Source organism: Boleophthalmus pectinirostris, unplaced genomic scaffold (genome assembly GCF_026225935.1).
Source record: "Boleophthalmus pectinirostris isolate CB_2022bp ecotype Guang Dong unplaced genomic scaffold, ASM2622593v1 HiC_scaffold_6, whole genome shotgun sequence".
Classification (NCBI taxonomy): Eukaryota; Metazoa; Chordata; class Actinopteri; order Gobiiformes; family Gobiidae; genus Boleophthalmus; species Boleophthalmus pectinirostris.
The window spans coordinates 20,053,470-20,175,365 of NW_026571447.1; the positions used below are offsets into that span (position 1 = coordinate 20,053,470).

General features: G+C 38.7%; 1 protein-coding gene across 1 annotated transcript; it reads left to right on the forward strand.

The window, feature by feature from the left end:
- The first annotated feature begins 45,689 nt into the window (after positions 1 to 45,689).
- On the forward strand, positions 45,690 to 121,552 carry LOC110171780 (uncharacterized). Its single transcript, XM_055163868.1, is given in 77 exon segments — positions 45,690 to 54,545; positions 70,661 to 70,722; positions 73,981 to 74,070; positions 74,936 to 75,013; positions 75,125 to 75,217; positions 76,061 to 76,227; positions 79,609 to 79,724; positions 79,799 to 79,896; positions 80,247 to 80,366; positions 81,229 to 81,324; positions 81,393 to 81,520; positions 82,005 to 82,098; positions 82,366 to 82,520; positions 82,613 to 82,913; positions 82,991 to 83,068; positions 83,149 to 83,310; positions 83,391 to 83,495; positions 83,747 to 83,842; positions 83,917 to 84,042; positions 84,143 to 84,295; positions 84,466 to 84,620; positions 84,718 to 84,844; positions 85,329 to 85,512; positions 86,008 to 86,165; positions 86,438 to 86,616; positions 86,702 to 86,840; positions 86,937 to 87,293; positions 87,368 to 87,451; positions 87,532 to 87,639; positions 87,719 to 87,817; positions 89,162 to 92,515; positions 93,240 to 94,298; positions 94,300 to 99,381; positions 100,217 to 100,294; positions 101,660 to 101,764; positions 101,885 to 101,940; positions 102,356 to 102,467; positions 102,836 to 102,984; positions 109,830 to 110,487; positions 110,629 to 110,685; positions 110,763 to 110,933; positions 111,370 to 111,536; positions 111,614 to 111,773; positions 111,849 to 111,933; positions 112,029 to 112,273; positions 112,577 to 112,696; positions 112,773 to 112,877; positions 112,950 to 113,168; positions 113,368 to 113,571; positions 113,672 to 113,903; positions 113,981 to 114,207; positions 114,299 to 114,421; positions 114,497 to 114,598; positions 114,699 to 114,800; positions 114,871 to 115,035; positions 115,113 to 115,268; positions 115,361 to 115,552; positions 115,744 to 115,872; positions 115,952 to 116,122; positions 116,195 to 116,350; positions 116,428 to 116,634; positions 116,707 to 116,826; positions 116,946 to 117,115; positions 117,209 to 117,368; positions 117,457 to 117,651; positions 117,761 to 117,886; positions 118,040 to 118,183; positions 118,263 to 118,451; positions 118,538 to 118,655; positions 118,733 to 118,899; positions 118,979 to 119,141; positions 119,216 to 119,370; positions 119,475 to 119,549; positions 119,628 to 119,745; positions 119,821 to 119,966; positions 120,053 to 120,173; positions 120,242 to 121,552. Coding segments are annotated over 77 exon segments (28,845 nt in total). The 5' UTR covers positions 45,690 to 45,967; the 3' UTR covers positions 120,286 to 121,552.
- Positions 121,553 to 121,896: the final 344 nt, after the last annotated feature.

Consider the following 121,896-nt stretch of genomic DNA (forward strand, 5'->3'; position numbering starts at 1 on the left):
TTCATTTTATGTATTGTTTTAGTTGTGCTTGGTTCAATAATGGTTTATTCAAGTGCATTTTTGTTAACAAGTCCTTGCTATAAGCCAGAATACATTAGACTATTCTATTTTAGACCTATTGTTTTTGGTTGTCTTACAGTTCCTGTATTAAATGTTCTTAAGAAACTAAAGTTTATTGATCTTTGAAAGGGTGTATTTGTATTTTTATTCCATTGTTATTGCATTAGTTGAAAATGGTCTCAAAATGTCAATATTATCGTTTATCACAATAATTTCTTGGTCAATGAATCGTCCAGCAAAACCTGCTATCGTTACAGGCCTACTGTCTATATCTCCAAACCTAAAAATGCTGTGTTATGTCACCTTGTGATGTCATGTAGTGGTAGTTTTCAGGTTAACAACTACCTTTTGCCTTTTGTTCAGTAGAGATGGGAAATTCCAGAGTTGAAATCACCCAGATGATTCCAGTGAAGGTGTATGGATCTGAGTGAAGGTGTATGACATGGAAAAACACAGATCCAACCACATCAATATCAGTATACTGGAATCAATATGTGATCCTTTTTTTGGAGCTGCATCAATATCCAATATTGGTCTTTTACCTAATAGTGTTTTTTTTTTTTTTGCATAGGTCTGTCCTTAGGTGTAACACATCCCAAACACAGATGTCACTCAGTGCAATACAAGGTGAATGGAGCCTCAGTCTGTTAGCCCATGTGTTTCTCTAATACGCATAGCTTTGTAGCTTTTTCCACATTTTTGAATATCCCTTAATCCTTGACATTTAGCTGTAAATGAGTTTTTAATGACTAAACCTGTCTGTTACCGAGTACCTTTTGGTTTGCATCCCAGGACTTAAGGCTCATAAATGCTATTTTCTGTATATTCTGGACACCCTTTGCACACATCTTGGTGTTAATGCTAGTCCAAAGTATTCCACTTATCTTGGCTTTAGATTTCTTGATTTCCTTGTCTGTCCTTACTTTTCCTTTGCTGTTTGGAAGGAAAGTGCAAACATTTGATGTATTTCAGTGCAATCCTTCAGCGCTCAAACCTCATAGTTATTCTTTCATTTCGTATTTAGTGTGCTGATGGACCAAATACAACACTGGCTGTCCAGATACTGACAGACTGCGTTATTAGAGTTGTGAAAGAGTAGTGCAAGAGCTCTAGACAAAAAAACATAACTCTTACTCTTAACAGAGTTGTTATTGTACACTTATTTTTAAAATTTACAAAATATGATTACAATTACCTACTATCCTCGCCCACAAGAATTTAGTGTTAAAAAGTCACATGACATCTTTTCAATAATAGAAACAGGTGAATGCCGCTACTGCTCAGTGGTTAGGGCAGTAGTCCTTCAACCCTAAGGTCAGAGGATCAATTCCAGCTTTTAAGAAGTTCTGTTGTTGTGTCCTTAGGCAGGACACTTCACCTATTTTGGCTAGTATGAAAGTGGTGAGTGGTTGATAGTCAGAAGGATTGTTGGTGCAGATTGACAACCTTGCTTCCATCAATCTGCCCCTGGTCAACAATAGCATACCACCAATGAAGAGAGACTGTTGCACTTTGAGAGGCGTCAACAAGCCTGTAAAGGACATAAGAAGTCTTAGTCATTATTGTGAAGAGGTGGAGCCTCTCCGTTTGGTAGGTTGAACAGAAATTCAGTGGACCTGTTCCTATTATTAAAGTAATTTTACACAAAATAATAGTTGCACATATTTTCTTGATGTGTGCTCAGAACAAACATGGTATGGTGGTGACAACTGGCAACATTCCTTAGTCCAAACTGTTACCGACAGTTTAAGTTTCTCAGAGCTGTATCCAATAACTGCACTGGATTAAGTTGAGGATGTCACCTGCTTTTATCTGCTTATGCTTTTTCAGACTTACATTCTGGAGCAGTGCAGACAGAGGCAGTTTAAACAGTCCGAGTGTGAATGTGTCTGGATACAGTAGCAGCCATACCCAGGGCCCACATCCAAACAGCTGGTACCCATCTGTTTCTTCTTCTGCTGCTGCGGCTTGCGGCTCTGCTGTGAGGTGCACTGGCATGCGCTGTCTGGGCCTGCACCAATAAGGAGGAGGTAGGAGTGTGCATGTGTGTATCACTGTGGTTATGGTGAAGCAGGCCCTGTGAGCAGTGTGCGCGGTTTTGCACTCAACTCATTAAATGTGTCGTTTAGTCATATCTTTGTGTATGTGGCCACTTCTCAGTGCCGCCTTTATTATAGAGTGGCGATTAATAATAATTACACTACACATTTTGGATACATAAGACAGAAAACATCCAGTCAAACCAACCCTGTGCCTGATTTTAAAGTGACTCATTGTGGGGAAGAGCAAAGTCTTTCCAGTCATTGTTTATGTAAATCATATAGACAGCATACAAAGTTTGCATCCAGATTTCCATCATGACTTTATGGCTCTATTACAGTGATCTCTTTCTCCAAATATGTCTTTCATTGCATAAAAAAAATAAAAAATATATCTTATGATGTGTTAAACAGAAAAAATGGCTCACAGTGGCTAAGGTGGTATTTCCTTTGGATGAAGTGTCTGGTGAATGTATACTCCAGGCACAGGATGGTCATCAGTGATGTGGTGGTTATTTTGTATGTGGTTTTGTCAGTATGATGCTTTTCTCTCTTTCCTTTTAATAAAAAATAAATACTTTTCACATGGGACTGGTCAAAGAGTCCTTGTCCTGCTTTGAACTTCAGCCCATTTTCTATTATGTCCAGGAATGGAGCACTTTTCTGACCGCTAGATGGCAGTGCTGTCGTGTTGGTTCGTGGGACAACTGACACTGCAGCCAACATAGTAAATTGTATTCAAAATTCAGGTGGCTGAAAATTAATTAGTTGAAAATTCAACAAGAATTTGAAAAAAATAAAAATAAAAAAATAAAATATAATAATAATAATAATAATAATAATAATAATAATAATAATAATAATAATAATAATAATAATAACAACAATAATAATAATGAGTCATTATCTCATAGAGGCAGTTTTTTAATTGGCCTAGTAATTTGTTGGGATATTTACACAATCTGTCCAGTGAAGCTAGAGGCTGAGGCTGTAATTTCGCTTAGTTTTATGAGGTGAGCTTGTGTCATGTTCAGACAGAATCCTATTGTGATGATACATGCTCCAGTTTAGCAGTTTAGGCCTACATTTATAGTATAACTTCACTTTGTTTGTAAGCGTAGTAGTCATAAAAAGAGTCTGCTGCCGCTGGAGATAGTAATTTATGCCATATATACCAGTTTACACAATTTTAAGGAGGGAACTTATAGACGTGTCCTTTTGTTGGAGAGTCAAACAAACAAAAAAATAAAAATAAAAACAAATGTATAAAATCTGTCCCATAGCTGTAACTATGCTTCACTAGTCCTCTCCCGGGATGATGCGCAGGCGAATTAATCGAGCTGTGAATGGCGCAGCTTCCCGCCGCAGCATCCCACCGACCGGTGGACCATCGGGCTTAATTGCTTTCGATCGCCTCGGGAGTGGGTGAGGACGTGTGGACCTTTCTCCCGATGAGCGTAAACAGTCTGTAGCTTAGTTCATATACATTCACAGTCACAGCGTCCAAAGGACGATTACCTAGCCTCAGGTCCAAAGTGCTGCAAGAATGTCAGAAAAGCAGCGACCACGCGGAGTCAAACATCACAGATGACTGCGGATTTCACACGGCGGTGGGTCGTCTCTCCAGCGCCTGCCCTCGGTCAAAGGAGTGGCTTTTCCAACGTTACCGGCACACGCAGCTTCGGGACACTCTATGGGTTTTGGATAGCGATAATTAGCAGCATTTTGACGGAAGAACCGGGGACACCTGTCTGCGTGTGTGTTTGACTCGCTATTACGCACTGACCCAGCATAATAAGGTAAGGCCAATTGTGCATTAGCTTTGTCAGTTTCCTGTAATAATCCGTAAGCCAGTGTTTACCTGCTTTTCACTGCCTGCACGCAAGGAGCAGGTGCTGCATGTGGCTACTGAAATCGTAAGAAATACAGAAAATGCAGACTACAAACTTGTGAACATGCGTCTTGTTTACCTCTGTAAAACAAAGGTCACAGAGTTTTTATTGAGTTCCCAAGTAAGCATGACATTGCTGATATACATGCTCTTCTGTCATTCAGTGCCAATAACTGATCATGTGCAGCTGTGCTGTGGTTGAAAGTCTTTCATTTTAACTTGGGACATTATTCAATTTGTCAACAATAACCTAGTACAGTAGTGTTGAGCATAATTGAACTCTTATTCTAATTTGAAGGTTATGTTGATCCATTGCCATAATAAACAAATACGATGTCTTAATATTGCATAACATAAACACTGAAGAGTAATAGACCTACTTTTTGGCTGTCTAGGTAAATCATTACTGAGTGCAGTTGTTGCCAAGTGGGCCATTGCTGGTGTAATTGTTGACGTTGCAATAGAATTTGACATTTTCAGGGTATCACTAACGGATTGTGGGAGGGGATTTTAATTATGACTGTGTGTAATTTGTCATCATTGTCCACTTAACTTTCCCATAGCATATTATACAGGTGAAGGTCAAAAGCAAATTCAAGTGAATAAAGCATGTTTAGCATGCTTTTCCAAAGCTCTCTTATTTAGTTTATGCCTAAACTTCAATAATTTCAGTTGACTCTCATAGCACTGATGGTTTCTCAAGGACATGAAAAAGTACCTAAATTCCACCTTCAGATCTAATTTCAGATGGAGCTGTCTCTGTAGCTTTATTAGGCCTACATGTGTTGATAATTGCATTTTGCATGAAGTTATCTTATCCAGAGAGCCTCTCCCTTTACATAGTACCCGCTTTGTGTGTCACAGTTTGCATTTTATTGCACACACATATAAAACTTAATGTTTTATCATCGCTAAGTCATAGTTTAACATTTGTTCAACGGCATAGGTAAGAAAAGGCCAAGTGTGTTTGGCACCCCTAAAATGATGTTTATGATTCTTGTTTTTACTGACATTTTGACAGCAACTAATTAATCTATGTTACAAGATAACAACATTTCTAGTTTTAGGTAATGGCAACACGAAGGGAGAGACGCAAGGACGCAACTCCCACCTGGACCCCACTGGAGGAGAGTTTTGGCGAAAGGAACAGCACCCCATGTCCTGGAGACACTTTACCCTGGAATCTGCCCAAACACCAGCGGGTCAAACGCTCCAAGTCTGCTTCAGGGGACGTGCTAGACCCAGCCGAGAGGGCAGTCATACGGATTGCAGGTTAGTCATTTGTATGCTTTTCACTAACAGGTACTAGAGTATTACTGATGAGAATAGTATTCACATTCTAAAATAGTCCAAAAGAGGCCTTTGAGAAATATTTGAGAATAGACAAATAATAGTCACTAAAAGAACAAGAGAAATACAGGGGATGTTTTTTTGGCATTTCTTTTTGCATTTTTTATTCCAATATAAAAATCAGAACAGCAAAGCTTAGACTGTGTGCCTTTTTCATCCTGTATTTCATTTTTAGTTTTGCCTGACACTACTTGGAACAGGTTAAGTGGAAGTTTATATAACTTTGGCTCCTACAATAGGTGCACATCCTCTTCCTGCCCCTCTGTTCCTCTGTCCATCCGAGTGCCAGGGCAGCTGCGTCAGCATCAGGACTCAGGCTCAGCCTTTGTTATGGACTCTGCTGACAGACCCATGCTGGAGAGGCCTCACTGTACAGACACAGTCACAGGCCTGTCACGATAACTCATTTTGAAGCACAGTATATTGCTACAGAGACATATTGCGATAAACAATAATACTGAATAGATAGAAGTTAGAAGTTATTTATTCAATCTTCTAGAGCTAAAATCATAATATTGTACATAAAAATGGCTCAAATCTCCCACTATTACAAACAAATTGTATGCACGATAAATATTGAGCCCCAAAATGAATTGTTCCAGCTTTCATATATTGACCAATAAGTTGATATTGTAATTATCGAGACAGGTCTAAAAATCCAAAATATTCTCTTGAAAATGTACTTTTGTAAAGGTAGATTTCTAAAGATAGAACGATTTTTGCATTATCCATGCCAAATAATTAATTTGAATGATTTCCTCTGCATTTTGTAATTTTATTATTGAGTTACATTTGTCATTTTAATTATGTGTTAGATAAGATTAGAAACTTTCAAGGCATAATGACACAGTTTATAATGAGGCACTGTGTTAAGCAAGGTTACAATTAAATACCATTTAATCTCATTATCCTGCAGTCACAGGGGAACTGGGGTGAAGTAATGATGAGCCAGACATAGTTTCTCTTTTTAGATTGTCTCCAGGTTACAATTTCTTCTTTACAATGTCTTGGCAAAATATGCTGTCATTTGTGTGAGAGTTAATTATCAAGATGGGATAATGTACAGTCTATTCTGTACCAGAAAGGGCAGTGTGATATTTCTGGAGTATAGGTCAAAAGTCTTGTGTGGAACACTATGCAGTATTCTTTTTAACAAATGATTATGAGACACCTTTCACATGTTCTTTCAGCTGTCAATTTGCCATTATTAAAGATGCACTATGTAATTTTTCTAGTGGCAGATCTGCCATCTGCTTGCCTCCATGGAGATGTTATTGCTTTGGCTGGAATGTTCTACAGTGTGTCATTCAACTTGCATTTATTCATTTACAGGCATTCTTATTGAAAAACAAAACAAACAAAACAAAGAAACATTCCCCTCTCCACAGATCTGACATGTTACTTATCCAGGTGGTTTCAAGTTCTTGAAATTGTTAAGTAATGCCCAGAACACAGTAATATCACTATTTTGCCTTTCCTGGCTGCCTTTTGGGTCTTTGGTTAGACTGCTTCAGTAGTTTGTTAGCCTTAATTAAATATCACTCACTATGTTTTATGATTTTACAATGGCTAAAACTAGTGTAGCTTTACAGTGCTGCTGTAAGTGATGACAGTGCATTTAGCACTTAATGTTAGCCGACCCATTTGGAGTTATGGTGGTTGTACAGCACTCAGTCTGTTCCCACTGTAGTGTGAAGCTGTTAAGTGACCAGAAGAGAAATGGTTCTTTAATGACAGTTTATCTCATCTCTGTGCTGGACATATACCAAGCACTTTATGTTCTATCTATTACAGATAATATGTTTATAATTAAAGAGACAGACTATTACATTGGTTCAGCTAATATAGCTATATATCTGGTCAGCATTTTTTTGTATACTGGAATTTATTGTAAATTCCAATCCTAATTTATAATTTGGGCAAAGTAATAAAAGTAGCCCTTATTATACAGTCCCAGAATATCAGCATAGGTTATTGATCACTATCTTTTCCAAAATAGTAATAACAGACATTAAGCAAAATACAAAAAGCATCAAGATGACCTAGAGGACATGGATAGTAATAAGTAGCACATCCTCTTTTGTCCACCAGGTGTCACTATACACCTACAGTTCCTTTCACTGCTCCACTAGCTGCAGTATCTGGAAAATGTGCCTCACTCATTTCCTACAGTAGTTTCAAACAGTGACCACATTGTACCTCTTGTTCTGATTTTACTGCTTTTTTCACCAGACGTTAAAATGCCATAAAGGGCCTTGTCACGGAGGCTTTATAATTTATATTATTGTCATGACCTTACTGCTCATTCACAGGGTTTGAAGAGCTGAACTTCACACTCTGTCTGAAATGATCAGTGGGCGTTCCAGCAGGGGGAGCCATTCTATAGTACAGTTGAAATGCACTTTACTGATAGAGGAGCACTCAAGTCTGCTTCACTGGCAATTCAATAAAAATACTCAGACCATTATCATCAAATGTATGTCAAGGTTAGTGAAAAGGAAATAACATAGTGGATGTGACTGGAGCATGCTTCAGTACCGTGCTGAAATGCTTTTGCTATTTGACATTTTATTTGTGATTTTATGAGCCGTTGAAAGAAATTTTTGTTTTGAATATTTCTTGTCTGTCTAGTAAATGTGTAGAGCTGTAATTTAATCCCTGCTAAAATATAATAATTGTAGACTGGAGGAAAGAGAGACTCATTCATTGACAGGGGCCAATTAACTGTCCCAAACACATGAAATAAAAGCATTGACCTCCTGAAAGCTTAACGTTGCTCCCTTCAGTGTAGCATTTGGTTCAGTAGTGGCAATGTACATTATCTTAATGATACATTTGAGCTACTGTGGGATCTCTGTTTAGTAACAATATTAATTATGTTTTATCACAATCCCACAATACAGACATCTTATTTAATCCAGATCTTGCCAGACATTCCTTCATAATAACAGCTTTTACATTACTGCAGAATTTGTCATTTCAGGGCGTGTCTATCAGCGTAGTATCAAATACCTCGTTGCTCATAAACAAAGTTTGTTTGCCCCAAGTAATTTCCGTCAGCTGCACTTCAGTAATCCCCCCTGACACTTGGGCAGAGACGATGTGATGTGATTTGTGAGTGTGGCATCTTATATTGTGACAGCAGAGAATGGCATTTAATGATAACTCTTCAGTAAACCCCACCTGAATGGAAACTAATGAGGAAAAATCCTAAGTATCTGTTTATAGACCACCTGCATCAGCTCTTAAACTTCTGCAGTAAATGAACAAAGTGTTGCAAGATGTGCCTCCTGTAACCCCCATGAGCACCTTACTTCTCCTTATTGTTGTGGAATTTTGTTTAATATCTGGGAAAGTACTTAAGGTGTTATTGATGATGGACAAAAATATCTGACTATACCGATTCACTTTTACTATGTAATCTTTTTACATCTTTATCTCACATGTAAATTGAACATTTATGTAATAAAAAATATGTAAATCTTATCAGTAAACTGAACATTCAAATATGGCCCAGTGGGCTTTGAATATCTACCATGTATGTCTAAAGAACACATGATATCATAGTGTGTACACTGTGTAGATGTGTAAGCTGGTTACTGCCTGTACTCCAGTAGATTTACATGAAAAGACATCATCTATCTCTAAACCACTGAAACAAAGCCACTGCACATTAATATCATATTTCTTCCCTTTATGGTCAGTTTTCATTTTATAGATTCTAGATCATAATCCTGAGGTTTAGCTTGTTTCATTAAATAAGACGACAGTGAATTCCTAAAATGGTGCTTCTCTTTCTGAAGATACGCAGACTTCTCTAAAATAGAATACTTCACTATACAGTGTGAACATTACATGTGTCAGTGACTTAGTGTTTATAACACTGACTTAGATGTGGGTGTAGCAAAACATGACATCAGTTTCTGGTGTTATTGTAAAAGATGTCAAGAAATACATAAACCAGATTTTTTCCCCGTCTGGTTCAGTAAACTGAATAGTCTAATCTAGTCAGTAGCCACAAGCACCAACTAATAAATGTAGTGGTAGATCCATGCCTATGCAAAACAAATTTTCTAAACATTGCACTGTTTACAATTTGCAGTATATTTTGCCCTGACACATTTGCATTCACTCTGAGCTGTGAATTAAAGGCAGTGTGTTATCATGTTTCCGCTGAGGGAAGTGTCCAGGCCACTGTCAGGTTGTCCTTGGCCAGAGAAGGGCCTGATAGTTAGACAAAGCTGCAGGGATTTTCCTTTTCCTCCTACACTACCATCATGGAAATACTGCATGATGGTATTGTCTCACTGTTCTTTGTATTTTTATGAGACTTGTTCAGATACGTCTGTTAACCATTTGTTTGTCAAATTCTTCAATTTAAGTAGTTAACATAGTTATAGTAGATAACTGATATTAAATCTATTTTTTTTTTTTCACAATATAATCTGTCTCCACCTGTAAGCTTGTCAGGCTGGTCTTCTGGGCGTCTTTTGAATATTCAGTGCTTGACCCATCGTTTGACTTTGTCAGGAGAGTCAAGGGCACATATGTATTCATAAAACTTCCTGCTGTAGTGAAGTTATGTTTTGAGTCATGAAGCATATGGTCATTCAGAGGCTGAGCTCTGTTGCTTTAAAAACAAGGATATATTACATGAAACCTATTATTTTATAGACACAAAAGCAACATAACCATACTTGGCATTATTCAAAGCTCTGAATGCAAAATGTATCATTATGAATTTAGATCTAGTCTCACTGACCATGTTGTAAATATGAGTAAAACAAAACATGGAAATAGTTTAGTGATACACAACATGTTCTTTTATGTTATAATGCATATTGTATTAATAGCTCCTCCATGCTTTGATCCCTCTGCTTGGCCACTCACCAATGGGTTACGAGTTTGGTTGCTTGCTGCAAGACACAATGACATTGCCTCTCCCAATCCCAATGTCACTGTGCTGCTTTAAAGTGTACTTGTTCTTTTATATGATAATTAGAAATAAACCAATATATCAGTTGGCCAGTATATCAGACCAATATTTGAACTCTTTGCAAATCAAATATCGATCTTAAATCTCCAACACAGTTCAAAACTTTATTTGAACACATAAATGCTTAAAATGTGACCACACTCTTGAGGGTTTGTAGTATAAAGGGCTGTAGGTGAGTTTGTTGTACATTACAATGAAATAAATTGGTGAAAATAATAAAAATTGGCCTTTAGTAATGGGACAAGATCTTGTGCTACAAGATCTCGCAAGACAAAATTGCCACAAGGTCGTGCACACATGAGGAATATGATCTTATGAGATTTTCCCCCCTGAATTTACCTTTCTTCTTTCTATTAAAAAGAGTTAAGAGCTGGTGAGTTATACAATTTAAGAAGCTGTAGTTTCAAAAAGCAGTAGTTCAATGACCTTTTAAAGTATAAAATAAAATAAATAAAAAACAGTGATGCCAAAATTGTGAAATTAATTTTACTACTTATTTATTACAAATTATGGCAAAATCTCGTCTTGTCTTGTTCTCATGGACCTGATCTTGTGATGTGTCTTGTTTCATGAAAATTGGGTCTCGCCCCATCTCTATTGGCCCTACATATCAGCTGAGAAATGTTGTCAGAGGTTATCGGCTACCGGTTGTTCTGGAATCTAACAATCTTCACTGGCCATGACAAACCTGTTTCTATCTCCAATGATAATAAGGTAGACAGGAAACAATCTAATAATGCACAACACATAACACATTCCACTTTGAAAAGAGGAGTAGGAGTCTTACCTTTCCCATTCTTATCACAATAAATATACACGGAGGACTGTTTGCATATTCTGGAAATACATTTTCTGTGATTTTTAAATTATTTTTTTTATTTTTTCCAACTTTAGCAACATAAAATTTTAACCATAGGAAACTTTCTGCCAATTACTACCACTCCAACACAAGCAAATTTACTTATATCAATCTTCATGTATCAACAGCTTTCCACCTCCTAGAAAATGTGCTCACCAAGCAGTGGCCATGAGCTGACCCACTGCAGCATTTTTTGTAATGCTGAAAAAGTCATTTGTCACGATATCTTGTTTACATTTACAGTATATGATCATGGAGTTTGTATCATTTGTCTGACACCATAGACTTGCTCCTTCCCACTTGACGACGTACAGTAATTTGTTTTACATCTGTCACGCTCTGATTTGACTCAAGTGTTACTAGAGGGCCCTGCTGCTGATCTGGGCTTTAGGTTTTTTGCTGTGTTGTCGCTTGGCAAGCACTCCCCACTCCTCTCCTCCTCTCTGCGCCTTTACAGTCTCCAATAGTATGTGTTAGCCCGTCGGTTGTGTCTCTTTAAGAGGGAGTGGCTTGACATTTATATGAGCGTGTGTAGAAGCTTGCTGTGGGAGGGTATTGGAACATGGGGGTGGTGGGGGTGTGGCGCCGGGCTGTGAAATGAAGTTGAGGGAATTTGTGGACGGCTCACACACAACTGAGAAGGCAGGGAGGGCAACCACGGGCCTATCCTCTCATTTATTTCAACAGACAGGCGGAACTGACCGGCAAAAAGACCCGTAGAAGAGTAGAGAGAGGGAAAAGAGAGACCCCAGCGGCATGGCGATGTACGAACCTGCCTATCTTCCTCCAGACGCAGAGGAGCAAGACTTCATCCAGGCTTATGAAAATGTCAGAGAAAAGTATAAAGGTATTACAATATTGACGTGTTCTGTTTAATCTAAAGGGACTAACCAGATTGTGTCAGCTGTCTATTTGTTTTAAGTGGAGGGTCTTGCTTAGATGTCTATTTTTGGCTTTATTGACATAGCACAGGTGTAAATACATGTCTATTTGTCATGTCTGAAGTTTTTTTTTCTCACAACATAGTGGAGCTCTCCATGCTGCGGAGTGTTGTTATTATTATTGATAGTGTCACATGGTTGATGCCCTCTCAGGCAGCGTGTATGCACATGCAGAGAGTCTAGCGGCTTGACAGCAACGCTTCACTTTGATATGTGACTATAGCAACTGAGCCGCTGCTTTTCACCTCTGACCCCAAGCTGGGCTAAGAGAGGTTTAGTTTTTAAGGCCTGATTGTTATCCTAAACTCCAGCAGACATTAACAGGTGCGCTTGAGCTAGACTATGCTATTAATGCAATCTCAGGGAGTGTCTTTTCTGATTTTAATCTCAGATTCAATCCAGTTATCCTCTATCCAGTTAGGTCTCTGTTCCTTGTTCATGTAATTGCTGTGCTCCATTCAATCAAGATAATCAATGATGAACTTTGAGAATTTGAAAACATAACCTAGTTACTTACAGTTCTGTTTCTTCTCTGAAGCTGATGTCATTTCCATCTTGTCTTTTGGCTGCAGATGATACACTTTCACTTTTCCTTACCCAATGTCCGGCCTGTCCCAACAGATAAGGAACACAGAGAGCTCTATAAATATTGGCCCAGATTATTATTCTTTTTTTTTTCTTGAGAGAAACAGGGTTCATGCTGAATCATTGTTGTACCATTTTCACAAACCACAGTAGTACACAAGGCTGTAATTATAGTATGAAGCCAATTGCACATGTGTGACATATATTAATTTTGGTTTCCAAATTTGTCAAAGGTGCAGTTAGTTGGCCCACAGACTATATAACATGCACAATTGGCCTAAGTTCATAGGGTCATTTATGTGCAATACCTAAGCACAGATAAATAAAGATTCTTGTGACTTTGGAGAACTTTTTAACTTTATCCATCATATTCAGTGGGGTATTTTTCTAAGTTGCCAGAAGTTTGGAATAAAAAAAAAAAAACTAAAACCTTTGCATGAATTTAGATGCTGTTGAAGTGGAAAACAATCTGTTGAATTTCTGCTCTATCTATAAATGGAGGTATTTTCCATGACAATAGTTAGAGCATTTGTTGCTATGAGTCAGTGTGGTGTATGTAACAGTGGCTAATAGGAAGCAGGAGCTGTCTCTGTGGCAAGTGTTTATGTTTCTGATGTTCCTCACACTCCATCGGCAGAGATCTCACTCTCCTTTTAAGGCACAATGAATATTCAGAGAGTGAGAGAAGAAACCCATGGATCATTTTCCTTACTAAATATGACAAATGACAAAGCATGTGGTCTATACTTTAGGCTGTCAGAAAAGCTATAAATCTGGTTAATCTTATACTTTAAAAGGCTGTACTGGGATGTGTTGTGGGGATGATGCTGTTGTACTTTCACATATTTTAGGGCAATATATTTTTCTTATTCTGAAGCTGCCATAGAAAATGTATTAGGTTTTCGTCAGTTGCCCTTCTTCCTGGTACCATCCTCTCTATTTTTTCTGGCTTTGTATTTGCACAATAAGGAAAATATATTGTGATAAATGGCAGTTAGGGGTTACAGTGATCATTGCTATTGCTACATGCTATTTTAAGCTTGCCAATATTTTGCCAAATATGCAGTTGTTTTAAATACCTAACTTTGTCCTTGTTATGAACCCACTGTTTTTTGTTCTTTAAATGTTGTTTAGTAAAATCACAGTGTCTCACATGCAAACCATTAGCCTGCTTACATGTTTCCCTATTCTAATTGTGCATTATGAAATCTACTATTTACCATGTACATTATAGAGGGGCTATCACACTACATCACCTGCAGAGAGAGATGCTGTCATGTTTTTTATCATGTCACTGTCTTGTAGGATTTCGTTTTTTTCCAGGAATAGAGGCGAGGTGTGTCGAAACGTATCCCATTCACTAATGTTCATTTGGCAGCATAATTTATTTGATCACACTGTGATAAACTGTTGTAGTGTGCTGATAACATTGCTAGCTAGCGTTGAAACTTGATGTTAACCTTGCAGACAGCGGCGGTTTCGGCTCTTAGGTTGTGTGTGCATCTGCTCTACTGATAAACAAATAATCCGTCTATACAGACAGAGTATATCTTTGCATGACAATAATCAGTGGTGTCTCCATTTAATACACTAATTTGGATACTCTATATGATAAAGTCAGTCTCGCTGAGTTCAAAAACTCCTTTTGATCATTGGTTGCCACTTTTGCAGGTCATACATCTGGCAATTAGGGTTGTCAAAAGTATTGAAAATCAAATACGAATCAATACTAAGTAGTGAAGTAGTATTCAAATTAAATACTCATTTGAACAAGTATCTACTACACTACAGTACTAAAACATCACTTAAACAGGAAAAAAATTGACCTTTCCTGAATAGTTTTGGAATGAATCTGAAGTTATTGGAACTAAAGAAAGTACAATTATTTTGAAATTTACTGTCTAAAAAAGATTTGAGGTATTAAAATTGGTGTCAAGTAACTAAATAAAGTTTAAAATCTTAGTACAGTGACAGTACTGGCAATATATATTTTGATAATATAATGACAGAAATAACATTCAAGTCGATTCTGCTCTCTCTTAAGTGTTTGCTGTCTCACTGTGCTTTCTAAGTGACAATACTTGGCTGGCTGCCTCTCCACTGTCCTTTAATGTAATTTGTGAGAGCAGCTGAGCTGATGCCGCGTTACTGGGCGTCCCGAGCAGGAGGACTGTCCAAATGGGATGGTCTACCCCAGTGTACTGCACTCATGGCCATGTCCTCTGCCCCCTAAAGCTTAAAATAACAACTCAATATAGCCGTGGCCATTTACAGTCAACCAATTAAACAGTTATTTTTGGCAGGCTGATTGTCGGCCTTGGGTAATTTGAATTCCAATTTTAACTTGGCTGAAAAATCAAACAGTTGTGAATTATTAACAGGTTTAGTGGATGAAATAATCTCCTCTATGACCAAAATAGAGTTGATATTGTGCTTTGACTATATATTAAATTCATAACATCAGATTAGAAAGCCAGTCATTATGAACGCATCACATTTATTTCTGTTTTACAACCACATCGGAGTGAGGTCTTGTGGGAAGTCATTTGTCAAGCCCTTTTCTGAGTGATTGAGTCAGAGGCAAGGGGCAGCTGATCATACAGGATGTGCCCCATGTCTTTTTTTGGACAGTGGCCACAGGTTGGACAGGTCAAATGGAGATGTTATTGCAAAAGTGCCCTACAGAAAGTAACTGTAGTAGTGTCAGATCTATGTGACCTCAACCCAGACTGTGCCAGACACAATGAGAGTTCGAAGGAAGGGATGATAGCATAGATAAAACTAAATAAATTACTAAATGATAACTAAAATAAACTATAAAAAAATTGTAAAAGTTGCTCTATACATAGTTGACGTATAATAGGAGTCAATGTTATAGTGTAATTGCTTGGTAGCACTACTTTATTACTAAATATTTTACAGCTTATTATATTGCTGCGCCTCAAATCTATTATGTCATATTGCTCTTTAAAAAATTTGAGTTGAATTTGTTTTCCACATTCATTTGTTGAACACAATAAAGACATTTTATCATAAACAGTTAAAAAAAAAACAGCCAGAATTTCTTCTTCCAAATTCTGAACTCTGCTCCAAACTACACTAGTGCAAACGACTGAATTTCGACACAAATTCAAAAAACTGCACTGTCTTGCCTTATTTTAATATACAGTAGCTCTACATGTCCTTGTTCCATGTACTAGGAAAATACAGAGGCAGCATGTATATATTTTGCTTGAATCAATCATAAAACACACAGTATATTTTTGTTCTCCTACTGCTGCAGTAAGCATTTCTCCTCTTGGAACCAGGTCCAGCCACTATGACAAACCCAGAGTTGTGGATTCAGATTGAGGTCAGCCATATGCAGGCGTCAGTGCCAGGTGAAGCAGTCATGGAAAGTAGACCGTTGGTGGGTTTGGCCTGTAATAATTGAAAAGTAGTTTCCCCAATTGCACAAAACCTAAAAAGCTGTCAGTAACTGAACTAAAAATAAGGAACGTTTTGAGAACTATTTCAGAATCAATATGTGTCTTTAACTTAATGTTGCTGTATTTAGTGTTATATGGTCCCAACATTATCCAAAAGAGTCTAATGGCAGTCTGAAAAGATAATAAAGAACAAGTTTGATCAGATTTGTTCAATGCCTTTTAAGGAAGAGAGATTTATCTACCAAATTCTTCCTGCCACACAAACAGCCATTCTCCAGGAGACACTGTCCAGTTTCATTTTGACATTTTGCAAGAGAACACATAGTCTTAATTATGCAGATAAAGTGTGTAAAACTGACCCCAGTGTACAATACGTTCTCTGGAATTAGTCAGTCTTTTTTTTTTTTTGCTTTCCTAGAAGCTCAAAATAACTTTGCCACTCTTGCCGTAGGGCCATTACTTATTTAGGCTGATTTTACAGAAAGAGAGACGGAAATGATGGATGCGGCAATATGAACTGGTGAGAGCAGGATCTGAACATAACATGAGTGACAGCTTAACCCAATACTACTTTAATGTCCTATATTACACAAAACTTACTCTTGTGAGCCTGGAGTTTTGTTTCATTCACATCCTTTATTATTTTTCTATCTACATCTCCAAACTCAAAATGCTCTGTTCCACCTTGTTTCTTGAAGCTGTAGTTTTCAAGGTAACAGCTATGTTTTACCTTTAGTTCAGTAGAGATGGACAATTCCAGCAGTGAAATCATCCAAAATGCTTCTAATGATTGTATGGACACAATAGAGCACTTTCTGTATTACCACATGACATCACAAGGTGGAACAGGGTGTTTCTCGTTTAAGACAAGAACTCAGGGTTTGTGTGTTAAACATGTGTGAAGGAAACAAAACAACTCCAGGTATGTATCTGATGAGGTAACAACATTATAAAATAGATTTAAAATGCGTAATGTGGGACATACTCACAGTATTATAAAAATGAACATGGATGCAAACAAATGTGGTGCAAACAAACTAATTGCTGGAATAAATTCAAGCACATATTGTGGAATCTTGGAAATTTTATAAGACGTTTCCAAAACTTTTTTTTTTTAACCTAAACAGGAACCTGTGTCCTTCCCATGTACCAAATAATTACAGAGCATTTGAACCTCTGAGTTTTAACAATGGAAAGTGCATAATTGGGTTTTCTCACTGGGGCTGGCTTAGATACAATACTCCACCACCATGCTCTACTCCCTAGTTTACAACCCCATGTGATGCCTGCTTATTATCCACATAAACCTTTTAGCTTCAGCCAGTTTCAATACTCCGCCCATTATGATGAAATGCTAAGTCAGCTAGCTCCCTGCTCTGCTGCCTCATACTGATGGCCACTTCTATAAATGTTAGATGACAACGTCCTGCTGTGATCCCATTTAATCTCTATTGCTTCCATGTTGTATCAGACTTCCATAGCTAACACTCTGAGCTGCAGCTGCCTGTTTATAGCATTTAGCACTTGAATTTAACTTTTACTGCTTCTCTTTTTAACCCAAACCTGGGGCTCGGAACTTTTTAATTTAAGTGCCAAAACACATGTTGGAAAAAAGGTTTTGTGTGGAAAATCCTATGGGTCTGGCACCTGGGAGATACAATAGGCTTACTGTTAAGTGCTGAATGACTGCAACTCTTAACTGTGTCCACTACTTGTCTGGCATTGTAGCTCCAAGGTTTCAGTGAACTCCGAAAAAGTTAATGGTTAAAAGAAACACACACATAGTGACGTAGTAGTGTTCTACTGTTGCATACCAGAGCTGTAATTGGAAAGGACTTTTTAAACTGCAGAGGAGTCACCAGGCCCAGAACATTTCCTCCTCCTTATTCGGCCCTCCCTCTAAATAATGTCTAAAAGTTGGCATGGAGTTAGTGAAGATGAACGTTATTATTTGATGAAGTAATCAAATGTTGAAATCTATTAAAGAAACATTGCAACTCTGACCTTTTGTGTATGAGTTACTGGTTGATAGACAACACATATTTACTTGGCAATATTAATGATGATTATACTTTTGTTTTAAAATAATATAAGTATAGTAAGTACACCTATAAGTAACCATTAGATTATTATTTTACTGAAAAACATTGTCACTAAATACAGTATGTATTCTACAACACAATGCTTGCTATGTTTTTTTATTGTGACCTCAGAGCGTTTTGTAAAGTAAAGGTAAATTGTGATGTGATCAGTCGTTTTAAATGGTAGTCTGTTTATGTTCAGAGTGGTTAGATAACTGCTATGGTGCTGTCAAGGAAAACTCTATTGTTATTGAGGTTTATTAACAGATGCTGTCCGCTCAAATGTCTACAGTGTGTGGAGTGTTTCAGACAGATCTTTCAAATGTCTGATATTGCCCTTTAAGTCTATGCTGTTACTGTGTTTGAATCAAACTGTCTGTATCCAAGCAGACAGAATTCATAGACACCATTTGTCTGCACTGAAGAAAAGCTCTCTTTTGGGAAGACAAGAACTTTCTGATAGAGCTGTAATGTTATTCATTGAAAAGTGTCCAGACTCCTCTGCAATTTGGAAGAAGTGGACACAAGTCTTTACTGCCCCAGGATTTAAAAATAGACAGAACAATTAATTATTCAGTGAGTAATTGCACTTCCCTTTACAAGTGGGCTTCATGATTCTATTATGAATATTGTGTATCTTCACTGTCATTTCCTGGGTGCAGGCGGTGACTTTATTGGTTGTCATTGATATTTAAGGCAACTGCAGTGACTGAGACCACATGAACCATTGGAATGTGGCAGTAAGTTCGTCCTCACAGCTGAGAACAAGCTTGTAATCACGCACACGACATGCACGCTCCTATCTCTTCTACTGTCCAGGACCTGCATTCTCGTGTCTTTGGACCATTTCATCTTCTTATCCTCGGATACCAAAAGAAGGCCTGTTAGCACTAAATACCTTTCACATTCTTTGTTTTGACAGTACTCACCATTGCCCTAAATGGAGTGGCCAGGCTCAAGGGATTCCCATAGAAGGGTCATAAGCTACCGATTACATAAAAGATTTACAGAAAAGATAATAAAGCCGGAGATGGAGTCTTGCTGTGAAGCTAAACATTGCCGCAGTGCATGGATGTGCCCGGGTGTCCACTGACCTCTGCGGCCCAAAAGGGTGTGGACACTACTCTATGTGATTACAGGTCAAACTGCAACCGCTGGAAAAAATCTGATGTTTATTTTCTTATCTCAGTTTAAAACTAAGCTAATTCTGTGCTTCCTGTTGTACCCTCAGATGTCGGTACTGTAGACAAAATATCTCCTTTGCTCAACATAAAACCTATACTGAATCCAAACAATAATATGTTGTCAAGAAACCTGATACTCAAATAGTATTACATTCTAAAATATATTAATCAGAGCAGGTATTAATTGATATTAGATAAATAAAATGAATAGGATGAACAGGACATTTCTATGCTGAATAGATTTAGACTGGTCTTGATTAGGGATCCAGCTTTTTCTTTTCCGATACTAATGTCGATGCCATGAATTGAGGTAACTACCAATACCCGATATCAATCAATATTGTTACATAAAGTACAGAAAACATAATTTATTTCCTTTAAACACTGGTAAACAATCATCCAAATGTATTAAAGTCACCACATCCCTAGTCTTGATCTATATTAGAAGTAATGCAAGACCACATACTGTATATGAATAAAAATGACTCAATTATTGTCTGTTGTGACTGGTATGATGTTGTTGTTGTTGTTTTTTGTAAACATAATTTTGGTTTTAAAAATGGTTTTGGGTATCAAAATGGATTTGGAATAGATTATTGTGACACACGATCATTTAAATTGATGTTACTGAAGTAGAGGTAAAAGGTATATAGCTTTGTTGCTAAGGGTTAAATGAATGGATATGTGTGATTCCTTTTCCCTTTTGTTTAACATTACTTCTGAAAAGTGTTTAAAGTCTTCTTTAAGAGTTATAAAGATAACTTTGTCTATTATTTATCTTTCTTTCCATGGTTGTCTCAGCTGCTGGCTCTCTTACAGACAATTTGATTTGATGTGGAGCAGATCCGTGAACGCGTGCCATGACCTTTGTTATACGTCCATCATTCATCATTGGCCGTTAGGTTCATACCACAAATTCACAGCTGAAGGTAATAAATAAAAAAGGCGTGTTTATTTGGGTTTGAGTTGGTATGTGGAGCCTAACAATATGTTTACATTTAGCAGATGTTCCTATATTTAACATTGTTATGAGGCAATTTCTGTAGATCAGAGCATTTCAAGTTAGAGACAGTTTTCAGTTCATTGACATTCAGTACACATAGATTCTAATTCTGATCAATAAAGAAGAGTGATTAGTTAAAAAATTATGTGGTTTTCATCTATTTTTAAGCATATCAATTGAAAATAATTGAGCTTTTGGAATGTAAATAATCTACTAACTACTAAATAATTACCTTATCGTCTTGAAGAACTGTATTTTATCACTCAGTGAGGAAGCAGGGGGAATGAACCAAAATCCAAGTGTGAAGCGCTGTTAAAATCACAGTTTTTCCACATATTGGCTGTAGGAGGCAGTAGATTTCAGGGATCCAGAGTGGCTTTGAGTCAGACTTGTGTCAATATTAGATCGGGGGAAAGGTCTCCAGGAGGATCAATATAAATCTGTCAGACAAACGGGGCTAGGCAGCACTGGTCCAGGGAGCACAGCTAAACGAACAGGAGCCAGAGCGGCGCCTGAGTTGCTGCCCCCTGTCAGGCACGGGACAGAGAAAGATGATCGACTCTGCACCATGTGGGAAATACACACAACAGGAAGCACTGGGATTGATTGGTTTTAAATGCTTTGAACACAGAATGGGGAGATCCAAACTTCAGTACTGTTTACTTCATATTTTGTCATGTAATCAAGTCATTGCTCTCCTGTTTTACTTTTGTATTGGATTTGTTGTTTGTTGCTCTTTAATAGGCCTGTCATGACTCTGAAGATTCTGACCTGTGGTATATATTGTTGAAATAAATCTAGACAATATTATTAATATTAAGATAATATTGAAACCAAACCATAAAACAGAATAATCTGAAAAAGAAAGTATTCTAAATGCACAATATTATAACAAATAATAATAAATAAATAAATAAAAATTAAAATGATTGTGACAGGCGCGCTGTTTAGTTCTAGTTTGTATCTGGTCCTGACTGATTTTGTCTTGGTTTTGTCCTAATAAAGTCATGCATTTTCCCATTTTTAGCACAGATTTTGTCCAGATTCACTCCTGGTTTGAAAATAGTTAGAACCAGATTTAACCATATAACTGAGAAAAAAAACTTATTGAAACTTTAGTTTTGTCAGGCTACACTACAGTTTGTGGCCAAAAGGTTGTATGCTTTGCTATTTAACAGGCAGTAACAGTTGTTTAGGAAGCTTACGTCATAAAAAGAATGTCATTGTGCTTCTATGGTAAACGTCAGCTCATGAAGCGGCAGTAAAATCTTCATGCTGACAGTCTCCAGAGTTTTGACATTGCAGCTAAGGCATGGACAATGTCATCTTCTTAAATGCTCAGGGGAGGCATGGCTGGCAAAGAAATGTTTCCATAGTCAGGTGGTCTCATGTCTGCCTCTCTTTCAAATCAGAGCATGTATGTGTATATAGGCACATCTGTTACTATAGTGATTAGTGATCTGTTCTCCTTTACCATGTATCATTTGCATATGAATTTAGCATAGGTGGATATACTTTCTGATGTTACACAGTCTGTTCACACAGTAGGTTTGTACAAACTGGACACTGACTCCTTGTGGCTGTATCATGTGGCTGTTCATCATACAATGCATCTGTGCAATAGTTTTACCACGGACCATTACATTCACTCTAAAAAATGTCTTTTCTAAACATAGCCATAATAAGTGAAATACAAATAAAACATGTTTAAAATTCAATAAAAGCCACAATAATTGATGTGTTTACTTTATTTATCCACAAATATATGCCAACATTAGACTAAATATAAGCATAAACATAAGAGGCCCTTTGATTGTGAAAGTGTTAATACCAGGGATATAACTGGTTCTAGGTGATAAGGTACACTATTACTATGGAAATGTGAACTCTGCGTTTGACCCATCCTTCAGTTTTGCCGCAGCATTCTGTCATCAGCAGTTTTTGCCACAGTGTGACAAGGGACCTGTCGTCAAATACTGAACTACGATCATTTAAGACTACTTTATTTAGAGGATTTTACCTTATGCATGTTGTGGGTTTTTGTAGCTGTAGAACAGCAGCAGCCCACACATTTAGAACTATACCAAGTCCTTTGTCTTCTGTTTATTGCTCCTTTCTAAGTTCATTATGTATTATTGGTGACTTTCACCAGTAAGTATCAAACTGATAGAACATTTATCATGACCATTAAGCCAAACATTACACTAACTTCAAATGTCAAAAAACTTCAAGGAAAGCACAGCCCCTAGTGGAAAACTTCTATAATAGCAGGATATTTGACCAAATAAACTTGATATATACAGAGGTCTGCCTTTCTGTGATGTCTTGTGATTGCTGCATGGGGATTTCTGAGATAGTTTTTAATGGGGGCGTGGGTAAGTCTTCATTTCCAGTAGCTGTAGCTAATTTAAACAGGGATGACAGCATCTCTCCTCCAACCTTCTTGGTTCATCCAAATCCTGAGTCAATAAGTCTGAGTTTGTACGTGGGTGGGACCAATGCTGATATCCACGATAATCCTTTCAACCATAATGCTGTTTAGTCTTTTATAATTTGTTGTTTAAGAATTTCAGAATGCCTTTCTCTTCTGGGATTTTAATATTGCACCCCTGGGACTTTGTTTGGTCACATAGTGGGAGGAAACCGGAGGTTGTTCTCTTAGAAATACTTTTTTTTTTTTTCTTTCCCAAATGCTGGTATGAATCCCAAGATTTTCTGTGGACACAACAAAGGTTTAAATGACACAAAGACAAACTATGTAAGATTATGTCTATATCATGACAATATTATGACAATATTATGTTTTCAAATTTGTGCTTTTTTAAAATTACAGTGTTAGTTAGTATAGTTAGTGAGTGTAAATTGTGTTTGTTGTGTTTATGATATGCTTTACTTCTTATTTCTCCTATAGGCATTACTATATAGTAGATCATGTAAACAGATCTGGCAATTTCATAAAATTAAAACCTAGTTTGTCTCATATGTGACCCTCTTTCCTGTTTGAGCAAATCGTCTGCTCTTGTTTTGACGATTCAGCCATTGGCCCTAATGCTGTAGCAGGTCCAGGGTTGGTTGTAGGGAAGCTGGTCTTCTGCTGACTGCAGCCCAGGGTGTAAGCCTCTACACGGGGTAGGAGATTTGGGCAGCGGGGTGACCTCAGGCTAAAGGAATGTTTGTCTGGATGTCCACAGCAGGGCTACCGGACTGTTACAGTCTGAACAGAGGGAGCTGAAACTCTGTAATACAGCAAGGTCAAAAGTCTCATTCAAATTTTATTTATTTATTTATTTATTTATTTATTTATCCAGAGCTCTTGTGTCAATGCTTGAGATAGATGGACTCACTATGCAATACTGTGATCTGTGTTTTCACCATCTGTACAGGACTCTACAGTATACAATGTGTGTTTAAGGACTGTGGTCTGGGAAAAATTTAGCAAGGCTATAAAAGACATAAATCTAGTTAAGGTATTCTTGTAAAGAACTGAAAGCACTTTGATTTCACCCCAGGAAACAACAGAATCCTCAACAGTGGCAAAACACACAAATAATGTTTTGAATATGTTATTCTTTACCCAAATGTGTACACAAGTTGGTACTACTACTACTACTACTACTACTACTACTACTGAAGAAAGAAATTGGTAGATTTTGATATTAACGTTCTATTTGCTCATATTCTCTCTGTGTAGTGAAATGCAGAGTGATGTTAACAATTATGGGCCAGAAGCAAGTGCAATCTTTATTTTCTGAAACTAAGGGCATGCTTTCTCTACTTTGGAGATCTTTGTCACTTTTGAACACTTTTAATGCTTTCATGAGAAACTTACCAACTGTGTTCTTGAACCTTTCCACTCCCTAGACACAGTAAATCATACATGGACAGATCACTTTCCCAGCCCATTGTTGAGATCTAATACTGGATAAATATTCTTTGTACTGCCCCTGATGAAACATGTCAATGTTGGAGTCTGCAAAAGAAAGTGAAATGGTCCTTTGTCCTTGGGGCTTCTGGTGTCAGCCAGTGCAAGCAGAACATGTATAGACTTATTACTTAGCATATCCATCTGTGTATTATTATGTGTCACTATTTCATACCTCCAGAAGCAGTAGGCCCACTAGGGTTGAAAAGCAGTGTACTTCAAATGTACTTGACAGGACAAAAAAGGCTCGACTTTTATTTCCCGGGTGCCAAGTATGCGTCAGTCATTTCCTCCAGACATCTTTTATTATGTGAAACATGCTGTACAAATTCAAGAGCACAGTGAAAGAATGGCTTTGTCTGTGGCTGGCAGTCCAGACTGTAAGTGATTATGAATGCTAGGCTTGATTTGCTCTCAATTATCCTTTCAGATTTCGTTCTCTGGTGCAAATAATAGTACATCAGTATGCATGTCCTGGGGCCATAGGTGGGTAAAGTAGCTGAAACTGACAATTAATAGTACTGTTACAAAATAAACATTACACAAGTAGAAGAACAACAGTTGTGGTTCAAGAAATTACTCAAGTAATAGTTAATAAATTGTCTGGGGAAACTATTACTCAGGTGAGAGTAATTGTAAGAGTAACTCGATGTAACACCTTTTGTAAAGTTAACGTAACTGGAAGGACAAAACAGGATAGAAAAAATAAATAATCTTGTATTTTATGTCATATATTGCTAGCTATTTCAGCCCTGTTCACTACAATATTTCAGTTATTCACTGAAGGTCATTTTAAATAGCTTGTTTGCTATAAGTACAGGTATCCAGAGTACACAAACTTAGACAAAGAGAGATTTTTAAAGAAAGACTTATAGCATTACATTTCACAAATACTCTGTCATACTTACATGTTACATCAGGTCCTTACAGATCCTTATTTCTTTCCCTTGGATTTGAGTTGTCATAAACGCTTGTCATATAGTAGCAGCATTAAATACTAATCTTATAAAAGCTGTATGAACCAAGCCTATGTTATTAGGGAGCTTAGTGTACGGCAACATAGCATCCTTATATGTTTGAATACAATACAATAAATGCTTTGACCCTTGTTTGAGCTGCACCTATTGCCTCTGAATAAGTGTTGTTTGTCCTGTTGTATTTGTGGTTGTCTTTATTGTGTCCGCTCTCCTCCTCAGTCTGGGAGCAGGGCTGTGGGTGTGGCACTGCGAGTTTGCATACCCATTGATCTCTATGGACACATCTTTGTTCACAAAAATCAATTAGTGTCTCCATTCTTGTTGGCTGCTTGCAACGTACGCATTGACGGGGACCGTTATGTCAGTAATTGAAAGAATAATCAACTGTTAGGTGAAGGAGGAGGTAGAGGAGGAAGTAAAGGAGGAGAACGACAGGTGGGAGGAGCTTGGTGCAAATTCTTGTACACACTGTGAATATGAGTGACTGCATGTGAATGTGCACATGGGACTTTACAAGAACCAAAACAGAGCTGGCTGAAGGAGCAGCAAGGGACCCCAAAACTGAGAAATCTGGACAGGTCATATATTTCAAGAAATTCCTTATTGAGAAGAATCATTGTAACAAAGAAGTCACAATGAACAATAGCAGGTCAATCCAAAATGAAATTTCCACTCTTAAAGGTATGTCTATATTTTATTCTTTTATTTTGTGTAACTTTTTGCCAACTTCATTTTAAGCTAAAATTGTAACTGAGATTTGTAGTTGTAATGTCTGAGCAGGAAGGCGTTGGGTGGAGTGTTCAAGAACTGTATTGTTGGATAAAATAACAGATGTCATTGTCCACAATATACTGGTATACAGTCAAATTGCCAAAAGGTTCCTACTTTATTATTTGAGTTGACCTTTTTCCTTTTTCTTTCCCTTTGCCCACTAACTTGATGGTGTTGTTGACATAAAGTATCTGAGTGGAGCTTGGCTTAAGCAGTGCAGGAGCAGCACATGCTGCTGAATGATGAGCACTCACACCACACATTTGACATGCAAACTTTCACAAAGACTCAGGGCGACAACTCTGTGACCTAAAAAGGGTTGTTGCCCTATTGCCCATTTATTACTGTCTTATCGCCGGTGACATTTTTGTCTCGTTATCTCATTCATTCATACATTCATGTTGACTTTTATGTAACATATCAGGTTTGACTTCTTTGGGCCGTGCACACGTGCCGCTTCTAGTTTTTGTTGTGTCTTCTCTTTTTCTAAATAACAAGAACATGCAAAAAATTACTACTCCTTTGTGGTGTAAGACAGGATGCTGAATCTTCACTGATATATATAATTAGTAATGGTGTGTGTAATTAGAAGTAAGCTTACTTGGTTGTCACTTGTGCTGGGAATGGCAGTCTGGATTTTTTTAGCATGAATATAGACTAGCATACAGTGTACTGACACTATGTACTGCTCTGTGATATACTTTATGGCTGATCGGTAATTACATTGTAATTCACGGTCAGTGATGAGCTCATACGAAGCCATCTTCCACTGTCGCACTTCTCTCCATACACACAGTGGGAACTTTCACAAAGTGACTCTAATAGACAACCATTTATTGGATCTCACTGCTGTGCAAAAGGGGAACAAGGGCATTTGTTATTTTTAGGATATTTAAGGTATGTGCTTGTTCACTTCTGTGCAGTGTGAAATGTTTTTTGGTAATCATGTATGTAGACTTTGGTAATTTGTATTGAGAATTTTCAGTTTTTCATTCACTTGTTCACTTGCTGATTTGGATTGTATCTGTGTTTGAAACTGAAACAAAAGTTGGATGAGGCAGAGGACAGAGCATTGTTGTCCATGCAACATCCTCCCTGTTATTGTATGTGAGGAAGTGACTCTTCTTATTCAGGAAATGGGATTGTGCTGTTATTGCATTCCAGCATGAAAACAGAAAGGTGTTTTTTTAGGTTTTCCATTCATTTAAATAGTTGGTCTTAATCTATGTTCTGCTCAACATTTAGAAAAGTGATGACTGCTGACATGGCGATTGGTGAAAACTATATCATGAGTCCTGTCCTCCAGTCTGCCATGCACGATGCTCAGTCTCCAGAGACAGATGGGAGGGTTGTGTTGTGTTTCAGTATGTTCCACTAATTAGCACTAGAGGGATTTCCCTGACCTTTTCACATAAGTGGGAATTCCTTCTCACGCAGACGGGTGCCACTTCCTGTCTCCTCCTTACTGCTCCTTCGCAATGGAACAAACTATTCCAACAATATTAATGGGCTGTGTGTTTCAGATTTATTGCGGACTTGTAGTTTCCTCTGTCTATTCTCTGCTTCCTGGTCCAGGCATGATGGCCTGAGGTGACATTCTGCTCCTGACCCTAACACAACAGGAAAGATGTTATTGTTTTTGTGTAGCCATTTGAGGCAAAAATGACTATCCCAAATGTTGTGTTTCTCAGGTATGTAGACAGAAGGCTGCGCTTTGTCATTTGTCATGTTATTTCTCCATAATGATAAGATGCTCTGTCTGTGCTTCTGAGGTAAGACCACTTTGAAGTTTGTGGATGTGATGTGTTTAGAACATTAGACAGGAGTCCACATGATCTCATACCAAACACGGTCATCAAAGGGGAATATTTTATTTGTTTAGTTCATACATTGTGCTGGACGATATGACACTATTTTCCTCACATTGGTCAATTCCAATTTTCTATTGTATTTTATTTAATCTCATTAAAAGCGAAAAAGTTGTTATTTCCAGAACATATGCAATATAGACTTTTAGACTTTTAGACACAACCACAAAACCACTTTTACTGACAAAGGATTGGCTGTGGACAGTAAAACGCGTATTACATTGGCAATTGTACATCACTGAATCACTGATTAAAAAGGGGTTTAATTGCTTAAATTGTTGGTACCCTGTCTCCTAACGAGAAGGTTTCTGATTACCTGAAATGAATTGCTGACCCTGAAATGTCTATAGCATATATAGTTCATTTGATCCCGTTATTTTGTCTCTATGTAAACACTGTCAATCTAAATTATGGAAATTGATTTTTACAAACAGTTGAAAACACACATGGATTATATTCTATTAGCAGATTTGACCACTCTCTATGTAAAAGCTTGTCACCAACAGAGCAGCTCTCACCATTGCACAGGATGGAGACAATCTACTCACTGCCTTTACTCTCTGGGATCAGCCTTAACAACAAATCAAATTAAATCCACTCGAAACGTGTCTTGTGTCTTGAAGGTTGATATTGCCACCATAACCTCTGTGAAGCAGGAAATTCTTCACATTTCAGGCTGCCAATTGTGACCTATTTATCTGATACTTTATCAACTTTGACGTCTGCTGTCTTCCACTATATTCAATTATTTTGTTTTATATGTTTACTATACTACACACAAAGAGAGGAAGGAAAGCCAAAAGGGTATAAAGGATCAGGAAGTTGTAGTTTCTTTATGGGGACTGCTGATATAACAGAAATCTTGAGCTACTGCTGTGCTACTGTACAGACTCCTACAAATAGACACATTTCCTGACCATGTTCAGTACTGTAGTTGTTCTCCATTGCTGTCACAAGCATCTTAACCATTAAATCTGGCGTTTTTAGACAAAGAAATGGCTTATGGACACCTTGGCAAAAGATGAAAGGAAGGATTAAAGAGTGGTTCATTAAAGGTTACAGGAAAGGCTTTGTAATTTTGTGGGAATTTAGAAATCTGAACTAAGATTAGCATTTGGAACCACGTTCAGAAAAAATTATACTAGTGCTTCTAGACTGTGACTCCTTGGTTTGTTCTGATTAGGGTTAGATTCAACAAATGAGCCAGAGGAAGAATTTTGGAATTATGTCTTTTGGTATATGTTAAAGTCACATATTATTATTTTATTGTATGCAACACATATTTTTACTTGTTATTGTTCTTCAACTCAACCAACTTCCATTTGTTTTGGCTCCTCTCATGTTCTTTTCTGTGTGGCATAAACAATAGATAAGCTTCATGTTACTGATTTCACCTCCCTCCTTTTTAATTACTCACATGGGAGTAAAGGAAGTTTAACATTTTACATCTGTAGTCTTCTAGCTCATAAATTAATAGGCCTAAATATGATCCTAACCCTTTGACTTCATCTGTTCTCCATTAGGTGGCTGTATATCTCACTGCATATCAAACAACTACTGCATGACTTCAAATCTCAAAGAAATCTCTGCACAATTCAGGAGATTCCTGTAACTGCTACTACCCACGTAAGGAAATGCATCATGGGTAGTTTCCTGTCTCTGTTGTGTGTGAAGCTATTTTGAATAAAGAGCGGCCCAAGGGAAACACTGTACAATAGCTTAGGTCTACACATCTGCGATTTCAATTGGTGTCCCCCTCTCACTAGATGTCAGTTTCTCCGCTTCTACAGGTGCAAGTGCTCAAAAGCTCAAACACAAGTGCTATTAGTGGACTCAGAAAGTGAATGATTGGTACGAGGCCAGCATTTGATAAATGAAGGCACTTCACATATGACACTGTTTACAGTAGTATTTTTAGTATTTAGTATTTTATAGTAAGTCACGAGAGGCCATTGTAAAAAGGGAGGTACATGCATGGTCCTGCATTTCTGTGTCCACACCCTGTCCATTATATGTTATTCATTAACAGTAATAATTCAGAGATCGACTGATATGTTTTTTTAATGGCCAATGACAATTGTTTACAATCCAGAGAAGCCGATGGCCGATAAGGTTATTTTTAGAATCCTATATCGGTCTATCTCTAGTAATAATGTCAGGGAAATGCTTAAAGAGCCATTGAACACCCTCCTGAAGCTTTACTTGGCCCCTAAGCAAAATCTGAAAAATCCTCCAGAGTGGGCAGTGCTTGGTGGTTTTGTTGGTGGTTTTGGGATAGCGGGTGTGAGGTGGGCTCTGGAGCGATGATTGACAGCCAAATGACAGTCACAACAATCCAACATGGTGCGAAGCGGTGCCCTCCAGATTTTGAAACAGAGCGGACATTTGTGCTTGGATCACACCGTTTCCCTTTTCTCCAGACATGGCGGAACATTGCAGTGACCAGCGGTGCCAGGTAGGAGCGGGGCTGAAAGGGGCTCCTTACGTACCACCCGTAGACCACCAGTGGCTGTGCTCGTCACATAATAACCCCTACATCTGACTCATTGGCTGCCATTAGTCCAACACAAAAAATTCAAACGTACTGGCCGTAGTTGATCCTAAAGAGGCCGTTACAGACACAACTTTTGCCCCAGAAGTCAGGTTTTTAACAAATATGCGCTAAAATACCAAATTAAAGCCAGGGATAGGTATACATTTCTATTTCAGACCCATTTACCCAGCCAATCAGTCGAAAAAAGTGATTTGGTGTTTAATGGCCCTTTAAGATAACAGTAAATTGCATGTCTTTAAAGTCTAATGACCATCAAGGAATATTTACTGAACCACTGCAAATGTGTAAAGCAATATTACATTTTAACAGAATTATACTGAATACTTTACATTTGAGTCCTATAAAACAAATCACACATGGTTTATCACCCTATAGTTTTGTTTGAAATTTTTAAGACTATTGGCTATGCTTGGGTGGAGTTTATGTACTGCGATGTAATTAACTGTTAATCATTAACATTTGTACAAACTGACACAGCTCAACACCCACTTGTTTGTAATGTAACCCAATCTACTCTGCACATTTCATACATAAGAATGGACTTTACATTACAAACTGTACCACAAATCATTGTTTAGCATAAGAACCTCTCTCATATTTGTCCTCAGCACACCTTCTATTTACAGTAACCTTATAGTCCATATGAGAGAGTACTTTGCAGTCACACGAAACCGCAACATCTTGGCACAGTGCCATGAGCACAAGACACATGATGTTTTGGTATTTACCCTCAGGCTGACATTTGTAACGATGAACTAACCTTTTATTTACTTGTTTGCATTGACCGTTGTACATTTGTAGAGCCATGCTAAACGTTGAAGAAAGAGGTCAAATGAATACTTCCTTCCTGCCTTTAATTCCTAATCTTTGTTCAGTTTTGTCTTTTGTGGTTTGGAGTGAAATGTTATCTTTCTCACGCATTTCATCACGGTGTCCGCACACACAAAAGCTATTATTACGAAGGGCGGCTCTGACCTGTGATGACGAGTGAGGAGAGGTGGAGGCGCAGGGACTCCCTTTTTGTTGTAGCGTGACATGTTCAGAGTTTTAAAAAAACTACGGGGACAGAGAGGGGAAAATTTCTAATGTACCTGGACACAAGAAGGGAAGTTGTGTGAAGGGCGGTGTAAGGTTTGATGAACTTTGGACTTTTTGCTGTATTTTTTCAAGATGGACGCCTTGTACATTGCAACTAAAGGTAAGCTGCGAAAGTGGATAGAAATAAAGAATGGGAAAGTTTAGGAAAAGTGATACAGGTGCAGAGCAGACAGGGAGAGGTTGTGGGTGGGACTATGGGAGCATATATTGTAAGAGTGGTTAAACATGCAACAGGTGTATGAGGAAACCTATGTGTTTAACTCTATTAACCGACTACATGTTTCTCAACAGTGAAGTGAGTCGAATCTGCAGTTGTGGAGTGGTTTATTGTGTTGGCAACCAGTTAACATGCTGTTTTAATGCCCAAACGAGTTTGCACTATTAACTTAATTTTGATTTAAAGATGGATTTTTAATCAGAAGCAAAACTGAAATTCAAATGATATATTTTTATGAATTGTATAGTACTGTCCACGTCATCTGTCAACTGAAAGCAAAGACATGATGTAATGGTGTTAAGTGCTGACTGTTAGTGTTCTTAAAGTATGTAAAGTATCTATCTGATAAGTAAAACCAGTAGTGGTGAATTGTGTTTCTGGATCAGTTTGCACTTTTTGTTTGTTTTTCACTCACCTTTACTACAGAGAGCACATGTTTTAGAGACAGCATGCAGTAATGTCTGTGTAGTCAAACACAACAGCAGTATTGTTCTCATACTATCCTTACAGTGACTCTAAACATGACATTATCTGTGTGGTGCATACTTCTGTACTTGCATAGTGCTTTAAAAGTTAAGCTTCAAAAGACTCAATGAGAATGCAAAGAAATGAAAACAAAACTGAATTTACAGAACAATGATGATCTCATGGGCAACCTTGTATTTTGTTTTTAAAATCAACTCTACACAAAAGGAAGGTTTATGTGCATATAAAGTTATGACTCCACCTAACGAGAATATTATTACAATAGATTAATACAATGCTGTTTTTATTACCAATGTGTGCTTTTAAGTTTTGCAAATCCACTTATGTGATGGCAATTATGGCTTCAATTTGATTAAGTCTCATTTTTTCATGCTAATAAAAGTAGCTCATAACTATTATATGTATTGTATGTTTTATACATAAGTATCTCAGTGGTACTTGTTTGTTTTGAACAGTGAAATTATACAAATACATATATAATTCATATTAATAAGACACCCTTTTTATATACACAAGCCAAGTAGTACAGTATATAATACTACTGTAATTTTCTAGTTGAGTGCAATTAGTGGCAATTACGTTGATTTACGTAATGCATTGTCAAGTGCCCAAAGCTAATTTCATTTAGGAGTTATTTGAATTACTTGGATTTCCTATTAAAAGCCTACAAAACACCACCTTTTTGGCTTGTTGACCGTGTGAACACTAGTAAATGTGATGCAATAGAGCTGAAATGCTGGATCAACCTATGCTCCATTAATACTGCAATAAATCTGATCTAAATCTGACCAGTAATGTATGTAATAGATGCTGACGGTGCCCATGTTGTCTAAAATTTACTGTCTTCACATGGAGCTCACTAATTTGCTTCCTTCTGCCTCATTTCAGCAGCCTGTGCTGTGCAGTATATTACAGCCTTGTATTGCTGCTGACTGAGGGGTCCTCCACAATGAAAAGCTTTTTCTCTTGGGGATTATTGGTCTCAGTGGCCAGCAGGGGGCAATGTGATTCAAAGACCACCCATAGTGAATCAGAAGAAGGCGTTTAGTGTTGTGTCTCTGTTTTCTTGGCAGTGAGTGGTGTTTCCGACCAGGCTGGAGTCAGAGCAGGACAGCGTGACAGAGCTGAAGTTCATTCACAGCCTCCCGGAGTGCCTTACATTTGGACATGATGACTTCACAGAGGCTAAAATAGGCTGTGTGATTATGGCAACAGTTGTTATCACACATTAGTTGACACTAGGGACTGCACATTTGAAAAGACAGTTATTCTGCCTAGAAACAGTGCAAGAATTTTTAATTTGTTCAGATAGTTTTTTGCTAAAAGACCTATTAAAATACATCATGTACTAATGGTTATTTACCATTGAGAGATATTGTGATTTTTGACTTTGTGGAAATTCACCCATTGTTTCAATATAACAAAGCTTAATCAACTACCTGATATTTTTAGGATTTTTTATTTATTTATTTATTTATTTAATTTTTTTTATTTTATAATTTTTTCATGATATGGGGCATTGGCTTTCTTTCCCCTTTTAACTTCTATACCTTGACTATATGGCAAGAAAGGACCTAAGCATTTTTGGAGATCTGTACTTAGAGGGTGTTATAGTTCTTTTGTATATAGCCATATTAAAAGAAAAACTGCTAATAAAAAATAAAAAAAAATTAAAACTAAAAATCACACATTCTTAGTACCAGACTGCTAGCAAAACAGAGTTATTATTTTAATGCTAGACATTTACAATTCACATTCCTCATTAACACTTGCAACAGCTGAAAACCACCCTAAACCACATATAGGGCCTATTTTAAGTGCAGTCCATCTTCTGGTTGACCAAAGTCACAAGGTGATGATTTAACACAGCAGTGGTTTCACGTAAGGGACATTAGCAGGCTGTTGGTGGGAGGTGACACTCATAAGAAGAACATGGGGCTCTGAGTGGCGGTTATGGGCTGACAGTAGCAGCCTCTGTGGGTGGTAAGACCTGAAGGCCACCAGGGAGTGACCCCAAAGCAGGGGCGGATATAATCGTACATACCATAAACTTTGATCTTAAAAAGTCATGTGAATGTGTGAATTTCTAAATATGCATAATTTAAGTTATTTATTATTTTTGCCCTCCAAAATCACTTTGGCATTTGTAGTATTTATAGATGGTACAGTGAGACGTTGTCATCTGTGCATTTCTTCTTAGTTGCCAGGAGATGGTGATGTTGAGCCAGTTTGTGTTTTCGGTATGGGAACGTACAGTGATGATACTGATGGTTTTCATGTTTATTTCTAGATTTCTAGCTTTTTTTCTAGCTCTTTTTTCCTTTTTACTTTACAAAGAATTTAGGAAAGGATTTTCTTTATGACTTACCTTGTTAAAACAAGGTTAAATAAAGTTAAATAATCATTCATACAATGTAAGAATAACTTGACAATTTTTTTGTAACAAAGGATCCTATTCATAGTCATGTAGTTTTCTTTTGCTGCTTTACATATCTGGAAGTACATCATCTTCTACTGTCCAGTGTGCACCCATTTTAATTTGTCTTTTAGTACTTTGCATATGGCCTGTCTATAGGGAGTGGCGTTTTACATATTTGCAAATTCTTCTATGACGCTAACACAACTCTTTTTGTCCCTTCTTTTGCAGGTGAGTACCTCCATCTTTGTTGCCCCTGAGACAGCAGGACCTTAAACCTAAGTATACATCTTATCACTTATCCTTATTAGGAGCCACATCACATCTAGGTCAGACGTTGGTATTTGTCTAAATTCTTATTCCTGTACTTTAAAGATGGTTGTTCCTCTTTTGGGGTTTGGGGATAGTTTTACATTGCCTAGGGCAGATTTTACAACGTCTTGACTTGGAGCTGTCATAAAACATGAAGGTATGGGTCAAAGCCTGCCCTGTCAGGTCATAATTTTCCTGTAAAGTGCATCTGGAATGCTTTATACTTTGTCTGATAACACCCATGGAGAGGTCACAACACCTGGGAGAGTTTTGGCCCTTCTCTCCAATTAGGTCAGTTTTCTGCACTTTAGGAGTGGGTTGAAAATTTTAAGTTTTTACTCACAAATTTCATTTAGTATTTACTCTTTATTACTAAGTTATTTTTGCATACTCTCTATTATTAAATCATTGTTATAACTTTGTAGAACGTGAGATGATTTGATGAACTGATGGCTTCTATGGGCGTTGCTGCAAGTTAATATTTTGGGATCCAGTTATCTCTTTCCAAGGAAGAGTAAATAGACAGATAAGGTAGTGATTCATGCAAAGTATTATGGGGGTGGTCATTCAAAGGCTGGTTTGAACAAAGCCGTACAGTTACTATGAACTTTACCCACAAAGCAAGAATGTCTAAAATGTGTGTGTGGTTGGCTTGAGTGAATGTAGTGAAATCTTCCAGAAGAGGTTACATAATAGGGGCAGTTTGGCAGTAAAACACACCAACATGCACATGAGTTGAAATGAATGTTATGGTATTATTTGTGAGAGGCATTTGCAGTCGCATAAATATTGTCAGCAAATGTATACTGTATTGCACAGTTATTCATATTGTTGATGTAAAATCTCTATCATCATATTTTTTTCTTTATTCAGTTAAACGCAGACACTATTCTCAGTTGTCCAATGTGCAGGCCTAGTGGAGGTTAATGGCCCATAAAAAGTTTCACTACTCTCAGACCCTGCTGTTATCTGACAGCAAGTATACATGATTACAACCTACCAAATATCTTACATAATAATGCAGTGGGACTGTGTGTTGCAGTAATACAGTAATAGACAGATGCTTCAGCTTTTCTTTACTCCCTTTGACTTTTTTGACTTTGACTGTGACTTTTGTTAAAGATGCTCTGTGTAAGTTTTCTGGCAAAGGGTATGCCTCCTATTTGTCTCTACTGAGTTGCTATTACTTTGCGTAGAATGTTTAGAGTGCTTCAAGTTTGTCTATCTTTATGGAGACAAGCAGCTGCCACCGCCAGGTTAAGTTACAGGTCAGATCTGTGGAGTGGCAACCGTGCTGATAGAAAGAATGTTTGATCAATAAAGACACCTGCCATGAAATAAATACTAAACAGAAGCTCATGCGGAACATTTCAGATAAAAACAGTAATTTGTATGCAAGCAAGCAGGCAGGTATCCTGTATCCTCCACAAGAAAAGTTAAACAGTGCACCTTTAAACTCTAGTCCTGAGTAGCCATCTTATTTCAAGACCCAAAGACTTGTCTCCTCCTCAAAGTAAGATCATTCATTTACAGGTTAGACATCTGTTACTGAATGACGTATTACTATTGATATCTATGATCTGATTAATCTGAAACTCTTTTATTCTTGGAACTTTTGTGCTACAGTGCTGCCATCATGCTGTTCATTAAATCATTAGTGTCTTTGTGGGCCTGGCCCTATCTATGACATAATCTGGAAAATCGGTGCTCACTTGTGTCAAAGGAGAAACTGGATCTGGTGTTAGCTGTAGCTGCCTTGTCCCTTCTGGGGCCTCCCACACCCTTTTAACACAAACTGTGAACATAGATATGCACTACTCCCTCCATGACTCCTATGGACATGAACATGTTGACTTTTGCTAAGCATGTGTGCTATTGTAGAGCTTCCTGTAGGCTGAGGTTTATAACATTTAAGGAAGGAAAGCTCCCCTATTGTTTAGTGTTACGGTTGTTTACCAGACCCAGTAGATTTTAACAGGGGTTGAAAGTAACTTTTATTTGTACTTTTGCTGTACATCAACTCGTTCAAATTAACTCATCAGCTTTAGAAGGACTGAATGAATACTGAATTATGCAGTAGTTTTAAGTCTTTTAATGGCAGTATCATTAGAAGTGGCACACGATAGATAAGAAAATATACTTGTGCAATATATATATATTTTTTTTTCCAGATAGAGTGGAAAAGTAGTTTAGTGGAACAGTTGCTCATTTTGCTGTTGAGTCCGGTGAGTCCAACTTCCTTTATATTATCCTGCCAGTGTATCATGAAACAATGGACACCTGCTATTTTATTAATCCAGCCTAAGGAAAGGGCAGGGCGTGACTTTGTTTTCTCACTGTTTATATATTGAACACCTGCCAGTATCTCACACACAATGTAATCAGAAAAACAAGGCACCCATGGGCATGGCTGTTCTAGTAGTAGTGATACAAAACTCATAAATAGACTATTAATAAAGTCCTTTCATAAATTACCTAGTGTTGTCAACAAAGCAAACAGCCTGAAGTCTTTCAGCATATGCCAATTTCTACGTTGTGCCTAACTGTTTTGTGGCATGAAGAGACATGTGACGTAAATGTTATTATTTTCCTACGCTGCAGACAGCCTTAGCATGTTCAAAAGCCCTATAGGGACCATAAAAGCTGATGGGGAAACCGCCATGTACTTGTCAAGTGAAATTAGATGATTTATAGATTCTTGCACTTGCCCATGTTTGCCTATGGGTTAGTGCCAAAGCTGGAATGATGGATTTCTGTAAGGCAAGTGAAATATACTGACAATGTACTCTTTATACTATATACATTAAATTGTCTTTTTGAGCCTATTGTGTAACTCAGAAACTTTAGGTTTTGTTATTATGCATATTGCCTCTTTGCCTCCACAAAGGATTATGTTTATAGAAATAGTTAGCGTTAACCTCATAGCATAATTGCCTGAGTCATTTTTCAAGGTTTTAGAGATAATTCAAAAATAAACTGTGCAAGTCATTAACACTACCTAACACTTTTGGCTGTAAAAACTGTTCTGATTGGTCAAGGACACAGCAGGTTTGGACAGTAGAATGAGACTGAAAGTTCAGTTTAGTTTCACATGTTTAATAATAATATGTTTTGACATGGTTATAAAATTATGGATTAAAAGCTAATTATTACTCACTGATAATTTATGACTAAACTAGACTATTTATTTTATCTCTGTAATTATTAACAATGGCAATTTAATTATTACCATAATATAATAATAACATAAATAGTGTACCATTGCCCCTCAAGTCTTTGGTTCATTTGAGTCAGTTTATGAAATGAACAGACAGCAGGGAGACAAGAGTGAGTCACCACTGTAACAGGACACTAAACTGTGGGAGAATAGACCTTTTCTTTGTTCGGCCACAACACTGGTTTACTGCAAGTTTCTCTTTTGTGAAAGGAGCTGCCTGTGTACTCTGCTCTGGCCAAAGCAAGAAAGAATGTAACAGGCTCATTTGTTCCAGATGCATGGGCTTTTAGGGGAGTGTAGACACTAAATCATGCTTCTATGTCTATAGACTTTCTGTGTGAGTGAAAGCACCTGTATTATGTTGAAAATCTACATGCCAGTTTGCCATTACTTTTACTACTACTACTACTACTACTACTACTACTACTACTACTACTACTACTACTACTACTACTACTACTACTACTACTACTACTACTACTACTACTACTACTACTACTACTACTACTACTACTACTACTACTACTACTACTACTACTACTACTACTACTACTACTATAGCAACAACAACTACTACTACTTTGCTTTAAAATAAAATAAAATCACAGAAACCTCAAAGAAATCATAGTGAAGCGATGACTGTACTCAAGCTCAGTACATTTTTTGGCCAAATAGTTATGCAGTGCGGATTTAAAATAATAATAAAAAAAATTTTAAAAAAGCACAGTGAGGCTAAGAAAAGTTGGAAACACACTTCACATATACATGTTCTTCATTTTCCTTGTCTAAAAATAAAGCTTCTCGGTTACCATACATTTTGCACTTGGTCAGTCAGTCAGGACAGCAGGAGGCTGGACAGATCTTGTGTCATCAGCCTGTGTTGGCTGTTAGCTGGTTGCTCACAGCAACAACAGCTGCAGTCCCACATGTTTTTTCTCTTTCTTTGGGACTTCAGCCGTGGACAACAGGATGGGGTGTTTGCTGAACCTGTGGGTTGTTACTATGGGAACTACACCGCTGATATAGCCACACCCCTTCTGACTCATCCTGGAAATATTTATGATTCTCCTGCCTTGGCATTAAGATATGCGAGTTTAGTGACACACTCACCACACAAACATCACATATCATGGTTTAAAGATAATTTTTCAGATAATTTAGCAAAAATATGTAGTAGGAGGAGTGAATTTTTCTACCAGCATGGTACTGCCAAACCAGGCTGGCACTCCCTTCTGCCATTTTCTTCACTGACATGGCATCCATTTTGTAGGTTACAACAGGCGAATCTAGTCTGCAGTATTTAATTATGTTATGTAATGACAATACAGCAACCTTTGATTAAAAAATAATTTTCATTAACTTCAACAAACTCTTGACCTTTGCTTTTATAATAGAGTTGCCAAAATGTATCAAATTCCTACTATACAGATTGTTTACTAAACTAAAATAAATGTCATAATTTTTACTTACGCAATCTACTCAAAGGTTTTTGACAAGTTAAGGTTAAGGGTAAGTTACACTTTATTGTACCCCGTAGGGAAATTTGTAAGTAAAAACATTAATCTTAACTGTCATCAAAATAGGTCATAGGTCATTTTACTTTTACAATCTTCATTTATTTAAATACTTTTTCTTAGAATATTTACAGTATACACATCCCCCGGCTCCCAAATAGGTTGTGAGCCAAAGCCATAACATCTTCATTACTTGTTAACTGTGATCTTTGCGGTTTTGACAGTTTTTTTCTTATTAGAAGAATAATTTGTAGCTGTGGTTTTGATGTCAACTCTCAAGATTTAATTACCCCTTCACCATATTGCACCAAAGCTTTATGAGTGCCCATAAAGTGTGATATAATACAAGGTACAAGGACACAGTTGTTTTGGATGTGTTGATAGTGCCAGTCTATGTTGCCAATTCTCTTTCCTTTGTGTCCCGCAATCATTCAGACCATAATTTCTGGAACAAGGGGGCCCTCTGTATCCTCGTGAAGCTGTGTGGGCACTTGCAGATGTATGGGATGCTGATCCTGGTATCCAAGGCAGCACGGAGAATTATGCCCAATCTGGCAACCCTTCCGATTTATAGATGTTCCTCTGAATTTATGTCCCAAGTTGAAAAGATCCCCTTGTTCTTGTATCCGCAAAAACAGCCTCTCTAACCCAGACTGCACCCTATTCAGTGCTCTTTCGGCTGGCCCAATGTTGCCTGCTACTGCTGGACAAGTTGTGGGTCTCAATAGGGCAAGAAGTGGAGGAGTGAGGATAAGGGAAGAAGGTGAAAGTTTGCATTTTTGCTCCTATCACAGCGCCATGGACACAGGGGATGTGCTTGGAGATCGGTTTTGGCTCAGCCCTAAGAAAGGTAAGAGGCAAGGATATCTGCTAAGGTTTTTGGACACATGCATATGAATGTCCTAAGAGGTGTGGTCTTTGGGGTAATTTTGCAGTTTATTGTACTCAATGCGTAGCAAATATCTTACGCAGATGGCTTGAGCAACATTTATGTCATGTATTGCAGTTGTTCGGAGTATTTATTTCCAAGTGGAGTGTGTTTGAAAGTCTGCATTTCTGGGCTAGAAAAAGTTTTAAATGAGAATAAGTATTTTCACTTCTGTAAGCAGATGGTGAGGGATAGTACCAGTGGCCTACTATGAATTGCAGCATATAAGTAGCATTTATTCAAGTAACATTTATTCAAGTCAATTTTTTAGTACATTTATATTATAGGCGCACTATGTTGGCTGCAGTTTTCCATTTCCATGGACAGAAGCAGGTAATGGACTCGTCCACGAGAAAAGTTACATGACGCACCTTTTAATTGATTAAAATGGATGTTGAGCAAAATTTTAAGCCTTTTAATACACATACACTTACTGAATGTTGATTGCACTCCCTGGCTGCTGTTTTAGCTGAGTTGGCATGCAGTGTGCATATGAGGAAAGAACAAGAAGAAAAGAGTGCTGGTTTGAATTTGCTGTCCAGATTTCACTTCTGGAACTAGTTTGCAACACAAAACACTTTTGTAGTCCTTGTTGAGCAATCTTTGACTCCAATTTATTGTGAAAGGAAACTAAGTTTGCCTTGTAAAATATGCAGTAAGAGAGCGTTTCTAACCAAATGTTTGTCAAAGTTTTCATAGCTGTTTCTTAGTAGATCTTTAACATTATTGTTCATATATGGGTGGGAACTTGTCCAATACTGTTAGCCAATAAGAACTCTGGATGGGACACCACCTCTACAGCCTGACTGACTATTCTTCTAAACTAACTAAAAGTAAATGTTAAACAAAAGGGTCTTGATGATCCTGTTGGCTATCCATATTTGTTGTTGGTCAGAGTGAAACCTAACCTTGGCGTACGGTGTGACCTCATCAGTTTCCACTCTGAAAAAGGAGAAGTCTTTGAGTCGTGAAGCTGGACCTGTCATTTCTCAACTCTGTCCAACAGGGCTTTACAGAGTTTCCATGAGTTTGTGCGTAAATAGGCCTGACAAAAGCCCAGAGCTGGCATTTCTCCTCTCACCACACAGTAGTCCATTCTGCCCATGATGCCAATTAAGAGTTTTTTATATGTACCTACCTTACATAACCTTTTGCTTTTTGGCAGTCAAACATTTATTGTTTCAGCTATGTGTTTTCAATAAGGTGCTCTATCCTAAAAATATATCTGTGTGCATTTATCTTAACAATAATAATTTGCAGATATTCATGCTAGTACCACCTGACTGCCCTTCCCATTTATCTTGCTTGACTTGTTTAGAATGTTCTTAAGCATAAACACAGTTGACTAATCTGCTGTTCAACTCACCCTATGACATTTTATCACTATACCAAATGAATGGGGAAGTAAGATGGATAATTTAGTCTTGTTCTCTTGATTATTGCATTTTATTTTTGATGTGCATTTGCTATTTAAGAAAAATCTGATTGAGGTAGGAAAAGGAGCTTGGTGTTTATTTTGACAGTTGTGTGCAGAATTCTTTGGACATACCTCATACTCTTGTTCAGCCTGTAAAAGCTTTCATCACACAGAGCCTCTTTGTAAAGGCCTATTCACTTCTGTATGTTTATGTTAAGGGCATATGAATCTTTACACTTTTACCACAGTTTCTCTGGCCTCTCAGTACAATTGATTTTGGACGTTGACTGAAGTTGCAAATCTTTTATATATTCTGATTGTCTGTCCAAACGGATGTGATGTTTTCTCTGTGTTCTCTGCCTACTGTATTGATGCAAGCTAATAAAACTAAAGGTTGTGATGAGTCTCATATGTTTCTAGTGTAATATGTTAACATTCCTGGAATTCTCCTCATTTAAATTATGTTTTCCTTCAAGGTCATAAAATGCTGTATGAAAACATTAAGCTTTGTTTTGCAACAGAATCAAATGAGTCATTCATCGCAGCTTGCCAACCACTACTGTTGTTGTTGTTTTCAGTTGTTATAAACTGAGTGCTATGGAATTATAAAACACGTATTTCTTTGTTATTTTATTAATGATTGTTTAAAGATCATAACACAGAGTGAAGTGACCTCTGACGCTCTAAGTTTAGCCCAGGTATCATCTCTATTCAACAGCTGTCCCAGACACAGAGGTCACTATCCTCATTGTACCCAGAGATGATAAGCTTCCTTCGTAAAAAGGTCCTCATGATTTATTTTAAGTCATTATGTTTGATGTAAGTCATTCAATGCAAGACTCTTTACTTTGGGAGTGACAGTTATTTTGCAATTAAATTATATAAAGTGAGGTTCATCGCCATTTATTAATAGAGTTCAGTGGAGGCTACAGCATATCACAGTCTTGTTGAGACTGACACAAAACAAACAAACGATGGAGTTATTAACTGTTGTATAATATACTTGTATTACTGCCAATTAAACTTCATGTAATTCAATATAGCCATTCTGCTGCCATCATGACCCTTGCCTTGGCTAAAAGTACTTGAAGTGGTTTGAACTTGATATCAGAATGGGCACACGTGTGTGGGTCCCACACTCCTCCTGCATAAAGCACTAGGTCTTTAGAGTGGCCCGGTGCCAGTCTGGATGAGTTGGTGGTGACAAATCTATTCTGGGACTGGTAGAGGTTTCAAAGCTTGGAGCAGAAGTGGACATCTATTCATAAGACCAATATAGACATCTTTACTGCCCTTTATCTGCTTCAGTCAATCAGATGGGGCTTCCTTTTGAGGTGAGCTGCAGAGTATATCAATTTACTGTATATAGTCCTAGCTACTTCAAAAGACACAGGAATGACTTGGAAAAACATTAATATCCATTCTACAATTCTCATTTTATATCTGAAGACTGTTATCCATTGATACACCAGAGTGTAACAAACAGGAGGCTATTGGAATGGTCATATTTGATCAACAGCTGAAGTGTCTGTTTTGGCTCAGTGCCAAAGCAGAGGGCACTGAGTGGGGTTTGAAGTTCACTAAACACTTTGTCTATAAACAGTACATGAAATCACACTAGTGGTTTGCCCCTGAAGCAAACAAACAACGTGGCTGCAAAAATTGAGATTCCAGTTTATCTGGGGATTAGGCAGTAATGTAGCCTGCAGACATCTCCTAGTAAAAAATAATCTACTGGTAAATAATCTGCTGTATGAAAAATGCTTTTAATTAACATCATTAATAGTGTACCAAACCAATGTTGCGTTCATTATAATTGCTTAATTATGGCTAATTATTTCCTCTACTGATTTAGAGCATCAATTTTCTGATTATTCACATGAAGTAGTACTTCCTCAGTAACATACGTGATCATATTAATTAAGCAATAATCAAAACAGAAAAACAACTCAAACTGAAGTTGGTCTGGATTAAACCGTGACTGAACTTGGGCATTCAAACTGACTGGATTAAACCACACTAGTTTAGGACAAAACCAAGACTAAATTCAAACAGGTCTAGGAATTGACTGTTGCCTACTGTTGTCTACAAAAGCATAATCTCCAGGACTTTTCTCACACTGTGGTCCAGCTGCCCAGCCTGTGATTTATGCTGCTCCACCAGAGCTCTGTAAACGGATATGAGATCTTGCTCTCTCTCCTCTGACTCACTTCATTTGCCTGTTGCCATAGTGAATAAAGTATAAACAGTTCTGCGCTGGCGTTTGGAAGTGCAGCCATGTGGTTTGAAACTGCAGCAGCTGAAAAGCGACACTTACAACAGCACTGCCCATTCATTAGTATAATTTTGAAGCTAGATTGTATTCCATTTTCATGGCAGCCCAGTGTTTTACAAAAATTATAATTTTCATGTCATGATTTTCAATAAATTTATGTATTTTGTCATGTCGTATTGTGTGACATAAAAAAAAAAATCCTAAGATGTATAGTACTGTATACACTGTCACATTACTAAAATTAGACTTGAGAATGTGCCTTAGCTCAATATAGAGTCTTTTGAAAATTAAAAAAATATTGTTATTGTGATGTACTTTAGCAGTAGTCTCTGGCCCTGCTGGACAGTGGTCTGAGTAGGCAGCCCTCATTGACACAGAGAGACAGATGTACGGAAGAGAGGTGATCTAGGGATAGAAATCTGATATCATGTTTCTGGGAGTGCTGTTGAAAAGGTTAGCTATAATGCACAGTTCTTTATATAGTTTGTGCAAAGGAGATTGTCAGCTAAATCAGGTGATCTGAAACTGCACTGTACAACTTTAGACTGTCTTACAACCTGTTGCATCAGTTACAAACCAAGTGAAGGTATTTTTTGCTTGGTAACCCTACACAACAAACATGCATAAGAATAGAGCAGACCTTTAAATAGGCAATTAAAGTAGAAATAGTCATATCCTAATCCCAGAAAGTCCATATGTATGCATTGATTTTGATATTTGTAGTCTCACTTGTCATTATTATACACAATCCACTGTTATGCGATCTGACCACTCCCTGTGTGTAGAAAGAGAGCTTCCCAGTGATATCTGATCAGGAAATGTGTAAAACTAGACACCTGTCGCTTGATAGCCACTTGGTCCCCATGCAGGTTATAACTCTAACTTTATAAGTTTCCATGCTGGTGACTAACTTATAAAGTCATGCTCATGTGTTTGCCTCTTTTGTATATGTGGATCAAGGGTGTGTTATAGTTCAGGCTGTGTGTACATTACATTGGAGGCGTGTGCACTTGTGGGCGTTTCCCTTCAAAGTCACAGAGGACTGAACATGTGCTCTAACACATTTTAAATTTTGTTTTCTCATATTTTTTTTTAGTTTGAGTTTATTATAGGACAAAGGTTTCTTTATTGCTTTCTTGTTCATGTTCATGTTACTATTTAAAAGTATAGTCTTATTTTCCATGCCAGTCCTTTGCTAAGCAATGGTAGGGGAGGAGCCAGTGGAGAAGTGTGTCTCACTCTCCCTCCTCCTCACACACTCTCACACTCCCTCTCTTCCATTCTGTCATTGCCATTCGGCAGTACACAGACTGTTAATTCTGTCTTACTCAGTGTAGTAGGGCAGCACACATTTTAACTTTTTAGAATAAGGGATATACTTTTTTGTATGGGTTTCAAAGGAAGAAGAGTAGAACAACAGCACAACCTGGAGTATTCTTTCTTTAATTAGATTGGGAGACACGTGACAGCCGGTTTTGCCACTGGATTCCACTGGATCACAAGTGAGGTTGTCTGTTCTGTTTCTTCCTTTTGATGCTGCACATTTTTGTCTTAGATTGAACAACTGAATTAACGATCATGGTTGCTGGAATGCTAATGCCCTTAAGGGACCTAAGGGCCATTTATGAGGTCTTGTTTCGTAATGGCGTCATGGTTGCAAAGAAAGACAAGCGACCTCAGGTAAAGCATCCGGAGATTCAAGGTGTAAGTAATCTCCAAGTAATCCGTGCAATGGGTTCTCTCAAATCCAGAGGCTTTGTCAAGGAAACATTTGCATGGCGCCATTTCTATTGGTATTTAACAAATGAGGGCATTGTTTACCTGCGTGATTTTCTTAAGCTTCCCCCTGAAATTGTCCCTGCATCCCTACAAAGAGTTCGAAAGCCAACCTCAACTTTCGCTTTTGCCCAAAGAGCTGCACGGGTCCAAACTGTAGAAGGTCCAACTTCTTATGTTCCTAAACCTGGACGCAGTGTAGATGCAGAAAGCAAAGATGCCCTAGCTGAACGTCAAGTCTATCGCAGAAGAGTGATGGAGTCAGCAGAAAGCCGTGGCTACTTTGATAAGACACCGAGATTCAGAGGACGCCCAATTGGTGCTGAAGCCAAACCATCACGAGAAATAGTAGACAATAGTCAGTCTTTGTTCACAAATGGATTCAACATTGAGGAAAGCAGGTTTGCAAAAGTCTTCCAGCAGCAGCCAAGTGCAAGCGGAGACAGGCCACGTGAGAGAATGATTGTTCAGACAGAGAAAGCTGTGAGTTCTGCCCAGTTTAACAACAGCATTGCATCACAGGATGTATCCAAGTCTGGAGTGCCATCAGTAAGCTCCCTACCATTAACCGTAGCTGCAGCTTCAGGTGCCGTAGCATTAAAGGTTCTAGTTGAAGCCTCCCCTCCCAAAACAAATACAGATAAGCCAATGAAGACCACTGAAGAGAAGGCATGGAGGAAAATGAATGAGCAGGGTACTAGAAGTTTTGAGACACATGTCCAAATGGAGAGTAGAAATGCAGTTAGAGCAATGGAGCAAGATATGTCTATAGAAGTTAAAGCTCCTGCACAGTCTTCAATAAATACAGTCATGGGTAAAGCACCCGCTCAGAAAGCCATCACCAAACCTGCCATTAGAGAGGCTGGCATAGCAACTGAAACTACTAGCCTTTGGACAAAATCTGCTGCAGATAAAACAACAATTGAATCCAAAATGACTGAAAGGACCACCAAAATGTTAGAAGAAGTGACTGACAGTGAGGCAAGTAAATCTGGTATGTGTACTTATGGAGTTCAAATACCTCAAAAGGCCAAAGGTGCTGAAGCAGAGCAAACTGATACAGTAGCTGGTTCTGCAACTTGTGATGTTCCAACAGTAGATAGTAATTTAGGGACTATTGCCCCTGTGAAAATGTCCAAACCAGTGCAGGGAGATGGAGTGATCACAGAACTGACCAAAGTGGAATCAGTAGAACATGCAGTCCAGGCAGATGAGAAATCCCCGGGGGTGATTGTTAAACCCACTGAACAGGAATGTTGTGTTATAACAGTCAAACCTGTAGCTGAGACAAGCTCTAAATCAAAGAAAAAAAAGAAAAATGAGAAATCTACAAGTCCAACTTCTGAACTCCCCCATGATATGAGTGTTCTGCAAAAGAAAATCTGTAAAGAGGGGCCCGTTGAAGAGAAAGATATGACGCAATTTTCAACTGGCATCAAGCCACTGAATCAACAACATGGAGGTAGACGTGACACTGATAAAGAACAAATAAAAAGTGTTTCTGTAAAGTCTGGTGGAAAGTCAACCAAAGATCAATTAAAAGAAACAGTTCCTCATACCTCTGCAGTAACTGAAGATGGGGAAATGATAAAAGATGTACCAGGAAGTTTGAATCAAAAAACCCAGACACCACCTGTAAACCAAACAATCTCATATCAAACTAAAACAGAAACTATTATTGATCAAACATCAGTGGTTCTAGTCCATGATGAAATTAGTTCAAGTGAAGCTAACCAGGAGTCTGCAGTGAGCTCTAAAGTTAAAAGGAAGAAGAAGAAAGCAACTGATGAATTACCAACCAATTCAGACAATAAAGCAGAAACAAAACAAGCTGCTATTCCTGTATTATCTGCACCTAAATGTGAAAATAAAGATAAGTCTGATAAGGGAGAGATAGATCAAGCTGAAACATTGAAAATAAAAGAAACTAGTGACAAAATTATTCAAGAGGTGCTTAAGAAGAGTGTGTCTGGATCTGAGAGCTCAGTAGTGCCACCAGTGGAGCCTAAGGGGATGACACAAGTGAAGCAGGAGAAAACAGTGACAGTTGAGAAAGTAACTAAAGTGCATGAAGAGCAAACTACTGCACTGCCAGAAACGCAGGAACCAGTTTCAATTAAGTCTTTGGAGATGTCTATTCCCCAAAAGGCTGAAACTGAAAAGGTAATTCCTCCTGTCATCGAAGAACAAACACCAGAGGCTCTTAAACTACATGACCCCACTCCTCAAAGTGATTCTCAGCAGGAGGCCGCAGGGAGGTCTAAATCAAAAAGAAAGAAGAAGTTGTCAAAAGACACAAGTCCAGAAATTACGGTAGATACAAAACAAGAAGATTCAACTGAGCAGCAAGAAATTTCTGATGAAAATGTAATTGTAACAGAAAAAATTACAGTTAGCAAAACCATCAATGTGACTGCCAGTTCCGAAGAAAAGACAGATTTTAAATATGCTGATATGGAGCCAGAAAAGGATGAAATAATTGAGAAAACAATTACAGAGAAGATAGTAACTCAAGTTAAAGTCGTACAAGAAAGTGAAATAACTGAAATAAAAACTGAAGAGCCACCACTGGAAAATGTCACTATAGAAACAGCAAATTTAGATGTAGTTAAACCTGGGAAGAGAAAACACCCAAGAAAAGACAGAAGAAATGAACGAAAGATAATTCTCTATTCACCATCTGATGAGATGGATCAGGTGAAAACTCAGACAACTTCTGTAGAAATATCAGGCTCCCCCCAAGAAAGAATTTCTCCAAGCTCTGATGTAACCGGCACTGACAAGATAGATACTGACATGGTTCATGACAGGAAAGAAAATGGTGAAAAACAAGAGCAGCATATCCAAAAAACTGAACATAAACTAGAAATTGTGAAGAAAAAAACTCAGGACCTGGTCAAAGATGAGATATCAGTGGAAAAAACAGTCATTGTTGAAAGTGATGTGCCTTCTACTGTCACCCTTGATGAAGGGGCCATGTCTAAAACGGACAGTATAAAACCGGATGAAAAAGATGAAATGGGAATTGCACAAATGAATATTGTTACTAACACAATTACAGAAATTGCTTCTGTGACTGCTGCCAAACCTCAAGATGAGCCTCCACTTGCACTTGAAACAAAAGAAAAAATAACAGAAAGCCAAATCAGTGTCAATGAGCCCAAACACACAACAGATTCTGAAGATGTAAATGTTGAGATTATAGAAGAAACTACAAAACCAGAAATTAAAACTCCTGTGACAACATCTCAAAAACTAATTGAGCCCTTAATGGAAAAGACAATAAATGTTCAAACAACTAATAAAGAAGAAAAAACATCACAAGAAGTTATGAAAGACAATGCAAATATAAGTCCAGCTGTCGCTACATTACTGCCAGCAGATAAAGTCAAACATCAAGTGAAACATGTAACTTTCAAAGAGGAAATAAAGACCATTTACGGTGTTAGTGATGGAAAGCTGACTACAGTAGAGAGCTCCACAGTGCAACCAGGGGATTCTAATGATACAGCACCTGTTGACAACAAAATTACAGTCAGCACAACCAGCCAGGGACCAAGCAGTGCCAAAGAGGAGGGAGCGGATAAGACTGAAATAGTAACAGTTCAGAAAATCACTGAAGATGTAGCTGTGCAAGACCAATTAGTTTCTCCACTAGAAACACTGGACCAAGGTCAAGATGGGACCACAGAAGCAAAAAATGATGAAAATGGGATTTCTGTAAATAAAAAAGTTAGTGATAATATAGAAGTAACACATGAAGTAGATGACAGTGTCTTTGAGTCAAGCTCCAAATCAAAGAAAAAGAAGAAGAAAGCAGCCAGTGGGACGTCAAAAGACACTGGTCCAGAAAATAAGCAAAATACAGAGAGTGATATTCAGCAAACTGGCATTATTATTAGCAGAACCAACCAAGAGCCTATTGAAACCAAAACAACAGAAGTTACTCAAGAGAAAACAGTGACACTCCAAAACACTAACATTGTAATTGATAAAAACATGCCCGAGTTGAAGAGCTTGCCAAATAATCAAGAACAAGTTTCTGTTCTGTCTACAGCAAAGATTCCTATTGCACAACAGGGTGAGAAGGTAATTCCTCCTGTCGTCAAAGAAATAACCCCAGAGGCTCTTAAAGTGACAGCACATGAATCCCAACTGGAGGGCCCCGTGAGCTCTAAACCCAAAAGAAAAAAGACGAAATCTGAGAGTGAGCTGCCTGCGGACAGTTCAGAAAATATTGAGAATATTGTCATTCCTGTTCAATCTGTTCCAATGAACACTAACAATGAGCAAATCAAACAATCTGAAACAATTAAGACTATAGACACTAATGAGAAACCAGTCAAAGACATCTTGCTCAAAGTCCTGCCTCAAGTTGAATCTAAGCAAACTACTTCTGTGGTAGAGACTGTTACTGTCTCCAAAACCAGCCAAGAGCCAACCAGCCCCAAAGAGAAAGTCATTACTAAAATTACACATACACAGCCTGAGAACTCTGTAGCTGAACTGAAATCTGAGACTGTTCAAAAGATAGCTAAAGTTGAAATTATACAAGAAGGCCTGTTGCCTGAATTAAAAAGCTCTGATGGGCAGTTAGACACTAAAGAACCAGTAACAGATGCTGTAGAAGAAGTAAATATAACAGTCAAAGAAACTAAATCTAAAAAGAAGAAGAAGAAATCTTTGAGTGAGTCCCCTGAAAACACTAGTCCTGAAAGAGATGAGACTAAAACTGGCAAAGAAACTACACCGACTATAACTGAAATGTCAACAGAAATGATAGATGACATCGAAAATACTCATTCAATTTGTCCCAGCTCAACTCTACCCCACAATGAGCCTAAGGACAGTATAAATACAGCAGATACGATTAGTGTCAGCAAATCCAGCCAGGAGCCAGGGGAAGAGAAAATTATGACAGGGAAAATATCTCAAGTTGAAATCAAACAAGAAATGTATGAAATTAAGAGCTTGCCAATAACTGAGGAAGCACAAGCTGATCAAGTACATCCTCCAGCTAAAGAAATGTATCCAGAGGCTCTTAAAGTGACAGTACATGATTCCAACCCTGCAGTTGCAAGTGAATCTCACCAGGAGGCACCAATGAGCTCTAAATCAAGGAGAAAGAAGAAGAAATCGGAGAGTGAAATGCCAAAAGACACCAGTCCAGAAAATAAAGCAGAGGCCAAACATGAACCTGCCTCAAAGATAACAGTTGGGAAAACTCCCATTTCTGTTTTATCTACTCCATCTGACACTGATAAGAAGCAAGTCAATCAATCTGAAATACTGGACAAGAGAGAAACAGATGATAAGCCAATTAAAGAAATCATTAAACAGAATGAGACGGCCTCTAAGACATCAGTAGAAATCCATCCTTTAGTCACTACAAGTGTAACAGAGGAAATTAATGTCTGCAAAGCTAGACAAGAACCCACCAGCCCCAGAGAGAATACGGATACTAATACAGAAATAGCACAAATTGAGATAAAGAAGACTGAATTAAAAACAATGAGAGTTCAGAAAATCACTGAAGTTGAACTCATAGAAGAAAGTCCTGATTTACAGCTAGATACTGAACAGCCAGTTACAGATGTATCTACTGTAGAGACGTCAATTACAAAGCAGACAGAAGAGGTCATCATTCCTGCCAGAGAAATAAAATCAAAAAGAAAGAAGAAGAAATCTGAGAGTGAGATGCCAAAAGATACCAGTCCAGAGCATAAAGCAGAGGCCAAACATGAACCTGCCCTACAGATAACAGTTGGGAAAACTGCCATTGCTGTTTTATCTACTCCATCTGGCACTGATAAGAAGGAAGTCAGTCAATCTGAAACACTGGACAAGTCAGAAAGGGATGATAAGCCAATTAAAGAAATCATTAAACAGAATGAGAGCTCAGCAGCACCCCAAGTGGATCCTTTAGTTACTACAAGTGTTACAGAGGAAATTACTGTCTTTAAAACTACAAAAGAACCCACCAGCCCCAGTGAGAAGACATTTACAAACACAGAAATAGCACAAATAGAGCTAAAGAAGACTGAATTAAAAACAGTGACCGTTCAGAAAATTACTAAAGTTGAATTCATAGAAGAAAGCCCTGGTTCACAACGAGACACTCAAGGGCCAGTAACAGATGTATCAACTATAGAGACATCAGTTACAAAGCAGACAGAAGAAGTCATCATTCCTGCCAAAGGAACAAAATCTAAAAGGAAGAAGAAATCTGTGACTGAGTTGCTTGGAGACAGCAGCCTGGAAATCAAACCCACAGCAGAAGAGACCCACACTGAGGGGAAAACTATTACTTCAACTGCTGTTCCTCTCTCATCTCCAACTGCTGGAGAGCCAAAGACAGAAAAGATGACAAAGAGTGAGTCAGTTTGTCCTAGCTCAACAGCACCTCCAGTGGAGCCTTTACAAGATGCACAAAATATTAGTGTAAGCAAAACTGACAAGCCAGACAGTCCTAAAGATACATTTGAAAATGTTGTGATAGAGAAAATAGTGACTGTTAAGCAAATAACTCAAGATGAACATATTGAAAAAGAATTACAACTACCAGTAATTGTTACACAACCTGAAACTCCAAAAATAATGAAGACTGAATCAGTAGTGAAAATGACAGACAAACAGCAGCCCTCTGGCAGTAGACATGATGAATTAACTGAAAAAGCTCAAGTTGAAGCTAAAAAACATGCTACAACAAGTAAGAAAAAGAAGTCTCCAGGTGACAAACAATCTAGTGTAGAGGTCATAGTAGATGTGAAAGAAGAACATATAAAAGATGTTCATGTTGAAGAGATAACAAATATTAAATCAACTAAAACTGAAATCTCCCAAGAATGTCCGGTCACACTGCCAGAAACAACAGAATTCGTAAAGCCTACCCCAGACCCCACTGAAACTTTAAATGTGACTGCTCCTGTCAAAAAGGTTGAAAAATCATTGGAGGGTTCAGAAGTCATGACCCAAGAGCCTGTTACTGAGACTGGAGGAGACATGACCGGACCCAGCTCCAAATCCAAAAGAAAGAAGAAGAAATCTCCAACTACAGAACACCCACCAGATATTAGGAAAGAAAACATTACAGGCATCCCCTCTCAGGACAAAAATAAACTTCAAACAAATGGTGATTCTACAGAGAAAAGGTCACCTGGGGGTAAACCCAGCCATGACAAAGGGCAAATAATTGAGATTTCAAAAGAGACTAGTGATAGACAAGTCAAGGAAATATCTGCACAAAAAACAGAGGAGCTTGCTAATCTTCCACAAAAGACTGAGACAGAAAAATCTCCCAGTCCAAAAGAAATCATAAAGCCCCTGTCTGAGAGTGAAACTGTGACAATGCAGAATATAACACAGACTGAGATCACAGAGCAAACTCAAGTGCCTGCTATTGAGCCTAAATCCCCTATAAGCCCTGTTAAAACTACTCTAGAGCCGGGCAAGACTAAGAGGAAAGGTAAAGGGAAAAAGCCTGCAGCAGCCCAGTTATCAGAGACCATAAACACTGAGCCTGCACTGTTGCCGGAAGCAGAAGCTCTGCCAGCAACAGGGGGCACTGAGCCAACCAAGGTTACTGTGACGGATGACCCCATCGTGGCCTTAGAAGTGACAGAAAGCAGTGCTGGTCCAAAGAAGACTGCAGAAAGAATGCACGGTGAGGAAACTGTCCAGGCAGCAGCTGTGCTCCCTGAGGCCCCAGCAGACAAAAGAGAGGTGGGGCCTGCTCTGCCCCGTGCTGAAAAACGTATGCAGAGAGCTCCAAAGGCAAAAACATCCTCCACAGACAAGGGAGAGAGCGGAGAGTTAGCGTCAGAGGCACCAGCGCTAACAGCACAGGCAGCTGCAAGTCAGGCTCGGGACAGCCCCCTCCGCCCGCACCCGGAGCCTCCCAGAGTTGCACAACAGCAGTGGAGCAGACAGGCAGCAGAGCGCAGCACAGAGGAAAGGCACGCCAGTTCAAAGTCATTGCTGCAAACTCAAGAGACGAAGAAGAAGTCGGTAAAGGACACACCCTCTGCCACCACCACACCTGCTGTCTCAGAGATTCACCTTGGAGAACCCACTTACTCTATATTTTGTGAAACTGACGAATCCAACATGAGGAGGAAAATAGTGATAGTGGAGGAGACTGTGGAGGTGAAGCGGATAGTTAGTCCAGAGGCTGGAGCAGGCGGGCAGTCCCCTCCACCACCTGTGACCTGCGAAGAATTGGATGAAGAAGATGAATTAGACTTGGATGTTTTGGAGGAGATCGCCATAGAGAGGTCACTTTTGCAGACAGCACCCCGGCCCTTTTTCCCAGGAGCTGCTGAAGGGGACTGGGACCACTCGCTTGTGGAGCCGGAGGACAAGACTTTTAACTTCGTTGAAGGTTTGTTCACGTCTTTTCAATTTTCTTGCTTAGGGCTGTCACACTTTGCATGTGCATGTGATGGACCAACGTCTTTGTGTTGGATGTGTGGGGAATATTTGACTATGGGTCTATTGTGAATTCTACACAACACTGGCTCTGTGACAATTATAATACATACAGCAGTTGGTATTTGTTGTGATTATGGTGTGCATGGTGCCATTTCATAACAGTTAGCACATACTGACTAGGTTGTCATGTGGGTGCTAGTCTCTGGAAGGATTACTTTTCCTCAGACAGTGAGAAGTCCTGAGATGTGGCTATGATTTAATTACGTCTGTGTAGATGTTATCACTGTCTGTGAGTGTTCAAGAAAATGTCAGTTTTCTCACACTCACCAAGACAGCATTTCCTCTTATTTGAAAATGAAAGTATATGTTCCTCTATTACAACTTGAGTTAGCATTAGTGATTTGCTGTAAATCAAATATGCTCCAAGTTACTCAGTGTTTATTTTGTGCAGATTCTCAAGTGTTATTCAATCCCTTTTTAAAGTGCATGTTGTTTTTGTAAAATCAACAACTCGTGGAGTGTTTGTAATGCAAGAATGTGCAGACCTGTCGCTCTTCCAACAAGGTGGGGCAGTTTTCAGAGATCCAGCCTCGCCTGCTCCCTGCAGACCCAGTTAAAGCCAGACTGACTCAGAGGGGGCGTGGTGCGTTCGGGAGTCTCTTTCCTCCTTTACTATATCAGAATGTTCTCTATACTGGTGCCTCTCCCCTCATCTGCCTAGCACGAGATAGACATGGACTTTGCATTCCTTTGTATAATGGCATGTGTCTTTCCAGAAAGGTGCTCTTGAGCTCATCTGATAACAGTGTGGTGAGATAACCTGTTAAATGAGTTGAAAGAATTGTAGAAAGAAGAAAAATGCATCATGTGTCGTGGCTTGCCCTGCTTAAGTGAAACCGCGCATATAATTGTTGACTCACATTCATGTGACATAAATTTGCAGATGTTGCAAATATTTGCCAAATGCAGATATGCCATGTGATTTTTAGCTTTGTATACTGCATAATAACTTTGTGGTGTTACATTATCCTTTATGGCTTTTAGAAATGATAAGAAAATCCCGGGGCGTTGTCTGTGGTGGGCAGAGAAGTTAGAGTCATTGCTCATGACTGTTGTAGAATGTTTGTTTGGACTCACACGTGACACCGGATCTGGATTTAATTTACCGCCCAATCCCTCTGTTTAATCTGTTATGATCATGAAGAAATCCACTGACATTCACAAATCACATGCATCACACTCAACATATGCAAGTGATTATGCTAAAACGTGTGTGGTATGTATTGTGTTCACTTATATTCACTTCTCATTGACATAAAAGTATTTAAAATATTCTCTTATAAAGTTTGTCTGTCAGTGTTGCCCAGTATTTGCTGACCCACTGCTGACATCTGCTGTCCACTGATGCTAGTTTGTCTTGCCAATTGCCTTTGGTAGAGCTATTATGTAACTATTTAAGTTACATTATAATCCTGTCTGACCTATCCTTATCTACAATGGTGAATATACTTTCATCTTAATAGGTGTGGCTTTTTGAGGTTGCTGCACAGTAGGAAAAAGGAAAAATCTTTTGAAATGATTGTATGGACAAAGTACCTGGTTAGCACAGCCACAGCAGTCATTGTGGGGAAAAACATCTAACCACTGTCCACACATGGCACCAGTGGCACTTAGCCTCAATGACTTTGCAGACATACCAGGGACGTTCACTGTTTTCATCTCCAAAATGATGCCCATTGCATTCTTGTGACTGTTACATGGGCTGCTTCAGTAGACCAGTGTGCCTCTCATTATAGTGACTTATAATCTGTTGCAGTGACTCACACAAACCATTCAAATCACAAAGAATTACGAGTTTGAACATTTCCATCCAGTTGTTCCCTAAAATGTCAGTTTATGAAAGAGCATTTTATAATCTTGCCACATTTTGATGAATATCTGCCTCTCTGCTGGCTGGCATTGATGTCTCATAATATAGTGAATAACCTGTGCAGCCATGCCCTGTTTTTATTGCTGAATCTTCTTGTGAAATCAATTGTAGTATGGATTTGGCTTATCTTGACTGTTACAATGTAACGGCTTGCATTTTTGGAACTACCCAACAAAGACACACCCCAGATAGTTTCAGATATGGAAGAACTTTTTTATTTGTTATTGTGGATAAGTATAAAAAAGTGTGACAAATGAATTCATATTATGATTATTTCCTCCTTTTTTTAAATTTTATTTTACATAACGTTTCTCCTAAGTGAAGAACTTGTGACAGAGATGATTCAGCTTCCCTACACTCTTGCTCAAGCCCAATTGATCCTGTGCCCAGTCTTAAGCAATATTCATCACAAGTTACAGTCGATAAGCCATGTGTCAGGGTGATAAACAGTTTATTTTTTAACCTGAGCTATGAAAAACATGTCTCTTCTCATCAACAAAATGACACTGGATAGCACCATTAGCAGCTGATCTTTTCAATGTAAAAAGTAGTCAAGAGTGTCCTCCATCAAATAACATTTTGGCAAGCTCAATGTTAGGATCAAGTTTAATAGGAGGCTAGGGCAATTAAAGATACTTCATGACAAACGTCTTATGATGGGAATGTGGACTTATGTTTGTGGACTGACTGTCACACACTACATCTGCACTTCTCAGATCAATAACATGTGGAATATATTGAGGGCTTGTCTCAGATAGTTGTGATATTAGTCATTTCCTTTGGTGCAAGAAAGGTCTTATTACAGCGGCTGTGTAAAGCAACAAGCTCAGAACTTGACAAAAGATAAATAAGGGTTTATGGGAGTGTCTTGTTTTCATAGATCAAATTGATTCTGTGTTTTAGTTTTTTTCTATGTAGAAAGTTATGTAGAAAAAGTACTCAAAAATGTATTGGTTGAAGTATTAATATCCTGCCATAAAGGGCCAGAAAGCATTCTCTTTGCAACTGTTCAAGTCGAGTCGAGTGTGATTATTTTTCTTGGGAAGGGTCTGCTACTTGTCACTATGGAGATGTTATTTATTTTGTGTGGAATTGCGTGGAATATTTGCATGGAATATTATAAAGTATGGCATTATATATTAAACATGTCGTTTAATATCTAATACTAATACTAATATTTAATACGTTGAATATCTTACTGTGGAACATTCCAGGCAAAGTAGTACCAAGCGGGTAGTGGACCCTCCCTCCAGAAAGGTACTTTTAAATAAACAATACATTCCACTATTGCTTGATAGATAAGAGATGTTTTACTCAGTAGACACCAGCTGTGAATACCTTTCGGGTATGCGTCGTAACACGAATGTTTAGGTCAGGATTTTCAAGGCGCAGGGGGAATGTCCATGAAGGAATTCTCTGCAATCTTGTGCAAAGCCTCCCCACAGTTTTCAGTACAGGGGCCTCAGTTCCTCACATCCATCTATAGGACCCAAAGTTCACATGGAAGGAAAATCCAAGCTCATCTCCCTGGACAGCGAGTGGAAAGGCTTTCAACATTACAGCCAAATGATACCACATGTCAACACCGCAATCTATGTATATTAAAACTTCCTATTTTTAGATATTGTTATGCATTGCTATGCTCCCAAAAGCAATGGACCATGAGCATTGAAGGGTCAGAAGCTCCAGTTATAGTAATATCCCTCAAAGTCCATCACTAAACTAACTTAACGTGCATGCAATTATTTTCCCTCTGCATATTGCTTTTCATCACTTAAGCCAATGTCAATTTAAGTGCTTTCCTGCATTAATGGTCAAATAGCAGCCTTAATGTGGATGCACAGACACAACTGTAGCACCAAAGGGATGCAGTAAAATAAACAGACATTCCTATGGTACTAAAAAGGATTAGCAATAAGGGTGACAGACAGCTGAGCGATTTAGGCCCATACCACAGAGAGCCAAAAGATGCATGCCATTGTGTTACAGCCTTTTAATATGCATAAAATAAAATGTGCTTGGATGAAAGTGTATTGATAGGCAGAGGTATTGAATGAATTTGATTTTTTAGGGTACGTTTACAGTTCTATTTAAAGTTGCGTTTTGTAACTTTTCTGTTTTTCTAGGTATTTTTGGGCTATAAAACCACCAGTAATTGAATAAGATAGAATTTAATGTCATACTGTACCTGTAGAAGCAAGCAGGTGACGGACCCACAACCAAAAAGTTACACTGTGCACGTTTAAATAAAAAAAATATATATAAGAAAAATAATAATAAATAATCTACTTCAGCACAATTTGTGGCTACTTTGCCCCCTCCGATCCTAAGTTGTTTCGGTATCTCTTTACTGCACTGAGCACAAACTGATTCCGGATATTAAACTTGACACCGTTGCCATCAAAGCAACATGCTAGTGGGGCACCCTGTTTGCGTTTGCTGTGTATGAATCCCGTCTCTAGGGGGCGAATGTAGCCAAGTGTCTCTCCACAGCGCTGCCATCATTTTCTAAGTGTGGCAGTGCGTTCATCTGGCTCTGCGTGGATATTTATAACCATTCCACTGACCACCCACCCCATGGCCCCCTCTTTCAGCCCTGCATGTGTGCCCCCCACCCCCCTCCCCACCCAACACCACCACCCCTCCCTCACTTGGCCACTGGTGAGCAGTCTAAACAGAAGGCACAGTCTGTCAAAGTTAACCACAGCAAAAGAGAAAGAGGGGAAGCCAGCACACAAACAGTAGCTTCTTTCCAGTCGTGCTGTGTCCCGCAATTGTCCAGCTCTCTTCTCCTCGGGCCTCCTCTTTCTCCCTTAGATGAAGATCATACCTGGTAGGTTCAAACGTATGAACTTGTATCTTTGACTCTTAACCTTGCTCGCTGTCTGGCTGTCTGGTTGTCCGTTTTGTTGTCTGGTAGCTTGGCAAATGCGTAGCGTGAAGTCTTGTGCTCCTGGCCCGCACAAATGTCACACAGGTGTTCACATTTAAGGAACTCTTACCACGGTACAGATTGTTTTCCATTTTTAAACCATTGGAAGTAATGTGACCAACGTGAAGTAATGTTGGCTGACACTTTTCAGTTTTCCAAGATTTGCTGGTATGTGGATGGGCAGGCAGCGACGTGAAAGGTGAACAATACCCACTGCTCTGGATAGCTGTGGATGTGGCCTCAATCTCTTAGAGTGTCACAGAGACTATAGACAGTGGTGTTAGTTTATCCTAAAAATACCTCTTTTTTTGTATAATGTGCCTATTTGCAGGTTTAGACATTTACTGAATTCTATGCTATATTTATTCAGCCATTATACCATGAAGCAAGTATTAAGGTGTGTGTTTGGTTGAGATTTCTCGTCATTATTTCCATTTACATATTCAGTGTTAAATGTGTGATATGTTGAAATTATTTATAGACCAATAACTATTAAATTCATTTATTACAGAAACTGTAGACATTTTGCTTATATCTTTATTTTTCTCCAAACATCATATTTTCATCTGGCAAGAATTTCATTGTCACATTGTGGAGAATTGTGCAAAATGATAACCACTGTATCACTATCGACTTCTTTAAAATACTTTTCTATTATCCAAAGCTTACACAAGTGGCTGTTTATCTTCTCACACTTTATCAGACTCCCTTTATACAGCAGAGCCTGACTACAATCACAAATGCCCCAAACAGCTGAACAATCAGGCCCGAGCGACAGAAAATTTCAGTGACAACTCATGGGAGGGCAAAACAGTAGGAATTTCTTTTTTTTTTTTTTAAGGTTGATGCCACACCCACCCGACACCATCCCTCTCTCCCCTTTCATCAGCCTGGGTCCACCTGTTCTCCCTCTCTGCTCTCTGTTTTATTTTTCCTTATTCCTGCTCTATATTCTTCACAATGCACGATGATAGCTCAGATGGACTCAGTTTCCCATTGGTGATTTTACGCCATGTAGTCACGCTCATCTTGTTATGGCGATTTAGAAAACACAACAAAGAAGGTAAGATGCAGAAAAGTGTTATTGTGACATTGCAATAGACAAACATTGTGTCATAGAATTTGGGCTTTGTGTCATAATGAATACTTGTTATTTTGGGCTTCAACTGAGAGCGACATTATTTTAATACAATGGCTTTACTAAGGATTTATGTGGCATGCTTATCCACTGCATTTGTCAAAGTCTGGTGTAACCTTGAAAGCGTGCCGCCATTGTCCACTGGGATGTGTCCACTCAAAAGTCAGAGTGCTCTTTCGCCATACTATAACTTTACACTGCCATCATATTCTTTGGGGATGGTTGTGTTGAAAAGGAAATAGGTCTTATTACAAGGTGTTGTAATGACACATGTCAAACGAGAAGCAAAACAGTCAAGTCTCGCTCACCCATTCAAAGTTGTAAATTTCTGAGATGCTGATCAATTATGTAGCAGGCCAACTATGTTTACCCAGGCTCCACCCAAACCTGTTCCTCTCTGATGAAAATAGCTGTGAATGCGAGAAAGTTACTGTTGACAGTTTGCGCTTTAACCTAAATGATTTTCTAGTCGCTGCATTGTTGCAAATTTCTTTATTGTTATTTAAATATAATATTAAAAATGTAAGTTACCCCATTGAGAGTGACTGAAATGATAAATCATCATTGAATCTAGAATTTATATAGCATTTATGATTGTTTTCAACGTAGATACATTTGGTTGCTATTTGGGCTACTTGAATATGGTAAATTATTATTTGGCTTGCAATTGAAATCACAATTGTAAATCACAATAACCTATATTTTAAAAATTAACCTGTAGAGAAAGTATAGCCCTAATTAGGAAAGTGTCTCTTCATGTCTGTGTCTGTCTCAGGTTATACGAGAGCACTCGTATAATTCTAAACAGAAGGTATCTAAGTATATCATGCTTGTAATTGAATAGAGAAATAATTGGAATGATGATTGTACATTTTATTAATTGCACTGCCCTATCTGAGATTTGTATTACAAATAAGGGTGGCTTTTTTTTTTTAGTATAGAGAAATGGTAAAAGAAAGTAAACCAGTTGAAGTCCATTTTGGCACAATATGTACTCTGGCTCTACCAGGTAATCTGCTCTATAACAATTTTTTTAAGTGAAAATGCCATAGGGCCTTTTTCCACTCTCCCTCTTTTTATTTGACCTCTGTCTCTCTCCCTTTTATTCCCTGATGCAGAGTTATAAATGCATCTGATGATCTCCTATGACCCGGGCCTGTCAGGGGGCTTTCTGGTCTTAGCTGTCCCTCTTTGCTGGCTCCAGTTGTACATGGGGACTGCGCACTTCTCCTCTGACTCTCACTGAGACATGTAATAACACAGCCTGCAATGGTTCATCGCAGTCATAAATAGATGGGGATGGTGGAGTAGGAGAAGTAAGATAGATAAAGATAAGATAGGATAAAAACAATGAATACAAATTGTGTTGAATTGCTGACTTAAAATATCACAGGCATTGCAATTCCCTCTGCAGATTTTCCTAAATTCCACTTTATTACAGTAATTTGGAATCAGATACTGTCAGCTGAAAGGTCTCAAGGAAAGGGGGGTTTCTTGTATGGCACTGTAAACACCCCTCACAAGGTACATCAGTTGGCATTCTCCCTGTGAACTTTAACCTTTGCACTTTGTTTGTTTTTGCTTCCTCGTGCTGCCATAAGTGGTGTGTCAACCAGGGGGGCCTAGCACTATATAATGTAACAGATGGAACTGAGGTTGCATAGGTATGACACGTTCACACTGTTCTGAATGATAGGATTTTCCCACACTTAAGGAGACTTTAATTACTGGAGATAATTAGCAAGTGAGGAATGTTCCCTGTAGTAGGCCTCATGAGTAACTGGTCAGACAGGAGGCCCCATTAGCCCTGATAAGCTAATGATTTTTAGAAAGTAAGATTGACAGATTACAAGTTTCATTGGCGTCCTAATAGCCATGTATAATGTAAATGAATCACAACAAAACAAAATAATAATTATAAAGTGGCGCTATGCTATTTTATATAACTGCTCACATCAATTAAAAAAAAAGTTGCATAAAAAAAATAATACATGTTGTGTAGAATGATAAGGGAACTCTTTCTGTCTCATCTAGGCCTATAGTAGTGTGGTTTAGACTTGCAAATTTCATTAACTTCATTTAGTAGTAGTTGGCCACCCTAAGCGAATTTGTACAATTGTAGCGATGTTACCACACAGAACTGGAGCCTGATATACGCTCAGATATACAATTTAAATTCCATGTTGTGTGAGATCCAACAATCTTATAAAACGAGAAAAAGTTGTGCAGTAGACACCTGGCTTAGGTGAATCACAAAACACGTCTCCTCTTCCTACAATTTAATCTGCAGGAAGAAGATTGTGATTGTGACATCAGTAACCTTGATTTTTTTATTTGCTTGAATTGAACAATCATTTTGTAGTAGACTTTTGAATAAAGTTTTTTGGATTGGCCTGTGGAAATCCCCTAACTCGTTTCACTCTTTCTTCATTAAATCCTATGCTGGCACATGCTCCAGGGTAGGGACTGTATATAGAACAATTACCCACAATACAGCACACTTCAAACCATCAGACTTCACTCATTTATAAACGCAGAATACATTCATATACAATGTGTGTTTGGATGTTGGTTTTTCCATGTTCTGTGGTAGCACTTTTGGGTCATTTGTTTATTTACGATTTGAAAAAAATGGCCCTGGAGACACTTCCGATGTTGTGCGAGGTGTTTATTTATACCCAGGTGACCCCTCTTAAAATTTCTTCCTGTGATTGATCAGACTGTCAGTGTTTGAGCACGCGTTCCTCTAGGTTTCAGGTCAGAGGGCAGTGTCCTGTAAGGGGAGAACGTGGCACATTTTGGTCTTTTGAGTGGAGAGGCTAGGTGTATGGCGCTAGCTGGTCGTCCCAATGGCGAGACATGGGGACACAGCTGTTTGGAAAAAAACGTTGTTTATGTTTTTGAGGGAAGTACTCCAGATGAAAAACGTGTGTGCTTGTAAATTATGATTGATGTTGCAGTCTACACTGTATGTTATAAATAAAATATAACATTTTCTGTGTGGTATTGCATACTTTTTATTCTTTTTCTTATTTATTTTCACAAAACTCTTCCTGTTTGAAATGAAGCAAGTGGCCTCATGGAGGTGGTGCATATCTGCTACAGTGAATGTTGTTGTCTTTAAATTTCATCTTTATTGAGGGGACAGGGCAGGCCATTCAGTGTTAAAAAGATACTGTTTAACTCACCGGTCACCAGTTGGTCCAGTTTTGACCTGGGGAAGCCTTGAACTGACTGGTTTGTGGGTCCCTTGACAAGGATATGAAGGCAGAAATCACAGAAATGTTGGCCTTTGATAGAGTGGTTTATCATAAGAGATGTCTGTGTGAAGTCTATGGAGAGAGGAGCAGATATCTGTGCAGTAAGATGTGCCGCTTCCGTGAGTCATGGACGGTAATGACTTTAGACATGGACTGAATAATTAAGGTATGTTTGCCTTTTGCCAAGTCAGCATACTTTCACAGTGTTTGTTTACTAAGGAAATCCCATTAAGATCTCATTGGACTTGTCTTAATGCAAATAGTCTTAATTTGACTGTAGGTTTCAAGGAATTGAGTTTCTAATGTGTACTCAAGATACTCTGAGATTTGAGTGTAAAAGACACTTGAAAACAGTGTGTGACTACTTTAACAGCAAGAACCTTGAAACATTTGTGACACTTGTCTCTACCTGCTGCAATAAAAAAAAAAAAAAAAAAAAACACTAGTAAAAATTATTTTCATTCCAGCCTATATTTTGACAGTAATCACGGTGAGGTTTTACAGCTGTAGTCAGAAATATAGACATTAAATGTGTGAGAACAAGTTGAGTGTATGTTTGAAGTGTGAAAACCATTGTAAATATGTAACTTCTTTGTGTGCGGAGGGGTCTGCTTTGTCCTTATCGTTCGACAGGTTAAGTTGTCACCATCTCACTATCTCTTATCTAACAGCTACATAACTGATGTATGGGCTGCGTAAATAAACCATTTCAATGCAAAAATCTATTTCTCAAGTTTAATTAATTTGACATTTAACCTATAGCCTATAGACCCAGTATTTATAGTGTTCTAATTCATAATCCATAATCTCAGCAAACATTGTTTCAGAGTTTGCATCAAATCTCATGATTAGTTTGCTCTGCTGTTTTAACTATTAGGGATTACCTTAACTCAGAGTTTGGGGCTTTAGCTCCCTCTTGTGCTCATTGGGTGCAGTTTCTGGCAATGTTTGAAGTAGGTGTTTTCCCAATTCCCACATTTACCTTTTGAAAGACTTGGCATCCAAAAATATCCCCATGAGCCAGACTCTCTGTTACTCACACTTCTGTATTGTAGATGTTGTCATGGAAGCATGTCTCAGGTTTCCTCTTTTGGGCTATTGTGAAGTGTCAAAAACTATATGGAAGTACTGGGAAATACCCAGAATTTAACTCGTATAAGACTGTGGAAACAAGTACATGTACAAGGCTTTCATTGTATTTGACAAATAATATTAGTGTTTGAGCTAGAGACAAATAACAGTGTACTGCTTCTATTACTACTATTCCTACCAAGCCCACTACTTTTGACTTTCAGCACTTCACCACTGTACAAAAATACATGTCAAATTATTCTCCCTTGTAAACTTGTCATTCTTAGCAACTTTTCTACTTTTACCTTCTGTCCACAAGAGGGCAGTGTGTGTGTTTTCCATGAGCCTTACCACAGTGTATGTACCAGCCATGTACTCTGTGTAACATGTGACTGCACTAAATGAAATATTATCATGTGACACACAGGTTAAGTCCCACTTGTGAGGCTTTCTACAGAGGCTTGTAAAGATCAACATCAGGCCTATTTTAAAAGTCAGCTGTTGTGAGCAGTCCTGTCTGGGTTAAACTGACTATTGCGTCTTCATTGTGGGATCTAATTTGACAACATTATTTAAAGCCGCTGACAGGCAGGGGACATTAGCAGGACAGTGACTCAGGACAACACTGAGACAAATTGCCCGTGACCTACAGAACTACAACTTTCACATTTCAAGTTTTCAAGGAAGACACCATGACAATCTAAACTGGGAAACACTTTATAATAACTACACTTAAATTAGCCTTGAATAAGTACTTATATTTTTATAATTCATACAGAATTATAATTCACAAAGAGTGATTTAGGTTTAGTAACTACATAACCCCTCAACCAAGTAGTTAAGCCTAAATATATATTTTTATTAACTATTTGTTCATTATGAATTAAGTATTTTTACAGTTAAGATGTAGTTATTATATTATTATTATTATTATTATTGTTATTATTATTACATTATTATTATTTTCAGATTTCTATTTTCTGTCAGTAACTGCTTTTTAAACATTCTAAATACATAATATCTGGCCTATCACTATAGTTCCTTTCTACATTATATAAAACAATACAGCATTCATCCCTAAGCAACATATTTAGACAGTTATCTGTCCTTCAGTGCCTCTGTGTATCTTCTTCTTCTGTTACGTTTCAAACATTTTTACAGAGATATTAAGGTGATAATCCAGGGTGTGTCCTGGCAGCTTACTCTTATCAGCATTCCTTTCTCTGAGGGGTGTGGTGGTGGATACATATCGCCATAAAATATTTCCTCTTTCACCTGCATTGAGTAAGAATGAGTAAAAGGTCAAAGACAAGAGAGATCAGAACCTAAGAGCTGCCCATATTTTCTAACAACATTCTCTGTTTATATTTTTGATTGGGATGCATGTAGCAGAGTATTTCTAGCACTCCTAGCTGGGTGTTTGTCTGTCCTATTTCCTGAATCAGTGGTTGTCTATATGTGTGTATGTCTCTGAGTTCCCCCTCGTGTAACTGCAAAGGCCTATTTGCTTGGATGGACAAAAGGCTATTTGAATTCTGCTTGGTAGGTAGAGTAAGCCCATTATGCCACACAATGTGATGAGATGAGAACAACAAGGACTTGTGGGTAATGCCGTTTTCAAAAACCACAGCCCATAAATCCACGCTGTCTTTGTGGTCGGATGTGTGTGGGAAACAATTAAATTATTATACAAAATGCAATATATCTTTTTAAAGCAAACAAGTTAAAGACCTTTCAGACTTAAAGGAATTATCCATTGTGTTAGAGTGACCACTGGATAATGCATGATCAGTGGCACAAATCCCATCCACTTTACTTAGACAAACTGATGCGCGCGTAACCTGTCATTTCGCTAAGAAAACACTGTACTTTTCTTCACGTGTGCTCTCTCCAGAGCCAGAGTGCTCCATCTGGTTTTGATGGAGCCAGATGAAGGCACTGGGTAATAAGCATGTCGAGACCTTAATCATATGTGTCCCTTTTTAAACAAAGTGCTCATGACTAAGATGTTCCAGCGAGTTTGCATCCTGCGCAGTTCCCATGTGGGTTCACTCCTAATGTTTCCCCCGAGGTTTGGAAATCACACTTGGGTCAATGCTGTTGCTTGTTTAACTGCCAACTCTGTCACTGGCTAATGTTGCAATGACATCTCACATAACCTGAATTATCATTTTAGTCATACATGAATGGCAATTAGCAGTATTCTTATTTTCTCAACAAAAATGTGGCATCGTAGTGGCCTTTTGGATTCCCAATATCTAGTTATAACACCACTCCCTAATTCCTTTACTTGCCTAGGCATTGTGGAACTACAAAGGTGTGTCTTGCAAATCTGCAAACGTGGCTTAAAATGAGTCAACACACTTACTCTAACCCAATAAGTGCCCTTTCGTGTCAGCACAGGTCTCGTGTCTGTTCCTTTTCTAAAGAAAAAGTGGGATTTGTTTTTTGATAGAAGTGATGTCAGCCTGAGGAGGTGGGATAGGTGCAGCTCAGGCCTATAGGGGCGGATTAAGTTGACACAGCCTACCTAAGTGTAAGTGCATTTTGAACATATAGGTTCATATTGCTTCATCTGCACTGGTTGTAGATTAAGCAATATGAATTACTTAATCTGATCCATAATCTGTACTGATAAAATATGAAATTTCTGATAAGATAAATTGACAGTTTTTGGATGGATGTGGTGTTTAAAAACACTTTTTTTGGTAATCAGTAATTAAAAACAACAACAAATACTTAATAACATTTACCTGATGAGAGCTGACTTGATGAATGAGATGAGCCCCGTAAAAAGCCAATTTGTGTTTTTACATTAAAATCAATTAATATGCAGTCTAGTCTTATAAGTAAGCATCTCAATCTCAACATACTGTGATAAGGTTTACTACTGTATGTAGAGTTAAAAGATATATAGTGACAATTCCTTGTATTATTTTGTCATTTTGGTAAATAGGAATGATTCTATTTAGAACCAACACATTAATGTCAAAGTATACATGAAATATATTTGGAAGTTTTTTAAGTGAATCTGTGCAGCTTCTGTTTTCAGCTATGACTATATATTTGTTTTTTGGCAAACCTTTGTTGTCCAGGGCGTGGTTGTTGTACATCACTGTCTGGAATTGCTTCAAGCCCTTCCTCAAAGTGTCTCATTCTCTCCTCTCTCTCCCCTCCTAGCTCCAGTGTCACTGTGAGTAACTCGGTGTCAAACGTCTAAAAACGCTGTAAATAAGTAATGATTTACCTGTAGCCGCGTGAGGCAATGCTAGATGGTGTTAGTCACATCCATGAACTTTCCAATAAAAAATCTTAACACTTTTTCCCTTACATAGTCCTCATACAAGTAACGTGATTACCCCATAGTGCGTGCGGGTTACCACACCTCATCTTTTAATGCTTCTTCATCTTCCATGTCCAGGCAAAACATAGGAAAGAAGAAGGGGCGTGTCCAGAAGCCCTACCCACAACCATGTCTCAAACCACACCACTAAATACACACTCAACATCACACAACGGGACAGGCCCAGACTTTATAGCTTACAGGCACCATTCAGTACAGAAGGATATAGTGAAAGAAAAAAGGAAGGGCAGAGGCAACCCAATCAGAGTGAGGAGAGCGATTACAGGTCTGTGAAGAGCCTTGGACCACAGGACAGGAGAAGGGACACTCAACAGCAAGAAGTGAACTACCGGACATACTTTTTTATACTTTGGTTTATTAATTGGAAAAATATATTACAACCATGACCTTTCAGCAGGAGAGGTACAGGAATTTCTCCACTGATAGCTTTGGCAGAGAAAGGATGCCGTCAGATGACAGTTATTACCAGGGGATGCTAAAGCCTATGGATGACAGGAAAGGTAATGGTGACTGCTTTATTTTATATAAAGAATCAGTTTAATTGGCATTACAATTCAGTATATCAGTGTAACCTTAATATTCTTTGGGATGAAAGAATAAGACATTTGGTATTAGGTATTAATGTGCACTGTAGATTTTATCTTTTCTAATTGTCATAAAAAGATAATGTCTCACTTACAGGTTGGCTTGGTTATTCTGAAATATTATTATTATGTAATTGTGTAATGATGACTTGATCTTGGGTTGTTCTTAAACAGGGAAACACCCCTTCCTTAATGCATCAGCATCCACCTCACATTGTATTGGCCAGTTAAGGCCATTCATAATTTTGGTTGTGCAGCACATTGTTGTTATGGACAAAGTGACTCATGCCTGTCTGGTTACAGAGTACACAGTTGCCAAGATTCAACAATTCCATAGAATCGTTTACTTTTAAGTTGATAAATTTTCTTTGTAATGCTGATAACCAGAATTAACCCATTATTTGCTGGACTTGAGTAAAGGTTATTTAGATTGTTGGTGTCTTGTGGTCTTGTGATTGCCTAAAGGGCAACACTGGGACCAGCTTGTCCAGTTGTGTTTTGTGCTGTAAACTTCACACCTCTGTGAAACCTGTTTGTATCTGCTGACTCTTGAGTCATGAAATAGTCAATGATGCATCGATTTACACGTGTACTAATGTCATTACATACTGCATTGGTGAACATCCATGTAAGGTTATCTTTAAGATCCTCCTTTTCTCACCCCGCCAACACCCTTTTTGACCTATTGGTTAAAGATCTGATAGTAGTCCTTAATGTATTGTAGTAGTGTCCATAAGGTCACATTGCATATACAGAATCCTCAGTGACACATGGAGAGGTCAAAGGTACACTTGTGTTTCCATAGAAATGTCCATAACAGATTAAGCAGAAGTTAGCTAGTAACACCTCCCCATGATAGTCAAGTAGTCTGTCATGGGTTTCAGAATGATGACAAATTAGTACAGTTGCCACAGTGATTAACATTATTATTATTATTATTATTAACATTCATTTAAATACAATTTTAAATACATTGTAATTTTTAAATGTGAAAAAAGTTCTGAAAATGTTGCATACAACAAGGAGCTGAAATCCATAAATTGTAGTTTATGTTGAACCAAATATTTGATCTAAACCAATGAAACTATAGAAGTGGCATTTAAAGCCATTACTACCGAAGATGGCAGCAGACATAAGATATTAAGTCAACCACATTACCAAGATCAAACAGCTTTATCCAAAGGTGTGTATGGATATCACTGACACACCTTGTGGTTTTCTTGGAACACAGATGGGAGCATTGAGGGCTTGTTATATCTAGGGGTGTGTTACTTGTTAAGATCTTGCTGTTTCTTGTCGGCAAATTAAATTCTCGCCTAAATAGCTAAGCCATGCCTTCTTCACTCTGAATGAAGGTGTTTTTTTTATGATGGATTGGATCATGTTGTGAGTTGTTGTATTCTGCAGACAGCTGGTGTCAGACTGAGACAATAAGGGCTCATTAGATGATACACTGTGATATAGTCTGAGTCACAGGCAGGCGTGACACCCCTTTCCACCCTGCAGGAGATTATATTTATTATTTTAAAATTAAATAGTTTTGATCCAAGGTTTAATTGTCATTATTCATTCCTTTAAGATATATTTTTCATGCTGTATAGAATTACAACAGCAGACTACCTAATTGAGCGATACAATTTTCTGAATTTACAAAAAAAACTGTGTTGAATCAGGACCAAACCAGGACTAAAAATTATTTTTTATCAATCACTAAATGTTAAATGTGATGTTACACATTTTACAATTGTACTTTCTGATGATCTGAACACTGTCTTTCTCTTTTCAGATGAACGGGACAGAGTACAAAAGAAGACCTTCACAAAATGGGTGAACAAGCACTTGATAAATGTAAGATTCCCTTGTCTCTTTTTGTAAAGAGATGTAAAGCGAAGGTAGAAATAAAAGATAATATATCACACTACAAAGAATCCAACCACCACAAGCTGCCCACAAGCTTCCAATAGCCAGACTCTTTGGACCTGGTCACCCCATTCTTACATAACAGCGTTTGACAAGTTAAAGGGCATTATTAAAACCATATCTGTTTGCTTAATGAATCATCATTCTCATTCATATTTTAACACACCTTTTTATAGGGACTTGCCTAAATGTTTTACAACAACCTTTATTACAGCTCAGATCTAACTGTACCTTATGCACACAGTGAAATATGGATTAATAATTATGGATAAATCTCTTAATGACATTGGAAACATCTTACCCTGAATGCACTTTACAGTCATATCATTTTTCACTCATCTCAATAGTTAAACAAGGCATTTAACTGAACAAATGACGCAAACATCCTTGCCTCACTTCAGCCTTTGTTTAACACATGGGTCTCTAACATGGTACTGAAATAGAGAGGCCTACCAGCTCTTTCATCACAAAACAGACTGTTCAAACACTAGATATACATTTGTCTCCTCTCACCTACCTCATCTTTGTATTTCTAAACTAACGCCAAGTGTCTTTCAATGCATCAAAGGGCAAACAAGGAAGCACTCACTCTAGACTTTCTCATTAAGAGTGAAAAATTAGCTGCCTGAACAAAGAGAGTAGTAATATCCCTGCCCAGGAAACCACCATTGGCAGTGCTGAATATGTCATATGTGGTCTTTTGTCGGACATGTGTATTTTTGCTACTGCCAAATATTTAGCATGGTTTACTACATTATATTTATCATTATAATTAGGGATACACCAATCTACGTTTTTAAGGTCTTATACCGGTATCAATATTTTAGCTTGAAGTAATCCAAGTATCTACTTAGGTTATGTAATTGTTATTTATCCTGCAAGTAACTACTGAACTGCTTTTTATGAATAAAAGTTCACACACTATGACACTATCACACTATCACACACTATATGTCCTAGGCCTACAGTTTTTACTGTCAAATTAAATGCCCAACCACGATATCGACTCAACCAATATCATGGGACTCATACCCATTCCAGCGAAATGTCCTGGATCACCACTGATATCCAATACCAGTATTGTTTCGGTGCATCCATAATTTAAATTATTTACCACTTTATTTTATTTGTAAAGTGTGAAATGGCAAGTTAAGGATCAATTTAACATAATATATTCCTCAAATCTTACTTATACTCCTGTGTAGAGAATGTTACATTGTTATGCATTACAGACATTGCCCTATTCATTTTTTTCTTCGTGAATGGAACAAGGGGGTTAAAATAAGCCTGAAGGTGGTGTTTTCCTTTCCATGCATATGCAGCTGCCTGGGCTTCCAATGGAGAGGAACTGACGTATTAATCCTAAGTGTTCCCCGTCAGTTTGGTGGAGTGACTCATACACATCTGGACTCACTTATCTCACTCTGAAAAGGCGGCTCTTAGTGGTCAGGGTTAACGGTAGCACATGGTAGTAAGGCTCAAGTGAAAGTTCTGTAGTGCTATAAGAAGCAGCACCTTCACTGCTTCCTTATGTCTTTTCATATACTACACTACACAATATAGAGGTCGGCTTAGTACTGCAAATCTGCATTACAGAAAAAAATACAGAGAGGTTTTAGGTGTTTATGTATTTTTCAAAAATTGTAGAAAAAGGTGTATGTGAATATTCTGGTGATTACTTAAAGTACAGACAGATAACATTAGATACATAAAGGCAAAATATGATTCTTTTCAATCAAGTTTAAAACTAACTGAAAAGAAGTAGGAAAAACACTTAATGATGACGACTGAATATAAAGTTTACAATTACAATTAAAAGTATGGTGAAACAAAGAGTTAAATTGACAAAATACATGATATAGAGCAGAATAGCTTTGAATCTGCTTTTCTTGCATAGCTGAACATGATTTAATGACATGTCACAAGTAGCCTTTAAGTTGGGTGCAGCTGTGGAGAGCTCTAAAGAGGTGTTTAAATGGTCTTGCTAAATCATGTTATATGTATTGTGGGAGACTGAACAGGGAAAAGTAAAAAGAAAAAGCTATTTCTCACCAATTGCTGTAGCTGAAATTGCACAACACTCCTGATGTAAAAGTTTAGGCATGTTAAGTGTCTTGCTCCCAGACAACAGATCACAGAAGCACCAGGGGATCGGGATAACAGTCTGTCAGCCATGTGTGCTAATGATTTTCACTTAAGAACAGGTCACAAAGAAGTGCTTCTAAAGAGAGCAATTTGTAGAGTAACGCCCACCTTTCAGCAGTGACAGTGTGGCAGGTTCTTTACAGGGCAAATGGGATGTGCTGAAGGATGTGTCCTCTATAAACAACATGAAGAGACAGTGAGGCCAGGTGGCTTAGAAATCCAATTTGTTATTTAAATAAGAATTAAATGTGTCCAGGTTAAGGAACATTAAACTATAACTTTATGGGACTGTACTGTGGTGGTTATGTTTAGCAGCATGCTGACAGTGACCCCTACTGGCTTGTGCAGGTTTTGACAGCTCCATTGTCTAGGTGGAGCTAAAAGATGAGTCACCTTTAAATCAGACCAAGATTTTGTTTTAACTTGTTAGGGAATTTTACTTTTTACATACAGATCTTCATCTGTTGTGTATGTGGTCTTTATCCAAACAATAACAACAGTAACATGTGTTTCTAATTACATGATCATATCATATGTTATGGATATGATTCAGTGTTTATTTAGTGTTTAATCTTTGTCATTTACCCTTCCTTTTCTCTCCTCTCTTTTCATCTCTTCCTCCAACCTTATTCTCTTTCTGCATCCTAGAAACCAGAGGTAGGTCTTCAGCGCTTTTAGCATGAGTGTGTCCACTGTTACACATCATTGGTGTGATTGCATGTGTCCAGCATCTTAAAGATTTGCCCACACATACCAATAACAGATTTATATTGTAATTAGATTCACCAGGGTGTGTTCTAAGCTACTGGTTTTGATGGATTATTACACGCATTCTTGAGATCTTCACCAAATAGTCTCCATTACTTCTACTTTTGATGCCATGTGGTAGGAGTCACAAGGGCTTTAAAATAGGTTATGAAAATGTCTGATTTGAAAGAACTGTTTCAATACCTTGATGTGTGCATATTTGGCAATTGACAACTTAAAATAAGCTTTTGGGTGTAAAAAATATATATTATAATTTATCTGTATCTTCTACAGGCACATCGTCATGTGACAGATCTCTATGAAGACCTTCGGGATGGACATAACCTGATCTCCCTGCTGGAGGTTCTCTCTGGGGAAACCCTGGTGAGTCCAAATGATGTTTAGTCTCAACTTATCAATTTTTAATAGTTTATCAATGATTGCCAGGTTGCATTAGAGTGCGGTTAATCTAGAGCTTTCTATTATGGTTTACATTAAAGAGCCTCACTAATCAGTGGTTCAATATGAGACTCATCTTCAACATTTGAGCTGGGCTGTTAACTTCTTGCTTCCTTATGTTACTTGTTTATGCCCTCAGGACTTAATTTTTCTCTATTGCAGCTTTAACTCTGTTCATTCAAAAACAATAATCACATTGCCTCCGCATTGGCTGCTTGGTGTGATCACTGCATTTTACACTACTCTTCTTCCCTCCTGGTCTATGCTTTTCTATAACCTTTGCTTGTGTGAGCTGATGTCTGCTGTGTGGCTTCTTTTCCTCTCTTTGCACTCCTCTTGCTAGCTGCGGGAGAGAGATATGGTCAGGAGCATTCATTTGGTGAGTCTAATTATTCTGGGCTCCAGACATGGCTGTACCATTGACAAGACATCCACTGTCATTGTCATTCTGCTGACTAGTTTGTCCTCATGCAGCCATTACAATGGCCATGGCTGTTATTCTCATCAGAGATGTCTTATTCCATTTAGATTTTGTTGCATATCAAGTACATTGTGACCAGAAAATGCTATTACCTTTGGCAACATTCATTTAGTCTTTAATTACGATATATGTTTTTAAATCTTTTAAACAGCCTAAAAGAAATAAAAATAGAAATCATCTCATGTTGGTGTAACGGATAATCAGTGTGGTTGTGTATCAGTCCCAATATTAGTTTGTGTCTCTCTGTGTTCCTCCACATCTGCGACTGCTGTTGTTTAATTATCACTATGTTTATCGTGTCATTCACAGCCCAGAGAGAAAGGCCGCATGCGATTCCACAAACTGCAGAATGTACAGATAGCACTTGACTTCCTCCGTCACAGACAGGTATGTCATAAATGTGTATGCATGAAAATGTATAAAGAACACCCTGTGAGTTGTTGCTGAGAATAGGAACCCCCACAGTTATAAGCTTACTGTAATGATGTGTTTGTGCAGGTGAAGCTTGTCAACATCCGAAATGATGACATCGCTGATGGGAACCCCAAACTCACTTTGGGGTTAATATGGACCATCATCCTTCACTTCCAGGTCTCCTCATCTGTCAGTGTTGTATTTTATTTTTGTTATCACTCTGTTCCTCTGTCTCTGGGATCTGCAACTATCAGCTGCCATTTCCCATCTCCTGGAATCACCCCGAACGGATCCTGATCTTCACAATTCCTCCCATTGTCACAGTAATTCCTGTCAACATAGGCTAACATAGTTTACTAATGTGTAGTTTAGCAGCACACTGCACACCATTGACTTTCAATAGTATGAGTCACTCTGTAGGTGTGCTCTCATGCCTGCAGTGCTTCTTGATACTGTATCCTCCCATGATTAGGCCTGTTATGGCTTCAAACATTCGCCGTGCCCTTAATCTTCGTTCTTCAGGTTTCCCATGAGCCCAAGACGTCAAAACACAAATGAGGTGTGGTTTGGCAAAAAGATCTGGTGAATGCCCTAGAGATATGAAATCCTTCTACTTCTTTCATCACACAAGTAAATTAGGCACTAAATCAAATTTCATCATTTTATTGTGATATGGTGACATGGTGGGTGTGATGGTGTCATAATCTCAAAAGGTGGCATGAGACAGTGGGGTAAATCTGAGTGATTATAAAAGTAATTTCTATGAAGTGTTATTGTATGAGCAGACAACACAATTTTATAATAAATTAGTCTCCTGTCCAATCTCGAACAGTATGCATTGAATTAATCTATGTGTACTTTACTCATACAATACCACTCTATAACTGGGATTCATCAAGTTGGTTGTAGTTTTATCATTTGGTTTCCATTAATAACTAATTTATTTCCTATATTCCTGTATAATCAAAATTAAGTTCCAATTCTCTCATTTTAATATATAATCAATTTATGATATGTTAGATCTCAGATATTCAGGTGAATGGTCAGTCAGAAGACATGTCAGCCAAGGAGAAGCTGCTCCTCTGGTCACAGAAGATGACAGATGGATACCAGGGTATTCGCTGTGACAACTTCACCACCAGCTGGAGAGATGGGAAACTGTTCAATGCAGTCATTCACCGGCACTAGTAAGTAAAGACCTTTACATTCTAGGAGCATACACTCAGTTGTATAGATACGGCATTACTGTCATACGACTAGGCCAGATTTAGGGGAGTCTGATCGAAAATGGCTCCAGGAGGGAAAAGTGGTGATAGGCTAAACTTTAGTTCTATCCACTAGCAGACAGGCTGTCTGTGAGGATGCAAGGAAGCTGTTATGATTATTATTTCAACCAATAAAATGCAGGCAGAAATTATGTGTCACCTGACTATGTGAATACTGGATATATAATATGTAATCTGTAAAGACCTAATCAAAACCACAAAGCACTGAATTAACATATGTAGTATATTAGGTATATTATAAAGTAGTTAAGTAATCAATATCAATTAAAAGCAGTGTTGGGAGTAATGTATTATAAAAGTAATGTATTACAGTAATGCGTTGATTTTTGCTGTAACGCAGTAATGTAAGGCATTACAGGGGGAAAAATTGTAATATTTTACTCGGTACAAATGTGAGTAACGCGCGTTACAATGCTTTTTTAACCTGGATTGAAGTGGTGGGTTTTTCTTCATAGAAATTCGCTAAAATCACCGTGAAATCAGCAGCGGTGAAACGCCGGAGACGCGGCCGGATAGACCTTCAGTTAACCGCGGGTGAAAGGACCGACCCAGAACTCTACGCTGTTTAGACCTGGTTTAGACCTGGGTCACTTCTGGTTTAGACCTGGCTTACAGTCGTCCCTCGCTCTAACGCGATTCACTTTTCGCGGTCTCGCTGTTTCGCTGATTTTTAGAATTTTTTTTTTGTGCAATTTTGCATGCCTTTTGTTTTTAGTGTATGAACACGTATTGCGTTCCTCCCGCTGCGTCCTGATCGGCTAAGGGACTCCTGTCTCCTGTACAGTACAGTACAGAATATGTTCAGCTGCCAAATTTAAATACATGTTCAATCTGTAGCAGTGTGATTCTGAAGTGCTGTATGTCTGCAAGTTTTCTCTCCGACAAAATCCACAACGTCGATGAAATGTTCTGCACCGACAAAGTCTCCTGCGCTCGCACCCAAAAGACAGAGGACGATGCAAACCATCGCACAAAAAGTTGGACTTCTGGACACGTTGAAGGAAGGTAGAAGTTACGCGCTGTAGCAGAGTTTTGCACCGGGTCTTGTACCCGCAAATATTTGCTGAAATCAGGACCGTGAGCCCCCGCAGCAGGGTCCATAAAGCGCGATCGGACGACAGCCGCTCTTACCTCCATGAGGTGCGGAGCAAAGCCGGTCCTTTCTCCTGCGGTCACCTTTGAGCCCGTCCCGACAGTGAGTCCTGTTTTAGTCCTAGTTCAGTTCTGGTTTAGTCCTCCTCTTCAGTCCTGGAATCAGTCTGAGGTTAGTCCTGTTATAGTCCTGGTTTAGTCCTGGTTCAGCTCTGGTTTAGTCCTGGTTTAGACCTTGTTTAGTCCTGGTTCAGTCCATATCCGGCTCAAAAGTTCAGCTTTTTCGCAGTTATTTTGGTGAGAGTAACTTAAAGTAATGCAATAGTAATGTAATGCCTTACATTTTAAATACAGTAATATTGTAATGTAACGAATTACTTTGAAATGACAGTAATAAGTAATAAATAACACATTCCAGTTTTAAAGTAACTTGCCCAACAGTGATTAAAAGCAGGCCACAGGAATTAATAGACTTGTTTTGACAACTCTCGTCTATTCGTTTTTTCTGATCAAGGTCAGTGTAGCATAAGATTCAGGAAACGTTTCAAATGTCAGACTACTCTCCAATATGCCCGCTTCAACCTGCTCTGTAATTGGAAAAATGGTTGAACATTTTTAGAAGATGTAGCTAGACAGGTAACCAAAGAAATGCTTTTCAAGCTTTTTTTTACACTATAAATTATGTAAATGCTCTTTTTGTTTATTTAATGTCAAATTTACTTTGGCAGATGTCGCTTAATTGTATCATTGCATATATAAAAGAATTGCAGAAAGCATTTCTATTATATTTTACTAGACCTGTTGGTAACTTAATCCATCTTCTTTCCATACAAGTCATTATAATAAGTTAAAGTCCCAACTGTTCAAAGCACCATGCAATGTCAATGTTGACAGTAAATACAATGTTTTAAAGTGTTTGTGTATGATGGATTTCCAACTTTCCAATTATTCAAGAGCTGAGATAAGGCCTAGTATTTATAGGTATTATGAAATGGAATAAAATGTACCTGTAGGGGCAGGTTTCCTTTGATTTGACCTGCCGCCTACTTTCGGATACACAGGATTCTGTATTTGACTGTTACAAAGGGTAGGGGTGTGGTGTGTGGGCGTTACTGTAACTTTGTATGGCTGCTGCTTGAAAACCCTAGAGTTACTTCGAGTCTAGGCACAAAACAGGGCATTGAGTTGCAGGAAATGTGTTCATCTTTTGTAGAGAAAAAAGGAGAGACACCATTTTGATTTTGATCGAACATGTAGAAAGAGGTGCAAGATTGTACAAGATGGATGATTTCAGTTTTGGATGTATTGGAAATTTCTTTGGACCTTGAAACTCTGCATTGGAATATCCGAATCTTACATGAGTGGCTTGTACTGATGTCATTTAACACCGTTTTGACAAGATGCTAAGTTTGAAAAGAAAATCCAAACCGCGGAAAAGAAGTCTTGGATTTAGCAGCAGATCTTCTAGCAGTGGGGTGGACAGGGTGGTCATGCTGTGTGACGACATTCCGTCACTGGACTCGGGGCGGAGTTCAAACAGCTTTGGGGCACGCTCCAGTGGTGACGAACTGGTTCAGGGGTGGAGGTCTCACAGCTTCCATGGCACTACCCGACCTCCAGGCATAAGTAGCTCCTCTAGACCAATGAAGCAGTATTCAGTTCGAGAAGTAAAGCCAGTGGAGTCAAGTCCTGTTCAGGCAGTGTATGTGGACCGGACTACTAAAGTGTAAGACTAAAGTGACCTGTTAAGTAACATGCTAAAAACTACAGTATTTGACAGTTTTATAACTGTTGACATTACATTAAAATGGTACAGTTGAGTTGTGATGATGATCTTCTAGCAGCTCTGTACTGTAAAATACATTCTTTCATTTGAGATTTGGCTCTAACAATCTCTTGGCCCCAGGTTTAGTTAAATTGCAGCTGCTGAACATGAGCAGGTGGTGCTTCAACTTTTAGCCATTGGCAGGAGTTACATAATCCACTGTTAATCACATGAATGATTTAAGCATGTTTGTAATTCCTGGATGTGTTAATCAAGGATTGCTCTAAATTTTATTGCAAAAAATAACAATTCTAATTTTGACAGCATCTACATGGTGTGCAGTGTAAGAGGAAGTGTGTAGTTTCTGCTGTTATTTTAATAATTTCAACTCCCTGTAACTCTGATCTACAATTGTGTTTCCACAGTCCAAGACTTATTGATATGGGCAAAGTGTACAGACAAAGCAACCTGGAAAACCTGGAGCAGGCTTTTGGAGTGGCAGAGCGAGACCTGGGAGTCACTCGCCTTTTGGATCCAGAGGGTAAGATCTCAAAAGTCTCACTTTGTATTATTATTTTGCATATATTGTATCATTAAATACATATTTTTTTTTAGATGTTGATGTGGCTCACCCTGATGAGAAGTCCATCATCACATATGTTTCATCCCTGTATGACGTCATGCCCCGCGTTGATGTAACCGTCAGACCTAATGTAAGCAAGTGCTTAACTATAACTCTATTCAATCCTTCTTGTTAGGCATCATCTTATCACATTTCATTATTTGTGTCAGTGCTACATTATTGACCCTGTCTGGCACTTGTGTATTTAAAGATCTTTGGCTACACACACTCCAAATGTTAAATGAATAAGACAGGGTTTGAGTTTTCATTTTGTGAGAAAACTGTGTGTTTGCTCTGTGTTTACTTGACCACTTTCACAAGACTTGGATTGTCGAGTCAAATTAAGTTTAGGTGCTGTGTGAGAGTTGGAGCATCCAGACATGAGAGAAAAAGGCCTGTGCTGTCTGCAGTGGACTCACGACTGTCTCATTCTCACTGCAGGACTTGGAGCTGCGCTGGCAGGAGTACTACGAGCTGGTGACGCTTCTGCTGCAGTGGATTCGACACCATGTTGTCATCTTTGAGGAGAAGAAGTTTCCCACCAGCTATGAGGAGATAGAGGTAAGTTATATTCTGTTTTATGCTTAGTTAGGGTAAATATGATTAACTATTTAGTTAGGAGCTTAGTCACACGGGAGGAGCTCGGAGTAGAGCCGCTGCTCCTCCACGTTGAGATAAGCCAGTTGAGGTGGCTCGGGCATCTGTTTCAGATGCCTCCTGGGCGCCTCCCTTGGGAGGTGTTCCAGGCATGTCCCACCGGAAGGAGACCACAGGGAACACACAGGACACGCTGGAGGGACTATGTCTCTCGGCTGGCTTGGGAACGCCTTGGGGTCCCCCCAGAGAAGCTGGAGGATGTGTCTGGGAAGTCTGGGAGTCTCTGCTTAGACTGCTGCCCCCGCGACCCAGCCCCGGATAAGCGGAAGAAAATGGATGGACATTTAGTTATGTAGGGATTAACCATGTTAGTGAGTCAGTCTGATCTATGTAATACATTTGGTTCACTAGAGGATAACTAGGATTTGATATCTTAGAGGGATTGCTCCATGATAGGGAACAGATGTGAACAGAAACCACATGCCCATTGTCCAAACACTTTGTTGTACTGTAGGTGGGGCAGTGTCAGTGGTGAGATAATAAAGCCAAAAGGAACATAATGTGAGTCTCCTCTTGACTCCACCCTGTTGGCTACAGAAGAAAAGTCTGTTTTTTTCTGATAATTCAGTAGTTATGTGGTTCTATAGGCAGTATGAAGTAATATATGAAATGATTCAAAACTATGCAGTTTACCTCACCAAGAGATAGGAGAAATAAGTAAATAACCATGCATGACTAAATCATTGACAATACAAGTACAAAACAAGTTAAAAATGCTTTTGTCAACATATATAGCTATAACTATACTTTAATATTTTTATTTTAGCTTTTGTGGCGTCAGTTCCTCAAGTTCAAGGAGACAGAGTTGCCAGTGAAAGAGACTGACAAGAACCACTCAAAACAAATCTACCAGACCTTTGAGGTATAATTTCTGTTACAGTCAAATAAATTGTCATAAGGTATCAAATTACATGATTATTTTTCCCAAAGAGCGCAGTACATGCTGGGCAGGTGAAAGTCCCACCAGGCTACCATCCCATTGATGTGGAGAAGGAATGGGGGCGGCTGCATGTGGCCATTCTCGAGAGAGAGCGTTTGCTCAGAATAGAGTTTGAAAGGTAATCAGAGTCACGCATTATGGTATTAAGTAACACTGGTCAGGAAACCCTATCTTTTATCTTGTAAAAATGTTGGCCATGAAAACAAGAAAGCTTTTGAAGTGGTCATAAAAATGCTGAATGTCATGAGACTTTATTTAAATTAGAAATGGTTTTACAAGTGTAATATTGTGTGTAGAAAAGTGGAAGTCACGGGATACTTGCTCATGTTGGAGTCTTGTTTACGCACTGAAAAACAAATGAGTGAATGGGCAGAAGACAGACAGTTGTCTCTGTCTGTGCTGCAGCATAGATGAGCACTCATGCTCTTTTAAATAGGACTTTTAGCATGGCATTTGTAATAGACACTCTTAGATTGGAGTACTTGCTAAAGCGTAGATGGATGTAAGCTGTAATTTAAATTACAAATGAAATTTCTTTAATGTTAAGAAGCCTGCATTGTGTCTGTTCTACATGTGCAATAGTCTTTGTGTTTTTGACACAGACTTGAAAGACTGCAGAGGATTTTCAGCAAAGTCCAAATGGAGTCTGGTGTTTGTGATGATCAGCTCAGTCGTTTGGAGGCCCTCCTGCAGACTGTAAGTCATATTTTTATGTCATCATATTATCATTTACAAACAGTGTTTAGGTATTTGGAATTAATACTAAATGAGAATTGCACTGAGGTGTTTACTAAGTACTAAGTACAATTTGGGTTTTGTGTGGGATTAAAAATGACTGAAATTGTATCTTAGAGTCTTTATGGTGTCCACATATATTGTGATGTAATATAACATGTAATGAACATTTTGTTTGTGCTTAAATAAGTGATTTCTTTCACTGACTGTGAACCTTACTGGTTTTAGGACATTCACCTGCTGAATGCAGGGAAGCCAGCCCAACACACAGCAGAAGTTGAGAGAGAGCTGGACAAGGCAGACAACATGATCCGCCTGCTTTTCAATGATGTGCAGTTTCTTAAAGATGGGCACCACCCTCAGGCTGAACAGATGTATCGCAGGTGAGTGTGCAAAAAAAAAAGTTTAACAAATGCTTAGTAATTACCCCCTTAGATTTGAAAACTAACCTTTTAAAATTACCCAAACTCTGCAGAGTATTCCGGATACATGAGAGGCTGGTGAATTTGCGCAGTGACTATAACCTCCGACTAAAGGTTGCACCAGTGGTGTCAGTCCAGCAGGCTCCAGTGAAGGGCCGCCCAGAACTGGATGATGTCACTCTGCGTTATGTACAGGATCTGTTGGCCTGGGTGGAGGACACCCAGAAGCGCATCGATGAGGCAGAGTGGGGTTCAGACCAGCCCTCTGTGGAATCCCAGCTGGGCAGCCATCGGGGACTGCACCAAACTGTGGAAGATTTCAAGGCTAAGATTGAACGAGCCAAGACGGATGAGGTAATTCACAATATAAGTGCAAAATAACAAATAATTTCTAGTCAATAGATCAAGCATTTCAATATTATGTTCTTCAGAATCAGCTATCACCAATAAGCAAAGGCACATATAAAGACTACCTGGGTAAACTGGACCTACAGTATGGAAAACTGCTGGTAAATATATAAATGTTGTCTTACTGAAATAAATATAGAAGGAAACCTATAGATAATTATAATTTACATTTATTTTCTAGAATTCTTCAAAGTCTCGTCTGAGAAACTTGGATTCACTTCATGCATTTGTCAGTGCTGCTACAAAAGAACTGATGTGGCTCAACGACAAAGAGGAGGAGGAGGTCAACTATGACTGGAGCGACAGGAACACAAATATGACAGCTAAGAAAGACAACTACTCTGTATGTTTTCCCGTCTGTTTCCCATTTTATGTAATGTTGAAACAGTTCTTTCAAAAGGGTAACCATTTCTTGATTTTTAGGGTCTTATGCGAGAACTTGAACATCGGGAGAAGAAGGTCAATGACATTCAGGCCATGGGTGACAAACTTGTTCGCGATAATCATCCTGGCAAAAAGACCGTTGAAGTAACTATGACTATCATTCTATGTCAGCCAAACCGACAGAACAATAAAATTATGACTCAATGCATAGAAAAGACTATATTTGTACTTGCTAAATGTAGTGTCCTGCACATTCATTTACAGTTTACTGGTATCAGTCTTTTGAACAACAGTGATTTGGAATTACCAACACTTTAGAAAGAGAGAAAATGAAATACTTTTAAATATACACCACTTATGGTAATATTAATTTATTAATGCAATCTTTGATCTAGGCTTTCACAGCTGCTCTGCAGACTCAGTGGAGCTGGCTCCTTCAACTGTGCTGCTGCATTGAGGCTCATCTAAAGGAAAACACAGCCTACTATCAGGTAATTCACCAACCACTACTGGAAAATTCAGCACATTTTAGTGCCCATAGCAATAACATCTGTCTTTTTTACAGTTCTTTGCTGATGTGAAGGAGGCCCAGGATAAGATGACAAAGTCACAAGAAAACATGAAAAAGAAGTACAGCTGTGATCGCAACACAACAGCCACACGCTTGGAGGATCTGCTGCAGGATGCTGTGGTGGGTGTCTTATCCAGTAGCGAAAAATATTTATATTGTACATTGTGTTGTATTAATATGGATGAAAATATGAAAAAAAAATATAAATACATCTTAACAGGAAGAGAGAGAGCAGCTGAATGAGCTAAAGACTATGGTAACTGGCCTTAACAAAAGAGCCAAGACCATCATCCAACTGAAGCCACGTAACCCCACCACCCCAATCAAAGGAAAACTGCCCATTCAAGCGGTGTGTGACTTCAAGCAACAGGAGGTAAATTAAATATCATTTTGTCTAATGTCTGGGTTAATTTAGAAAAGTTTACGGTAATAACTATATAAATTGAATCATTTATCATGTATAGTATATTTAGTCATCTAAATAGAATATACTTGATCATTTTGATCGTTGTGGTAAAGTCATGTTGTATTTCTTCTGTTTAGATCACCGTTCATAAAGGAGACGAGTGTGCACTTCTTAACAACTCACAGCCATTCAAGTGGAAGGTGCTGAATCGGACTGGAAATGAGTCTGTGGTCCCCTCTGTCTGCTTCATAGTACCTCCCATCAACAAGGAAGCTCTGGACAGTGTAGCCAGGTCAGCCCAAGGCACAACTGAAGACAATTTTTATTATGGTTTACATTAAGTAATGACATTATGTGCTTGACTCACTATGTCTTCTCCTGTGGTTTAGTCTGGACGGAGGCCAACAGCAGATGGTGTTGATGTGGCAGAAATACTACATAGACATGAAGAGTCTGTTGTCGTGGCAATACCTGATGAAAGACTTTACGCAGATTAATTCATGGAACATTACTCTGGTAAATTTACAGCTAAATTATGTATATTACCTCTATGTAAACTATTAAACTGTGAAGTGTTATGTATTAAGCTTTATTCAACCCCAGCCAGAGTTATTTGCTTGAATATTTGAGCACAACTCTTGTATGTGTTTTGTGCAGATTTTGTTTGCCTTTGAATGCACAGGTTGAGTGAGGTACAACTTGTTAAGTGAAAAACAACAGATTGCATTTTTGTTTTCTAAATGAATTAAAATTGAATTACAAGATCTGCACATGCTGTTGTGTTATCAAATTAAGTCAAAATATATTTACAGTAATACAGTTGGTTCTGTTATTATTATTAGTGTTTACTTATTTATTTAGATTTCATATTTCAAAGCTAATTATTCATTCAATCTAATATTTTATATTAGATTTAATTTCAATTTGGTAAATTACATTGCAGTGTTACTTTGTTTAGCATTCTATGTGAAATCTAAACCTCATTTTCTATATTTTAAAGTTGAAGTCCATGAAGCCAGAAGAGTACAGGCTGGTGATGAGGAACCTGGAGCTGCACTTCCAGGATTTTATGAGGGACAGCCAGGACTCTCAGATGTTTAGACCTGATGACCGCATGCAAGTGGAGCAGGACTATGCCAAGGCGACACAACATTTTGAAAACCTCCTTCATTCTATGGAGAAAGGTAACACGGAAATCTAAAATGAACTAATCTAATGTAGAACTGCAGATAAACATTTTACTGTTTGAGTATAGAAATTCAGGGGATTTATGTTTCTAATTCGTCTTTCAGAAACAATGTCTTTTAAGACCAAAGGTGAGTGGTGTGAAGGCAGAACAGCACTTAAAGTTATAGGCTGTAAACACGCTTATATAAGCGAGTGACTGCATGTTGCTCTGCTTATTTCATTCTTTCACTATTATCCGTTTTTATGTTTTGACCAAATAAAAGCACATAATATTGTATTGCATGGTTTGATACAGTGTTGCAAAAGGTACTTGAAAATACATTAAAAGCTTAAACTACACATTTGGTGTAGATAATGTCGATGGCTTATCAAAAAATACACTCTTGGCTTTTGGCTTTTTATGGTCAGTCTTTAAGCTGTTTTTGTCAGACTGTGAATTGTACAGTACTAAGGATATTATACAGCATAACAACAATTTCCATGTTGTTTAGGTCAACAGGATGAGACACTGTGTAAGAACTACATCTCTGAGCTGAAAGACCTGCGTATGCACATTGAGGACTGTGAGAACAGCACTGTGGCTCGAATCCGAAAACCAGTGGAGTCAGAGCCTCTGAAGGATTGTCTCCAGAAGACATCAGAGCAGAAGGTACACCCTTCACATGTCTTTGTTATGCATCATGAATCTCAACAGTGAAATGATATCTTAATTGACCACAAACCCAAATATTTACACTTCTCTAGTTTGTGCTGTACTGAGAAACTAAATTTAAACAGGGAAGAAATTGCTACTGTTAAGCATAAAAGCCGCTACGTTTACCTCCCTATCTCTATCCCCCCTATAACGGTTTTGATGATGAGTCATGATGCTTTTTACCAATGGATGTAATGGACTAAAAAAAATATTCTGTCTAATTGCAGAAAGTGCAGGTGGAGCTGGATGGTCTGAAGAAGGACTTGGATAAAGTCTCTACAAAGACGCAGCAGGTCCTGAACTCGCCTCAGCCCTCGGCCTCAGTTCCAGTGCTCCGCTCAGAGTTGGACCTCACAGTACAGAAGATGGATCACGCCCACATGCTCTCTTCTGTCTACCTTGAGAAGTGAGTGGAACACCCAGTTTTCATAATGATTTGGACTTTCTACTTAACGTGAGTGTGAAGTATTTAACCCACTAACCGTCCTCAGGCTGAAGACGGTAGAAATGGTGATCCGCAACACCCAGGGTGCAGAGGGTGTTCTCAAACAATATGAGGACTGCCTACGTGAGGTTCACACTGTTCCCAGTGACGTCAAAGAAGTGGAGTCTTATAGAGCCAAGCTCAAGGTTGTAATGTTTATTTTTGTATACTACAGGCTAATTAAATTTAAAAATTTAAATAATCTTCATCTTAATCTTTTTCTTCATTGTTATTTTTAATAGAAAATGCGAGCAGAAGCAGAGGCTGAACAACCAGTGTTTGATTCCTTGGATGAGGAGTTAAAGAAGGCTTCAACAGTCAGTGACAAGATGTCCCGCGTGCACAGTGAGCGTGATGTGGAGCTAGACCACTACCGTCAGCTCTTGTCCAATCTGCAAGAACGCTGGAAGGCTGTCTTCACCCAGATCGACCTCCGACAGAGGGACCTGGAGCAGCTGGGCCGCCAGCTCGGCTACTATAGGGAGAATTACGACTGGCTCATCCGCTGGATCAATGATGCCAAGCAAAGGCAAGAGAGAATACAAGCTATACCCATCACTGACACCAAAACCCTGAGAGAACAGCTGGCACAGGAGAAGGTTTGTGTTGCTTTTTAAAATTATTTTATTTGTAACAGCATTTGAAATGTTTATGAGTGTGTTTTCTATTGTAGAGGCTACTTGAGGAAATTGAGAACAACAAAGATAAAGTGGATGAATGTCAGAAATATGCTAAATCTTACATTGATACAATCAAAGTAAGTGTAAAAACACAGTGTAATACATACTTATATATTCAATGATAAAATCTGATCATATTCTTGTTTTATTCCTACAGGATTATGAACTACAGTTAGTGGCTTACAAAGCACAAGTGGAGCCTCTTACTGCTTCACCCTTAAAGAAAACCAAGCTAGATTCTGCCTCAGACAACATTATTCAAGAGGTAAGATTTTATAAAACAAATAGTATGCAATCTTTTACTTCACAGCTAAACTAACATTTTTATTTTCCCTCTTTATTAGTATGTAACACTGAGGACTCGATACAGTGAACTGATGACACTGACTAGTCAGTACATCAAGTTCCTGAATGACACAGAGCGCCGCCTAGAGGATGAGGAGGTACGTGACAACTGGCTGAGGTTTCCTCTCTGTTCTAACATGAGTCTAACTAACTTAATAATAATAATCCAAATGCAGAAAAAACGATTCAAATGATTCGCCGACCACCGACGGCATGCTAGCACGTTTTCTTTATCACAAATTGAAACATTTCCACATTCAATTATTGTATGGGTTACAATTTGCTGTGAAAAGGCATGAAATATGGTATGTTTTCTGTGGCTGAACTGACTGAAACAAATAATTGTTGAGTGGATTTCATACATTTAACAAGAAATAGAATTTAATCTGAATATATTTATAAATCAATTAATTGTGCCTGGTTATCCATTGATAAAGGGGGTTCTTTTTCACTTTGCTTATTCTTCTTTATCAAAATTCTGCTTCATTTTTTAAAGATCACACAAGCCTATCCCCAAATGAAATTAACTTTCAACCTATTTTCTAACCCTACTCTTTTGCTTCTGTGCCTTTCTTAACTGCTTGCCAGTGCTTTCCCACGATGAATGCTTGACTTGTTTGAGCATTAAAAAGGTAATTGATAAATCCTCTCACGTCTGTCTATTTCACTTTATTTTTTTCTCGCATTCTTCTGTTTACCTGCCTCATGCATTTGGCTGCATAAAGCGCTTTCTACTATAGATTTTTGTCTTGCTCCTCTTGGCCCTGTTTTTTCCCATGTTGCTTTTTGGCTAAGCTTTAATTTTGAAACATTATGTTTTCGTAAAATAGCCTCTGTTCCTTGCTCTGGTCATCTTTTGGCAAAAAGTGATTAAAAGAACCCCATGTGCACGGAATGGTTTTGGTTTTAGTGAATGGTGTGAATAATAACCACTTGTGTAGATGGGCAACTTAAATATGGGAAAAAGGAAATGTAAACCAATAGTTAGAAATAGCCCAAATTAATTTACCTAATTAATTGGCTTGTACAAAAATAAATAAATAAATAAACATTTTTTAATCTACAGCTGCAGTTGCATGCCATTTAATTTCTTTGCTGTGATGTAAGGTCATTTTGGATCCATACATTAATTGATAAACTGCCATCTTCCATTTTATCTTTGTTTTAATAACATTTGTGATTGAACTTGCACTGGGAATGTAATCACTCAAATTAATGTTTGTCTAATACGCATTATGTTCTTTGACCGTGATCTAAGCTAACTTTTACAATAACATTTACTGGTAATACATTACATTAAATTGCTTATTCTCCAGTGGGATCAGCTTATGCTTATTCTAATAAGCACAACTGTCTCATGTAGTATAGCTATTTAAAGTAAAGTATTACCTTATCATGCTTGATTATAATCCTTTCTCTATAATTTGCTTCCACTAATGCAGAAAGCTGCAGAGAAACTCAAAGCAGAAGAAAAGAAAAAAATGGCCGAGATGCAGGCTGAACTAGACAAACAGAAACAGTTAGCTGATGCTCATGCAAAAGCCATTGCCAAAGCAGAAAAAGAAGCCAATGAGCTGAGACTTAGAATGCAGGAAGAAGTGAGCAAAAGAGAAATCGCAGCCGTAGATGCACAAAGACAAAAGTCCAACATCCAACTGGAACTCCATGAGCTGAAAAATCTCTCTGAGCAACAGATTAATGACAAAGCCCAACAGGTAGAAGAAGCTCTTCAAAGCCGGGCAAAGATTGAGGAGGAAATACACTTAATAAGAATCCAACTAGAGACTACAGTAAAGCAAAAAATGATTGCAGAATCTGAGCTTAAGCAACTTCGTGACAAAGCTGATGAAGCTGAAAAACTCAGAAAGGCCGCTCAAGATGAGGCAGAGAAACTTCGCAGACAGGTCAATGAAGAAACACAAAAGAAGCGCTTAGCAGAAGAAGAGCTTAAGCGCAAATCTGATGCAGAGAAAGAGGCCGCACGCCAAAAGCAAAAAGCTCTGGAAGACCTTGAAAATCTTAGAATGCAGGCGGAGGAGGCTGAGAGGAGAGTTAAACAAGCTCAGATAGAAAAGGACAGACAAATACAAGTAGCACATGCAGCTGCCCAGAAAAGTGCTGCTGCTGAACTCCAGAGCAGACACCTGTCCTTTGTGGAAAAAACATCCAAGTTGGAAGAATCCCTTAAACAAGAGCATGGTGCCGTACTTCAACTACAACTGGAAGCCACGCGTCTTCAAAAACAACAGGCTGATGCTGAAAATGCTAAAGAAGAGGCCGAAAGGGAGCTTGAAAAATGGCGGCAAAAAGCCAACGAGGCTCTGCGACTAAGGCTTCAAGCTGAGGAAGAAGCCCACAAAAAGACCATTGCACAGGAAGAAGCTGAGAAACAGAAGGAGGATGCCGAGCGTGAAGCTAAGAAGAGAGCTAAAGCCGAAGAGTCTGCTCTAAAGCAAAAGGACATGGCAGAGAAGGAGCTGGAGAGGCAGAGAAAGTTTGCTGACAGCACTGCTCAGCAGAAACTCAATGCCGAACAGGAGCTGATCCGTCTCAGGGCAGACTATGACAATGCTGAGCAACAAAGGTCCCTTCTGGAAGATGAACTATACCGTTTAAAGAATGAAGTCATTCGGGCTGAGCAACAAAGAAAACAACTAGAAGATGAGCTGGCTAAAGTGAGGAGCGAAATGGATGTACTTATTCAGATGAAATTCAAAGCAGAACAGGAGAGCATGTCCAATACAGAGAAGAGCAAACAGCTTCTGGAGGACAAAGCTGCCAAGATGAGAGATCTAGCAGATGAGGCAAGTCGACTCAGAGCTATTGCTGAAGAAGCCAAGCAGCAAAGACAGATAGCTGAGGAGGAAGCGGCCCGTCAGAGGGCTGAAGCAGAGAGGATCCTCAAAGAAAAGTTAGCAGCAATTAGTGAAGCCACCCGCCTCAAAACTGAAGCTGAAATTGCCCTAAAAGAAAAGGAAGCAGAAAATGAAAGACTTCGCCGTAAAGCTGAAGATGAGGCATACCAGAGGAAAGCTCTTGAAGATCAGGCTAATCTGCACAAGCAGGAGATTGAAGAAAAGATCATCTTACTCAAAAAATCATCAGATGCTGAAATGGAACGACAAAAGACACTTGTGGATGATACCCTCAAACAAAAGCGAATCGTTGAAGAAGAAATCAGAATACTCAAGCTCAACTTTGAAAAAGCCTCCTCTGGCAAACTTGATCTAGAGCTTGAACTTAACAAACTGAAAAACATTGCTGATGAAACCCAACAGAGCAAACTCAGGGCTGAAGAGGAGGCAGAAAAACTGAGGAAACTTGCCTTGGAGGAAGAAAAGCGCAGAAGAGAAGCTGAGGAAAGAGTGAAGAAAATTGCAGCTGCAGAGGAGGAGGCAGCCAGACAGAGAAAGGCAGCCTTAGACGAATTGGAACGTTTGAGAAAGAAAGCTGAAGAAGCCAGAAAGCAGAAAGATGAAGCTGACCAAGAAGCTGAAAGGCAGCTTGTTGCAGCACAGCAAGCAGCAATTAAATGTAGCGCAGCCGAGCTCCAAGTCCAGACGGTTCTTGCTCAGCAGAAAGAAGATGGTGCCATGCAGCAAAAGCTGAAGGAAGAATATGAAAAAGCAAGAGCTCTAGCAAAAGAAGCTGCAGAAGCTAAAGAAAAGGCAGAACGTGAGGCAACATTGCTTCGCCAACAAGCTGAGGAGGCAGAGAGGCAGAAAGCTGCTGCTGAACAAGAAGCTGCAAACCAGGCCAAAGCACAAGAGAACGCAGAGAGGCTGAGAAAAGAGGCAGAGTTTGAAGCCGCTAAACGGGCACAAGCAGAAGCCTCAGCGCTAAAGCAAAAGCAACAAGCTGATGCAGAGATGGCCAAGCACAAGAAACTGGCTGAACAAACATTAAAGCAAAAGTTCCAAGTTGAGCAAGAGCTTACAAAGGTGAAACTTAAACTGGATGAAACTGATAAACAGAAATCCCTCCTTGATGACGAACTTCAGCGCTTAAAGGATGAGGTGGATGATGCTGTTAAGCAGAGGTCTCAGGTGGAGGAGGAGCTTTTCAAAGTCAAAGTTCAAATGGAGGAGCTAATGAAACTGAAACTCAAGATTGAAGAGGAGAATCAGCGTCTCATTAAGAAAGACAAAGACAGCACTCAAAAGTTGCTTGCAGAAGAAGCTGAAAATATGAAGAAGCTGGCTGAAGATGCTGCCAGGCTTAGCATAGAAGCACAAGAGGCAGCTCGTCTGAGACAAATTGCAGAGGATGACCTTAATCAGCAACGAGCCCTGGCAGAAAAAATGCTAAAAGAGAAAATGCAAGCAATTCAGGAAGCTTCTCGACTTAAGGCTGAAGCTGAAATGCTGCAAAGACAAAAGGATCTTGCACAGGAGCAAGCTCAAAAACTACTGGAGGATAAGCAACTTATGCAGCAGCGCCTGAATGAGGAGACCGAGGAGTACCAGAAATCTCTTGAAGCAGAGAGGAGAAGACAGTTAGAGATATTGGCTGAAGCAGAAAAACTCAAACTGCAAGTTTCTCAGCTCAGTGAGGCTCAGGCAAGAGCCGAAGAGGAAGCCAAAAAGTTCAAGAAACAGGCAGACACAATTGCTTCCCGTCTCCATGAGACAGAGATAACTACAAGAGAAAAAAATACAGTTGTGGAAAAACTGGAAAATGAAAGGCTAAACTCCAGCAGAGAAGCTGATGATTTACGCAAAGCAATCGCAGACCTAGAGAAGGAGAAGGCTAGACTCAAAAAAGAAGCAGAGGAACTTCAATATAAATCAAAAGAGGTATTGTGTTAATAATGACATAACCATGCAGCTTATGTCATTGAGAATAATCTCTACAAACTAACCAATTCCTCTCTTATCAATGCTCTATCCATTTCCTTCACTAACTCCGAATCCATATGGTTTAAATATTGTTTCTGTTTTACATTGCACTGTGCTCATGCATATTGCATCCGGTATGTGTCCCATTCCCTGGAATGACATGACATGCATTTTACCATTTTCAGGAACATCATAATGCTGCTGTAGATGGAAAAAGAACATATACACATTTTTTTATTAAGTGAAGTATTTACGGTTAGGCATTTGTTTTGCAGTTATATTATTAAAATGCCAAAATACAAATTAAATGAGAATTTTGGTAATTTTATTTTATTCATAAAGTTATGATAAAGCTCTATATTCAGTTTTACTGATATACCAGACTAAATATTAAAATATTTAACGCACATTGCAGAATGTCCAGTTTATCAGCGCAAAACAGTGTAATTTATCTGAATATGCATAAGCAAAGTGCATTGTATATTGTTGTCCTAGTCAAACAAGCAGGTGCACATTAATGCCTACAGTATTGAGGAATTGTATTTCAGTTCAAGGGAAACACAAAAACGCTTTTACATTTAGTCTAGAGAATTGAGATGCACCTGTATTATGTTTAGGTAAACTGTACTTGGTATACCATTGCATTTGAATACTCACTTTATTTTTTCTTTCTCTTTTTTAGATGGCTGATGCACAACAGAAACAAATAGAGCATGAGAAAACCATGCTGCAGCAGACATTCCTAACAGAAAAGGAGATGCTCTTGAGGAAGGAAAAGCAAATTGAAGATGAGAAAAAGAGACTCGAGAGTCAGTTTGAGGAGGAAGTCAGAAAGGCCCAAGCTCTCAAAGATGAACAGGAGCGTCAGAAGAAACAAATGGAGGAAGAGAAGAAAAAACTGCAAGCCAACATGGATGCTGCCCTCAACAAGCAGAAGGAGGCTGAGCTGGAAATGCTTAACAAACAGAAAGAAATGCAGGAGCTGGAGAGGATTAGACTTGAGCAAGAAAGAAAACTTGCTGAGGAAAACCAGAAACTGCGAGAGAAACTGCAACAGATGGAGGATGCACAAAAGGAGCACACAAACATTGAAACCATAACAGTGGTTGAGACTACAAGAAAAGTCCTCAATGGCCAAAATGCTTCAGATATAACAGATGGGGTTGATCCTTTGTCTTTTGATGGCATTCGTGAAAAAGTTCCTGCAAGTCGATTGCTTGATATTGGCCTTCTACCTAAGAAAGAGTTTGACAGATTGAAAGATGGCAAAACTACTGTGCATGAGCTAGGAGAGAGTGATAACCTGAAAGAAATTCTTAAAGGAAGAAACTGCATTGCTGGAATACTAAGCCCAACTAATCAGAAAATGTCTATCTATCAAGCATCCAAAGAAAAGAAGATTACACTAGGTACAGCTATGATTCTTCTTGAGGCCCAAGCTGCTACAGGTTTTATGATAGACCCCATTAACAACAAGAAATTCTCTGTTAATGAAGCAGTTAAAGAGGGTTTGATTGGGCCAGAATTGCACAACAAAATGGTGTTGGCTGAGAGAGCTGTTGTTGGCTACAAAGATCCCTACACTGGTGGAAAAATATCTACTTTTGAAGCAATGAAGAAGGGTCTCATTGAACATGATCATGCAATCAGAATTCTTGAAGCTCAACTGGCAACTGGGGGCCTTGTTGATCCTATTCACAGTCATAGAGTGCCCACTAATTTGGCCTGTAAACAAGGCCAAGTATGATGCAGAAATGAACAAGATCATGGAGAAACCCTCAGATGATAACAAGGGGTACTTTGACCCAAGTACTCAAGAACCTCTTACGTATACTGAACTAATGGCAAGATGCAAAACTGACTCAGACACAGGGCTTCTGCTCCTGCCCATCACAGACCAAGCTGCATATTGTTCAAGCATGTACACAGAAGAAGAGACTAAAGATGTTTTCAACAAAACAACTGTGTCAGTACCATTTGGTAGATTCCAGGGCAAAACAGTCACTATTTGGGAAATCATCAACTCTGAATACTTCACTGAAGACCAGAAAAAAGACCTTCTACGTCAATACAGGACAGGCAAAATCACAATTGAAAAGATCATCAAGATTGTAATTACTGTTGCAGAAGACAAAGAGAAGACAAGTGAAATCACATTTGATGGTATTAGAGGCCCTGTCCCTGCCGCAGATCTAGTAGAATCCAAAATTATTGATAAGGACTTGTATAATAAATTGCACAAAGGGGCTGTAACAGTTAAAGAAGTGTCTGAAATGAAGCCTGTTGAAAAAGCATTGAAAGGTACAAATGGAATTGCAGGTGTATACATAGAGTCTTCCAAACAGCCAATGTCTTTCTATCAAGCTATGAAGAAGGACATGATGAGACCAGGGCTCGCTCTAAATATGCTTGAAGCCCAGACAGCAACAGGGTACATTACTGACCCCATCACCAACCAGAAGCATACAGTTGATGAAGCTGTGAAAGCAGGAGTTGTTGGCCCAGAGCTGCATGAAAAGCTTCTGTCTGCTGAGAGGGCTGTGACAGGTTATAGAGATCCATATACGGGAAAAACTGTGTCTTTATTCCAAGCAATGAAGAAAGATCTGATCCCAAAAGAACATGGCATAAGGCTGCTTGATGCCCAATTGACCACTGGGGGTATCATTGATCCAGTGAAGAGCCACCGCATCCCTCATGATGTAGCCTGTCAGCGGAACTATTTTGATGATGAAACAAAACAAATCTTAACTACTCCCACCAATGAGGCTAAATGCTTTTTCAATCCTAATACAAAAGAGAATGTCACATATGCACAGCTCTTTGAGAAATGCATCACTGACAAGAAAACAGGTCTCCAGCTCCTGCCTTTGTCTGATGAAGCAATCAAGTGTAAAGAAGAGACAACTTGCACAGAGGCTCAAACCAAAGAAGCAATGACCCAGGCCACTATGGAGTTGGATAGTGGTCCATTTAAGGGCAGGAAAGTCACAATCTGGGAAATAATTCATTCTGAATATTTCACAGAGCAGGAGAGAAATGACCTCCTCAAACAGTTTATGTCTGGAAAGATCACTATTGAAAAGCTAATAAAGATTATTATTACTGTCGTCACTGAAAAAGAAGTAAAGAAACAAGAGCAATCCACTTTCAAGGGACTCAGAGCAAATGTACCAGCAAGCTCACTCTATGACTCTAAAATCATTGACAAACCTACATTCAATCTCCTTCAGCAAGGCAAAACAACACCTGCAGAAGTCAGTAGAAACCCCAATGTCAGTAAATATCTCCAGGGCTCAGATTGCATTGCTGGTATTTACAATGAGCCTTCAAGAGAAAAGATGAGCATTTACCAAGCAATGAAGAAAAAGCTCCTCAGACACAATACAGGGCTTGCTCTTTTAGAGGCCCAGGCAGCCACTGGGTTCATTGTGGATCCATTAAAAAACCAGTGCATGTCAGTGGATGAAGCAGTTAGGTCGGGCATTGTTGGACCTGAGTTACACGAGAAGCTCCTGTCTGCAGAGAAGGCTGTCACAGGTTACAAAGACCCATTTACCGGTAACAAAATCTCCCTCTTTGAAGCAATGCAAAAAGACTTGATACTAAAGGAGCAAGCTTTGCCAATGCTTGAAGCCCAGATGGTTTGTGGAGGCATCATTGATCCAGTTAACAGCCACCGAGTCCCCACTGATGTGGCATATCAGAAAAACATGTTTGATAAACAAACTGCCAAAATTCTGTCTGAACCATATGATGAAAACAAAGTTTTCTCAGACCCTGAAAATGATGAAAATGTCACCTACAAACAGCTTAAAGACAAGTGTCAAAAAGATCCAGATACAGGCTTGTACATGCTGCCACTCTCAAAGCCACAGTCCCCAACTGTTGTAGAAAAGACCTACCTCTACACAGAGGAACAAACACAAAGTGACCTGAGCAACACTCAAATTGACATTCCAATTGAGGGTTTCTCTGACAAACCAATGAACCTCTGGGATATTATGAATTCAAATCTGCTTCCTGAACAAGAAAGACAGAAGCTCATGGATGAATACCGCTCTGGTAAAATCACAAAAGAACGGATGATTATCATCATTATTGAGATCATGGAGCAGAGAGAAATAATCAGAAATGATGCTCCATTATCATGCACAACAATAAGAAGAAGGATAACAATTGAAGAATTGTACAATGCCCGAATCATAGATTTGGAGACATATAATCTCCTTATACAAGGAAAAAGAGATATCCGTGACATAATGGAGTTGAGCAGTGTAAAGCAGTATCTCTATGGCACTGGTTGTGTTGCGGGAGTCACAACTGACTCGTGTAAAATGAGCATCTACCAAGCAATGAAGAGAGATTTCCTGACACCAGAGCTAGCCCTTAGTCTGCTAGAAGCACAGGCAGCTACCGGCTTTATTGTAGACCCAATTAAGAATGAAACACTTACAGTTGATGAAGCTGTCCGCAAAGGTGTGGTTGGACCAGAAATCCATGACAAACTCTTGTCAGCAGAAAGAGCAGTCACAGGATACAAAGATCCTTACAGTGGAAAAGTTATCTCTCTTTTCCAGGCCATGAAAAAAGACCTTGTAACCCAAGATTATGCTCTTAAAATGTTAGAAGCACAAACTGCCACAGGAGGTATTATTGACCCTGAATTCCAGTTCCACCTCCCAACAGATGTCGCAATGCAAAGAGGTTACATTAATAAAGAAACCAATGAGAAACTAAATGATGATGTTAAAGGCTTTATTGACCCCGTAACGGAGGAGAAAGTTTCATATGCAGAGTTACTGAAGAGATGCAAGCTAGAGGGAGGACTGCGTCTTCTTTCTTTGGGAGACAAGAGGTTGATGTTTAAGGGTCTTAGGAAACAGATCACAATTGAGGAGCTTCTACGCTCACAGATTATTGACCTAGAGACTGTCAAACAATTGAATGAAGGTGCATTATCACTGGATGAAGTTAGTAATAGACTATCACGATACCTTGAAGGTACAGGCTGTATTGCTGGTGTATTTTTGGAATCATCAAAAGAACGTTTATCCATTTATCAGGCTATGAAGAAAAATATGATTAGACCAGGTACAGCATTTGAGCTCCTTGAAGCACAAGCAGCCACTGGATACGTCATTGATCCCATCAAAAACCTCAAACTTACAGTTACTGAAGCTGTAAAGATGGGAATTGTAGGACCTGAGTTCAAAGACAAACTTCTTTCAGCTGAGCGGGCAGTCACAGGCTATAGAGATCCATATTCAGGCAAGACAATATCTCTGTTCCAGGCCATGAATAAGGGTCTCATATTGAAAGATCATGGCATTCGTCTACTAGAAGCCCAGATTGCTACAGGAGGAATCATTGACCCAGAGGAAAGTCACCGCCTGCCAGTTGAAGTTGCCTACAAGCGTGGCTTCTTTGATGAAGAAATGAATGAGATTTTGACAGATCCGTCTGATGATACCAAAGGTTTCTTTGATCCCAACACTGAGGAAAATCTAACATACTTGCAGCTCATGGAAAGGTGCATTAAAGACCCTGACACTGGTCTGGTGCTTCTGCTGCTGAAAGATAAACATCGTGAAAGAAAAACATCTTCTAAATCTTCTGTCCGTAAGCGCCGTGTTGTCATTGTTGACCCTGAAACTGGTAAAGAAATGACGGTTTATGAAGCATACAGACGGGGATTAATTGACCATCAAACCTACTTGGAGCTTGCAGAGCAGGAGTGTGAATGGGAAGAGATCACAATGAGCTCCTCAGATGGCACGGTCAAAACTCTAATCATTGACAGAAGATCTGGGCGACAGTATGATGTTGATGATGCTATTGGCCGTGGTCTGATTGACCAACGCTCACTTGAAAGCTACAGGTCTGGAAACTTATCCATCACAGAGTTTGCAGATATGCTTTCTGGAAATATAGGAGGTTTCCGCTCACGGTCATCTTCAGTTGGTTCCACCAGTGGCTCAACCTCCTCTTATCCCATGAGCCCCATTCCAACTATTAAAGCACCTGCAGTCATATGGAATGACCCAAGTGAAGTCACTTGTCCCATCGCTGGTATACTGGATATAGACACTCTGGAAAAAATTTCTGTAACAGAGGCCATGCATAGAAACTTGGTAGACAACATTACAGGTCAACGACTTTTAGAAGCACAAGCTTGCACAGGAGGAATAATTGACCCCTCAAGTGGAGAAAGATTCTCAGTCAGTGATGCCACAGAGAAGGGTCTGGTGGATAAAATTATGGTTGATCGTCTTAACCTTGCCCAAAAAGCATTTAATGGCTTTGAAGACCCTAGAACAAAATCTAAAATGTCAGCTTCCCAAGCACTGAAAAAGGGCTGGTTGTATTATGAAGCTGGGCAGCGATTCCTTGAGATCCAGTATCTCACAGGTGGACTTATTGAGCCTGAGGTCGAGGGAAGAGTGTCACTCGATGAGTCTATCAGGAAGGGAACTATTGATTCACGCACTGCCCAAAAACTCAGAGATGTGAATGCTTATTCAAAATATTTGACATGTCCCAAAACCAAACTTAAAATCTCCTTTAAAGACGCAATGGACAAAAGCATGGTTGAGGAAGGATCTGGCCTGAGGCTTCTTGAAGCATCATCAGAATCCACCAAAGGAGTGTATAGTCCCTATAATCTGAGTGGAACTGGCTCGGCCTATGGCTCTCGGTCTGGATCAAGGACTGGTTCCAGAACTGGATCAAGGAGGGGCAGTATTGATGCTGGCTCTGCCTTCAGCATGAACTTCTCCTCCTCCTCTTATACATCATCTTCAACCAGCTATGGACGCAGATTCTGATAGCCATATGTTATGTATAATTTAGTGCAACCACACATAAACCCACTAATAGAAATGAACAATAGAACTGAAGACTAACTAACTCTTAAGAAATAGACACATAGCAGTTATTTATTTATTGTTTAGTTTTTAGTTTTAGTTTTTTTCTGTTTTGTTTTGTTTTGCATGTAGAGTTTAGAATAGTACAATTTTAAACATAGTTTATATTTTTGGACATAACATACTATACCTGTTAAAAGGTTGCTTTGCAAGTTCATTAATTTTTAGAAATTTACAGTATTACTTTCTTTGACATTTTTATGACTTTAAAAACTTTATATTCTATATGTAAACAAAGTTTTGATATTTTACAGACAAAGATTTTACATTGAATATTTGTATAGAATATGGATGGGTTCATGATATTTCTTATGTTAAAATCTTCTTGATAAAGACTATTTCTTTATTACTCTTGGCACATAAAGCCAGACACTACAACAAAAACACACATATTGCCTTTTAAAAGTTGACATTGCTTTTATGTTAATATGTTTATAATCAGTGGACATGTAAATATTACTTTGACACAACATGATTAGTCACTAGAGAAGCTTTGCAATTTTGCCCAAGTGTTCCTGGTCAATCCCAAGGTGATGTCAGACCTCATGCAGCTTCATCACACAGATGTGCCTCCTGTAATATAAGTTACTGTAAGTTATTTCTTTTTTTTTTAAATTTTGATTTAACCAATTTGCACCCTTTTTGTATACAGTTGATTTAATCCTTTCTGTTTTCAGGTATTTAGGTTTTGTTGATTTTATTGAGTGACTATTGTTTGTCTTTGTGTTTGCAGACTTATAGAATGCATTTCCTGAAGATGGACACTCAGCTGGCTAGGTCTTATAGTCCCCATCATCATGTCCTCATCCAGGCAAGTGGAGTTTTACAGATTTTAACTTAAGCTTTTCACATATATATGTATATGTATATATATGTATATGTGTATATGTATATATGTATGTATGTATGTGTATATGTGTGTATGTATATATGTATGTATATATATATATATATGTATATGTGTATATATATGTGTGTGTGTGTGTGTGTGTGTGTGTATATATATATATATATATATATATAAATTTTAAATATTTTATATATATATATATATATATTTTTTTTTTCATTTGTGTTATTGTTTTGTTGTTCTTTATTTATTTATTTATTTTATTATTATTATTTATTATTATTATTATTATTTTTTTTTTAGATTTGCCACTGAATGCCCATTCATCCATAAAGCATTATGACATCATCTTGGAAACTCCAGAATCACTTGGACCTCTGTGCCAATAATTGTGTTTTATTGACTTACTTCTAATTTAAAGAAATTCCAATTTAAAGATGTAGAAAGTCCACTGGGTGTGTTTGTTGTTGCTGATAATGTTGTATAAAAGCAAATACCAAAGTGTTACTTAGAACAACTCTATCCTATTTCACTACATTGTTTGAAAGTGTAATATTAAACAAGTAATTTTGCTGTTCTCAGAAAACATTTTGAAGCATCTGCACCGCATCAGCACTGTTTTGAACACTTTGTTTTTGTCTCTTTGTTTTAATCATTTTATGCATTATACCATACATCTGCTTGCTTGTTATGAATATTCAAATGACAAAAGATATTTGGGAAAAAGTTAGTTTAGAAAATGATTTTGTAAATAAATTTACTTTTAAAAGGTTATTTTGTCATTAATGCAGTTCACAAACTATACAATACTGTGTTGTACACATGATTCAGATAACCTGCTGAACAAAATTATATGCATCAATTCTGGTATATATTTGAGGGTTCTTTGAGTGTCATATGCCTGAATATATTTCTCACCAAGATCTGTTTATGAATTTAGTATTTATACATTTACTTGACCTGACACTTGAGGGCACTTTTTGATTAAAGTAGGATGAAGAGGTAGATCTCCTATTGTTATCAGAATAAGGTTTCTTGCAGCACTTTTGGATTTATTTCAATATAAATTGTTTAGAAAACAATTTGGACAGTTTGAGCTCAAAGTTAAAAGTGGTTTACAGAAAAAGTCAGTAGATTACTCACCACTTGAGGGCACCGTTTGACTGATTTCAGAAAAAAGCAATATATGTATGGTCCAGTAGTTTGATTTCCGTGGTACAAATATAAATATAAGTTACCAGTTAATTTAAAATAAGAAAATAACTAAAGACTACTCAATCTGAGAATTGTCTGTAGAAAAATCACAATGTGCTCTGTAAAACATAGCCACTGGATTCATCAGAAGAACCTGCCAATACCTCCCAGAACTCTTCTATCAGCTCTTTGGAGTATGACCCCTACTTTACTCTCCCATCCATTGGAGGAAGGAAGGTAAGAAACTGATTACTTGGCCATAGCCCAGTCACCCATTAATTGATAATAATCTAGTAAAATCAAAGGTTGAAATGATGAGAAGTGCAACATGCAGTATTTATTCTCTGTCACATGCAGGATGAAGGGGTGCAATTTGAACCACAGGCATTTTCATCAAAGGACCAAAGATATGGGTAACTGTTTTTATGTAATTAAAATCATGTACACTAGGTTGTGAATAGGGATTCAACAACACAGTTTTCTCACAATTCGATTCAATTTGGGTCTCTGAACAACAAAAATCAAAAAGTTATGTCAGTAAGTAAGTACACTGCAGCAATTATGAAGTAAAAACAAGACTAAATACTCCTAAATTCTGTATTTTTGTTTAAAGGATTAGACTAGTACTAAAAATGTGGGCAAAACTATTATAAACACAATCATGTCTATTCTTTTTATTAGACATTTTATTCGATTAGACAATTCTACAACATGAGTCTTTTGTGATGTTCAATGGCTACTGGTTTATAGGGATAAGTAACTAATAAACCATGTTTTCTTCCAAAAATCAAGCAGTTGGCTAATAGTATCCTATATTATGTGATTTAGTGCCGACATGGAGGAGCTGAGTCAGTGGCAGTCTGAGTTCAGAGGTCAAATCAGAGCCTTGAGACAGTGGCTGAAGAACATGGAGATGAGGCTTCCTGCTTCAGACCCCAGGGTCAGTGTCTGTCTGCCTTCTGTTACCTCTGCTTCTAAACATCCCATTATTATTATTATTTTTTTCCTTATCAGTTAGCATTCAAGTTATTTTGATGGTATTTCAACCCCTGAAGTACTGGTATTAACTTAATTCAATACTGACCCTCAACTCTTGAGCAATTGAAAAGGCCACTATACTGTAGTTCCCACTCCACACTGATAACATTGAAACTGCCAGTAAAAGACCAACTTCACATCACAACGGTTAACTAAACCAATGAGTCATGCCATCCGATAAAGGTCCATTGTACATTGTATGAAAAAGAACTTCTCATGACCCAGCATATTCACTTGTGATACTGTGGTGGTCCTGCTCCACTCATGCAGGCTTACTCTGTTAGGCCACAGAGGGAACGAGGGGTTCTTTGTGCCTGGCCAGGGACTGCCAGCTCACTGAAGTGGTTGCTGCTGGAGAGGCCCACTGCACAGATGAGCGAACACAGTGAAAAGGCATTAGAATCAGATGGGAAGAAGAGGCAAAAGGGCAGAGAAAAGAAAATCAAGATTTGTTTTGTTTTGAGAGTGCAAAAATCGCTAAAAGGTGTTGATCGGAAATAACTGGAAATGCTGTGGCCACTCCTCTTTGAAGAAGGGATGATGAAGGGATATTCACAAAAACAGGCAGACCCATTTTAATAAATCAAAAAAGTGAGGACTAGAAAACCAAAAAGTACACATCTGGTGGCAGGACTGTAATGGGTTCAGTGTTCAGTTCATCAACCAGAGGCTTGACATGATAGTTCTCAGTCTAAGCATTTACAAAAATCTAATCTATTATTTGTATCTATAAGTGAAATGAAGAGTTAAACATTGTGTAAATGTAATATTTGTGTTTGTTTTGCCATCATTTCCTAGACATTGCATTACATGCAATATTTAAAATACAATGCTGATAGTTACATTATATGATCACAACATCATTGGCGAGAGTGTCAGTATTCATGGGAAAACACGGATGTACTAACCAGTGCATACATTGTGTAAAGTGGCAGGTGTGTCTCTCTCCAGTGTATTGCATTGGGTCTTTTAACAGGGGCCTGGTTAGAGATGTCCTCATTTGAGCTTCTAACTCCTAACGAGTCCCTCAGGCCTAGACCATAACCGGGAGTGTGGCAGACTAACGCCATTACCATGACAAAAGCCTGAGGTCTGACGCACTTTGGTAAAGACATATTTAAAATAACAAGGTACTTGTGTGTAGTTTCTTTTATGTGGGAATTCCTGTGTATTTTTCATATTAGTCTTAATGGGACTTCATAGGTAAAAAATGTGGATTACAGTTAATAATATTTTAAAGTTTAACCAATGAATAAATAAATTATCTTGTATAAACATGCATATAAAATATAACATGCAGCCATACATGAATTCCTAATGGAAAACCTCCTCAAACATATTCTTGTAGCACTTTTCTTTTCACTTGTCATATTGGTCTTTTGCCTTCATTGAGGTCATAACTTCCCATACATTATTTCCTCTGCAGCCCCAACCCCCACATGGTGGATAAAGACCTGGCGTGTCTTAGACTCCTGGTTCCTGGTTTCCCTGGGCTGGTAGCAGATGCTGCATCTTAAATAAGGCTTGTGCACAGAACATATAAACAGGCCTCATCAGGCCAAGGGAGTAACATCAAGGTTCAAAGATCATTTTCACGTCTATTCTGTGTCTGAAAGCCAGCAAACATGCCCACTGTCATAACCTTTGCCTTAAGGAGATGTTTTCTTACACGCAACACAAAAAGTAAAAACTATATCCAGACTGTGCAAAGTTGCAAAAATGCTATCTTCTAAAACACACAGCTTAGGTTTTGTAGTACCAGATTTGTTCATGTGACCCATGCCTTTGCACAGGTTTATGCAGTACATCCGATGCATTGTTGTCCCCAGCATGTCAAATTGATTTTCTTCAACTTGAAATAATACATTCCTTCAGACTTTTTTATGCTCACACTATTTTGGGGTTAATGGTGATAAATGGTCCCTCCTTTTGTTTTCTGTGCCTATTTCCTCTATATAAAAGCCCGACCTACAGCTGTAAATCCTTCTTTTGCATTGAGCGGCTGCATCAAACATGAGACGGATGATGTGGCTGAACTCTTCCCTATTTCCATGGAGCTAAGCTCTAGACAGACTCTTGATTGTAATTTCCAGTATCTGAGCAGCTCAGCAGAATCTGGGCAACCCAGCAGGGCAGCACAGTGCTTTTACTGGAAGCTACCTCCTTTTTGTGATAAATGACAGTGCACATGTTGAATGGTGCTTCTGGCTTTGACCCTTCTGAGGAGCCCCTTCTTTTCTAATTCTCATCAAGAGGTCTAATTACCATGTTCTGGGGAGACATCATTGAGGCCTGATTTAATCTGACAATGGCACAGGGGTTGGAATAGGAGAGGAGGGGAACAGGATAATACAATCTTGTTCTGGTCCTGCTAAACACCACCCTATGAAATTACACCATACACTATGGGTCTGGTGTTTGTAATGCTGTCCTGTTGCATATTCATATGTTTCATGAATAGTTACAACTGCTAAATAGGCACATGGCTTGAAACCTATCCAATTATGTTAAGAATATACGGAACATATAAATAAATATTCTATTTAAAGTCACACTATGTAACTTTTCTGGTCCATCACCTGCTTGTCTCCATGGAGATGTTATTGCTTTCCCTGGAATGTTCCACAGTATAGCAATAAACTAAGCCATATTGCATCTAATCAATTACAGGTGTTCACTGCTCAAAAATAGGTAAGTTCAGTACAAGACATGCAGTTCGTGAACCCTCCACCAGAAATGTTACATAGTGCACCTTTAAGTCTTAAAGTGGTTTTAAATTACTTTCTTTCAACTTGACTTTACTGTGTGCAAATATCTACCAAGAGCATTGTGTTTTGCCATCTGTTGTAGTCCTCTTTCAGTCATCTGTGTTCTGTATGCTCCATCTCCACAACAGAGAAGAGGCTTTTAATTAGCACTGACAGAACAAGAGGAAAGACAGGCGTGATCAGGTGTCATGTGTCTTCTTGGCAAAGGACAGTCACAGTGATCTGGGTAAATGATGAGAGATCTGGAACCTGTTTAAGAACACTGGATTTGAGCTTATTATTTTTCTTCTTAAAATTGTTATCATTGATTACTCCTATTTAGAACTATTGAAAAAAGAGCACTTTTGAGTTAAATAATCCTAGAGAGTTCTGTTGTTCAGTAGTCGAATACTTTTGTGCCATTACCAACATCTACAAAGAAGTGCTGTTGAAGAGTGGTATTTGATTTGTAATATTTATACCGTATTGTCTGTTGAGACATATATAAGCTTGAAATTCTGTCAAGCAACTGCAATATAAAGTCATTCACCTGAGCACTATTTGCACTATTTATAGAGGTTCAAGTTACGTCTACCTCACATAAAACACAGTAAGCACCTCACGCAAGAGAAGATGTAATAGATTTTCTGAGATAACATGATCAATAATTTTAATAGCTTCATAGCAGACACAGACAGCATTTATCCTTCCCATATTGATGTGGCAACACAATGAGATTTTTTTCATACATGCTGACATAGAGGTCTGCATGGTGAATTGAATAGTGAATCAATGTATAGTGAAAAAACAAAGTGCTGATTTGGAATTGATATTATAGTGTTTAAATACATGTTTTCTATGTTTGATATTATTGCTGTAATAACTGGAAGTGAGTTGAAAAGTAATCGGAGATGTTTTACAGTAATTAGTCGTCTTTGTTGCTGCTTCTGCTCCGACTCTGAATGGGGAAATGGGATGAGCGGTGCAGGGGGTTGGGGTCTGAATGTGCGGGAGACTGGCTTAGTATGGGGTGGGAGTGAGTCGCTTCTTTTGTAGTGTGCACCTCTTTCTCTCTCCTCCACTCCCAAAAAGAAGGGGAGCCGACTCAGGCAGCTGTCACTTAACATGTGAATGTTTCGAGGACAGCCCAGGGGTCTATTGAAAACTCCCCTTTTTTAGCCCCCATCCCAGACCATTTTTCAAGCAAGTTTTCAGATTCACAGTTAGACTTAGAGGAGTGGCTTTGTTGGATAAGAAGGGGGTGAGTTAGCGAGAAAGCCCCTAGTATTGGTACAGGGGGCACTTTATGGCCGATTGGTGGCAGGGCAATCTGAGCTGTGGTTGAATTGGTGCTAAAAGATGGCACCGCCTTGTTTGTGTATGGGCAAAAACCTGACCTTCATGTGAGGAAAAGAACAAACTGATTTTGGCTACAGAGCTGTGGGAGTTAATCTGAGCCGTTGGAATATATTGTCTCTTTTTGGGCACACTATCCCATCAGTAGCGTTAACAAGGGAAGGAATTCCTCTATCGCACAACAAAGAAGAAAGGGAGAGGAGCAGAGAGAGTGAGAGAGGGAGCTGGTGGGAGGGAGGAGAAGTGGAGAGAGGGGAGGGGTGTCCTGTGAGGGGAGGTGGAGGACATTGTTTGCCTGTGACTGTGGGCAACGGAAAAGCATGAGTTATCGGGGCATGTGCAGTTGTGTTTAGAAAAGTGTGTTTGCGGTGTGAGCATGTGGGGATGATTGGACGAGACGGACTATGTGCTCTAAGGGTGTGAGTATGTGGACAGAACCTACAATTTTGGGATGTTGGGACTAAGAGGCGGTTGAAAGGATGCTCAAACAAAGCTGGATTTTTGTCTTTCTCTGCCTGTTTGAATGGGATTTGCAAGGATTCCTCTACTCATGAGGCCGAGATCAGAGCTGGTTTGGGGTAAGTTTTGCTCATTCTAGTTTCACTCTGCCAAAAGGGACAATAACCCAGTAATTCAGTTTTATTTAGAATTTACAGGAGTAATCAATGGAGAAGCTTTCTTTTATTTTTTTTTATTTTTTTAATCTATTCTTAGTTGTGAAAAAATGCAGATAATTATTTAAATTTAAAGGTTTTTTGAGAAATGTATTTTGTATGTTTTCATTTTAAGTTTAAGATAGATTTTTTTTAAATAGGTGACCTTGTGCACTATACAGTAAAAATATTACAACTCTCATGTGAATGCACAGCTGCCATGTTTCATTAAGGGACCACTATCACCAGTGAGGTGCTCCTAGATAGTGCAAGGTTACTGTTGTGTTCATTCAAACCTTTAGGTGTTTATATTGTGTGATTCTTAGACACTACTAGATAATGATTATTATGTTGATAATATTTTTTTATTATGTTTTCATATTAGAACAACCGAATATGTGTTGAGTATAAACTATATATTTATCAAATGTTTATTACTAGTGAGTTAATTCACCATATTCAATAATATAATCAAATTAATCAGTTAATGGACTGCCCTCTCATCATAAATCAGGGTTGAGAGAGCAGTGAAGGGGTTCTCTGAATTACTGGCCATTCTAAAGTAGGTTAAGTGATGGGATGGTTAGGTCATCGACAATATGAGTAACATAGTGTACTGGTTTTTGCTTCTTAGCACACAAAGGGTTGCATCCTTTGGAGCACGCTTCCCCAGATTCCTAAACAAGCTGAATGTAGGTCACGAAGGAGTACAAATTTGAAGTGAATAATTTAAATAAATACATATAAATAACCTATATTCTATTAAAAATGTATGTTGGGCCTGACCTATTTTAAGAGTTGTATTCTAGTAGTAGTATACACAGCCTGTTTGCAAACTGAATTGGCTTGAGAGAAAGTGTTCACTAATGACCCTTCTTTGCACATCAGCATCTGTGTTGACATCACAGTGAAGGCAGACATGTTTTTTTTTGCCAGCGACCACACATGCAGGCCAGTAACCAGGCACGCCCTCACCCTCGAAATGTTAACCCATGTGGACACAGCCACAGATACTCAGGCCCACCTCCAGAGACTGCTGGCTGGGCACTGATCTGACCTAACTGAGTAATCATTGATCTGGAGGCAGGGGCTTTGTCTAGGGCACTACTCTAATCTCACTGTGTACTCCCAGTGGAAGTCTTGACTACATCATATGCTCAGCAGTGGGAGTCATGAAGGTAATTACTTCCTGTGGCCTAATGTATGGGGACAGCCTGTGAGACATGGGTATTAGTTAGTATTTACATTTATGTTGCAGAGCCTCACAAATATATGTTTCCATGTTATGGTAATCCACTGTACTGGATGTATTGTTAAATTGGACTGAGACAATTAAAGCCGAAAATAGCCATGCAGCCCTATGTGAAATTATATTATTTAGAAAAGTATATTCACCTGATTCATGATTTTGTAATCATTATATTTCCAGTTTTGGCAGGATATTTCTAATTACAATAGAATTATGTCCAGTCAATATGTATGTTTTATTTCTAGTTCACATAATTATAATGTATAGTTTTGTAATATTGTGCACTCCTAAATCGCATGCAAGTAGTAAAATGAAAACACATTATTCTGGTTTTTGTGCTTTATTTGTATCTTTTATCTGATAAAAGTCGCATACTCAGCAAATCTGTGTTGTTGTTTTTTTCATTTGCAGAGTAACACTTAGAAGTCGCAAATTCAAATGTCGTCATCCCAAGCAAGTGTCCTATAGTTATATAACCCAACAACCCAATTTCCCTGTTGTTGACCCATATTGGCCCCCTACAGGTCTTTAGTTCTTAGGCATGACCTTAAGTGACCTGCTGGATTGTGAATGGGAGTACTCTGACTCAATAGAGAGTTCCTGATGGACCTTCTCAAGCTCTCATGGACATAGATAATTCTGAGGGAGGCTATAAATACAGCAATATTATCTTGATATAATTATAGACTTTAAAAAAAAAAGTTCATCAATATTCAAACCCTGTCTGTTTCAGAGCTTTAATTAATTAATGGAAAATATTATGCCAGTACATTTTACACTTAAATAGATATTTAACGGTCAGACAGCATAAGGCCAGTCTGAGTGAGAGGAAATGCTGGCAGTGTGCCCTGGTCCTCTATGCCAGTCCTAACAGTGGGATCCTCACCAAGCCTGTCACTTTAATTTCCAAGCCCAGAATTTCTAAGTTGGTGTTGTGAGATTGAGGGGCCAGTATTTGCATGTGGTCTACTGAAGGACAAAGAAACAGGCGCCAGATTTGCCAAGAAAATGTTTGCTTTGGTTGTGTTCTTTGGTTTTACATGCCAAGTATCTGGTAGAGTTGGCACAAAGATGCAGCTTAAAATTTGGGTCAATATTTTGTACGTTGGCCTAGTTGTTTTGTTGTCCGTATGATGGATGAGTACTGCACTTCATAACCCTAGCCTTGTCTGATTTTAGGTAGCTGAAGAATCCCCCGCATGCATGGCCTTACAAAAGGCCTTACCTCACCTGTTGCCCTGCTTGCCTCTTGGCTGAAGGATTATGGGTAACCTCATCAGTCGGCCCAGCTGCTTGGGTCAGAAGTCCAAGCAAGTGCGGTCCGATGAAAACTTCTTGAAAGAGTGTTACCAACGGCGGAAAGAGTGGCCTTCTGTGGAGCAAAATGGAGACACTAAACAAGAAGAAATCAATAACCAAGTAAAGAATGAAGCAATTAAATGTGGTGAGGTGGACAAGGACAGGGAGGCAGAGGAAATAGAAGAGAAAAGACAGCAAGAATGTCATACCCCAAATTCAGATAAAGTATTGCGTAGTTCCCCGGCCTCTACAATCAGGAGCAGCAGCACATTGGAGAATGCGTGGCACAGCTCACCTTCACCCATAAAAACATCCAGAAACGGGACACTTACAAGGAGATCAGTGCCACCAGAGTATGCTAGGTCCCCACTGGCTCAAATTGACAAGAGTGCAGCTGAGAGGAGGGCAAGCTTTCAAAGAAGAGACTCACGAGAGGGCAGCCCCTGGCCGTGGAAGACTGTGGCTCCTAGAGAAGTAACGGAAGTGACAGAGGTTACAGAGACTATAATAACTGAGATTGTGGAAGTAACTGAGTATCCACCTGGAAGTAAAGGAGGTGACCCCATAGTCACCAGAACTGTTAGGGTCTTAAACGGGGCTGCAAAGGAACTTGCTGAGGTTAAAAAAAATCTATTAATTTAGCTTCACAACTTTTTCTGTCTTGTTTTGAGCTCTTTTCATCCTTCCATACTGCTTTCTTTGCATCATTACTGCTAACAGTCTCTTCTGTTACTAAAAATTAACCACCTATTTTTACAGCTTCAGAGCGATGGACAGTCAAGTTCAGACCAAGATTCAATTGTGGATAAATGGAAAGTATGCACAATTTATTAGTTGCATAATCTAAGTAAGCTCACTGTCGTGTTCATATTGTTATATGTTATATTCTAAAGGGAACAAGACCGGCCGTGGCTCTGAGGGATGCAGCTACAGATTCTAATACATTTCTCCAAAATCTGGAAACATTGTTTAAATGGGTGTGTGAGATAGAGGAGCTCACAGCAAATCAAAAGCCTCCATCTTCAGAGGTCAAAGTGGTGAAGGCACAGCTCCAGGAACAAAAGGTGTGTTATCAGCAATCACACACTCTATTTCTCCCAAAAATACACCCTAAAATGCAAAGAGATATACACAAGAGAGCAAAACCTTTAAGATGGGCTGTTTCATGGAACCTGCTCAATTGCTTCTTTCATCAGCAAACTCCATATTCACCGGTAAAAGGGTGGTGTCCCTGCTCACAATGAGCCTCTTTGTCACTATTCCCAGAGGGTTGGAGCAAACAGGGGTGTCTTTCACCTGTGTCTCTATTGTTTGTTGGATGAGATGAAACCTGCTTCGGTTTTGACAATGCAAGACTGACACTTGAGAATGGACTTCCTTTATGTATACAAAGGCCAAGACAAAATAATTATAACTATATTACTACAATGAATCACAATGAAATGCTGCTAGAAAATGTATGTGTTTTTATCATACATTTTAAGTGGTGTTTTTCCCCAGCTCTTGCAGCGACTTTTATCAGACCGCCGTCGTAGTATGGACACTATGATGCTGGAGGGTCCCCGGCTGGTGGAGGCTCACCCAGGAGAAGAGGGTGAGGATGCGTACACTAGGCTCTGTTCACTTGAGGAAAAATGGAAGTCATTACTACAAGAGGCTGAACAAAGGTAAGCTCAGCTATGGCACCCCTGGGCACATAAAATGATCCTGATTTTTGAAGATGATAACATTTTGTCTCTGATAGGAGGGCAAATCTGGAGCTCATTCTTCCAAAGGCACAGTTGTTCCAGGAGGGAGTAGACAGTCTGCAACAGTGGTTCATTTCTGTGGAGCAGGCTCTGGCTGAACTGCGTAATGCTGAAAGAGTGATGTTGCATCTTGCAGATGCTACAAAACGTGCCAAGGTTACAAAAATATATTATGGTTTCAAGCTACAACTACAAATATGTGGTTAAATGCATATTCTCTGTTACAACTAGGCTCTTGTTGAGGAGATTCAAGTGAAAACGTCTGGGCTTGGAGAAATACAAGAGTTAGGACAGAGTTTGATAGAAGCAGTTTCAGGTGAGATGCTCATTTATTGTTCAACTACAAGTCAATAAAACGACTGGCCTACCGTCCTTATAGGCAACCTGCTGACATTTGAATGGTGTTCACAGAGGATGAAGCAGCGCAGGTGCAGGAGAAGTTGGATGCCCTCCGGATCCGTTGCTCCGTGCTAAGTTTAAGCAGTCTGGATGTGCTGCAGAGGCTGGAGCAGGCGCTGGAAGCCTCCAGCCGCTGCACCTCCAGCCAGGAGGACCTGCACCTGTGGCTTGGCCGCATAGAGAGAGAGCTGCTGGGCGCCGCGGGAGCGCAGGCACACGCTGGAGATGCGCTCCTGTGTGCTGCTGAAAGACAAAGGGTGAGACTAGATTACACATTAAAGTATTACGATACAGGACATTCTTCTAAGTATTTAGCACACACGTTAGCCCTTATAAATAAGGGCCTTATTTATTGTCTTCGGTGTTCATCATCACATTATGTTCATGCATGCAAAAGGCAACTTTAAAGAAATAAGCATTCTGAACACTTGTTTGGACTTTTTCTTTTAATATATCTGTATGGGTTTCTCTTTGGCTACGCACTTGTCTTGAAGCAGAGGCCAGAATGCAAACATCCGTACAATGCTAAATGCTAACATGTGCTACTGTGTTTATATTAGCTTCAGCAGGCAGTAGTGAAGGAGGTGGCATGGTTCAAAGAAACCTCTTTGAGTCTGGAGAACCTGAAAAACATTGACTTAATCCCAACAACAATATCAGAGCAACTCCATGAACAAAAGGTCTGACTGACTTAGTAATCATTTTGTAATTTGTAATAACTGACAATAAGTAACGCATTGCATGTTTAATTAATAGGTTTTAGCAGTGGAGATTCTACAACATAGGTTTAACATTGAAAAAATGGTGAAGATTGCAGAAATCCTGATGACATACAGTGATGGAGATACTACAGACCTTGTGGTAAGCATATATATTTAATTATTATTTTATGATTAATAATACAATTTACAACATTTATTTTTTTTGGCACAGACACCACTGGAGGCCTTACAGGAGCAGTGTAACAGCACTTCTGCCACTAATTCCCATGTGGTCCTGCAGCTCGAACATGCTCACTCACTACTTCTCCAGTTCTCAGAAGGCATTTCTGAGGTTTCACCCTGGTTAGAGGAAACTGAGACTCTTTCTGGCCAGCTCTCACTCAGTACCATTAGCTACAAGGCATTTCGGGAACAACAGGACCTTTTACAGGTAAAGTAGAAGGACCAGTTTTAATCCCCTTTTGTCCAGCCCAACAAAGTAGCCCATTTATACAATACAATCTACCAGCAAATTAGCTCCTACTTCCTGACACCAAAACTACCGTAGTCATGTGACGAGGCATTTAATTTGTTAGTACATTTGCTTATCTAAGAACCTTTATCCATTTTGAATATTTTTTTCTAAACAGGATCTGAGGGAGTCTATTGCAGAACACAAGCCTTTAATTTCCCGCCTTTGTGCTTTGGCAAAACGGTTGTCAGAACTCAATCCTTGCCAAGGCAATGAGTACTGTCAGAAGGCCACAGAGGCTGAGAATCGGCACAGAGCCATAAGAAATAAAGTACGGGAGACGTCTAATCTACTGGAGGAGTCATTGCCTCGATTCACACAAGTAAGAATGCAGAATCAATGACTTGATAATGACTGATCCTTTTAAGTATACTATTGTTGAAAACACACATTAACCACTGGCATTGATTTTGCCTGTGCAGTTGAATGAGAGAATGACCTTGATCAGAGAGAGTCTTGATCGACTGAAAAACCGCATTCAGATCCCCACTTCACTTCAGGCTCTCACCCCGAGGATCCAGGAGCAGCTTCAGGACAATAAGCACACTCTTGCTGAGCTGGCAAAACTGGAGCTCAGCCTTAGCACTGTCAGGAATCAGGCTAGTGAGCTTTTGGGCAGTACACAGGCTGCTGGTGATGAATCCATTGGAACAGGTAGACAACATTTTGCATGTATTAGATTTTGTTAACTAATCCCATGTGGTCAATAATTTTCCTGTTGAACTTTCTAGCCATACAGAATCAGGTCTCTGGCTTGTCTCATTTATGGGATGAAACGAATGCTCAGGCCAAGGAAAAGGAAACATGGCTGCTCAAAGTGTTAGATCTCGCTGTGAAGTTTTGGAGAGACATCACTGATGTCACAGCAGCTCTAAGTGAAGCTCATCAGGCTGTTATGGATCTAAACGCAAGTCAAACTGACTCTGAAACTATTCGCCAAAGCCTCGAGACCATGCAGGTTTGTCTAAATGCAATTACAAGATAAGACATGAAGATGCATTTCTTTTATCCTTAAATTTGCTTATATTTTGTAACTGTTTCATGGCTAGACTCTAAGGGAGGACATTGATGGTATACAGGGAGATCTAGACACCCTTGGTGCTGTGGGGGTGGATTTAATGTCCGCTTGTGGGGACACAGACAGACCAGATGTCACCAGGAGCCTTGATGAAGCAAGTCACACATTTAAGTGTAAACTGCTATCACGTTAACATTTTATCAACAACTGCACTTTTGATATTTCACAGCTGTATAGTAACTGGAACAACCTGAGTAAACTCTGGACTGAATGTCATAAAAAGTTGGAAGAGTCATTACAATTATCTCTCCAATATCAAGACACCATGCAGGTCTGTATTATATGTGGTAAACACATACACTTTGGGAAACTATTTTGTTTTGATGTCACTTGAAAATCATAGATTAGTCATGAAATTCCTTTTGTAATAGGGTCTTTTTGAGTGGCTGAAGTCAGCTGAGTTGAGGTCCACTGAAGAATTTATTGTTGGAAATGACCTTGAATCAGTCAAATACCAATTATGTGATTTGAAGGTTAGAAATATGTTGTTATTTACCACAGAGATATAAGAATTCATCTGAATTAAATGCATTGTCCTTTCAGGCATTTAAACGTGAGCTTTACCAGAAGAAGATTGAGATAGAAAGCCTGAATCATCGGTTTGTGTGTCGACTGTCTCCAGGATCTGAGCGCCAAGGCTCAGTGTCTCCACTGTGTGATTTCAGACAAAGATGGGACATCCTCGAGTCTGAAACCGTCAGCAGACAGGTCATAAATACAACTCAGGTGGAATGTAATTATTTTTGTCAAAATACTGGAGACAAATTATATATAACATTTCACAGCATCTGTTAGAGTCTGCTCTGTTGGGTCTGGGCCAGTTCCAAAACACTCTGGATGAGCTGCGCACTTGGTTGTCCCGAACAGCTGAACAGTTACATGGTGGTCGGCCCATTACCATTGACCTTCAGGCCTGTGAGATAGAGCTGGCCAAACATAAGGTTGGGAATAAAAACAACAAGTAAATTGTTCAGTTATTTATAAATTATTATTTTTGTACCTTACTTAATTACCTAACTCTCCTCTACTAAAGGTTTTGCGCAATGATGTAATGTCCCATGTCCGCACTGTGGAGTCCCTGAATCTGGCTGGCAGGTCACTGTCAGAGACAGGCTCTGGGGCACATGGTCTACAGTCTCAACTGGAACAACTCAATGAGAGCTGGGAGTTTGTGCGCTGTGAGACAGAACGCCGGCAGCTGGAGCTAGAGAACAGACTAAGTCAGGTGGTACAAATATGTTTGTACATATTATGTCTAAAAAATGAGAAATGGACTAGTTAAGCTTGTGTAATATTTATAGGATCACACAGTAAAGCTATCCTCCTGTCCTATATTATTATCAGTTGGTTGGCCCCCTCTAGTGGTCACTTACTTTATAGCCTTGTAATATCGCCAGTATGTTCATCTTATCTCAGGTACAAGATGTTACAATGGAGATTCAAGATCTTTTGCAATGGCTGGAAAACACAGATGTCAAACTTTCTTCTTCCAAAGCAATGTGGGGAATGCCAGACTCAGCAGCAGAAAGACTCAGTGCACATTTGGTACAATATGCATACAAATATTTTATAATTTATTACAGTAACATTTAATCAGTGTACTTTTGACATTACATTCTTACAGGAGTTATGCACAGAGATGGACTCAAAGCTACACACCTACACTGATGTGAAGAATGCCATTCACAGGATGCTGGAGAGCAGTGATGTCATTCGGGGATCAAGTATAGAGCACATCTTGTCTATACTTGAACAGAAATGGACATTGGTTTACCACAAGGTTCAGGAGAAAAAGGTAACACATCCATAAGTATAAAACTGAACTGAACTTTAAGAAATTGATACAAATGTGATGTTGTTCCTTCAGGATAGTCTGACTGAAGGTTTGAGTTTGGCAAAGGATTTCCACAGTAATGTTCAAGAGCTCCTTAACAAGATGACCAAGTGTGAGGACAGTTTTGGGCATCTCTCACCTCCCAGCTTTGTGCTGGACTCAGTTGGCAGTCAACTGGAGAAACACAAAGTGTGTTTTTAAGAGTTTTCTTTTAAAAATAATTCTATATTGTATTTGTATATATTATGTATTTTTTATGTATGCAGGACTTGGTAAAAGAGGTAAATGGTTACTGTGAAAAGAAAAATACTGTGGAGAAGATAGGCAGCAGACTGACTGAAATGAGCAGAAAGGAGGACTGTGATGTCATTCACAACCTGATCATGACTGTCCACGATCGCTATAAAAAATTACATCAACGTTTGGTAGAAAGAAGTAGGATACTTGAAGAGGCCAAGAAGAGTGCAAAGCAGGTAGAGTTTTTTTTTCATAGAAGCTTTGATCATTGATTATTGTAAGATACAATTAATGCATCTCTTTTTCAGTTTATTGAATCTTGGCGGTTGCTAATAGAGTGGATGTCTGACGTAGAGCAAACTTTAGACACACATAAAGAGATTGCTGGGACTCATGATGATATCAAACAACAGCTGACTGAACAGAAGGTGGAGTAATAAAACTGTGTTTATAAAAAAAAATCTTAAGCAAATATTTTAATTATCTACCCATTATTTAATACAACATATCTTAAGTAAGTAAATATATATATATTTTTTTATAATAGGAATTTCAGAAACTACTAAGAGCAAAAAGACCAATGTATGAAGCCACATTAAAAAATGGTCGCAGTCTTCATGAAAGAGCTCAGAGCAAACATGACAGACAACATCTAGAGAACCTACTTGCTGAACTCAAAGACACATGGGACACAGTCAATGGCAAATCTCTGGAGAGGTAATGAGATGCAGGGTCTGTTTGACTCACTTTTAAAGACTTAACGAAATTAGATGATTCTCACAACAATTGTATTTATCTTGTGTGTTTCAGGCAGCACAAACTGGAGGAAGCGCTTCTGTTTTCAGGACGGTTCACCGATGCTCTCCATGCCCTAAATGACTGGCTGTACAGAACAGAGCCACAGTTATCTGAAGATGCTCCAGTCGGTGGTGATAAGGAGATGGTCAATAACTTGATAGATAAACACAAGGTGCACTTGACTTGTGTGTGTTCCTGCAATTCATACAAATAACATAATTTACTATAGTTTATTATGCAATATGTAAATTTTTTAACAGGCTTTCCAAAAGGAATTAGGGAAGCGAGCCGGTTGCATAAAGACCCTAAAGCGCTCAGTACGGGACTTGACCAGGAGCAGTACAGCTGATGCACACTGGCTTCAGGAGCAAATGGATGAACTGGAGAGCCGCTGGGACGCTGTGTGCAAACTGTCAGTCAGCAAACAGGACAGACTGGAGGTAGCACTTAAACAGGTCTGTGTACCCATGAGTGATTAAACACTTAGTGATACCTGGTGACAATTTTGTATTGAATAACTTTACTCTGCTTATAATATTCTTTTCAAATGTTTTCTTTTTCTAGGCTGGAAAGTTTGATAACCTTGTCCACTCTTTCATGGAGCACCTTACAGAGGCAGAGAGAGCTCTCAAATATGGCTCTCTGCCTGAAGAGGAGGAAGCTTTGCACTCCTTCTATGAGCAGCACAAGGTCGGTTTAATGTTATTGTTTTGTGTCTGGTTATTTATTAAACTTCCATGTCCCTAGCACACTGATTCTGTATGCACTCATACTGTTTTACTAGAAGAATACATACTTTGATTCCATAATATCTTCATAAAACCTCTCTTTGACATTAATTAGGAGTCATTGAGTGCCTTCGAGAATCAAGCAGTGCAGCTACAAAACATACGGAGTTTGGGTGAAGAAATACTGGCATCTTGTCATCCAGACTCCATAATCACATTAAAATCATGGATCAGTGTCACCGACACCAGATATGTGGAGGTAGTGTAGATTCTTTTGATTTATTCATCGAAATGGAGATTTTATTTTGCTGATATAAACAAAGCCCCCCCCATCTTAGGTTCACACTTGGGCTCTGCAGCAGGGTCAGAAAATCCACACGATTTTGTTAGCCCTGGAAGCTGAGAGGCAGGAAATTCAGAGACTTTTAGACTGGATCTCGTCTGCAGAAGAAGCTTTGAACCTCCGAGAGCAAGAGCCACTGGCTGAAACCACAGAGCAGAACCAAGAACTCATTGACCAGCACTCCGTAAGACATTTTACTGTTCAAATGAAACGTTATAGTAAACCATTTAAATAGTAAACCACTTAATACAATCATGTTACTTTTTATAGGTATTTATGGAAGAACTGAATAAAAAGTTCCCTGAGGTTGAACAGGCCACTAAGTGCTGCAAACTCAAGACCATCTCTAAACAAATATCAGTTTCGCCAAGCAAACGGCCTCTCACAAGTAGGTTACAGCCTTTACTCAGTGATAGGACAAGCAGGTTGTGTGTGTGTGTGTGTCAAATGTTTTGCTTCTCACAGAAAGAAGGAGCACATTAAAGCCCCAGCCTGCTACACCTGTCCCCTTAGAGCACCTTGACCCACAGACCCCACAGCTCTGTCAGCTGGTCAGCCAATGGCAAAAACTATGGTTGCTGTCTATGGCCAGACAAAACCGTCTAGAACAACACCAGCAAATGCTCAAAGAGGTAATGGGCCTCTTACAATCTCCACACATTTAAAGTGATTCAAATGTATATGCTTCTCTTTTATTTTGTATTTGCACAGATGGAGGAGTTTGCAAACTTTGATTTTAATATATGGAGAAAGCGCTATATTCAGTGGATAAGTCATCTGAAGTCTCGGATCCTTGATGTATTTCGTAGCATTGATAGAGATCAGGATGGCCGCATTACAAGGAAGGAGTTTGTTGATTATGTTCTTACATCCAGTAAGATATATCTCCAAACATTTAGTCCTCTGAAATAACTTCATGAGGCTAACTTGCTTGAACTTCTTTTCTAGAATTCCCTACAAATCCCTTAGAAATGAATGCAGTAGCAAATATATTTGACATGAACAGTGATGGCTTCATTGACTATTATGAGTTTGTGAGTGCACTTCATCCCAGTCGAGACCCCTACAGAAAAACACTGGACGCAGATCAAATAAATGAAGAGGTAACAACAGTTTCTTCAACACAAACCTGACTGTTTATTAAGTATTATTAATATTATTTTAAATGTAAATATGTACCTTAACATATTATATAATCTTTTATAAGGTCAGTCGGCAGGTGTCTCAGTGTAATTGCCCTAAGAGATTCCATGTGGAACAGATTAGTGCCAACAGATACAGGGTGAGTTTAAAATGTACAGTTTTAACATATTTAAAAAAATATATATTCTGGTAACACAAAATGGCATTTGTGCTGTAGTTCGGAGATTCACAACAGTTACGCATGGTCCGAATTTTGAGAAGCACTTTGATGGTGAGAGTGGGAGGAGGCTGGACCGCGTTAGATGAGTTTTTGGTGAAGAATGATCCTTGCAGAGGTAGATGCACCTCTTCCATCCTCTTGTCATGTAATTACAGTCCTGTTTACATAAAGTGTCTATTATTTTTCTCAGTGAAGGGCCGGACTAACCTGAAGATCAAAGAGAAATACTTGTCTCCAACAGGAAGCATGTCCAAAGGTTTGGCTGTCAGCAGGTCCAACTCAAGCCTCAGTCTGTATAGCAGTGCCTCTGCCCCCACCAGCCCAACATCACGCAAGGTGAGACTTGCAAATGTGCAACATGGATGTTTTCAATAAATACACAAGTATTTATATCTTTACATTTTGTGGGTTTACATTTTTAGAAGGCATTTCTCAGGCGAAGTTTCTCAGGAGACCGCTGTATCCGCCCTCGAAGTTCCATTGCTGCTCTAGATTCTGATCTGCAGTTTGTCCCATCAGAAGACACATGTCTCTCACCATCAGGTCTGAATGTTAGAATTTTATGATAAATTTGCAGGAGTTGCTAAACTAAAGTGTTTTTAAATGTTTAGAAGAAGATGAAAAAATGCCGACTGGATTACCGCCACACATTTGATGCTGCAGTTGTGAACTCGAGTCATTATGGGCCATGAAGATAGTAATAAAGGAGATGTAAGGTATTTGAAATCCTACAAGCTGCTCATCAGCTGCCTATTGTTCCTGAGGTCAAAGGTCAGAGTTCATGCCAAAGGGGATTTAGTAATGGAGCACTGACATTGTTCCCAGTGTTAGATTTGATCAGTTAAAAGCAAAAAACAAAAAACTTGAAAGACATTTTGTTCCTTGATGCAGTAGTTTTCACATGGATAATGAAGTTGGAATTCAGAAAGACTGCATGCTACATTGTGCATGGCACTAAATCCTTCTGGAGTGCTTCTATTCAAACATATCACTAATGCCATATTTTTGGCAATGTTAGATTAATTATGAGAAAAGTTGGACAGTAATTGTCTTGTGATGACTGATTCTTGAGGGCCTACCAGTTTCCAAAAAAGAAGTGTACCAAATCTGTTTTGTGAATTTCAAGCAACATAATGTTGGCAGGGCCACACGCGTTTGTCTAATACATTTTGTGATACCATGTTATGAATTGCTCATTACATATATACTTTTATATTGATTAAAACACTGGAGATTGTTTTATGGACAATGCACTTAAAGATGTGGCATTGCTAAATTGTAGAGATTCTTTTCTCAGGATTGATTTTGCAGTTGGTTGTAAGCATTTCTATGGAACATTACTGTGAATTCAATAGTATGAACTCATGTGTACACTATTTCAGCTTTATGTTTATAAAAATGCACTTTTATGTTCACTACTGGAGTAGTGAGTTCTGAGTCAGAAGACATGAAGAATTACATATTTTAAAGGTTCTAGATCAGGTTACTAGGTCCGGCTCTTCCAGTGTAAAGCCCTTCCATAATATGCATGGTTTCAACTTTATAATGTATACCATAAAGAAACAATTGCTGTTAATTCTAAGCCAGTGCAGGCTTTTTTGTACTTATTGTCAACTGGTAAAACCATATTAACTTTAAATGTTGTGTATGGGTGTCATTTTGTACCAGAGTTACATAATTTGGGATAATAAAATGTGCTTATATTTTAAAAGCATTTGCTCTATGCAGTGGTGCTGTTTTTAAAAGTTTTACATTACACATTTGTAAATGTCAACAATTAATTTAAATTATAAAATGCTTCATTCAGATTCTACTATTGCTATGCACTCTAAACTTTGTGTACTGTAACTATTTCTATCCCCAGCCTTCTTCGTAATATCTATGTAGGGAGATTGTACTTGAATGTCACTAATATGTATATATACACCTCAATTAAACGTTTTTAAGTACATTTTGTTATACTGTATGCTGTTTTTCCCCTGCCGCTGATGTAACATATTTACATAACATGACCACTGCAGCCCCCATGTATTGTTTAGGTGTAGCCTAACAAAACATACAACTGCTGATTCCAATGTTATACTCAAACATTAAGCAGTGACTGGTCTAACCACATAACTTTTCTTAAATTTTATTTTGGGTGTTTTTATTGCACTGAAAAACAGCATTCACTGTGCTTCCACCTATATTCCCACAGCATGGCATATACAACCCATCTATCTCCTCAGAGAATCTTGACGTGAATTTAAAGCCTTAATTTCGATAG